The sequence below is a fragment of the Dendrobates tinctorius genome, unplaced genomic scaffold (genome assembly GCF_039654945.1).
Source record: "Dendrobates tinctorius isolate UK_male_01 unplaced genomic scaffold, ASM3965494v1 ptg000020l, whole genome shotgun sequence".
NCBI lineage: Eukaryota > Metazoa > Chordata > Amphibia > Anura > Dendrobatidae > Dendrobates > Dendrobates tinctorius.
Window position 1 is genome coordinate 36970745 of NW_027361688.1, and position 144179 is coordinate 37114923.

The 144179-nt window shown below is 45.0% G+C and overlaps 1 protein-coding gene across 1 annotated transcript; it reads right to left on the reverse strand.

Moving 5' to 3' along the window:
* Nucleotides 1-531: 531 nt before the first annotated feature.
* On the reverse strand, nucleotides 532-112934 carry LOC141083638 (neuropeptide Y receptor type 2-like). Its single transcript, XM_073568004.1, has 2 exons — nucleotides 112652-112934; nucleotides 532-2909 (listed from the first exon to the last, which is right to left on the reverse strand). Exon 2 carries the CDS (start codon nucleotides 2894-2896, stop codon nucleotides 1745-1747), a length of 1152 nt encoding a protein of 383 aa, XP_073424105.1. The 5' UTR covers nucleotides 2897-2909; nucleotides 112652-112934; the 3' UTR covers nucleotides 532-1744.
* Nucleotides 112935-144179: the final 31245 nt, after the last annotated feature.

Genomic DNA, 144179 nt, shown 5'->3' on the forward strand with positions numbered 1-144179 from the left:
ATTGTGTAGACAGAAGAACTGTGAAGAAGGAGGAGGAGAACCTGTAAGATTTATATATTAGCAAGTGCCACAAAATCATGACCCTGACCCATTTCTTAAAATAAAGAAAAAGCGGTCAACCCCTTTAAAGGCGTATATCATAAAAGATTGTTTGCAAAATTGGAATGGGGTTTCCATTTAGCTTATTATACAAGAATTATAGCAGTCATTTGGACCTTAGGTGTACTTTTGTGGAGAGGTGTAACTTGAAGGTAGGTGAGACCCCCAGCTACCACATGCTTTTTAGAACACTGGTTTCTTCTTAAGATGTGAAATTGCTACCCCTGTACCCTATAACTGCGCCATGACCTTTAGCAACATTCTAGAGATTGGGTTAAAGATGTAAAAATCAACCATTTACCAATATAATAATTTTTAAAATTGCGCCTAAGTTCATCATCAAGGGTAACCCATGGACACGTGTAATAATGTGTTGTTTATAGTGGCCCCATAGCTGTAGCGTGGTATGCATTACTATTAGCGGAGTCTGCAACCTTGGAGACCAGAAATTTAATTTTTACACATAACTGAAATACAGTACCAATGTATAGCTGAACCGTGAAAGCAACCACCTCTTGTTGGCTAGAATGAAGCAACCCAAAAATTCTCTATTAAATGTCATTCAAACGTTTTAAAAATATACATTTTCTGTACATTGGGTCTAATATACACAAATAATTTAATAAAAATAATACTGCAGTCTCTGCTTGGAAATATTTGCTTAAAATAATTTGATGATTTGAATGTGTCTATGAATTAGAGATTTTAGTTGTAAATGTACCGTACTTATTTTGCTACCATAATATCATATCTACAACCAAATTACTCATAAGGTTTTCAGTTCTATATCTGTCATAGAACCCCTAACTCTAATAACTTTAGGATTCATTGGTCCCGATTCATCAAGACCAGCAATTTTCTCACTGGTCTTGATGAGGGGGCATGTTGGAGTCAGATGCTTCCGATTAGGTAAGAGGTACACACCACTCAATAAATCAAGAGAATCTGACAAGTGGCGTGTGCCTCCGTGTGCCACAACAGAACTCTGACTCCAGTCCCTGGCTTTAGTATGATTTCTTTAATAAGAAATGCAATGGATTGTCATGAATTAGGGTGCTTTCACACTGCATTCTTTGTCATGTTCTGTGGTTCTGTCGGGGCTTACGTCTGAACACAACTCAGAAAAACGGGATTCGGGCATATGAACCGATGTGGCCATTGACTATAATGGTGCAGATGGAGTCAACGTGTGCCCTTTTATGCATAATTTTTTGGTGAATATGCCTACTTGAAGTGTAGTAAACGTAGTAAGTAAACTGCATCTAGGTGTTTGTCTCCGGTAGGTGTATACGCCACAAAATTCCGCACAGCATACTCCCAAATCACAGCTTGCGGAGCGACTGAACACAGTGAAGAATGCAGTGTGAAAGCACCTTTAGACGAACTGTTGAGTCATATCCCTGCCGCGTACCGTCGCTCCCCTGCTCTGCCCATTTTGCAGAACTGGGAGAAAAAGGCATTAATGCAAATGCAAAAAGTTGCAACATTTTTGCGCAGCTACAAGTTGCGCAAAAAAATTGCGCCTTTCAAATCAATTTACGTCAGAATTCTGGCCATAGATGAATAGAGACCATTGTGTTTATTGGATACTGTTCAGTGACCAAATGGCTTTTGAATGAGATTTTGTGAGTAGCCAGGAAGCTTGTTACACATGAGCTGGTGGATGTCCATTTTCTCCGGCATTCCGAAAACTACCATGATACGTGGTGGCACGGAAAGTATAAGAATGACCTCGGAGGGAGCCATCAGGTTGGCCGTTATGCAGTTTATTCTTGCATCCAAAAAACATAAGAAACCCATTTCTGTAATTCTTATTCATCCATCCATAGAGGAGAGGGTTGGCAAAGGTAGAACACATGGCAATAACATGAAAGATGGAATAAAGAAGTTTGTATTCTTGGAAAACAAGGACCCAATCCAAGTCTATGGCCAACTGGAATACATGAAAGGGAAGCCAACAAACAGCAAACACGATGACCATCATCACCAGCATTTTAGTTGTATTTTTTCTTCGCTGATGGGTGTCACTTCTTGGTGTTGGACTTATGTGGTTCTTCAGCTTCAACCATATTCTGGTATAAGCGAAGCATATTACAATAAGGGGCAGGACATACTGTAGAAGAAGCATCGAAATACTATAGATGGCAGCATCTCTGCTGTTATTTGAGGGCCACTTCTCTGCACAAACAGCTATTTTGAGTTTCAAGGCTGGCAAGTCCTCAAACCTATATTCTCGAAAAATAGCTAAAGGAATAGCAAAAATGGAAGCCACCACCCATGTGACTGTAACAATTAGGAAGCTGAATTTTTTGGAGATCCGACTGCTCAGGTGAAATACAATACACCAGTATCTATCCAAGGCGATGACAACTAAGGTCAGAGTTGAGACATTGACGCTCATAGCTTGTGCATATGGTAACAAATGGCAAGGTACTGATCCAAATTTCCATTCATCCATCAATGTGTAGACCAAGGTGAAAGGCAGGCAAAGACTGTCCACCATAAGATCAGCCACAGCTAAATTGGCTATGAAAAAGTTTGTTACTGTCCTCATGTTTTTGTATTTCATAATCATGTAGATAACTAAAGAGTTACCAATGAGTCCCAAGAGGATAATCAAAGAATATGCTGTGATGAGGATCACCTGAACCCAAATGAGATTAGTGCTATCCGTCATGAAACTGGAGCCATGGAAAAACTGGATGGGTGAAACTGTGCTCTTTACATGCCGTCCTCTCAAATTAAGTTCTTCTGTCACGTTGCTTTGCTTTAATGTCCCCATTTGAGCTGAGAACATTCCTTGATTTTATCTACAATAGAAAGTAAGAGGGACAGGCTTTAAGTTGAACTTGGAATTTCCAACAGCATCAATACACAGTATATATGCATTATCTCCACTACAAAACTGCTTATCATAAATTGGGTGTTGACAGTTGGGGTGGAGGACGGTCGCTGCAGATTGTCCAACAATGTCTAGTTTATTCCTACATTTCTAGGAGGAATCACAGAGAAATAGCCCAACACAGAGTTCTAAAACAAGATGTTCAAGAATTAATATTTCATGCCTTGGAGAAACGAGAGTCATTGACCAGAAAGTAAACAACTACCCATAACCAACCCTCCCAAAAATATGTCTACCTCATAAGTGCTGTATTGTCAACCTTGACCCAACTACTCTAAGGCTATAAAAGTATTTCGTACGTTTTTGATATTGCAGCTTTTCTGCACCTATTAGGCAAATTATTTTACTTGTGGTTTTTTTATTGTACTTTTAACATTCGCTTTTATTGCATTCTTTATGCTGCGTTTTTTTGTCTCTTTTTGGTCATGTTTTAAATAAAGCTGCTTTGTTTTTGATACTTCCTGCTATTTGGCTTTGGCAAACCTTTATTGATACAGTCATGTGCTTATTACTTGAGTTTAAGTAAGTTTCCACAGTAGAAACACCCTAAGAACTTACCATATTGTTCTGACCATTGGACGCACCAAACCAGAAGATGCACCCCAAATTTAGAGGTGGGAAATAGAAAAAAAAGCAAAACAATTTTTATGTGAAAATGGGGGTCCTTTTTACAGTCCAAATATAGCTTACCGTGGTGGCGGTAGCTGTGGAGCAAGGTCGCCGCTGCAGTATTGAGTAGAAGCACCCTTTGGAGCTAGTACAGCCATGTGTCTTCTTGGGATTGATGCAACAATTTTTTCACACCTTTGATTTGGGTATCCGCTGCCATTCTTCCTTGCAGAACCTCTCCAGTTCCATCAGGTTGGATGGTGAACGTTGGTGGACAGCCATTTTCAGGTCTCTCCAGAGATGCTCATTTGGGTTTAGGTCAGGGCTCCTGCTGGGCCAGTCAAGAATGGTCACAGAGTTGTTCTGGAGCCACTCCTTTGTTATATTAGCTGTGTGCTTAGGTCATTGTCTTGTTGGAAGGTGAACCTTCAGCCAAGTCTGAGGTCCAAAGCACTCTGGAAGAGGTTTTCATCCAGGATATCTCTGTATTTGGCCGCATTCATGTTTCCTTCAATGGCAACCAGTCGTCCTGTCCCTGCAGCTGAAAAACACCCCCATAGCATGATGCTGTCACCACCATGTTTCACTGTTGGAATTGTATTGGAAAGGCAATGAGCAGTGCCTGGTTTTCAACACACATACCACTTAGAATTATCACCAAAAAGGTCTATCTTAGTCTCATCAGACCAGAAAAACTTATTTCTCATAGTCTGGGAGTGCTCAATATGTCTTGCACTGAGGAGAGGCTCCTGTCGGGCCACTCTGTCATAAAGGCCCGACTGGTGGAGGGCGGAACTTTCTCCCATCTCCCTACTGCATCTCTGGAGCCCAGCCACAGTGATCTTGGGGTTCTTCCTTAACTCTCTCAACCAAGGCTCTTCTCACACGATTGCTCAGTTTGGCTGGACGGCCAGGTCTAGGAAGACCTCTGGTGGCCCAGAACTTCTTCCATTTAAGGATTATGGAGGTCACTGTGCTCTTAGGAACCTTGAGTACTGCAGAAATTCTTTTGTAACCTTGGACAGATCTGTGCCTTGCCACAATTCTGTCTCTGAGCTCCTTGGCCAGTTCCTTTGACCTCATGATTCTCATTTGGTCTGACATGCACTGTGAGCTCTGAGGTCTTATATAGACAGGTGTGTGCCTTTCCAAATCAAGTCACAAGAAACAAAGAAAAAGGAACAGGCCATAAAAAGGGGATCACCAGAGACAGGGAAATAGCGTACAAAAATTGAAGTTTATTGGACACAAAAACCATGCAAAAAACATTAAAACTGGTCACACATGTGACACAGATCCAATATACAATAGGCTCATAATAGGGCCAACCACCTAAAAGGACTCCACAATAATAGAATGTGAATACAGACCAAATGGTCGTATAAACAGCATACCATCAGGAATATACCTGTGCACAACAATTTATTCATATATGTAACACTTAATCAAGGTAGAATATAAGCTCACCTAAGCCTCAGTAAATGGTACTTGTGCACCCATATACTTCACCATTGGTACCTTGTTATATGTGTCCTTTTGTCTTGCATCTTTTAGCATTTTTACAGGGAAGCTGCCTTTGTCATCATGGTCACATGCACTCGAAGGTATTTTCTTCATTCAGATATTGTGTGTGGTGTGGTCACATGCAGCTACCAGTACTGAGGCTTAGGTGGGCTTATATTCTACCTTGATTAAGTAATACATATATGAATAAATTGCTGTGCACAGGTATATTCCTGTTGGTATGCTGTTTATATGACCATTTGGCCTGTATTCACATTCCATTATTGTGGAGTCCTTTTAGGCGGTTGGCCCTCTTATGAGCCTATTGAATATTGGATCTGTGTCACACGTGTGACCAGTTTTAATGTTTTTAAATGTTTTTAGCATGTTTTTTGTGTCCAATAAACTTCAATTTTTGTACGCTATTTCCCTGTCTCTAGTGATCCCCTTTTTATGACCTGTTCCTTTTTCTTTGTTTCTTGTGACTTTGCCAGTACAGGCTTAGGTTGGATCCCTTCAGAATATTCTGTGGTGCCCCCGCAACAGGTTTTGTTTCCAAATCAAGTCCTATCAGTTTAATTAAACACAGCTGGACTCCAATGAAGGAGTAGAACTATTTCAAGGAGGATCACAAGGAAATGGACAGCATGAGACTTGAATATGAGGGTCTAAATACTTATGGCCATGTGATATTTTGTTTTTTCTTTTTTAATAAATTTGCAAAAAATTTTACATTTCTGTTTTTTTTTCATTCAATATGGGGTGCAGAGTGTACATTAATGAGAAAAAATGAACTTTTTTGAATTTACCTAATGGCTACAATGAGACAAAGAGTGAAAAATGTAAATTTAAAGGGGTCTGAATATTTTCTGTACCCACTGTATACATCCCAAAATGAATGGACTGACCCTTTCTCTCCTGATCCAAACTTACAACCTCCTAGATATTGCAGTCCTTGTGCTGCCCAAGAAATATGTCCATTTAAACAGGGCTTAAAGGAGCTCTCTCTGTACATCCTAAATTACAATCAGCAATCAGCTACACCTCGGGAAATGGTGACACTAATGAGAAAACAAGTGTAGTACTAATGACTGTTTTCTACTGTAGCCTTTTATACTGTTTCATAATGAAGTGTAAAGAGGTTTATTTTCAGTGCGGAGTGTAAAAAAATCTTCAGGGAACAAATGGAGGTGTTTTATCAAAGTATATATGGTACATATTGATTACCAATTCTCTTTGTGGCTCTAATCATGTATTATATACTTATATACAGTGCGGAAAAAAAATATTTAGTCAGTCAGCAATAGTGCAAGTTCCACCACTTAAAAAGATGAGTGGCGTCTGTAATTTACATCATAGGTAGACCTCAACTATGGGAGACAAACTGAGAAAAAAAAATCCAGAAAATCACATTGTCTGTTTTTTTTTCATTTTATTTGCATATTATGGTGGAAAATAAGTATTTGGTCAGAAACAAGCAATCAAGATTTCTGGCTCTCACAGACCTGTAACTTCTTCTTTAAGAGTCTCCTCTTTCCTCCACTCATTACCTGTAGTAATGGCACCTGTTTAAACTTGTTATCAGTATAAAAAGACACCTGTGCACACCCTCAAACAGTCTGACTCCAAACTCCACTATGGTGAAGACCAAAGAGCTGTCAAAGGACACCAGAAACAAAATTGTAGCCCTGCACCAGGCTGGGAAGACTGAATCTGCAATAGCCAACCAGCTTGGAGTGAAGAAATCAACTGTGGGAGCAATAATTAGAAAATGGAAGACATACAAGACCACTGATAATCTCCCTCGATCTGGTGCTCCACGCAAAATCCCACCTCGTGGGGTCAGAATGATCACAAGAACGGTGAGCCAAAATCCCAGAACCACGCGGGGGGACCTAGTGAATGAACTGCAGAGAGCTGAGACCAATGTAACAAGGCCTACCATAAGTAACACACTACGCCACCATGGACTCAGATCCTGCAGTGCCAGACGTGTCCCACTGCTTAAGCCTGTACATGTCCGGGCCCGTCTGAAGTTTGCTAGAGAGCATTTGGATGATCCAGAGGAGTTTTGGGAGAATGTCCTATGGTCTGATGAAACCAAACTGGAACTGTTTGGTAGAAACACAACTTGTCGTGTTTGGAGGAAAAAGAATACTGAGTTGCATCCATCAAACACCATACCTACTGTAAAGCATGGTGGTGGAAACATCATGCTTTGGGGCTGTTTCTCTGCAAAGGGGCCAGGACGACTGATCCGGGTACATGAAAGAATGAATGGGGCCATGTATCGTGAGATTTTGAGTGCAAACCTCCTTCCATCAGCAAGGGCATTGAAGATGAAACGTGGCTGGGTCTTTCAACATGACAATGATCCAAAGCACACCGCCAGGGCAACGAAGGAGTGGCTTCGTAAGAAGCATTTCAAGGTCCTGGAGTGGCCTAGCCAGTCTCCAGATCTCAACCCTATAGAAAACCTTTGGAGGGAGTTGAAAGTCCGTGTTGCCAAGCGAAAAGCCAAAAACATCACTGCTCTAGAGGAGATCTGCATGGAGGAATGGGCCAACATACCAACAACAGTGTGTGGCAACCTTGTGAAGACTTACAGAAAACGTTTGACCTCTGTCATTGCCAACAAAGGATATATCACAAAGTATTGAGATGAAATTTTGTTTCTGACCAAATACTTATTTTCCACCATAATATGCAAATAAAATGAAAAAAAACAGACAATGTGATTTTCTGGATTTTTTTTTCTCAGTTTGTCTCCCATAGTTGAGATCTACCTATGATGTAAATTACAGACGCCTCTCATCTTTTTAAGTGGTGGAACTTGTACTATTGCTGACTGACTAAATACTTTTTTTCCCCACTGTATACTAATATATGTATTTATATTGCAGAGAGAGATAGAAGAATAACGGGTAATTCATTTGCCGACTTCTGTAAAATCACTGCAGGAGCCAACAGGATAGGAAAGATGGATTACATACAGTAAATCCACATAGAATAGGTAGATATATAGATTTCAGTGACAGATACAATTAGTATAGTGTGTGTGCATAATACTGGACATGTATTTAATCAATAAAAGATTATTTTATAGAAAAAAATGGCGTGGGGTCCCCCTATAATTAATAGCCAGCAATGGCTATGCAGACAGCTGAGGGCTGATGTTTATAGCCTAAGAAGTTCACGCTCCTTCACAGCTAATCACCGTGAGAATTTCTCATGGTGATCTGCTATGAAGACACTCAGCTTGAACTGATGTGACCTCATCACTGGCATTTTCCCATGGTCCTGAGGTCGCAGCAGTTCAGCCCAGCTGCAAGAACAGCTTCAATGACTAGCGGTGAACTCTTCACTGGCATTTTCCCACGGTCCAGAGGTCATCACAGTTCAGGCTGTGAGGGAGCGCAGACTCAGCGACGTCACCGCTAGTCACTGAGGCTGCGCTGGCAGCATCTCATTCACTAGTGTTTTTCAGCCTGGACGGTCTCATCTTAGCACCGTCTAGGTTGAAAAATGTATATCCCCCAGATATGAATTACGGCATGGGACACAACGACCGACAGGTATGGTATATTGTTGTTTTTTTATTTTATTTTTATTACAGGAGAACGAGGGCTTCGCATGGGTTAGTCATGGTTGTAAGTATGGTTTAATTAAGAATAATAAAGGTGTCTGTGTCTTTATTTCAGTTAAAGGATTTTTTACTGGGTGTCTGTGTTTTCTTTACAATTTGACTGTGTGGTTAGTAATAGGGGCGTCTTATTGAAACCTCTCCATTACTAACCTCGGGGGTTGATGACATCAACCCCCAACTATTACCCCATATGCCACCGCTACAGGGTAGTGGGAATATCAAGGCTATGTGCCAGAATTGGTGCATCTTTGAGATGTGCCTTCTCTGGGGCGGCTGAGAGCTGATGTTTTTAGCCGGGGGGGGGCAGTATCCATGTCCCCTTCCTAGGCTATAAACACCAGCCTCAGCTCTCTGCATAGCCATTGCTGGCTATTAATTATAGGGGGACCCTACGCCATTTTTTTCTGCAAAATAATCTTTTATTAATTAAATACATGTCCAGTCTTTTGCACACACTGTACTAATTGTATTTGTCACTGAAATCTATATATCTACCTATTCTATATGGATTTACTGTCGGCTCCTGCAGTGATTTTACAGAAGCCGGCAAATGAATTACCGGCTATTCTTCTGTATACACACACATACAGTCATGGCCAAAAGTATTGACACCCCTGCAATTCTGTCAGATAATATTCAGTTTCTTCCTGAAAATGATTGCAAACACAAATTCTTTGGTATTATTATCTTCATTTAATTTGTCTTAAATGAAAAAACACAAAAGAGAATGAAGCAAAAAGCAAAACATTGATCATTTCACACAAAACTCCAAAAATGGGCCGGACAAAAGTATTGGCACCCTCAGCCTAATACTTGGTTGCACAACCTTTAGCCAAAATAACTGCGACCAACCGCTTCCGGTAACCATCAATGAGTTTCTTACAATGCTCTGCTGGAATTTTAGACCATTCTTCTTTGGCAAACTACTCCAGGTCCCTGATATTTGAAGGGTGCCTTCTCCAAACTGCCATTTTTAGATCTCTCCACAGGTGTTCTATGGGATTCAGGTCTGGACTCATTGCTGGCCACCTTAGAAGTCTCCAGTGCTTTCTCTCAAACCATTTTCTAGTGCTTTTTGAAGTGTGTTTTGGGTTATTGTCCTGCTGGAAGACCCATGACCTCTGAGGTAGACCCAGCTTTCTCACACTGGGCCCTAAATTATGCTGCAAAATTTGTTGGTAGTCTTCTGACTTCATAATGCCATGCACACGGTCAAGCAGTCCAGTGCCAGAGGCAGCAAAGCAACCCCAAAACATCAGGGAACCTCCGCCATGTTTGACTGTAGGGACCGTGTTCTTTTCTTTGAATGCCTCTTTTTTCTCCTGTAAACTCTATGTTGATGCTTTTGCCCTAAAAGCTCTACTTTTGTCTCATCTGACCAAAGAACATTCTTCCAAAATGTTTTAGGCTTTTTCAGGTAAGTTTTGGCAAACTCCAGCCTGGCTTTTTTATGTCTCGGGGTAAGAAGTGGAGTCTTCCTGGGTCTCCTACCATACAGTCCCTTTTCTTTCAGATGCCGACGGATAGTACGGGTTGACACTGTTGTCCCCTCGGACTGCAGGGCAGCTTGAACTTGTTTGGATGTTAGTCGAGGTTCTTTATCCAACATCCGCACAATCTTGCGTTGAAATCTCTTGTCAATTTTTCTTTTCCGGCCACATCTAGGGAGGTTAGCCACAGTGCCATGGGCTTTAAACTTCTTGATGACACTGCGCACGGTAGACACAGGAACATTCAGGTCTTTGGAGATGGACTTGTAGCCTTGAGATTGCTCATGCTTCCTCACAATTTGGTTTCTCAAGTCCTCAGACAGTTCTTTGGTCTTCTTTCTTTTCTCCATGCTCAATGTGGTACACACAAGGACACAGGACAGAGGTTGAGTCAACTTTAATCCATGTCAACTGGCTGCAAGTGTGATTTAGTTATTGCCAACACCTGTTAGGTGCCACAGGTAAGTTACAGGTGCTGTGAATTACACAAATTAGAGAAGCAGCACATGATTTTTCGCACAGTGCCAATACTTTTGTCCACCCTCTTTTTTATGTTTGGTGTGGAATTATATCCAATTTGGCTTTAGGACAATTCTTTTTCTGTTTTTTCATTTAAGACAAATTAAATGAAGATAATAATACCAAAGAATTTGTGTTTGCAATCATTTTCAGGAATAAACTGAGTATTATCTGACAGAATTGCAGGGGTGTCAATACTTTTGGCCATGACTGTATATATATATATATGTATATATACACACACATCTATTCTATGTGTTGTAAGACAGCACTTACGGCATGTGTTGGGGACATTCGCTTGGCAACGGGATTAAAACACACAGGCACGTTTTTCTCAAAAAACGGTCTTATTTCGGTTTATTTGGGCATCATAAACCACACCGTAGGCCATGTTACACTTCACAGACCTAACACATAGTCCATAGCACTTCACAGTTCACGTCTTAACTCGCAGTGACTAAACACGCCAGATCAGATTTCTCACTTTGTTCCGTTACCGTTGGTGACCGCACGCCGAACAGTTCATTAATGTCCACGGAACACAACAAACACCAACAGTCTGTTCCAATGACAGATACTTCTGCCATTATTATAACACCCTTTCTGGAGTTACCTTCCTGGAGCTCCTGCTCCACGCACTGACTCCTGTCAGTCCTCTCTCCCGGGGAAGCTGCCTTACAGGGATAATACTGTCCTTGCGACCAGGGCACTCCCGACAGTCCAGACCCTCAGGAGGTCGGTAGCTTGCCCAACGCATGGCCGTCACAGACTCTGTACATACGGCCTCTCCATGTGCTCTTCAGGAAGTCCACTCCTAGAACCTTCCAACACACAGGCCTGTCCTGTCTCACAGGACCTCAGAACACAGACCATGTGACCCAAACCCTGGTAGCATTATGTGTGGTTAGTCAGTCCCGCCCAGCTCTCCGACTAACCCTGTAAGCCCCCCTTATAAACTACACAAACACTTGTGGAACTACAAGTCCCAGAGCAACAACATTGTGGGCTTACAGTGCAGACTTCCTCTGCAACACATAGCAGCCATTTACAATAATGCCAGTCACTGTCTCACCATCATGCCTCCATGCGTATCCTGAGGAGCACATACAGTACCCCCTAGCTGTAAGAGGGGTCACTGCCTCACAGTGTATATATCTATTCTAACCTATCACTCTGTGATTATACTATATGCGGCATGTCATTTGACGGCTTTTAATCTATCTATACATCTAACATACTGTAGATACACTGTGTGCAGAATTATTAGGCAAATGAGTATTTTGATCACATATTCCTTTTTATACATGTTTTCCTACTCCAAGCTGTATAGGCTTGAAAGCCAACTGCCAGTTATGTAAATCAGGTGATTTGCATCTCTGTAATGAGGAGGGGTGTGGTCTAATTACATCAACACCCTATATAAGGTGTGCTTAATTATTAGGCAACTTCCTTTTCTTTGGTAAAATGGGTCAGACGAGAGATTTGACGGACTCTGAAAAGTCAAAAACTGTGAGATGTCTTGCAGAGGGATGCAGCAGTCTTGAATTTGCCAAACTTTTGAAGCATGATCACCGAACAATCAAGCATTTCATGGCAAATATACAACAGCAAGAAGCGTGTTGATAATAAAAGGTGCAAAATAACTGCCCATGAATAGAGGAAAATCAAGCATGAAGCTGCCAAGATGCCATTTGCCACCAGTTTTGCCATATTTCACAGCTGCAACGTTACTGGGGTATCAAAAAGCACAAGGTGTGCCATACTCAGGGACATGGCCAAGGTAAGGAAGGCTGAAAAACGACCACCTTTGAACAAGAAACATAAGACTGGGCCAAGAGATACAGTGGGGCAAAAAAGTATTTAGTCAGTCAGCAATAGTGCAAGTTCCACCACTTAAAAAGATGAGAGGCGTCTGTAATTTACATCATAGGTAGACCTCAACTATGGGAGACAAACTGAGAAAAAAAAATCCAGAAAATCACATTGTCTGGTTTTTTTTTCATTTTATTTGCATATTATGGTGGAAAATAAGTATTTGGTCAGAAACAAAATTTCATCTCAATACTTTGTGATATATCCTTTGTTGGCAATGACAGAGGTCAAACGTTTTCTGTAAGTCTTCATAAGGTTGCCACACACTGTTGTTGGTATGTTGGCCCATTCCTCCATGCAGATCTCCTCTAGAGCAGTGATGTTTTTGGCTTTTCGCTTGGCAACACGGACTTTCAACTCCCTCCAAAGGTTTTCTATAGGGTTGAGATCTGGAGACTGGCTAGGCCACTCCAGGACCTTGAAATGCTTCTTACGAAGCCACTCCTTCGTTGCCCTGGCGGTGTGCTTTGGATCATTGTCATGTTGAAAGACCCAGCCACGTTTCATCTTCAATGCCCTTGCTGATGGAAGGAGGTTTGCACTCAAAATCTCACGATACATGGCCCCATTCATTCTTTCATGTACCCGGATCAGTCGTCCTGGCCCCTTTGCAGAGAAACAGCCCCAAAGCATGATGTTTCCACCACCATGCTTTACAGTAGGTATGGTGTTTGATGGATGCAACTCAGTATTCTTTTTCCTCCAAACACGACAAGTTGTGTTTCTACCAAACAGTTCCAGTTTGGTTTCATCAGACCATAGGACATTCTCCCAAAACTCCTCTGGATCATCCAAATGCTCTCTAGCAAACTTCAGACGGGCCCAGACATGTACAGGCTTAAGCAGTGGGACACGTCTGGCACTGCAGGATCTGAGTCCATGGTGGCGTAGTGTGTTACTTATGGTAGGCCTTGTTACATTGGTCCCAGCTCTCTGCAGTTCATTCACTAGGTCCCCCCGCGTGGTTCTGGGATTTTTGCTCACCGTTCTTGTGATCATTCTGACCCCACGGGGTGGGATTTTGCGTGGAGCACCAGATCGAGGGAGATTATCAGTGGTCTTGTATGTCTTCCATTTTCTAATTATTGCTCCCACAGTTGATTTCTTCACTCCAAGCTGGTTGGCTATTGCAGATTCAGTCTTCCCAGCCTGGTGCAGGGCTACAATTTTGTTTCTGGTGTCCTTTGACAGCTCTTTGGTCTTCACCATAGTGGAGTTTGGAGTCAGACTGTTTGAGGGTGTGCACAGGTGTCTTTTTATACTGATAACAAGTTTAAACAGGTGCCATTACTACAGGTAATGAGTGGAGGAAAGAGGAGACTCTTAAAGAAGAAGTTACAGGTCTGTGAGAGCCAGAAATCTTGATTGCTTGTTTCTGACCAAATACTTATTTTCCACCATAATATGCAAATAAAAGGAAAAAAAAAACAGACAATGTGATTTTCTGGATTTTTTTTTCTCAGTTTGTCTCCCATGGTTGAGGTCTACCTATGATGTAAATTACAGACGCCTCTCATCTTTTTAAGTGGTGGAACTTGCACTATTGCTGACTGACTAAATACTTTTTTGCCCACTGTATGTTAAGACTGATTTTTCTAAGGTTTTGTGGACTGATGAAATGAGAGTGCCTCTTGATGGGCCAGATGGATGGGCCCGAGGCTGGATCAGTAAAGAGGAGAGAGCTCCACTCCGACTCAGACGCCAGCAAGGTGGAGGTGGGGTACTGGTATGGGCTGGTATCATCAAAGATGAACTTGTGGGACCTTTTCGGGTTGAGGATGGAGTGAAGCTCAACTCCCAGACCAACTGCCAGTTTCTGGAAGACACCTTCTTCAAGCAGTGGTACAGGAAGAAGTCGGTATCGTTCAAGAAAAACATGATTTTCATGCAGGACAATGTCCATCACATGCATCCAAATACTCCACAGCGTGGCTGCCCAGTAAAGGTCTAAAAGAAGAAAAAATAATGACATGGCCCCCTTGTTCACCTGATCTGAACCCCATAGAGAACCTGTGGTCCCTCATAAAATGTGAGATCTACAAGGAGGGAAAACAGTACACCTCTCGGAACAGTGTCTGGGAGGCTGTGGTGGCTGCGGCACGCAATGTTGATCATAAACAGATCAAGCAACTGACAGAATCTATGGATGGAAGGCTTTTGAGCGTCATCATAAAGGTGGCTATATTGGTCACTGATTTTTTATTTTTTGTTTTTGTATGTCAGAAATGTTTATTTCTAAATTTTGTGCTGTTATATTGGTTTAGCTGGTGAAAATAAACAAGTGAGATGGGTATATATTGGGTTTTTATTAAGTTGCCTAATATTTCTGCACAGTAATAGTTACCTGCACAAACAGATATCCTCCTAAGATAGCCAAACCTAAAAAAAACCCCCACTCCAACTTCCACAAATATTAAGCTTTGATATCTATGAGTCTTTTGGGTTGATTGAGAACATAGTTGTTGTTCAATAATAAAAAGAATCCTCTCAAATACAACTTGCCTAATAATTCTGCACGCAGTGTACACTCACTGGCCACTTTATTAGGTACACCATGCTAGTAACGGGTTGGACCCCCTTTTGCCTTCAGAACTGCCTCAATTCTTCGTGGCAGAGATTCAACAAGGTGCTGGAAGCATTCCTCAGAGATTTTGGACCATATTGACATGATGGCATCACACAGTTGGCGCAGATTTGTCGGCTGCACATCCCTGATGCGAATCTCCCGTTCCACCACATCCCAAAGATGCTCTATTGGATTGAGATCTGGTGACTGAGGAGGCCATTTGAGTACAGTGAACTCATTGTCATGTTCAAGAAACCAATCTGAGATGATTCGAGCTTTATGACATGGCGCATTATCCTGCTGAAAGTAGCCATCAGATGCCTGTTCTTAGCTGAGAGGAGTGGTACCCAGTGTGGTCTTCTGCTGCTGTAGCCCATCTGCCTCAAAGTTCGACGCACTGTGCGTTCAGAGATGCTCTTCTGCCTACCTTGGTTGTAACGGGTGGCAATTTGAGTCACTGTTGCCTTTCTATCAGCTCGAACCAGTCTGCCCATTCTCCTCTGACCTCTGGCATCAACAAGGCATTTCCGGCCACAGAACTGCCGCTCACTGGATTTTTTTTCTTTTTCGGACCATTCTCTGTAAACCCTAGAGATGGTTGTGCGTGAAAATCCCAGTAGATCAGCAGTTTCTGAAATACTCAGACCAGCCCTTCTGGCACCAACAATCATGCCACGTTCAAAGGCACTCAAATCACCTTTCTTCCCCATACTGATGCTCGGTTTGAACTGCAGGAGATTGTCTTGACCATGTCTACATGCCTAAATGCACTGAGTTGCCGCCATGTGATTGGCTGATTAGAAATTAAGTCTTAACACACAGTTGGACAGGTGTACCTAATAAAGTGGCCAGTGAGTGTATATGTGTGTGTGTTTTGAAGAACATTTTGTTTTAAAACGATGTGTAAAGGACAGAGAACTGCTGTATGTAAAAGCTCATGTTAAAATAGCATTGCATACGTATGTCATACGGATATTCCGTTTAAAAATCGCACAGAAAACTCATGGCACTCATCCGTTTTTTCGGTCAGGAAATCGGATCGTTTATTTTTTCTCGCAAATGGGTATGAGCCCTAACAGGCCTCACAACTACTATATGCCATTTATAATTCTGGACTCTTGTGTAGTATAAGGGCCCTTTAGGGCATCAGGACCCTAGTGTGCCCGCTATCTCTACATCCTCCATAGATATGTCCAGATCTAGTATGTAAAAACGATAAACATTTCAGCCTAACTTATCATTGCTTCTGCACCACTTTTATGCCTAGTTTTGTGTGTTTTGCTCCTAATGTATTATTCCATTTGCATCTTTGTTTAAGAATATTTTATATGAACGCACCTGTTATTTTTTTGCTTTCCACAATTCCAGATGTTTTCACTTGATAAATCAATTGCGACTTTTAAAAAGTCACAAAATTTGGCACAACTTCACTCAAGCCCCCACAATGTATTTCAGAGTATGCCAAAATTTTGCTGCAATTTTTGCAACTTCCAAAAATAACTTCATGACAGGAAATAACTCAATTTCGACTCGACACCAAATTCATGAATTGATGAGTTAGCAGAAAAAAAAATAATGACAACTAATAGCACAAAAAAGGAAAAAGACTTTAAAAATTTGCAATGAATCATAATGAATCAGAGTCTTCATGTGTCTTTGTTTGAGGCGTTAGTTGAGTGGGATCCACATTAATTTATAGACCTCTTCTATAACTGAAGGACGTTCTACTTTACAAGACATTTATTACTATGGTTTGCTATATTAATGATCTTGCTTTGATCCTAAACCTTATTTCTCTGCAATGCCTTGAACTACAGGTCACTTTCAATGACAGGAATAACTAGACTGCTATCCAGCTCCTGTCTGTCTTTGTTTAACTAGCGCTATCACTGAGATCTTTAATTATGGAGAGAAAATGGAAAAAAGGGTCTTTACTCAAGTTCTGTTTAACCCATTACATGCTGGAAAGCCAATAACTAATGAAACAGTGGCTATATAGTGACTTGCAAAAGTATTCAACCCCTTGGCTTTTTACGAATTTTTTTACATTACATCGTGTGGTCAAATATTTTTAAAATTCGATTTTTATGTGATGCATTAGCACTAAACAGTCTCAGCTGGCAAAGAAAAGTGAGAAAAATATACGCAGAAATTACGTTTATGTTATCAAATGACTAAAAATTAGCATGTGCATATGTATTCATCCCTTTTTGCTATGAAGCCTCTAAAAATTTCTCGTGCAAGCAATTGTTTTCATAAGTCCCATGCTCAGTGACAGGACGTCCGCCTGTGTGCAATCTAAGGGTCACATGTCTGTCAGTATATACACTTTACCTTTTCTGAAAAGGCCACAGAGGCTGCAACACCACTAACAAGAGGCGCCTCTAACCAAACAACACCATGAAGACCAAGGAGGTCTCCAAATAAGTCAGGGACAAAGTTGTTGAAAAGTACAAGTCAGGGTTGGGTTATAAAAAAAATCCCAATGTCTGATGATCCCACGGAGCTCCATCAAATCCATTATCATCAAATGGAAAGAACATGGTACAACCACAAATCTGCCAAGAGAGGGCGGCCCACCAAAACTCTCAGCCTGGGCAAGGAGGGCATTAATCAGAAAGGCAGCACAGAGACCAAAGGTAACCATGAAGGAGCTACAGAGTTCCCATGTAGAGACTGGAGTATCTGTCTATACAACCACAATAAGACATATACTCCATAGAGGTGGCCTTTATGGAAGAGTAGGCAGAAAAAAGCCTTTACTTACAGACGAAAACTGTAAGGCACATTTTGAGTTTGCCAAAAGTCATGTGAGACACTCCCCAAATGTATGGAGGAAGGTTCTGTGGTCAGATGAGACCAAAATTGAACTTTTTGGCCACCAAGGTAAACGCTATTTCTGGCGCCAAACCAACATACCTCGTCACCCCAAGAACATTATTCCCACTGTAAAGCACGGTGGTGGCAGCATAATACTGTGGAGATGTTTTTCGGCAGCAGGCACAGGGAGAACGGTCCGAATCGAGGCTAAGATGGATGATGCGAAATACAGGGAAATTCTTGAGAAAAATCTGTTTCAGTCTGTAAGTGATTTGAGACTAGAATGGAGGTTCATCTTCCAAAAAGATAATGACTCAAAACTAAAGCAACACTGTAGTGGTTTAACCCCTTCACAAATTATGATGTATAGGTAAGTCATAGGTCGCCTTTTTGATGTGAGTTTTAGCACTGAGCCCACATGTTTTCAGACACATGAGAGCTGATCTGACCAGCTGTCATTTGCGTCTAACAGCCGCAGGTGGAGTCGCGATTCACCTGGGGCTGTTAATATGTTAAATACCATTGCCGATGACAACCACAGGGCCGGCATTTATAGCAGATGAGCATTTCTGCTACACATAGCTGGGCTGCAGCCCCAGATCACAAAAAATGGAGACACTCAGAAAAATGGCGCCTTTTTTTATTTTATTTTTACACCAATTAAATAAATAAAGAACCTAGACATGTTTGGTATCTGCATACTTGGAATGACCTGCAGAATCATAATGGCAGGTTAGTTTTCCTATTCAGTGAAATTGGTAAAAAGAAAATTGTGGAATTGCACTTTTTTTGCAATTTCACCGCACTTGGACTTTTTTTTTCCCCGCTTTCATGTACACTGTATGTTAAAATCAATGGTGCCATTCAAAAGTAAAACTCGTCCTGCAGAAAACAAGCTCCCACACAGCCATGTTGACGGAAAAATTAAAAAATGATGGCTCTGGGAAGGAGAGCAAAACATGAAAGCGCAAAAATGGAAAATCCCAAGGTCATGAAGGAGTTTAACCCTCAAAAAAAAACTATGAAATTCCAGGTTGTGAAGTAGGAAAAAAAGACAGGGAGGTGAGTGAATGCTTTAGCAAAACCACTGTAAATAAGATTTAATTGTGGTCCTCTCCTAATCAATAAATATCTATCTTTCTACAGTACCTATCTAGAGGAATAAAGGAAATCTAAGGAGAGAACATGCACTAAGAAATTAAAAAAAAAAACATTCCAGCAATGTCTCCTTTAATCTCTACCTTTTCTTTCATCCTCTCTTTTGTTTCTTTACAGTAAAAACTGAGAACTATTAATTATTCTCTGTGTGTCTAAGAAGCTCAGCCATGTTCCCTTTCTCCTCATTGTCTTGTGTCCGGCTGTTAGGCTACTGACTGCAGCAGTAACCTAAATCCTGCCTATTAAAGGGAATCTGTCACCTATTTTTTCGCCTATCAGCTGTCGGCACCGCCATCAAGGGTTTGTCTACAGCATTCTGTAATGCTGTAGGTAAGCCCCCGATGTAATCTGAAAGATAAGAAAAATGAGTTAGATTATACTCACCCAGGGAAGGTCTGGGTGCGGTTCGGGTCCGATGGGTGTCGCGGTACGGTCAGGCACCTCCTGTCTTCTAACGGTGACATCCTCTTCTTTGCTTCCCATCGCGGCTGATGCACAGGCGCACTGCTCTGCCCTGTCGAGGGCAGTGCAGAGTCCTGCAGTGTGCAGGCGCCGGACCGCCCCTGGGTGAGTATAATCTAACTCGTTTTTCTTATCTTTCAGGTTACATCGGGGGCTTATCTACAGCACTACAGAATGCTGTAGATAAGCCCCTGATGGCGGTGCCGGCAGCTGACAGGCGAAAAAATAACCTAGCAGCTTAGTCTTCAGGTGGCCACCAGCAGAAATTGGAAATTATTAGGCCGGGATCACACTACCATGTGTGATGCAAGAAACTCAAACGAGTCTCTCGCACCAACACCTGGCGCTACCGCCGGCACTCAGGACCGAAGATGCGCCTGCATAGAAATACATGCAGCCGCAGCTCTGCTCCCGAGTGCCGGCGGCAGCGCCGGGTGTTGATGCGAGAGACTCATGCGAGTTTCTCGCATCACACACGGTAGTGTGATCCCGGCCTAAGAAGTAGATTAACCCCTTTTATGAAAGATTTCTACAAGACTGATTGTTATAGGATCATGCAGAAAATACCACAAACTACCAAACAACAACGGCAATTATATTTCTTATTTCATTTAAAAATTAATTTCTAGGAAATCCTAACAGTGTGCTTTGCTCTTTTCAGAAGTTTTGGAAGTCCAATAGAGAATGTCAAGGGGGGGTGAATACGTTCGCAAGCCACTGTAAATAAGATTATTTAGTTGCAGCACTATCCAAATCAATAACTATCTACAGTTGTGGCCAAAAGTATTGACACCCCTGCAATTCTGTCAGATAATACTCAGTTTCTTCCTGAAAATGATTGCAAACACAAATTCTTTGGTATTATTATCTTCATTTAATCTGTCTTAAATGAAAAAACACAAAAAGAATTGTCCTAAAGCCAAATTGGATATAATTCCACACCAAACATGATGGACAAAAGTATTGGCACTGTTCGAAAAATCATGTGATGCTTCTCTAATTTGTGTAATTAACAGCACCTGTAACTTACCTGTGGCACCTAACAGGTGTTGGCAATAACTAAATCACACTTGTAGCCAGTTGACATGGATTAAAGTTGACTCAACCTCTATCCTGTGTCCTTGTGTGTACCACATTGAGCATGGAGAAAGGAAAGAAGACCAAAGAACTGTCTGAGGACTTGAGAAACCAAATTGTGAAGAAGCATGAGCAATCTCAAGGCTACAAGTCCATCTCCAAAGACCTGAATGTTCCTGTGTCTACCGTGCGCAGAGTCATCAAGAAGTTTAAAGCCCATGGCACTGTGGCTAACCTCCCTAGATGTGGACGGAAAAGAAAAATTGACAAGAGATTTCAACGCAAGATTGTGCGGATGTTGGATAAAGAACCTCGACTAACATCCAAACAAGTTCAAGCTGCCCTGCAGTTCGAGGGTACAACACTGTCAACCCGTACTATCCGTCGGCATCTGAAGGAAAAGGGACTGTATGGTAGGAGACCCAGGAAGACCCCACTTCTTACCCCGAGACATAAAAAAGCCAGGCTGGAGTTTGCCAAAACTTACCTGAAAAAGCCTAAAACGTTTTGGAAGAATGTTCTCTGGTCAGATGAGACAAAAGTAGAGCTTTTTGGCAAAGGCATCAACATAGAGTTTACAGGAGAAAAAAAGAGGCATTCAAAGAAAAGAACACGGTCCCTACAGTCAAACATGGCGGAGGTTCCCTGATGTTTTGGGGTTGCTTTGCTGCCTCTGGCACTGGACTGCTTGACCGTGTGCATGGCATTATGAAGTCTGAAGACTACCAACAAATTTTGCAGCATAATGTAGGGCCCAGTGTGAGAAAGCTGGGTCTCCCTCAGAGGTCATGGGTCTTCCAGCAGGACAATGACCCAAAACACACTTCAAAAAGCACTAGAAAATGGTTTGAGAGAAAGCACTGGAGACTTCTAAGGTGGCCAGCAATGAGTCCAGACCTGAATCCCATAGAACACTTGTGGAGAGATCTAAAAATGGCAGTTTGGAGAAGGCACCCTTCTAATATCAGGGACCTGGAGCAGTTTGCCAAAGAAGAATGGTCTAAAATTCCAGCAGAGCATTGTAAGAAACTCATTGATGGTTACCGGAAGCGGTTGGTCGCAGTTATTTTGACTAAAGGTTGTGCAACCAGGCTGAGGGTGCCAATACTTTTGTCTGGCCCATTTTTGGAGTTTTGTGTGAAATGATCAATGTTTTGCTTTTTGCTTCATTCTCTTTTGTGTTTTTTCATTTAAGACAAATTAAATGAAGATAATAATACCAAAGAATTTGTGTTTGCAATCATTTTCAGGAAGAAACTGAGTATTATCTGATACAATTGAAGGGGTGTGAATACTTTTGGCCACAACTGTACCTCTCCTGTATAGACATGTGAAACATTGTCAATGTAGTAATATGTGAACAGCGCTCAGGACTGATTCACACCTAAAACATAGCTGCCAACATTTCAGATTCTCATAGAGACAATCTGCTGCTCAGTCAGTGCGTCTACAGTAATCCTCATGTTCTCAGCGTCACACACCAAAGACGTGAAATGCTAATTTTAATTCTCAAATACATTTTAATTCTTCATTAACTCATTAACTGCACACGGACTAAATCTGTAGTCATATGAATTGCTCCCACCCAATTGCCCCATTTAATTACAGCATTACAAAGGAAAGGTAATAATAAACCTAGACAGATTTTTTTATTAATGAAATTATATTGTAAAACTATAAGTTCCTTTGTAAATGAGTTTTCCCTAATTGTAACATTAGCATGAAATCTCTAAGCCTATGTTCACACTGCAGCCAAAAGCTATGTTCAAAATGCCTGTTTTGCAGAATTTTTCGACTTTTCTTTTTTTCAGCCTTTTTTTGAGAGAGACATGTGTTTTGTCCACAGAACATGCATAATAAAGTTAGTTTTATTTATGAAAAACACTTCAACAACACCCCCAAAAACTTTTTTGCAGCGTTTTTTCACTTTTTCATTGTTTTCTATAGGTGAAAAAATGCTGAAAGAATTGACATGCTGCAGGTTTCTAAATCACTGCATTTCTCAAATTCAGTCAGGATGCCTGCCCATGACAGGTGATCAGATCAGCTTTCATGTGCCTCTAACAGCCGCGGGTGGATCCGAGAGCCACCCACGGCTGTTAACCAGTTAAATACCTCTGTCAATCGCTGACAGTGGTACTTAACAGCGCAGGGCGATAGGGCGCCACAAGTCCAGCGGGCACCAATGTGTTGTCATGACTGCTGGGAGTCTGCAGAAGCACCCCCAGTACTTGTCATTGTGAATCTCCTATGAACACCAGCTCATGGCGGGCATTCATAGGAGATCATGATTTTTGCTATGTGTAGCAGAGGCGATCAAACGATCACAGCTTCATATCCTCTAAGGGGACTATTGAAGCAAGTAGAAAGTAAAAAAAGAAAGTTTTAAAAAATTTAAAAAATTTAAAAAAAACACAAAAGTTCAAATCGCCCCACTTTTGCCTCATTGAAACAAAGCAATTAAAAAAATAAAAAATACACATATTTGGTATCGAAATACAAGAAAAGAAGGACTGGAGTAAACTACCCTCACCAAAAAGATGATATGAGAATATATATAAATAAGAACACTTTATTATTACACGTTAAAATATTTAAAAATTACAGAAATAGTACACCATGATGTCAAACAAAATAACAATAGAAGTATAGAGCGGGGCGATTCCCCCACCTATATAGGGAGGTAACAGACATTAAGCACAGATAGACATCGAGAGCCAGTATAAAGGATGTTAAATATCAACCAGACAAAAATATGCCCAAAGTATATATAGAATGTTAAAAAATTAAAGTGCAAGAAACATATTATCACAGAATGCAATAATATGTCAATCACCTGAATAGAGAGTTCAGAGCTTTGGCATATGAATATGTATATGATGTTCAAAATTTCAAAAAAGGGTTAAAGTGACAAATGCAACTTGATAATATAAGAGTTAGGTTAAGGATAGTTAATGTAACCAATTGCGTGCATAAATTATTCCCAGAAAAACTTCACATGGTTCTAGTATAGAAGAGCATGTTAAGCAGCCTCAAAAGTGTAAACAATATTGCTTACCCATAAATAAGAGAAGGGGGAGATCACCTACACGTACCCCGACGCATGTTTCACCTGCTGCTTTTATGACCCGCCATAAATAGAGGTTAAAAGAGAAAATGCTGTAAAAAATAAAAAAAATCCCAGCAATGTCTCCCTTAAGCTCTATCTTTTTTCATCCTATTTGTCTCCTTACAGTAAAAACTGTAAAAACTGAGAACTATAGAGTTTTCTCTGTGTGTCTCAGAAGCTCAGCCATGTTTCCTTTCTCCTCATTGTCTTGGGTCTGGCTGTAAAGGTACTGTCACACTTAGCGATGTACCAGCGATCCCGACCAGCGATATGACGTGGTCAGGATCGCTGGTACATCGCAAAGTGGTCGCTAGTGAGCTGCCACACAGGCAGATCTCACCAGCGACATCGCTGGGGTCGGGGGTCGCTACTTACCTGTCACACTAGGCGATCCTGCCTCCTCCCGCCCGGCTCCACGCTCGTCGCTCGTCTCTCCACAGGAAGCGCCGCAGGAAGCTGACGACGAGAAACAGTCCTGGACGTTCTTGCGCGATCAGCGATAACCAGCAGGGGAGCGGGTCGTAGGTAAGTATCACACACAGCGATGTCGCTAGCAATATCGCTATAACGTTACAAGTTATAGTGATATTGCTAGCGATATCGCTTAGTGTGACAGGCCCTTAAGACTACTGACAGCAGCAGTAACCTAAATCATGCCCACTTACCATGTAAGCAGGTTGTGGAATGCAGTGACGCAAGAGAAGCAGAGCAAGGGTTAACAACATGAAAATATTTAATACAACAGGAGTTAAGCTCCTCGCAGGGAGATAAACAGTTAAAGGGAGGTTTGAACCGCATAGTGGCAGATAATAAGCAACAAAAGTGAGCAGTAAATGTAATAATGGCAGTTCCTCAAATCACTTATCGTATCAGAGGTCTCTCAGTCTTTAGCTGTAGTTCTGGAGACGATGGCACCAGCAACAGATGATGTGGTGTGGTTCCAGTGGGATCTTTCATGAGACAGTCCTTCTTCGGTTGGTCTCTGGTACCTTGCGCTGAGCCCCTAGTCTATAGGCAAACAGGGCCGCAGCACTTCCAGAATCCGGCGTAGGGTGGTCCACGAGAATTGGTCAGGCCACAAAAGTCTATCTGGTGCCCGGCTCTCACTCAGTGGCCCGGGCACTGTGCTCACAGCTGAGGAGCACACGGCAGCTCCTAGACGTGTGAAGGCAGTACACCCAACTCCTCGGTCCCTCCTGGACACTCGGGTGATCGCAGGGACCGGTAGGCGCAGAGTGACGCAGAGCGGGTGCTCAGGGGACCGAGCACACACCTCAGCCTGCTGCTCGCTATCTAATCACGCCAAAACTGAGGCTAGTTTCACATTAGCGTTTTTTTGCGCAGCGCATCGGGCGCATAAAAAACGCAAAGAAAAACGCAAAACAAACGCGCGTTTTTTTAACGTCATGCGCACGCTGATGCGTCAAAAAAACGCAGCATTGCTTGCGTTTTTGCATGCGTTTGCGTTTTTTATGCATATGCGTTTTTAGGTGTGACATTTTTTCCATTGTCTAGAGAACATTCTAGACTTGTTTAACTCAAAAACGCATGTGCAAAAAAATGCAAGCGTGCTCAAGACCATGCGCATGCATGTGTTCCCATAGACTTCAATGTGCGCATGCGTTTTTTTGCCAAGACAGGGTGCACCAAAAAATGCAACATGTTGCGTCTGGCGCGCCGGGCGCAAAAGACAAAAAAACGCATGCGCACGAAAACGCAAGTGTGCGCAAGACCATGCGCACGTCATGTTAAACATAGGTGCGCAGTGCGCACGATGCGCTGCGCACAAAAGCACTAATGTGAAACCAGCCTAACTGCTTCTGCGCACGCTTTCCTTTGGGCAAGCCCCCTGCTGCCAAGTCAGGGGTTCTGTCCAGGCTGTTAAGCCTTCCCCCGGACAACAAGGGATGCAGCCTCAGCAGTTCCGGACCCAGCTCAGCGCAGGTACCCGTGGTCCGGTGCTTCTCCTTGCAGCCTAGTGGTTGAGGCTTCAGGTGGCCACCAGAACAAATTGGAAATGATTAGAAGTAGATTAACCCCTTTTATGCAAGATTTCTACAACACTGACTAATATAGGATCATGCAGAATATTCCACAGACTAGCAAACAGCGATGGCAACTATATTATTTATTTCGTTTAGAAATTTTTTTCTAGGTTTATTGTTCCTTTAAGTAAATGAATGTGCGCTGCAACTCCAGACACAGCACCCAGAAGTCATCAGAGCTTTATGTATTAGTCCTGAACGCTTACAGTCACATACTGGTAGCTATCAGAGACCCAATCTTAAAAAGTTATTCTCAAACCAGTAAATTAATCATATATCCATAGGATGAGGCATAATTTAATGATAGCCGGGAGTCCAAACACTTTGACAACCAACGATCTTGAGATTTCTCTTTAATTTGAATTGCTTCCAGTCAATGAAAACTAGGTGGTGCATAGTATGTTTCTGCATACAGATTAATTGTTCTCAATAATAAAACACACAGAAAACTTGAAAGCTCCCCTAAGTGGTAGCTGCAGAAAAAAACCCTGAATTTTATTGTTTAAAGAGTAATTAAACTTTTTTTATTATGTAATTATAGATCGGCCTTTGAAAAATTATGAATTTTTGCAGTTTGCTCCATTATCTTATTTTGCTTTTTTCTCTCTTAAACATCATGATAAAAGTACTATTTTGCCTGCCTAGTTGATGCTGTTTTAGAAGCTCCTTTGAGCTGCTGCTCTAGCAAGAATCTGTACTGAAACACTATTTACAAACAATCTGCCTGTTTGAGCTTCTTTGCTCTCCTTCCCCATGCTCAGACAGTGGGAGTGCTTACAAATAGTGATTGGATACAGATTCCTGGTAGAGCAGCTGTTCAAAGCAGTATCAAAAAGAACATGAACTAGGCAGTCAAAACAGCACTTTCAGCAAGGTGTTTGAGAGAGAGAGAGAGAGAGAGAGAGAAGAAAGCAAAATAAGGTAATGAGGTATATTATAAGGAATCATTACTTTGCAATGTCTGATTAATTATTACATTTTAGTTGCTTTCTAACTTTATTGAAAAAATCCATCAAGTATTATGCACCATGTTTCTGGTGTAAAAAAAGGAATCTGATTCTTAAAATTGTGACATTTTACTACAGCACAAATGAGGGTAAAAATGGTGATAGATTTTTTTTTCTCCCTTTTACTTACGCTCTAGGATAAATGTTTGCACTGATGTTACAGTATTGCATACTAGGAAGGAATTGTATTTATGTGTGTTAAAATTGAATAGTAAAGCTACATATCTTCAAATATGATCCTGAAAGGGGTTGTACAGGATGAGAAAAACATGGCTTCTCTATTTCGAAAACAGCGCCACCTCAGTTCATGGGTTGGATCCGTAGGATGTTATGCTACAAACAGAGATCTATCAGAACCTCCCAATGCAATGAAACAAAGGTTAACAGGTAGAGTGGAGAAACTGCACACAGTGTCCGCAAAGATATATGCAAATATTGCATAGATGAATTATAAATGGCTTGAATGCCAAATAGACTATACTTAGAAAATTGTGGTATTTAGTGCACAAATTGGACTGACCAAAACCTCCCAATACAAGGAAACAAAGGTGAACAGGTCGAGTGGAGACACAGAACACCGTGTCTGCAAATATATATGCAAACATTGAATGTATGAATTCTAAATGAATACCAAATAGATTATACTTAGAAAATTGAGGCATTTAGTGCACAAATTGGGCAATTTGTGTGTGACCACCAGCCACAAAAAGGCAATCTTTCCTTGATGGGACCCTAACCTTGTTAGAATTGCCACTGTACTTTTTAAAAAAAAGGCAGCCATATTTTTTCTAATTCTCTCCAACTCTTTGATTCCCAGACTTGGACATCAAATCAAATGATAACAAATATTGAACACGATATTTGACATACACTGTGACTAGAAACAGACCAGAGCTGTGAGCTGAGGATGAAGTGCTCCATCAAGCTGCAGCTCGGATGTCTATCAGGGTCATATGGGATTGATTCGATGGGATTTTAGCTTTATTCTACTGCTTGAGTTTATCTCATCTACCAGATGGAAAATGGAAAACGACTCCATAACACGCTCTCAGCCAGTTGGCTTTCTATAAAATATATTTCTCTTGCAATATATGACCTTCTGAACAGAAGGCAAACAGAGCAGAAAGCTGTGTGAGTGAGTGACAGAATACATTGATTATTTTAGCTACTCCATGTTTTGGTAGTTGGGTGTCCAGCCCCATGAAGGGTGACATGACATATTAATAGCAAACCACATAAATAATAAGACAACTAAATGCAATAAAGTTGTAGAGTGCCCATAGCAAGAACATAACAGTGTCTTTTCTATGGTAGGTAGATGGAAAAGAGGGATTTTGGGTTCTTACCGTAAAATCTCTTTCTTGGAGCCTTCATTGGGGGACACAGAATACCATGGGTGTATGCTGCTGCTGCTAGGAGGCTGACACTATGCAAAACAAGAAACTTAGCTCCTCCCCGGCAGTATATACCCACCGACAGGCACCAAGCACCTCAGTTGGTGAAAAAGCAGTAGGAGAAGCAACCAAAAACAATGAACATATGTACCAACCCAACAAGGGACTCGAAGACCCAGCACGGTACAACTTAAACAGGGAGGGTGCTGTGTCCCCCAATGAAGGCTCCAAGAAAGAGATTTTACGGTAAGAACCCAAAATCCCTCTTTCTTTATCGCCTTATTGGGGGACACAGAATACCATGGGACGTTCCAAAGCAGTCCCGAGGGTGGGAACAGCAATAAAAGGAACGACAGAAGGAAGGGCTTAGGTCGGCCGGTGCGCGACCGCCGCCTGCAGAACCTTCCTACCAAGAGCTGAATCAGACGAGGCCTGGGTATGAACCCTGTAGAACCTCGCAAAGGTGTGCAAAGACAACCAGGTCGCGGCCCTGCAAAGTTGTGAGGCCGAAGCCTGGTGTCGCACAGCGCAAGAAGCCCGAACAGCCCGGGTGGAGTGGGCTTTCACTCCCGGAGGAGGCCGTTTCTCCTGAAGTCGATAGGCTTCCAGGATGGTAGACCGAATCCAGCGAGCAATTGTGGATTTGGAGGCCGGAAAACCTTTCCGGCAACCCTCAGAAATGAGAAGCAGGGAATCAGATTGGCGAAAAGAAGCGGTCCTGGCAAGGTAAACACGCAAGGCTCTCACTACGTCCAGTTTGTGGAGTGACTTTTCCAGAGGATGAGCAGGCGTAGGGCAAAATGATGGAAGGACGATATCTTCGTTAATGTGAAAGGGAGATACCACTTTTGGAAGGAAGGAAGGAACTGGCCTGAGAACAACCTTATCTTGGTGGAGGATAAGGTACGGAGAACGACAGGATAAGGCCGCCAGCTCAGAAACTCTCCTGATGGAAGTAATGGCGATTAGAAAAGACACCTGCCATGAAAGACAGAGGGATGTCCTGGATTGGTTCGAATGGTGCCTTCTGGAGGGCGCCAAGAACAAGATTGAGATCCCATGGATCTATCGGAGAATGATGAGGAGGAGCCACATGGGCGACTCCTTGGAGAAAAGTCTTCACTTGCGGTAAGGAAGCTAGATCCTTCTGGAAGACGATTGCTAGGGCAGACACATGGCCTTTCAGAGTACTGAGGGATAGGCCTGCATCCAAACCAGATTGGAGGAAACGAAGAATGGATGGAATGGAGAATGACAGTGGAAGAACCTCGTTCTCGCTCCAACGGAAAAAGGCCTTCCAGTACCTATGGTAAATGCGGGAGGAAGCTGGCTTCCGAGCCTTGATCATGGTCTGAATGACCCGGCTGGAAAACCCTGAATCCTTCGGAATTGCATCCTCAACGGCCATGCCGTTACACTCAGAGACTGAGAATGCTGGTGGTAACGAGGGCCTAGCGAGAGAAGATCTGTACGGTCTGGAAGCCTTCGTGGGACGTCCACGAGCATGTTCACCAACTCCGCGTACCAAGGGCGTCTCAGCCAGTCTGGAGCCACTAGGATGACTGGAATGCCCTCTGACTATCTTTTTGACCACTCTAGGAATGAGGGCAAGGGGAGGAAACAGGTAAGGCAGCTGGAACTGGGAAAAACGGAATTACTAGGGCGTCGCAACCGACGGCTAGAGGATCCCTGGACCTGGCTACAAAGTGAGGAACTTTGTTGTTCATCCGAGATGCCATGAGATCGACGTCCGGGGTGCCCCAACGCTGGCATAGCTGAGTGAAGACTGTGGGATGAAGGGACCATTCGCCTGACGCTAGACCTTGGCGACTCAAGAAGTCGGCTGCCCAGTTTTCCACCCCTGGAATGTGAACAGCGGAGATCGCCGGAACGTGACGCTCTGCCCAGCGCAGCATCCTTGCCACTTCTGACATTACCTGCCTGCTGTGAGTACCGCCCTGGTGGTTTTTGTACGCCACAGCCGTGGCGTTGTCTGACTGAATGCGGACTGGTTTGCCTACGAGGAGATGCTGCCAACGAAGGAGAGCAAGGAGGATTGCCCTGATCTCCAGAAGGTTGATGGGCAGAAGAGTCTCCTAGGCGTTCCAGCGCCCTTGGGCCGTTTTCTGATGGTAAACCGCCCCCCATCCTAGGAGACTGGCATCGGTGGTGAAGACCTGCCACCGAGGCGGAAGAAAAGACCTTCCACGGAGAACTGACGCCGGCAATGTCCACCAAGTCAGAGATTGTCTGACCCTGAGCGGAAGAAGAATGGGGCGGTCCAGAGAAAACGAGGTCTTGTCCCAGACTGACAGGGGGAACAGTTGGAGAGGGCGAGAGTGGAATTGTGCGAAGGGCACTGCTTCCATGGAAGCTATCATCTTCCCCAGGACCCTCATGCTGGACCGAAGGGACTTGATCCTCGAGCGTTGTAGAGGCTGGATCCTTTTGGAAAGGGTTGAAAACTTGTCCCTCAGTAGAAACACCCGGGCTAGATTCGTGTCGAACTCCATGCCCAAAAAGGTCAGACATTGGGTAGGGCACAGGATGGACTTCTCCTCGTTGACTATCCATCCGAGGCGGCTGAGGGCATCCAAGGTTATCTGAAGACTGTGAAGACAGTCTTGGCGGGACGAACCCTTGATCAGGAGATCGTCCAGGTAAGGGATGATAAGAATCCCTCTGGATCGAAGGATGGCCGTGACTGTTGCCATCACCTTCGTAAAGACACGGGGAGCGGAGGCTAGTCCAAAGGGGAGGGCCGTGAACTGATAGAGATTGTCCTGAATCGCAAAGCAGAGGTATCTCTGATGCCGCAGAGAAATGGGGATGTGGAGGTAGCCATCCTGTATGTCCACAGAGCAGAGAAACTCTCCGGATCTTCACGTGGCTATTGAGCAACTTGAGGTCCAAAATTGGACGAAGAGAGCCGTCCTTTTACGGGACTACGAAGAGATTCGAGTAGAACCCTAAAAAAAACCGTTCGTTTGCAGGAACGGGAACGATGACCCCTGCGGAAAGGAGGGAGGAGACGGCCTGAAGGAACCCTGGAATCTGTGATCGCTGTCTTGGGGATCGAGACAGAAAGAAGCGACTGGGGGAGAAGAAAACTCGATTTTGTATCCGGATGTGATGATTTCCCTGACCCAAGCGTCGTCGATAATGGATAACCATGCGTCTTTGAAAGAGGAAAGTCTGCCTCCCACCCTGGAAAGATTTCCAGGTGAGGGTGACCCGTCACTTAGATGAAAATCTGCCGGATCGGGAGCCTGAGGACCTGGAAGGCTGACCTCTGGATCTCCAGCGGGGAGCTGGCTTATAAGGCGGCTTTCTCCGGTCCCTGGAAGCAGGATGCCGGTACTGCTGGGATGAACCTTCTGCGGGAGAGGAGGGGCGAAAGGACCTAAATGGCCGAGAAGCCTTCCTGTTAAAGAACCTCTTAGGGCGGGACTGGGGAAGGGAAATGCTCTTTCCACCAGTGGCATCCGAGATTCGCATTCCATGACTTCAACCAAGGAAAAAAAGCGCAATAGGGTCTTATCTGAGAAAACCAAGATATCAAATAGTAATTTATACTCACCGTATATAGGAGAGTAACAAGCATAAAGAAATGCGGTCAGCTTGCTGCACATCCAAATGACCACGCTGTGGCCATAAATCTTCAGATTCACTAGTAGGACTTTTATGGATTAAAACGTGCGCTGCCAGACCATCAATCCTCACAAGTTGTGTACTTAATATATTTATTTCCCAACGCGTTTCGAGGTCATAAAACCTCTTCCTCAGGGGATGACATGTCATCCCCTGAGGAAGAGGTTTTATGACCTCGAAACGCGTTGGGAAATAAATATATTAAGTACACAACTTGTGAGGATTGATGGTCTGGCAGCGCACGTTTTAATCCATAAAAGTCCTACTAGTGAATCTGATGACTTCAACCAAAGAATGCGGCGTATGGCTATTATGTTGCTGTTAGCTCTTGCTACGCACCCAGCCGCGTCCAAGGAGGCAGCCAAAAGGTATTTGCCCGCATGACTAAATTAGTCTGCTAAATCCGCCAGCTCGTCCTGAGGGGCTGCTGCTGAAATGCATTTGCGCAGAATCTTTGTCCAAGCTGAAATGACCTTCGCCACCCAAGCGGAGGCGAAGATAGAACAGAGGGGAGCGTCGGATGCCTCAAAAATTGACTTAGCCAACAACTCTATTTGCCTGTCTGTTGGATCTTTAAGAGAAGCTCCGTCCGGAAGGTTAAAAAACACAACTAAAACCTGAAAAGAAAAGGATTAAATGCGGATCTGGGGAGATCCCGGTCCGCCTCCTACAGACACTAAGCACAAACTGAGGTGCTTGGTGCCTGTCGGTGGGTGTATACTGCCGGGGAGGAGCTAAGTTTCTTGTTTTGCATAGTGTCAGCCTCCTAGCAGCAGCAGCATACACCCATGGTATTCTGTGTCCCCCAATAAGGCGATAAAGAAAAACTATTGGCCCTGATTCAATAGAACTGATTTTTCGAGTCTTAATGAGCGTCATACATGTGTCAGATGCACCAACTTTATGAATTTGGCGCATATTATTTGTAGCATGCGTTTCCATGCACCTCGTTAGAAATATTAATCCAGTCAGGTTATACTATCGAATACTGACCAAATGTATTTCCTGGCATATAAGCTGCATGTAGTGCCCAAATGTGGTGTAAGCCTAGACCTGGCACGTTTCCAGTATCTTTCTTCTGACAAAGAAAAATGAAAATGTCTGGATTATTTGCCCTTAATCAAACAGGTTGTTCAGAATTAGGACAGACTTAATCCAGTGTCCAAGTTCCATGCGCCACTGATAAATTCTGTGTTTGCTTGGTAGGGCTTCCCACAAGTCCCAAAAACAGAACAATATCCAAGAACCTCGAGGCAACAGAGGACAATCCTTAAAAAGTTAGATCTTTATTCTGTAGCAACATGCAACGATATCTGGTCAGAAATGGGCGAAATGTTTCATTGTTGTGATCTTTTAATTCTACGGAATAAAGATCTAATTTTCAAGGATTATTCTCTGGTGCCTCAGGATTATTGGATAATTTACAGAATTAGGATGAATTTACACATCGGTCTCAGACATGGCCTTATATAAAAAGGTGTCCCATACTTGAAACCATAACCAATATGTCTTCCTTGTACTTTAAAATTTACTTACTATTAGAAACCATCGAATCAATCCTACGTGAAACTCGTTACAAAAAAAATTAACTGCAAATCAAATTTTTAGGAAAAATCTGTTGAAGCAAATTCAAGTTGCAAAAAGTCTGAACATCTCTACTTACTATTTCTTAGAAGAGTCTCTAAAAAAACAGATCACTGGGTGCTCCATTGTTGGAAACCGTTGGCTGTAATCTGTAGGCAAATCTGGGAGTGAGAGTTTAATTTACCTCCTCAAATATCAAAAGACTGACCGGCACATCCAAACAGAAAACAGGTGTGAACAGGTGCTTAATAAGAGTAGCCATCTCCATATACTGTATATCCAACAAATACAGTAGCATTCTGTAGCGCTATAGCATGCAAACATGAAATATATTAAATTTCAATTGCATTACTGCTCTAGAAAATTTGAAAAATTGAGAATACTTAGCGCATAAATTGGCCAATTCATGTGTTCCCGGCAGCCACGATAAGGTGATTCTCATTGCTGGGAACCTGCCTGTGTGAATCCTCTTTTGGGCTAAAGCCTACATTTATATGGGAAGGTAGAGTCCTACAGTAATTAAAAATATTGTATGATTTTTACATAAGGAATTTGCATTTTATTGCATGAAATAAGTATTTGATACAATACATAAGCAGAACTTAATATTTGGTACAGAAACTTTTGTTTGCAATTACATTGGTCAGACATTTCCTGTAGTTCTTGATGAAGTTTTCACACATTGCCACAGGGATTTTGTCCCACTCCTCCATACAGATCTTCTCCAGATCTTTCAGGTTTTAGGACTGTCGCTGGGCAACATTGAGTTTCGGCTCCCTCCAAAGATTTTCTGTTGGGTTCATGACTGAAGACTGGCTAGGCCACTAAAGGACCTTGAAATGCTTCTAATGGAGGCACGCCTGGCTGTGTGTTTCGGGTCATTGTCATGCTGGAAGACCCAGCCACGACCCATCTTCAACGCTCTTACTAAGTGCAGGAGGTTGTTGGCCAAAATCTGGCGATACATAACCCCATCCATCCTCCCTTCAATACGGTGAAGTCTTCCTGTCCCCTTTTCAGAAAAGCACCCCCAAAGTATGATATTTCCTCCACCATTTTTCAAGTTTGGAACGGTGTTCATGGGGTTGTATTCATCCTTCCTCATTACTCCAAACATGGCGAGTGGAGTGGACATCAAAAAGTTCTATTTTAGTCTTATATACTGTACTTCCTACAAAATACATTGTATGCATGATGTTTTACACATGATATGAATTATAGTCTACAATCCTTTTGCTGCCATTTTTCTTTATGTACGACTCAGATATTTTTAATTGTTAAAGGTGTTTTCTAACCTTTAGGGCTCATTCACATGTCCAAGTTTCATGTACAACTGCTATCCTTGTTTTTCACAGATAGCACATGCCTGTGATAGTCTATGGGGCCATTCATGTGTCCAAAAGGTCTGCAGAAAATAGTGGAGACAAGCCCAAACTAAAGCCAAATTCACACGTCGAGTATTTGGTCAGTATTTTACATCAGTATTTGTAAACCAGGAGTGGGTGAAAAATCCAGAAGTGGTGACGTGTTTCTATTATACTTTTCCTCTGATTGTTCCACTCCTGGTTTTGGATTACAGAATACGGTGGTAAAATACTGACTAAATACTCTACATGTGAACATGGCCTAAATCTGAGGGTCTCATCAAAATTTTTAATACAAGTTAACAGGTCCATGAAAAAAATCGGACTGGACCTTGATGACATCCGAGTCCCGTCCGATTTTCACCACATACGAGAAGATTGGATTACACTCGGCCAGGCGCTGATCAAACTCTGATCAGAATTATTGGTTTATTTTTCTCTTACGTGTGCGTGTGAATGAGCCCTTAGAGTGAATAAACAGGTGTGTTAGGTGAGGCGCTACTTAGGACCAGTATGTATCAAGCAAGAAACGGCTGTTGCCTGTGTATTTGAGTATTCTATTATGCCTCCTCATTGTATTTTAACGTTTTTGGAATAAAGTTTGCTGGATTTTTCCGTACTGGTGAATGCTGCAATTCATCTCTTATTTTATGTTTTGTTACTGTATAAATGTGAACAACTATAGAAAATAGCTGTAATAACAGATCCTGATAACTTTTTTATATATGTCACATGGCTAAAACATTTTCTCCCCCAAAAAAGGTAACCCAGAGAATATTTGACCCCCATTGGATTTGTAGTATTTTATTGAATCCGGTTCTGTATCTGTGTACTACTTGTGCTCCCAAGTAACCAAACAGAGCCCAGACTCCAGGGTGCTTGTAAGCGGAGGATGTTACTTTTTCTTCAATCATATTACGCATTTGATAATTGTCACCGTGTAAATATTTACTTGAAGGATTATGGGGCCGTGCAGGCTGGTCTGCGAAACGCGATAATCCAAACAAAGTTTTCTCCATTTCCCGTGGCAGGTTGTTTTTCCGCTCTGTGATTACAACAGCAGGCAAAAGCAATTGGCAAAGTAATCTACTAAACGGGCGCGCACCTCAGGGAGCATTACAAAACAAAAAAAAAATCCCTTTGTGTGAAATGAATATAGAAATGCAGGTGAAACAAGTGGATTGCTCGATAAGAATTGCCTGCCTCTCAACATACTACAATGTAAGCATTCACAGCTTACTTAGGAAATTCCATCTTTCACAGTCAATGCCTTCTAATTAAAATCAGTAGGTGTGCAAACAACAGCAATATACATGCTCCATCACTCACCAGTGTGCCTGCATGCAGCAGGTCACCTTGTGCAAACCTTTTTATTCTCCAGGCAATATATAGTATGTAGATAAAATGTAGCTGCCCCTGACACTATGGACACACAAGAGTTTTTTTTTAAAGTTTTTGGAGAGGATCCACTCCAAATAAACCGCCTGCAAAATTTCTTAAAAAATACTTCGCCGTTAATATTTTAAGTGTTTTGAGCTTTTCTTTTATGCTTAAGGTTTGAAAATGTTTAATAGGAAAAAAAAGAAAGTGTATATTATATTTGAAAATATATGAAAGGGCTCCTGAAGAAAAATGCTCTAAACTAGGCACGGTCCAATTAAAAGGCTGTAAAAAAAAAAGTTTCAGAAAAACAAAAACCTCTTCAACTGTTTCAAAAAAATCTTCTGAACCGCTTCAGGAAGAAAACAATTACTACTCCAAAAAAGGAGAACTTTTTTCTATGGGGTTGTCAAGGCTTGGAGTACAAGTCTGCAGTCACTCTATGTGACTGCTTACTTGTGAATCCTCACAGTGTGTGCATTGCACGCTGTAAGGATTTTCTGGTGCCAGCGCAGGGAGTGAGTGGTCATATTTCTGGCCACATTCTAACTAGACTTGTGTTGAGCAAGGAAGCGCACGTCTAGTTGGCACCACACCGCATGCATGCAAATTACATTCTTTCGTTAACGTGTAGGGAGATGGACGAGGCTAGTGGTACCTCTCTCGTATCAGGGCCGGAACTATTGGGGCTGTCACCATTGTTACTGGGGGACTTTCTGACCTGGACAGACATTTGCACTTAACTACAAGGGGGGGGTCAGTTATAAAAGGGATGAAGTGCACCAAAACACCCTCTTTGGCGGTAAGAAAGCTTACACAGCAAGAAAAGGTTGACTCACTCTCCACAGCGCGACGCCAGGAGACCAGGCCGCTTTGCCGACGGACGACACATGTGCAGCCAGGCGGTGAGTAGCACTTGACTGTGGTCTCTCTTACCTCCAGCACTGGGGAGACATCCCATACCGTACCGCTGCCTGACGACGGTGCATGCTGTAGGCCTGTCCAGGGTAAACATGCAGAGACTGCTGGGATAATCCCGGTCCCCACTGCTGACCTTCATCCTTCTGCACGGGCGCCACAAACGCCTCCTCCAAGGATACTTCGCCCTGGTACTGCAAGACTATGCCTAGGAGAGCCAGAATACGTTGTGGCTGTCAGGAGACAGTGCCTCACGTTCCTCCAGGACCAGGCCAGAGACTTCACGCGTCTTCTACGACACCACTGTGGGGTCTCCAAGCCTCCACCCTCTGTAAACATCAGACTGATAAGTTTACCCATTATTTCAACACTTGTTCTCTTCTTGCACCTTAACCCCCCATACCTCCCCTATTCTCTCCCTGTGAGGAGTATTCCCTTTAGAAAACACCGTTTAACTCATGAGCTGCCTCATGCTCGTCACTGCATCTCATGTTCCTGCTGAACCTTACAAATGCAACCACCCGCGCTGGTACCGCAGAATCCTGACAGTGCGAACACTGCCTGCTATGAGTATCCATATAAAGTGACCTCAGACTTGTACCTCAACTCCTTAAAGTAGTTTCTGTTTATAAAAAGTGTTGTTTTAGCCTGCCCATAACATAACTCTGTGTGCACATAGCTGTAAACCACTGCAGAATGAATGAAATCATGTCTGCGCAGGCACCCCGGCTGACCGGAGATGAACTGATTAGCGTGGGAAAGTTTCTGAACTTTTTCCCACACTCCTGAGTTCATCTCAGGTCAGGCGGAGACTCCGCACAGCCTCAGTGACTACCGCTGACATCACGGAGGCTGCGCTGACTCCCTGCCTGACCCGCAGTGAACTGACAGCATGGGAAAATGTTCAGAAACTTTCCCATGTTAATCAATACATCTCCGGTTCTGATGGATTGCAGCGGGGGACCTGACTGAGCAGCGGAGAGGTAAGGATATGGTTGCTTTTTTGTTTTATTGTTGTTACAGGTTGATGGTTTATTTTTGGATTTCCACAGCAATAAATCTTGTGAAAAACTAGATGTCTTTATTTCATTAAAATCATTTTTAATTAATGTCTGTGTGTTTTTAACCGTTTAATAGTCTAGGGGTAATAATGGATAAGTGTCTAATTGACACCTCTCCATTATTAATCGGCATAATGTCACCTTCCAATTGCAAGATGTCATTAACCCATTAGCCACCGCTACAGGGCAATGGGAATAGAGAGGATAAGTGCCAGAAAAGGCACATCTTGTGCCTTTTGTGGGGTGTCTGGGGTAAGATTTTTGTAGCCGGGGGGCCAAAAACAATGGTCTCTCTAAGGCAAATAAAATCTGCCCTCACTCACCTACTTTACCTCTCTGGTTGCGATTTTGCCGCGGGAGCCCACGCATTTTTTTCCAACGAATTGACCCCTTAATTTAACACCTAGACGTCCCAAATTTTACACACAAACCCTAATTTAATTATTAGTCAGAGAAATATAAAAAAATACATGAAATGAAATGGTTTACTGTATGTAAACCATATGTCATTTCATGTCGGGTTGGGGAATGATTTTTCAGAAGCCGGCAATTGAATTAGCGGCTATTCTGCTATGTAGAAATGAAAAAAAAATATATATAAATATATATATATATATATATAAAAATATGTGTCTCAATGACATGTGTGTGTATATATATATATATATATGTATATATATATATATATATATATATATATATAGTGGTGTAATGACCCCCGTGTCTGCTAGGGGGCGCTTTGTGGATGTCCTAGGAGAGAGGATGAATGGCAGAGTCATGAATGACCATTATGTATCTCAAGGTGGGTGGCCTTGAGATGGAGACTGATGTGTGTATTGATCAGTAGTGATACTGCTGACGTGTGGTGTCAATGTGTCAGGGAGAAGTCTCCAGGTAACTGGGGAGACCGGCAGGCCCAGTTACCAACAAACCCACCCAGAGGGTGTGTTTAAGGACACTATTGCAAAGAGTGTGTGAATGGGTCGAGAACCTGTGATGAGGTCATAGCCATGTGACCTGGTGGGCGTGGCTATGGACCATATATGGTGGCCAGGGTAGGTCACATGTGGTGAATGCTGGGACCCGGTTGGTCCAGTGTGGAAGGTCCCGCTGAGATGGGGCTTTCTGGCTAACAGCCTGTGAAGTGGCTGTGAGTAATGGCGATGTGTGCCTGTAAGTTCCCTGGAGGGAATGAACATGTGCAGCATGGTCAAGCAGCATGAGGAACCCTGACAGTGTGAGATAACTTGGTGGCTAGAAAGCCTGCACATTGAACAGTGCATAACTGGTATGACTACAGGATAACAGAGCTGAACTCTGTAATGGATGCTATGCTGACTATATGCTGTTTCCTGTTACGTTGATGGTTTATGATGCTGAATAAACCGAAGGGACTATGATTGTTTTATGGAAAACCCGTGCCGGATCTGTTTTTTTGTGGCGGATTATGTTTTTTTCATATGAGAAAAGACAGGTGAAACAAGGATTGTAAAATCTGACACCCGTACCAAAATTGGATTGAGAATGAAAAATCTATGAACTGTTTTTCAAGAATGAGGATTTTCCTCCCACAATACTCCAAAGACACAAAGATAGGGAATTTAGAGTGTGAGCCCCAGTGATGATGTCTGTAAAGATCGGTGGAATAAATGGCGCTATATAAGTGAATAAAATAAATGAATAAATTAAAAAAAACCCTGTGAAACCGGCCAAAGCAATAGTTTTAATAATCGATTTTGAATTGTTTAAGTTAATAGATGTTTTCATTTAGTGCTAATTTGCATACAAACGAGTTGCTTTTCCAGAGTTGTCACTAGGAACATTCTCCTTACAGCGGTGTTAGACGTTCACATTAAACCCAGGAGAGGGTGATTTCTTCGATACCCGGCGCGGCTCTTGCTTATTATCTGACAAAATGTAGCAAATTCTTATCTACAGAAATAAACACAGCAGGCAGCGAAAATGCCGGAATATATAAATAGACATGAACCGATAGCGGGAAAGTTACAGATTGTGTGAGTAGCGGTATGTATCCCCAGTATAAAATAATGAAGTCAGTTTTGTATTATACTGCATTGTATTCTAGCATTGTGTGGGAAGTACACGGGGAAATGTATCAAGGCGGGCTAAGATTTCAGCTTCAATGTACGTGGCGTACAGTCATTTCCTTTAATTGGGCACGGCCCACTATTATTAATAGCACGAAAAGGGCAGAAAAATGCAAAATTTTACCAAAAATGTCGCTTCAAATTTTGAAACTTTTGATCCCAGAAAACTGGTTTAGAGAAAATGATCAGTTCCCCCCTATGGCTGTACAATGTGGCCTGTTTAAAAGATTATTATATAAATACTGCATGATATGTGGGCACTATATGGAAGGAGTGTTTTGGCATTATATGACGTTATACTGGTATAGTGAAAAATTCTGAAAAAAATGTCCCAATTTTCAAAGAAATACTGTAGTGAAATCAAAATACTAAACTCGGGCTGGTTTATACCTATGCTCCCTATTTTTACTTGTGTTCATTCACTGGAGTTTTGCAAGCTGAGACAATAGCAAGGCTGAATCAATACCGATATTAAAATCGAATCTGTAGCCAATTAATTTTGTAATAAATAATTAGGGGCTGGAGTAAAAATATTCTAATATATTGCTCCAAATAGATATAGAATTATATGATAACATGTTAGTAAATTGCTTGCACTGCTAAGGGGTTAACGATAATATAAGAGTACAGAAAGCGCCGAAGCTCCCTCTAGTGGTTGCAGCAGGCAGATGGGCCAGCGGTATGCCCACAACATCCACAGAAGTCAATAAATCATCTTCAGACTATTGGTCTCTATTAGAGATGAGCAAATATATTTGCAGGATGTTGGACCAGTAGCCAGGTCAGTATTCCATGGCCGCTGGATGTGAGCCTTGTGACCTTTTAATTAGATGGAATGGCATGACTTTGTGGGCATCACTCCACAACGGTGATGGTGTTCCTGGCAGGAAAATCAAAAGAAAATCCAATTGGTATTTACCGTATATACCAGGACTTTTTAATTTATTATGCCTATGGGTAAGGACAAGTATGGTCCTAAACGCGTGAGCTGCTACATGTCCGGAGTCGAGATGAGCGGGCCCCGTGGAAGTTCAAGTTCGTTGGGTTGGAGTGAACTTTGGTCCAAAATTCGGTTTGAGCACCAGAGCTCTACCCAGACTTTAACCAGAACCAGAAACCCATAGAAGTCAATGGGGACCCAACCTTTAGACTTGTAAAATGATGGTAGTAAGTGCAAGGGGCTGCCAAAGAAAGCCGAGTCTCTTTCTCTTACAGTTCAGTTTGTCTCATCTTTAGTCCTGACTCCTAAGCTCCCTGTGGTTTTTTTACTCTTTTGTTTTTCTGCATTTTTTTAATAAACTTTGGAATTTTTTATCAGTTCTAGAGCTGGTTTACATTCCTCCATGTTTTATTCTTCTGTCTACTCGGGAATACCAGTCTTGACGATCCGTGCTTCGGAAGTTTTCTGAATTAATGGTCACTTCCTGTGGCATTTTGGTAAGCTGATGGTTTCCTTTTTTATTGGATCAGTATTCTGTGGCCACTGGATGGGAGCCTTCTAAGCTTCCTCCTACCTGTCAGCATCCTTCTTTTGATTAGCCGGCTTGGTATGACATTATGGGTGTCATTCCGCAACGACGATGGTATTCAAGGCAGAAAAATCAGAAGAGGGGCCGGCAGGTAGGAGACTTGTGCACTCAGGTAGTGCAGATGAGCTCATGGAGTGGAAGTGATGGTCAGTGGTGCACACTCGGGCGTTGCTAGACACTTAGATCCAGAGCCCCGGCCCCGGATCATGAGTGCACTGCCCCAAATCTCCTTTTCCTGTGTTTTTTAATTGAATAAACTTTATTATATTTGTAGGCAGGCACATACACACAGGGTTTCCCTGAGCTAACACAGCCCTGCATGGTACAGCTGTGTGATAATCTTGTAGCTTCTCCCTGCTCCTCCCCCTAGGAGCCAGCTATGGAAGAGGATTTATTCATTCATGTGCAGAGCGGCTGCACAACATAAATGAGGTCGGGAGGTCCCTCCTCTTCCCTCTGTATCAGTTATGCAGCAAATTCATTTTAAGCATTAATTCTGTTTGCCTCTATCTAAAGACAGAACAGATGTCTGGAATTTCAGAACACAAGTGAGAAAGTAGTCAATGATATTACATCTATGAGGGCGCAGTCAGACGGATGTATAAGACTGCTGACGATCACATCGCAGGGCATGAGCTGGCCTGCGCCTCTCCTGACCTGGGAGTGACAACATCATGTGTTTTTGTGCAGCTGTCACACTCGGGTCCGGAGAGCCACCAGCCAGTCCATGCATCGTTGTGTTATATGCCTATCTGACTGAGACTTTAGGGTCTGTGCACACATTGCGGATTCTGGTGCGGATCCGCAGCGGTTTTGGCCCTGCAGATTCGCAGCAGATTTTCCTGCAGTGTACAGAAACCATTTTAACCGATGGAAAATAAAAAACGCTGTGCACATGCTGCGGAAAATTCTGCGCTGAAACGCAGCGGTTTATTTTCTGCAGCATGTCAATTCTTTGTGCGGAAATATGCAAAACACAAGCCGCGGAGACACCATCACATGTTTCTCAACGCAAGCAATGACTAGCTAGGTCTTTCCCCGGGAAGGAAAAACCACGGGAAGGGCAGTCTCCAATGAAGGAAACCACCTATGCCAAAATATGGTATCCATCCACATACAGCTGTTTCTGGGTATTGCCCCTCATCAGTGTGATGTGTCTCCGCAGTGTTGGATGTTGAGCTCCATGAGTTCATTCATCCTCATTTTTCACAAATTCTTAACACCTGCTCCATTATAGAAATCTGCAGGTGTAAAAACGCCGGGCAAAACCGCACAAAATCTGCAGGAAATCTGCACTAAATCTGCAGGTAAAACGCAGGCCATTTTACCTGCGGATTTAGTAAAATCCGTGCGGAAAAATCCGCAACGTGTGCACATACTCTTACATTCACAGTTTCCAAGCAAATTTTTTCCAACATGTTGCATTTATCTTTGCACTTTGGCTTGGTTCTGTGGCTGTATATAATCAAGGGACTGTAGATTTCATATTTATGATCTGAACTCCGAGAGTTTCCACTATGGTGTTACATAGGACTGCAGGTGACATTACTGTTATCTGTACTCACATATCACTGTGGTGTTGCCTAGGACTGCAGTTAACATCTGCTACATTATCTGTAGTCAGAGTTATCACTGTGTTATCTGTAGTGTTACATTTTTTGTTTGGCAGGGGTAGTTGGCTACAAAACATATGCCTTGGGAGTCTTTTCTGACCATAGCAATGCCTCTTGGTGCAGACAATAACAGGCAGCGAGAGCAGCAATGGGGAACCAGTGCTGGACCCGGAGAGGGTGAGGAAAAACACTGTTTGCTTTTTAACAAACTATGCCTGGGGACAGGATTTTAAAAAAAAATGGAATTCCCTTTGGACTATGTGCACACGATGTCTTTTTCATGCTGATTCTGTCGGGAATCCTCCTGAAAAAGCACCACAAAACTGCTGCAAAATATGGACATAATGCACAGCAATATCAAAACAACATTACTCTGTAAATGGTCAGTCTATTGTTACTTCTTTTAAATGCTGTACAGTTCAAAAACATGTTTATTCTTCAGAAGCTGCCTAATCTCTTAATGAAGATATAAGGAAAAAGGTGTCAGAAAAACAAGGGCAAAACCGTTGGCGGAGAGATGTTTCCTGCAAAAAGGCTCCTGCTTCTCCTGAAGCGAAAACCATTCCAAAAACTCAGTGGCTGTGCTGGTGTCTAAAGGAAGCCGTGTGAACATAGCCACTGAGCAGAATCTTACCAAATCCTTCTCCAAATCTGAAAACTCCTCAGAGCCTTTGCATTTCTGCTCTGAAGTCTCAGCAAAAAGACTCCGTGTTTTCATAACCTTACTCTTTTTTCAGTCTCATTAAGTATACAATGATACATCACCCTAATAGAATACAATGTCGCACCAGCCATACCATCCATCAGACATGTACGTTTTTTTATACGTTTTTTTTTCTCATGTTTAAATTATATGGACACTATCGGGAACATTTGATTTTTTTTTTTAAATAAAAGAGAACGAGGTAGGGGGATGTCGTAATCCAGTGAGCGAAATCCGGATGACGCCAGTCAACGCCTAGGATCCAGACTACATTGGTCAAGACTGTAAGCCGAGCTCTTATCCATCCTGGCTCGATAAGAAGACCAAGTTTGGGATGCGATTCAGAAGTGGACGTCCGCTGCGGTGATTCGAAGTCGTGAGTGACCCGGGCCGTTACTTTCAATGCTGACGTATGGTACAGGGTTTGGTCCGAAACTGTGCAGCAGACGGGTCGGCGACCCACCAGTGTGGGGAGGGCCCATAGAGCATTTAGTGAGTTTGTGACAAGGACTTGTGGCTTAGCGGAAAAACACCGGTGGCCCCCATTAGCACCTATAACCCAAGTGGAAACGCGCTGAAGAGACATTCTCGCATGGCCTTAGAGTTGTTAGCATCATCTTTGGGAGTTATCACACAAGGGGACATTAGGGCATCGTTCCTATTGAAAGATAGTCAGATAGGATGGAGAATCTGTTTTGCAACTATTAAAGTGTGTTTATTATCATTTTTGCTAATATTGTATTACTTTATATCTGGTCTTTGAATAACTTACTCCTTGTGAAATTAACCAATTCATTTCTTAACCTGCTTATACATTCATCTTGAGAAGAACATTCTAAACAAGTCCGCCATCAGAGTGTCACTATAGATTGCTGCCTGCCACTTGGGGTAGACAAAAGCTATGAAATGCAACCAAAGAGTTAACGTTTATTACTTTCGATCGTAACATAAAAATATTTATTTCCAGTTATAAATGTTCGTAAATGGGGTCACCATATCTGTGTCCGGTAAATTTTCCGAAGCTCATTTCCAGTTGTTTACAATTTCTTCCATGATACTTAGAAGAAAAACGATTTAGTTTTCATCCCAGGAAAAGAAAATTTGGCTGGCATTATAGATTTACTACAATTAAGCGATTACATGGTGTCAGGCGGCATAACCGGAGTACTTTAGTGAACGTTAGGAGTGAATTACCGTTCGCTGTCCTTGTGTTCATTAAATCACATGTTATTAATTGTCCAAGGCGTAATTACAATGTAATTTCCTTAATTTGCTTCTGTTTTTTTTTTTTTTTTTTACCAGGACTGGAGAAATGTAGATCAGCTTCCAATGTTATAGCGTATAACACACCATATAATGCCTTTAAAAATATGTATAAGGATTTATCCAATCTAGAAAAAACACTTTATGATGGCCGCCATATCGAATTGCTGGGGTATTGAACTTCTGACTGATTCATGGAATTATAACTATACAGATAAAAAGCTGGGGGGGGGGTGGAATGGCTCACCGCTTGCATGCATAGCTGGAAACAAGTCATTAAAGCAGGTTATTTGATGAAGAGCAGACATGGAGTGTTGTACAGAGAGTAAGTAACAGGAGCTGACAATGTTGGAGAACCAACTGGGCCAACCGAGGTGTTCCGTATGGTTCCACTGGCAAATACTGTAGGTGTTAAAAGCCAGATGTCTAAGTTTTCACCATTCTGAGTGAACTCTATACTTTAGACAGCAAAAGGTAAAACTATATTTAGTTTTTTTGCATTATAATTCTAATTTCACAGAATCCGTGGATCTATCCATGATCAGGGAACAAATTCATTTTTGTAATTACAATAGCAAACGTTTTGGTATTTGGGAACCCACAGGAGTGGAATTTCTCCCTAAATTATGGATATATCATATTCATGCGTGGTATGTATGGAATGCTTGAAGTGTGTTTGGTAAGATGACGGCAATATTGTTTCTCTAGGAGGTTTCTGTGGAATTATATGACCCTGAATAGGAATTATGGACAAAACTGAGGATTAATTGCAACCAATCAACCGTCTTCCTCTCACCTCAGCTGAGGGAGGATTGAGGACCTCTTTATAACATTTCATCAACTGAATATCATTGTCAGACCCCAGAAGAAGAAATGAACATTGCAGATCGATCCATATTTCCTGTGGTGTTCTCTGCCGGAAGCTCTGACGGATCCATCTCATAAGACTTCTGTATTTTATGCTTTTATTTTATGCTGTTTTTGTCTGTATCTACTGTGTATCTTTTTATTATTTCATCTTTTTCAGCACTGTCCTTCATTTTGTATATTAAATCTAAAATATGATGTTTGTTACTTGCTGCTCTAAATGGACCCACAAATCCTGAGGGGGACGAGAGGGTTGTGTTACCCTGTGTATGTCAGAGTGCAAGATCAGTACCTATCAAGTGCTCAGGAAAGCTGTGTGATCCAGTGCAGGCGTCTTCCTGGCCTATAAAACGGAGAGTGGTGGCAGTGAAAAGTGTGGTGTGAATGTGAGACCTGGGTGGAATGCGCTTAGCTCATTGTGAGACTATTGCGATAGGTGAGTGGATGAGTGAGTAGCATCTGAGGGACATGAGAGGTGTTCATGACAAATCAGTAGTGGTGGTGTTGATTCATGATACTTACTAATCAGATCTGTCACAGGGTGGTCTCTATAAGTGGAGACCTAATTGCTTTTGCTGCTTTACCTCTGGTACTGCCTCTAGGGCTAACTTTCGGCCTCTTAAAGGAGCCAATGCATGCTCAACCTTCTCAGTCAAACAGTCTATCACCATAAGCTACTGTAGGACCCTTCACCCATGGCTATGCAAATTCTCTATGAGACCACTTGAATTGCTTGAAGGGTGGTCCAGAGCCCTCTCTAGGATATGATGAAGACTGAGCTACTGTACCAGCATGAGTGTGCTCGGAGCTGGATATGAAAGAAAAGCATGTAAAAAATATTACAAAATTAAAAAGTTTGGGTTTGCATACTGTATCTAGTCTTTGGATCTACTTCTGGCTTTGGTCCCCCAAAAAAAGCCAATAAAAATATATAGGGATGAGCAAACCCATGGATGTTTTTGGTTCATCTCAACTGAACTCTATTTCAAAGTTCAGTTCGGGTACCAGAACTCTACCCTAACTTGAACAAAAAGCTGAACTCCATAGAAGTCAATGGGGACCTGAAATTTGGGTGTGTAAAATTCTCTTTCTCTCCATCTCTCATGTTCGGAGTCCAGCACTAGACACTAGCTGTCCGATATGAACCCCCAACTCGACTGTTCGGGTTTCGCTTGTCTTTATAGGCATGGACTGGAGCCATGTGGTAAGTGAGGCTACAATGTAAAGGCATGCTTACATTGCACAATACAACATGCTTGCTGGTTGGTGATCATTTAATACCCTGTTTATGAAAGCAGTTTGTGGGATGCAGTGACAGACAGAAAGCAGAGCAAGGGTTAACAAATTTAACAGTTTTAATTTAACAGGGGGCTAACTCCTCAAGTAAGGGAGAAGACCGGGCTGCGGGTACCTGCTTGTTGGGACCAGAACTGTTGAGGCTACCTTCCCTGTTTCCTGGGGAAGTAATAGTAAGGCGGACCTACCTCCTGACCAAGGGGGCGGGGGGATATAAAGCAAAAGCGTGCGCAGCAGTGAAGAGTTTGGCGCCAATCAGCACGCAATGAGGTGAGCTGCGCGCTCCCTTCCCCCCCACGAGTACGGCAACCCCCCGTCGTCTGCAAAGGGGCCACTGCAGAGAGAGGAGTCAGGTGTGCTGCAGCAGTTCAGAAAGAGGAGTGCTTCATCCTGGGAGCACCAGCATTGCGCATTGCGCAGGGCAGCATCTGCTGCCTCCCGCCACCAACAGCGGGGACCAGAGAGAGAGACGTGCAGTGTGTGCCTGGTGACTATCAGAGAGAAAGGCGCTCCGTGTCAGTGAGCACAGTGCACGTGCAACATAAGAGTGACCGGGTGCGGGACAGACACTAGTGCCCTGATTTTGCCACTTTATATTTGCCAAGCCATGTTGGGCTCGTACAGGACTGTGGCCTACACCCTTGTCAGCCACTGTAGCATATGACTAGGGGCTCAGCGGAAGGTACCAGTGACACACCGCTGCTGTCAGGAGACGGGGCATTGTTGTTCACAGGATCCCATTGGAAAAGACACTGCGCCGGCCTTTGTCGGCGCTATTGACTTCATAGTCTGAGGAACTACTGACTTTCTAGCTGGATTCAACAGAACTGCTGTTACCCGATCCTTTGTTCTTTAACTCTGAATATCCTTTGCAAATTGCACTGCTTAATAATACCCCATCTAATGTAGCTGTTGCTTCCCTGCGTGGAGTATTCCACTGTTACTTAAAATTGCTAACCCTTGCTCTGCCTCCTGACCGTCACTGCATCCCGCAACCTGCTCACACTCGCAGGGAGATGAAGAGTTAAGTGGGAGAATAGCAGTCCAATTGCAAAGGATATGAAGGGTTAATAAACAAAGTGACAGAAGTTCTTTGGTGCACTTATTGTGTCAGGAGTTCTACTTCAGACTGCAGGTACTACTTGGGGGTTGGTGGCGCCTACAACAGCTGGTGCGGTGTTGGTCCAAGGTTATTCTGCTGGCAATGGCAGTCAGTCTCCAGCACCTTCCATCCCCTGAGCCCCTAGTCCATAAGTTGGTGAGCCAAAGCAAACAGGATTGCAGCACTGAGTCCAACGTGGACTGGCAAGTGTCAACTGGCAAGGTAGGCCGCAAATGTCTGTCCAGTACTCGGCTTTCCCTATGTGGCACGTGCGCCGTACTCACAGTCACGGAGTGCACGTGTGTCTCTCTGACCAGCTGCCATCACCTGAATGGCTGATCTGCTGTCTCTTACATAGCTTTCCAAGATATGTGCTTTGCAGCCGGGAGTGTTATGAATGAGTCACCGTAGGAGGCAAAAAACAGAAATACTAGCTAAGTCCAGAAAACCAGAGAAGTTGGCAGCTATCGGATTGCAGACCCCTGAATCTAACAACAACTAGCAGTAGCCGTGGGGGGTTCCTACGGTGCCCTAGACCCCTCGATCACAGCCTAAAGACAGAAAGGGAAATCTAAACTGCCCCAGAGCAGACCTCAAAGCAATAGGCAGCCCCCAGCATATAATGACGGTGAAGCAAGATGAAAAAACACTCACACAGATAGAAAGATAGGCTGAGCAAATGATGGGGCCTAAGCTAACTAAATAGGACAGAATAGAAAAGCTGCTGTCTGCAATCCGCCAAAACCCTCTCAAAAACAAGAGCCAACAGACAGATAGGGAAAAGACGCTAGGCTTCAAAAAGACTATATCAGTACTCAGGTATTATCTGAAGACAGAGCAAAAAGGAATTCAGGTCACCCAGCAGGGAAAGGCAGAAATCTAGAAACACAAGGCAAAACAAAACCAAAACACAAATGCAAAAAGTAGAGCAGAAAACTTAGCTTTTGAGGAGCAGGAATCAGACTGGTCTCCAAGAATCCCTCAGAGTAATCACCTGCAAGGCTGAAGGGCGTCGGCTGCCTTATATCCAGTCAGCAATCCCAGTCACCCAGTCATCATCATTCTGCTCAGGTGCTTTGTAATCAGCCTCACTACCTTCCTTCACCAGAAGAGGGAGTTCATCAGACCTCAATGGTGAAGGGGAAAATGAACTCACAACAGTACCTCCCCCTTGAGGAGGGGTCACCGAACCCTCATCCACGCCACCAGGGCGATCAGGGTGAGCCCGATGAAAGGCACGCACCAATCTTTTGGCATGAATATCAGAGGCAGAGACCCAGGAATTATCCTCCTGACCATAACCCTTCCACTTAACCAAATACTGGAGTCTCCGTCTAGCCAGATGGGAATCCAGTATCTTCTCTACCTCATATTCCATGTTACCTTCAACTAATACAGGGTCCGGAGGTGCCACCCCAGGAACAACTGGTTCAACAAACCTCTTCAACAAGGACTTATGAAACACATTATGAATTTTAAATGTGACAGGAAGAGTCAAACGAAAAGAGACTGGATTAATAATCTCCAAAATCTTGTAAGGTCTAATAAATCTAGGCTTAAACTTAGGAGAAGCCACCTTCATAGCAATATTTTTTGATGATAACCAAACCATATCACCAACCTTAAACTGGGGACCAATGGTCCTATGTCGGTTGGAAAACCGCTGGGCCTTTTCCTGGGAGAGAGATAACTTATCCACCACTTGGTCCCAGATCTGGTGCACTCTCTCCACCACAGTGTCAACACCTGGGCAGGCAGAAGGCTCCACCTGCCCTGAAGAAAATCGAGGATGAAACCCAAAGTTACAAAAAAAAGGTGACATCAAAGTGGCAGAACTAGCTCTATTATTTAAAGCAAATTCAGCCAAGGGCAAAAATGAAACCCAATCATCCTGATCAGCGGAAATAAAACATCTCAAATACGACTCCAAGGCCTGGTTTGTTCTCTCCGTCTGCCCATTGGTCTGAGGGTGAAAAGCAGAGGAGAAGAACAACTGAATTCCCAGCTTGGAACAGAAAGTCCTCCAAAATCTAGACACAAATTGAACTCCTCTGTCAGATACAATGTTCTCAGGAATCCCGTGCAAGCGAACCACCTGTTGCAAAAACAGGGGCACCAACTCAGAGGAAGATGGCAACTTAGGGAGTGTTACAAGATGAACCATCTTAGAGAACCTATCACAAATCACCCAAATAACAGTCATTCTCTGAGAGACAGGCATATCAGAGATGAAATCCATTGAAATATGGGTCCATGGCCTCCTGGGGACCGGCAAAGGCATCAACAACCCACTAAAGCGAGAACAAGGTTTAGACCGGGAGCAAGTCCCACAGGACTGCACAAAATTCCTGACATCACGAGACAAGGCGGGCCACCAAAAAGACCGACTCACCAGATCTCTAGTACCAAAAATACCTGGATGACCAGCCAATGCAGAGCAATGAACTTCAGACATCACTCTCTTCTTCCACTGGTCAGGAACATACAACTTTCCACTGGGACAACGCTCAGGTTTGTCCTCCTGGAACTCTTCCAGAGCACATCTCAAATCGGGCGAGATGGCAGAAAGAACTACCCCGTCGCCTAAGATGGTAGCAGGCTTGGTCACCACAGGAGAATCAGCAAAGAAGCTCCTAGAGGGGGCGTCTGCCTTGACATTCTTAGTGCCAGGAAGAAACGAGACCACAAAATCAAAACGTGTAAAAAACAAGGCCCACCTAGCCTGTCTAGGGTTCAAGCGTTTGGCCGACTCCAGGTAAATTAAATTCTTGTGGTCAGTGAGGACCATGACTTTGTGTTTAGCTCCCTCCAACCAATGTCTCCACTCCTCAAATGCCCATTTCATGGCTAACAGTTCCCGATTCCCCACATCATAGTTACGTTCAGATGGAGAGAACTTTCGGGAAAAGAAAGCACAGGGATTCATTTTAGATGTTACAGGATCCTTTTAGGACAAAACAGCTCCTGCACCAATCTCAGAAGCATCCACCTCTACCTGGAACAGGAGTGAGACATCAGGTTGCCGCAAAACCGGGGCAGAAGTGAATCTTCGCTTCAGCTCCTGAAAGGAAGAAACAGCCTCCGGAGACCAATTCAACACATCAGCACCCTTTTTAGTCAGATCAGTCAATGGCTTGGCAATACTAGAAAATTTTGCTATAAATTTCCGATAGAAATTAGCAAAACCCAAAAACTTCTGGAGGGCCTTCAAAGAAGTGGGCTGAACCCAATCATAAATGGCCTGTACCTTGGCCGGGTCCATTTCAATAGTTGACGGAGACAAAATAAATCCCAAAAATAAAATTCTCTGTACCCCAAAAAGGCATTTTGATCCTTTGACATACAGGGAATTCTCCCTCAAGATCCAGGACACAGTCCGAACATGTTCCACATGAGAATCCCAATCCTTGGAGAAGATCAAAATATCATCCAGATAGATAATCAAATATTTATCCACAAAGTCTCGGAAAATGTCGTTCATGAAGCACTGGAAGACAGAAGGGGCATTAGTGAGCCCAAAAGGCATCACCAGGTACTCAAAATGTCCCTCCGGAGTATTAAACGCCGTCTTCCATTCATCCCCATGCTTAATGCGGATAAGATTATACGCCCCCCCCTAGGTCAAGCTTGGTAAACCAGCAAGCACCTTTAACTCTGGAGAATAGATCCGAAATCAGGGGTAACGGATACTGATATTTAATAGTAATTTTGTTGAGGGCACGATAATCAATACAAGGCCTTAATGAACCATCCTTTTTGGCCACGAAAAAAAAACCGGCACCTAAGGGTGAAGAGGATGGTCCAATATGACCCTTCTCCAACGCCTCATTAATATAGGATCGCATAGCCTCGTGCTCGGGTACAGATAAATTGAAGAGCTGACCCTTAGGAAATTTACACCCCGGGCTCAGTTCAATTGCACAGTCATAACTCCTATGAGGAGGCAAAGACGCAGACTCATTCTCACTAAATACATCATAAAAGTCCGCCAAAAAGTCAGGAACATCATGCGACTGAGGAGAGATGGAAAAAACCGGAGCCTCACTAAGGGCACACCGACAACCCCAACTCACCACAGACACAGATTTCCAATCCAAAACTGGATTATGAATTTGCAACCAGGGAAACCCCAGAACAATGGTATCATGCAAATTATGCAACACCAAAAATCTGCAATTTTCTTGATGGTCTGGGGCGACCCGCATTACCACCTGGGTCCAAAACTGAGGTTTATTTTTCGCCAAAGGAGTAGCATCAATCACCCTCAAAGGGATAGGCGTTCGCAGAGGTGTCATCGGAAATCCACAACGTTTAGCAAAATCCAAGTCCATTAGATTCAGGGCTGCTCCCGAATCCACAAAAGCCTTGGCGGAAAATGTGGACAGGGAGCAGATCAGAGTAATTGCCAGAAGAAACTTAGGTTGAACACCACCCACAGAAAACGTGTGTGCAAAATGTTTCTCTCGTTTAGGACAGACAGAAATAATATGCGAGGCATCTCCACAAAAAAAAACACAGCTTATTACGCCTTCTGAACTCCTGACGTTGTTCCCTGGACAAAACTCTATCACATTGCATAGGTTCAGACACTTGCTCAACAGGTGGCAACACCTCTCGTGCAGTCCTGCGTTCACGTAAACGCCAATCAACCTGAATGGCTAATGACATAGAATCGTCAAGACCAGAGGGAACAGGAAATCCCACCATAGTATCTTTTACAGCTTCTGACAAACCCTTCCGAAAGAGAGCTGCCAAGGCATTATCATTCCAGGTAGTAAGGACCGCCCACTTTCGGAATTTTTGACAGTACATTTCTGCAGAATCTCGACCCTGGCTCAATGCCAACAGGGTCTTTTCAGCCTGATCAATAGCATTAGGTTCATCATACAACAACCCCAAGGCTTGAAAAAATGCGTTCACATTAGTCAGAATAGGATCATCTGGTTTCAAAGAAAACACTCAATCCTGGGGATCGCCACGCAGCAAAGAGATGACAATTTTAACCTGCTGCGCGGAGCTCCCTGACGAGTTAGGCTTCAAGGCAAAAAATAATTTACAATTATTTTTGAAATTCAAAAATTTAGACCGATCCCCAAAAAACACATCAGGAGTAGGGATCTTTGGTTCAGCAGCATGTGAATGAGCAAGGTAGGCGGAAATTCCCCGCACTTCCGCAGCAAGCTGCTCCACACGATCAGACAATTGCTTTATCTCCATTGAGAGAAAAAAAAATTCCCACTACGGCCTCAGAGATATAGAGGAAAAAATATACACATTTTTTTTTTTACAATTCTTTCCTGCTATTGAGTACCCTAGGATACGCGGTATGGCAGGTGATTCTGTTATGAATGAGTCACCGTAGGAGGCAAAAAACAGAAATATTAGCTAAGTCCAGAAAACTAGAGAAGTTGGCAGCTTTCGGATTGCAGACCCCTGAACCTAACAACAACAACTAGCAGTAGCCGTGGGGGGTTCCTACGGTGCCCTAGACCCCTCGATCACAGCCGGAGAACTACATAGCCTAAAGACAGAAAGGGAAATCTAAACTGCCCCAGAGCAGACCTCAAAGCAATAGGCAGCCCCCAGCATATAATGACGGTGAAGCAAGAAGAAAAAACACTCACACAGATAGAAAGATAGGCTGAGCAAATGGTGGGGCCCAAGCTAACTAAATAGGACAGAATAGAAAAGCTGCTGTCTGCAATCCGCCAAAACCCTCTCAAAAACAAGAGCCAACAGACTCATAGGGAAAAAAGCACTGAAGACGCTAGGCTTCAAAAAGACTATATCAGTACTCAGGTATTATCTGAAGACAGAGCAAAAAGGAATTCAGCTCACCCAGCAGGGAAAGGCAGAAATCCAGAAACACAAGGCAAAACAAAACCAAAACACAAAGTAGAGCAGAAAACTTAGCTTTTGAGGAGCAGGAATCAGACTGGTCTCCAAGAATCCCTCAGAGTAATCACCTGTAAGGCTGAAGGGCGTCGGCTGCCTTATATCCAGTCAGCAATTCCAGTCACCCAGTCATAATCATTCTGCTCAGGTGCTTTGTAATCAGCCTCACTACCTTCCTTCACCAGAAGAGGGAGTTCATCAGACCTCAATGGTGAAGGGGAAAATGAACTCACAACACGGGAGCTTTTCCCAACCAACTCTCGCTCGGAGTACTCTGACCAACACGGGTGCTGCTGTGTGTCTATCAGTCTTGGGGAACACACCTCAGGATCCTGAACCCGGCCTCTGCTCCTCCGCGCGGGCACCGCACTCTCCACAGTCGGGCACACGGCGCTCTGCACACACTCTGTCTTACTGGAGCGCCCGCTGAAGCTTTGCTGGAGCACGGCTCCATGCTGCCTCTCTTTCTGCGGAGTGCGCCGCACATCTGCCTTCTCTCTCACTGCCGACGGGGAACTGACTCTTTTTTCTCGAGATTTCTCCTCACTGCCTAGCTTAGCCACACACCCTCTTCCTGGGTCATGGGGCTTGTCCTGTCCCCTATTCTTTCCCCCAGGCAACATGGGATGCAGCCTCAGTAGTTCTGGACCCAGAATGATGCAGGCACCTGCAGCCTGGTCTTCCTCCTTACATTTACACAGGCCAACCCTGCTTCCCTACACTGGAAGATCTGTAATAGACTGTTCACTGCGTGTAGGCTGCCACTCTTCAGCACGAGTCCTGTTTACACAGAAAGATGTGCTGCCAAGAATAACGATCGTTTGTGCAGTCCAAAAGATCACTTCACCCAAAGAACAAGAATTTTGCTCTATCTTTGGATGAACAGCCCTCTGTTTAGACTGCATAATTCTAGAAAAACGACAATCGTGCTACCCAAGCCACAGATATTTCAATTTTACAGCTTTATTAACTTGTAGCTCTGGCTTAGCAGTGTACTTCTTATTGGGGATCTCAACAGAAATTATCATGTGGCCTATCCTACCATACCCTCTAGTCAACAGGTGGAGAAAAAAAAAGTGTGGCAGATTTGCCAAAAATTATCGAAATGTAAATGCCAAGGTGTTAAAGTAAACCACATCAATCAAGTTATGTCACACCATGAGGCACAAAAAGTATCTAAAACGCATAATTATGAAGCACTGCTTGTGTGACAGATTAGTGGTGCTAATTGTGTGGCGCCCCTGAGGCTCAGTCGCCACAGAGGTACTGCACCTCCTCCTGAGGTGTGGTGCCCCACCATCCAGGTAAGTTGGAGGCTCCTGACCACACTCCAACACTTGCATCCCACACAACACAGTAGTTCAGCAAAACCACATTGCGGCTCCTTGCTTAGAGTGTAGCAGAGCACCTTTGGTGGTTCCCTGCTTGGAACACTAAACGTGCTGGGAGGCGGGTGGAGTTAGAATACATAAAAGAGCGGGAAGGTTTAGAATTACAGGTCAGTCTGAAGTAGGAGTCTGAGGGAAGAGGTCACTCAGAGAGGAGTGAGATCCTTGGAAGAGGGATGGAGGAAGGAGTGCTGCAGCTGCCTCAGTGATCTGAGCCAGCTGGCACGGGAAAGGAAAGAAGGAGAAAGACATTGAACTGTAGCCTGAGCTCCCATAAGAAAGAAAGACAAGTACGGAACGAAGGAGTAAAAGAGAACAGAGAGGACATAGGTTAGAGGAAGAACCCTGCCTATAGGTTCTAAGCGGAAGGCCGGGGCCCGGTCCCCGAGGTTGTATGGATACTAAGGGTCCTGCAGCAGACACCAGAGGAATAGAAGTAGTGACCACTTTATTCCCACACAAGACTTGGGGGCACAACAGCAACGATAGTGAGCCATTTACTAGGTAGTAAGGAGTCCCCGAAGCAGGCTACGGCTGTCTGCCGTACAAGTAGAGTTCTTGGGAACATCTGTCAGGAGGAACTCCAGTCTAACTCAGTACTAGGAGATCTTCACACTTAAAGGCGCTGTAGAGGAGACGTTCAGAAAAGGCACATAAGTTGGCAGAGTGTTGGAAGGGAGCATTCCATCTTGCCTGGAGGTTGACTGAGTCCCTGACCTGGAGGACACGGCACGGAGGCAGGCACCTGTGTGTACTACAGACTGTGAGTAAAGCTTTGGAACTACAAGCCCTGGTGTCCTCCATTCATTCTCGCGCCAACGCACCCAGCACCGCTACATCTGGGTACCAGCTTCTACACCGCTTGTGCCTCTCCTCTAATTCCACATCTACATTGCCCTGGGGCTACAGCTCCACCTGTGGGGAGCTTCACCATCTTGGCTGCAACACACCATCAGCCCCAGAGGATCTGCATGCAGCGTCGGCGTAACATCTCACTTGCCGAACACCACAGGGGGCGTCACAAACTATTCCATTAAATACATTCCACCATTCAATTTCCCCCATTAATTGGGCGCCCAGGGCCACGGACCGGGTCACCGCTGCTGTGACACATCCCCCTGACACGGGCCCGGTACCGAGTACCCCACAGCCCTGGGAGGGCGACCCAATTGCACCAGAATTTAGCTTAATTAAAGTCAGTAATTGTAAAGTAACTATTTCAGGGCAGATTGCCTGACAATGATTCTATTCTATTCTGTAGGGCCCTTTGGGGACATTATACAGGGAGTTGTGGTAACCATACTGTACAGTTTTTAAGATGAGGGCTGGAGTAGGGCATAGCTTTATGGAAGCCCCCCATGACTATGCTTAGCTGGGGAGGTTACAAGTCTGTAAATGGAAAGGGGGATGGGTTTGGTTGGTACTATTGAAGCATGCCAAAAGTAAAAAAAAATGTTTTCAAAAATATTAAAAAATGAAAAAAAATATAAAAGTTCAAATCACCCCCCCTTTCGCCCCATTCAAAATAAAACAATAAAAAACCCAAACATACAGAGGTTTGGTATCGCCGTGTTCAGAATCGCCCGATCTATCAATATAAAAAAATAATTAACCCAATCGCTAAACTGTATAACGAAAAAAACCCGCCTGAATTACGTTTTAAAATGCAATAACAGGTGATCAAAAGATCGTATCTGCACCAATATGGTATCATTAAAAACGACAGGTCGGCCCGCAAAAAATAAGCCCTCAACCAAACCGAGATCACGAAAAATGGAGACACTACGGGTCTCGGAAAATGATGTAATTTTAATTTTTTTTTAACGAATTTTGAATTTTTTTTCACCACTTAAAAAAAGAACCTAGACATGTTTGGTATCTATGAAATCATAATGAACTGGAGAATCATAATGGCAGGTCAGTTTTAGCATGTGGTGAACATGGTCAAAAAAAATTCAAAAAACTGTTGTGGAATTGCACTTTTTTTGCAATTTCACCGCATTTGGAATTTTTTTTCTTGTTTTTGAGTACATGATATGGTAAAACCAATGGTGTTGTTCAAAAGTACAACTTATCCTGCAAAAAACAAGCCCTTATATGGCCATATTGACAGAAAAATAAAAAAGTTATGGCAAAAATGAAAAAATGCTCTGTCATGAAGGGGTTAAACTCACTCCTAAAAGTCAGAGCTTGTTATCTAATACATCTTTAGGGGATGCATTAGGGTCCTGCTACCTTACTCTGAGCCATTCCTTTGCATGGCAATGGAGGGGCATCATTGCCTCATCTGTCTATGGCACCAAAATGCCTTGTCCAGACCCTGGCACTGGCTAATAACGCAGCACCTTTTTCCCGGCATCATAAGACCTGATTCACATTGCCTGTGCTTTCTTTGCCACCTATTTATATCAACTTTTCCAGCTACCCCGTGGAAGTGTTACCTTCTCTCTACTCTGAAAGACAGAAAATAATAACGTGGTGGTAGGTAACAAGAGCAAAGTAAAAAAAAAACTAAGGGTTACCCCATTCCAAGCTGATGCAAATGTCAAATATCAAAGCCTCAATGTATTGACCTGAGTTGGAGTAGTGATATTGCTACCACTAGGGGCAGCACCGGCAGGTAGCATCGTCAGAACATAGTCAGAGGTCGGTACATGCAGCAGCAGTGTAGTTGGAAGGATAAGCAGGAATCATAGGCAGGACATAGCCAGAGGTTGGTACACGGAGCAGCAGTAGGATCTTGGGGATAAGCGGGAATTGTAGTCAGGATATAGCCAGAGGAAGGTACACCGAGCAGCAGTATAGTTGGGAGGATAAGCAGGTAACGTAGTCAGAATATAGCAAGAGGTCAGTACATGGAGCAGCAGTATAGTTGGGAGGATAAGCAGGTAACATAGTCAGAATATAGCCAGAGGTCGGTACATGGAGCAGCAGTAGGATCTTAAGGATAAGAGGGAATCGTAGTCAGGATATAGCCAGAGGTCGGCACATGCAGCAGCAGTAGGATCTTGAGGATAAGCGGGAATCGTAGTCAGGATACAGCCACAGGTCGGTACACGCAGCAGCAGTATAGATGGGAGGATAAGCAGTAATAATAGTCAGGAGATAGCCAGAGGTCGGTACATGGAGCAGCCGTAGGATCTTGAGGTTAACAGTAGGTGGGAAGAAGACTAAAGGCTGGAAGCTCAATAATCTTGCAATGAAGGAAGTGCAGTGCCAGGTTTAAGTAGGGTGTTCAATCAGGAGATCACAGGGAGAGCCAATCAGGAACTTGGGGTGGAGACATCACGAACTCAGATTGGAGATATCAGGAACAACACAGGTACTAGTATCTGATTTAGCAAGGAGCTGTCCAGACAGCTGAATAGCTCAGAGGGAAGAGCTGCTGGGTTCGAATCCTGAGGCCCAATCTGTGTGTATCACCTCTAGCCCTGGGATTGCTTAATACAGTAGGGCCTTTCCTCTGTCAGCTCATGGCCAGAATTGTTTGAAGAGGGGGGCTGAGTGACTACTCTTTCAGAATGACATAGACCTAAAATAGTTGGGCTGGTGAACTGCAACCACCTGTGATATGAGAAGTATTTAGTAAAACATATAACTTTCCATATAATAAATATATTAACTTTACAACCCCATTCATCCACTGCCCCGATACATGCTGTATGTATTGATAAGAACCACTTTTTAGATACCATGTAATAATTTTTTTTCTCTTTATGGCAAGGGTTGAGTGGTCTGAAAAAATCTGAAATATGAGGGTGTGTAGATGGCAACATGAAAAAAAAAAATGTTCCTCTTCACAAAGAAGGGAATGAGCTCCCGTCGTGTCACTTTCAGAGTCTCAGTTTTTCTCTTTTCACCTGCACATGCTGACAAGAGCACTAATTTATTCTCATCAGTGCCATTGTCCTCTAGCTCAATTAGCCATTTTTTTCTCAGTGCAATTAAACCAGGGAGGGAGCAAGTTACAGATTAAGTAGACACTAGTTCTGTGATCCCCCACCCGGTGCCTCTTCTTGTCCATCACTTGCTGTGCCTGGGACATAATGGTAAAAGCTGTGCAGATATTCCTTGGTCACAAACTTCAGGATTATGAGGAGTTAGAACCCGGCAGAATCTGCAGCTGTTCTGCTCTTTCCATTGCTTTGCATTTGCTATTTTGTAATTTAGTTCCGAGAACATTTCAGATCAGTTGAGGAAATGAGGGATACAGCTGTGTGGAATATGATGGCACCGCAGAAATAATAATATTAAAGGGGTTGTCTGATGAGGGAAACCACTTCATATGCTCTTATCAGGACATATTGATATCACGAATTGGGATCCTCTGCTCGAAACCCCCTCCATTAGTTAGAGATGGAAGCCACTATTCACTCTCTTCTCGGGGGGGGGGGGGGAGAGGGATCTAATTAATGTAATTAATGTTGGCCTGGTGCAATCTTCATTAGTCTACTGCAAATAAAATGTATTATTACATCCTCCTTTAAAAAGGACGTATCATATCCCACAAATAGTCAAATTTCTTTCTTCTGGTAAACACTGCTGTTCTTCTGGATCCGGCATTGTTTTTCATTTGCTCCTCCTCCTCTCCGTTCCTGAGATGTGGTTCCATCTTCCTTGTATATGAATTTAGTCCTTTTGGCCAACAACTGGGTGTGAATTTCAAGAAGAAGCCCACAGAGAAAAATATAGGACTTCACCCTATTGTCTAACAGGATTAGGTCTACATTCAGGGAAGATGGGGCCATATCTCAGGAGTGGAGAGGCTCAGGATCAAAAGAAAAATAGTCAGATTCAGGAGACCAGCGGCATTTACACCAACTAAAAAAATACATATACATATGGCAAATTGGCTCTTCAGAAAGAAAGAGGACATGAACTCTAGTGCCACCTTAGACAGTATCGACCCAAAACGAGCTTTGTCACATGACTTAGGATAAAAGCCAAAACCAAAATCTCAATTTGCAGACTCTGTGTTTCGGGGTATTGCCCCTCATCAGTGCAAAGTGTGAGATCTGCCATACAGTCATATGTTAAAGTTTGGGCACCCCTATTAATGTTAACCTTTTTTCTTTATAACAATTTTGGTTTTTGCAACAGCTATTTCAGTTTCATATATCTAATAACTGATGGACTCAGTTATATTTCTGGATTCAAATGAGGTTTATTGTACTAACAGAAAATGTGCAATCTGCATTTAAACAAAATTTGACCGGTGCAAAAGTATGGGTACCCTTATCATTTTCTTGATTTGAACACTCCTAACTACTTTTTACTGACTTCCTGAAGCACTAAATTGGTTTTGTAACCTCATTGAGCTTTGAACTTCATAGTCAGGTGTATCAAATCATGAAAAAAGGTATTTAAGGTGGCCACTTGCAAGTAGTTCTCCTATTTGATTCTCCTATGAAGAGTGGCATCATGGGCTCCTCAAAACAACTCTCAAATGATCTGAAAACAAAGATTATTCAACATAGCTTTTCAGGGGAAGGATACAAAAAGTTGTCTCAGAGATTTAACCTGTCAGTTTCCACTGTGAGGAACATAGTAAGGAAATGGAAGAACACAGGTACAGTTCTTGTGAAGCCCAGAAGTGGCAGGCCAAGAAAAATATCAGAAAGGCAGAGAAGAAGAATGGTGAGAACATTCAAGGACAATCCACAGACCACCTCCAAAGACCTGCAGCATCATCTTGCTGCAGATGGTGTCACTGTGCATTGGTAAACAATACAGCGCACTTTGCACAAGGAGAAGCTGAATGGGAGAGTGATGCGAAAGAAGCCGTTTCTGCAAGCACGCCACAAACAGTCGCCTGAGGTATGCAAAAGCACATTTGGACAAGCCAGTTACATTTTGGAAGAAGGTCCTGTGGACTGATGAAACAAAGATTGAGTTGTTTGGTCATACAAAAAGGCGTTATGCATGGAGGCTAAAAAACACAGCATTCCAAGAAAAGCACTTGCTACCCACAGTAAAATTTGGTGGAGGTTCCATCATGCTTTGGGGCTGTGTGGCCAATGCCGGCACCGGGAATCTTGTTAAAGTTGAGGGTCGCATGGATTCAACTCAGTATCAGCAGATTCTTGACAATAATGTGCAAGAATCAGTGACGAAGTTGAAGTTATGCAGGGGATGGATATTTCAGCAAGACAATGATCCAAAACACTGCTCCAAATCTACTCAGGCATTCATGCAGAGGAACAATTACAATGTTCTGGTGGCCATCCCAGTCCCCAGACCTGAATATCATTGAACATCTGTGGAATGATTTGAAGCGGGCTGTCAATGCTCGGCGACCATCAAACAACTGAACTGGAATTGTTTTGTAAACAGGAATGGTCACAAATACCTTCATCCAGGATCCAGGAACTCATTAATAGCTACAGGAAGCGACTAGAGGCTGTTATTTTTGCAAAAGGAGGATCTACAAAATATTAATGTCACTTTTATGTTGAGGTGTCCATACTTTTGCACCAGTCAAATTTTGTTTAAATGCAGATTGCACATTTTCTGTTAGTACAATAAACCTCATTTGAATCCAGAAATATAACTGAGTCCATCAGTTATTAGATATATGAAACTGAAATAGCTGTTGCAAAAAACAAAATTGTTATAAAGAAAAGAGGTTAACATTAATAGGGGTGCCCAAACTTTAACATACGACTGTATATATGATATACCGTATATGGCAAGTGACAGGTTCTATTAATATTCGTCCTTTTAAATCAAAGGTTTTCCCACATACGAAAAAATAATTTATTATGTTAGGTTGTGTAAAAGTTTTCAATTGGAACAATTTAAAAATTATTTAGAGTCTGGATATTGACTTCGAAGGTCTTTGATTCCCTCTCAGAATGTCCACCTAATATGTCCAGTGCCAATGAACACACATGCTCAGTAGTTCGGTCACACAGCTTGAATCCGCTTGTAAACTAACATATAAGGTGGTACTACCAAATGTAAGTAACTAAAATTATTCTTAATGAAAAATTGTCTTATTTTGGGTTTTCTAAGTAAAGCATATTTTGAACCACTTTATCCATTATGTGATCCTTTGGCAGAGATACACATAGTATCCCTGCTCTGCAGTAAAGAAACCCTCTTTTGTTGACTTTGAAACCTTCTTTCCAGTAAATGTAGTCCATGTCCCCTTTTTACAGCTACAGTGCCTCTTTTAATTAATGTTCCTTTTTTCAAGACTTTAATCCATAAAATGTGGCATTATAAAGAACTAGCCAGTAAAGGCCCTAGCATTCTTTTACCTGTAGCCCAGTAGCCGCCTTCTCGCGAGACCTCAGGAAACAGGTAATTTCTGGGTTATGGGAGTGGAGGCTACCAAGGTACCTGGTTAGATGTCTCACTTTTTGGAGAATTCTATTATCCCTATTAGAAGGGTGGAAAATGAAGTATTACTGTAGTATAGACTAAAATTGACATGGATAAACCTGTGTATGTAATAATGTTTGTCTCTGTAGTCCAAAGCGCTTATTATCAACCTCATACAAAGAATCACAGCCTGATCAGATAAAACTCCAAATTAAATTCTCCCAAATTAAATAAAAGGGACTCTGGATTATTAATTTTAAAGATGCAATAAAAACAGATTACACTCGTACCATATCATAAACCGGGCAACCATAACAACAATCAGCGTTCTAATTTAAGCGACAACATAATCAAGGGATAGGGACAGAGGGTACATCATGGCCCTGGGTCCTGATGGGGTTAAAGTCCACTGTGACACACATAAGGGAATCAGAATTATAAATGGTTTATGGTGGTTGAGCGACCCTGTTACAGAATATGCATCAGGGCCAAGGATCTTTAAAGTGAATCTGTCACCACATGTGACCTATCTAGCCTATTAACATGGGCATACAAATTACTGACTGCTGTAAAAGGTCATACCTGTGTAAACAGGTTACTTGGATGCAACAGCGCAGATACTGAGGAGGGGGTGGTAATCAATCAACACTACTTGTCTAAAACAGAAAAAATCTATCTATCTATCTATCTATCTATATGTGAATATATATATATATATATATATATATATATATATATATACACTGCTCAAAAAAATAAAGGGAACACTTAAACAAAAGCAAACAGACACAGCAAACCTTCATGCCGCAGCTTGCATTAATGTGCCATCCTGGATGAGCTGCACTACCTGAGTCACTTGTGTGGGTTGTAGAGTCCATCTCATGCTACCACAAGTGTGAAAGCACAACCAACATTCAAAAGTGACCAAAACATCAGTCTGAATGCATTGGTACTGAGATGTGGTCTGTGGTCCACACCTGCTAAACCACTCCTGTATTGAGGGTGTCTTGATAAGTGCCACTAATTTCCATTTGTTGTCTATTCCATTTGTACAACAGCATGTGAAATTGATTGTCAATCAGTGTTGCTTCCTAAGTGGACAGTTTGATTTCAAAGAAGTTTGATTTACATAGAGTTATATTCTGTTGTTTAAGTCTTCCCTTTATTGTTTTGAGCAGTGTATATATGCAAGTAAGCACGATATTGTGGGGAACAGAAATAAAGGTTCTACAGTATATTATGAGACAGTATCAGAACTAAATGCAATACCTTATTCAAAGTTCTATTTATATAAATTGTCCTTATTATCTCGCAGTTATGAGTAATGCTTAGCCTTTATGTCTCAGCTTAACGGGTGTCATTCTGAATACTAGGCCCATCATCATTGTATTCACTTTAAGGCCTCTTTCACACATCAGGTTTTCGGCGTCAGGCGCGATCCGGCGCTTTTGACAGAAACCGGATCCGGCGAAATGCAATGCCGGATCCGGTTTCCCCCCCATTGACTTGCATTTGCGCCGGATCGCGCCGGATGGCCATGCGTTTCATCCGGTTTTCGCCGGATCCGGCAATGTGTCGCGATCCGGCGTCTGGAAAAAACGGCTACTGTAACGTTTTTTGTCTCCGGCGAAAAAGCCGGACACGCCGGATCCGGCGCGTCCGGCTTTTTCACACAATGAAAGCCTATGAGCGCCGCAATGCGCCGGATCCAGCCACACCCAACATGCCACCCAAGAAAGCAACCAAGCGAAGCAGGAGAAGGCAGGAGACCACTGCAGCACCATCAGCACCACCACCACCCCAAATGGAGCAGCAAATAGAACATGCTGAGGAGGGGAGGCCAGCAGCAGATGAGAGACGGTAATTATCAAATCACCCATTCCTCCAAACTAGGGCTATTGAATATCAAGATATTCATTGGCCCTTTGTTTCTCTTTATTCAACAGCCGCCCAATAGATGCAGCAGCAGCAGCAGCAGCAATGGCAGCAGCTGGAACACCACCCACAGGCATGGAGTGTGGCCACCAGGAAGACAGCACATCATCTTCTGGGAGCCCTCCCTCGCATCGTCAGCGTTTGACGGTAAGTTTTTATTTCCAAAATCCATCTTCTCTGTAATATATGTCTATTCATTGCCTTTTATTTCAAAACAGGAATCACAAGATGAAGAGGAGCTCCCAGAAGAAGAAGGAAGGGGTGGACAGACACCTGGAGTGGGCTCACAATTGGTAAGTTTTTTGCATCAAACGCAGAAACACAACATCACACTACACACAACACATAGAAAACAATGTTCTGCAGACCACACACAGCAAACAAATGCCTACATCCAAAGACATAACATTTTTTGTTTTCTTCTCTAGTCTTCCCAATCTGGTGCTCGGCCAAGAGGTCCTCGCATTGCCTCCCAGGGTCGTCGGCGACAGCAACGCGGCGGTCACCAGCGTGTAAGTATAAATATTTTTGCTTTGTTTTTTTGCACTTTTTATTTCATTTCTTATGTGGAGGCTAATTATGTTATTTTTGTCTTTTTCTTTAACAGCCTTCACAGCGTGCTCCCGACTCTGACGGTGAGGATGGAGGACTCGATGTGGACCACCTCATCGATCTCGTCAGAGAAAGGGAGCCGCTCTGGAATATGGCTGACCGCCGCCACGCTGACCTTATCGTTACCCGACGACTCTGGGAGGAAATCTGTTCGCTCCTTGTGGGCCGCTGGGAGGACCTCGATGTTCGGGCCCAGATTACAGAGCGTAAGTATATACAGTACCGGTTGCTTGATGTAAACCAGTGTTTCCCGAACTCCAGTCCTCGTGGTCCCCACGGATCATGTTTTCAGGATTTCTATTTACTATGGAAATCCTGAAAACATGACCCCTGGGGACCATGAGGACTGGAGTTTGGGAAACACTGATGTTGTATACTAACCACTCCTTTCTCGTTTCAGGGAACAGAATTGTGAATCGGTGGCGGTCTGTGAGGGATCGTTTCAAGAAGGAGTTCAATAAAGAGATGCGGGCCCCGAGTGGATCTGGAGGACGCAGGAGCAAGTACAAGTACGCAGAAGCCCTGTCGTTCCTCCGGGAAACAATGGTCACCAGAAGGTAAATATTACACACCACATGTGAAAAAAAATGTTAGATGTAAATTTTTTTTTCAGCCAGGGCCATACCATGTCAGTATTTTAATTGTTTTTTTTTCTCTTTATTCCACAGCACGGTGAGCAGCACTCGGGAGCCTGCACGATTGGACCCTTCTGAGGCGATCCCTGAGGAGACCGGCACCGAGGGACACTTCGACCGCCCCGGTACATCTGCACCTTCCCAGCCTTCCCACACATTCGACCCATCTGTCCCATCCACCAGCACAGGAGCATCGTGGCCGCCTACATTACATGAAGCTGCTGGTGAGGAGATCGCTTTCCCTTTACCCCACCCTTCTGCCCCTGCCACCTCTAGTACACCTGCGGGTACTGGGCGGCAGCGGCAGAGGGGTCAGGAAAAATGCGCCAGAGTTCTTGCATCTGAATGCATCTTTCCAGAACTGTCTAAAAGTCTTGTCAGAGCAAATCTCCGCAGGCTATCAGCAGATCAACTCCAGCATTCTGGAGGTGAAGACACTTCTGCAAACCATGCATTCAGAAGCAAGATCTTCGCCAAACCACACCTTTTTCAGGTCTGTTGTGGAGCGCATGGAAACGCTCTCTCCTGCCCAGCAGATGCATGTAATGCATTCATGCCACGCTGCTCTCCAGCAAGTTACCTCCCAACCTCCTCCTCCCACCACAGTAGTTCCTCCACCTGCACCCCCTCCAGCCACTTTCCATCCTCCCCCTCCTATTACATCTACACCCCCTCCAGCCACTTTCCATCCTCCCCCTCCTATTACATCTACACCCCCTCCAGCCACTTTCCATCCTCCCCCTCCTATTACATACCATCCACCTCCAGCCACTTTCCATCCTCCCCCTCCTATTACATACCATCCACCTCCAGCCACTTTCCATCCTCCCCCTCCTATTACATACCATCCACCTCCCCAGCACCATCCACCTCCCCAGCACCATCCACCTCCCCAGCACCAGCAACCTCCCCAGCACCAGCAACCTCCCCAGCACCAGCAACCTCCCCAGCACCAGCAACCTCCCCAGCACCTGCAAACTCCCCAGTACCAGCAACCTCCCCAGTACCAGCAACCTCCCCAGTACCAGCAACCTCCCCAGTACCAGACATCTCCCCACTTCTAGCAACCTGCCCCGTACCAGACATCTCCCCACTTCCAGCAACCTGCCCCGTACCAGACATCTCCCCACTTCCAGCAACCTGCCCCGTACCAAACTCCTTCCCCATACAACTTGCCATCAACATCATCTGCTCCTACAGTCCCTGCCCAACCCTCCACTCCACCACCCACCACCTCTTCTGCTTCCCACATGTCCACCCATTCTGTAGTTTTTTCCACACCTTCACCTCTAACTGTTCCTTCCCCACCATGATCCCAGTCCTCTCTCCACACTCCCAGTGTCGAAGTGTCCCGCAGCCCCTACAGCAGTATTTCCACCACACACTACACAGATTTATAATGTGTGTATTTAAATAAAAATGACCAGTTTTATGGTTTCAGTTTTATAGTTTCAAAGTTTTATTAAACAAGTTTATTAAAATTTTAAAAAAGTTTACTAAAAAAAACATTTTTCAATAAAAGTTAAATTATTTTACACTGGTTGTCTGTCATTTCTTTCTGCGGCGAAAAAGGTTAAATACAGGGTATTTAAAAGGTGAAATGGTATTCAAAACTAGGTATATAACTGTGGGTAAATTTTAGCTTTTTGCCACAGTTGTGTTCCTGGTTGTGTTTGAAGCAAAGTATTTCAAATAAAAAGTTGTGTTTATTGTTGGTGATTTCCTAACAATGTACACAACTTTTGTTAAAAGGTGAAATACTTTGCATAAAACACAACCAGGTACACACCTGTGGCCTAAAGCTAAAAATAGAGACCATGACAAGATAGCCAACTTTGGTTGGCAAAGGTATATACTGTTGGTACAGAAGGTACACAAGTTTGGTTGGGCACAAATCTTTCACACTCTGTCATCCTGCCAGTGTACTCTGCCTTGAGGTGACATAAAGTATAGTGCAAAATTGTCCCTCATTACTGAAACCGTCACAGAACTTCTAGTGGTAATGTCATGGTAATCTTGCAAGGTGGTTTCTTCAGAGGTGTCCTCAATGGAAATGGGTTCCTTGCAGATAACAAAATTGTGGAGTACCACGCACGCTTTGATCACCTCGTCCACAGTTTCTGTCTTGAGGTTGATCGCAGTCAATAGGACCCGCCATTTGGCTGTCAGAATACCAAAGGTACATTCAACCATTCTTCTTGCTCTTGTGAGGCGGTAATTAAAAATGCGTTTTGGTCTTGTCAATCCTCTGCTAGAGTACGGTTTCAAAAGGTGTTCTGACAGCTGGAAGGCTTCATCCCCTACACAGACAAATGGCATAGGTGGACCAGATGTTTGCGGCAGCGGTCTAGGTGGTGGGAACTGGAAGGTGTTTCCATACAGTTTACGCCCCATGGCAGACAGTTTGAAAACTTGAGAGTCATTGGAGCGGCCATAGGCCCCAATATCAACCGCAATAAATTTGTATTCCGCGTCAGCAATGGCCATGAGGACAATTGAAAAATATTTCTTGTAATTGAAATATTCCGATCCCGATCCAGCTGGCTTTACAATGCGGATATGTTTCCCGTCCACAGCGCCCAAGCAGTTTGGAAACTGACATATCTGTTGAAACTTGTCAGCAATTTCAATCCACCTCTCTGTTGTGGGCTCTGGTAAAAACTCTTCAGCTAAGGAGTCCCACAGTGCACGGCATGTGTACTTCACAATTCCAGATATGGTGGAAATCCCGAGTCTGTACTGGAAATGCAGTGACGAAAGGGATTCTCCAGTTGCAAGAAATCTGTGGGGAATTAAAAAACAATAAATTAGTTTTAAATCACAGCATTACATACCAAAACTGACCTATAACACTTGGAGATACAAATTACCACCAACAAGATTGCAGTGAAAGTGTGCTCTGATGCGATCATATCCAATAAATGTGGCTTACCTTAAAGTCACCATCAGACGCTCTGCGGGTGAAACAGAGAAGCGGCAATAGGTGTCCGCTTTTCTTATGAGGTGTGCAATGCGCTCCACCAAGTAATCAAAATTCTCCATTTTCATCCTAACATATCCAAAAAATTTATCCGGGTTTCGTCGAAGGTCCATGCATAGTGTAGAATAGACCCCACGCGTCATTCTCTTGGCTGTGATGGGGTGGATCCACAAACGTCGTCTACGATGCCTGATGCGCTGCTGTCTCGCTCTCTCCTTCTCCAGAACAATCACCCTCAAACGATTTGCCTCCGCTGTAAAATCCGCCAAATTCTTCAAAATATTTCCAATGACAACATCCATCTTCGCCTGTAACTTGCTCTTCTCTCCAACCTGCACTTTCTCCTCTACAACCTGTCAAAGAAGGGCTGTAGGAACATGCTATATATAGTTTTCCAGTAGCCAATCCCGTTCGGAAGGCCACAAGGGTCAATTTTAAAAACCGGATCCGGCGTAATCCGTCGAAAAACGGATAGAAAAACGGATGAACCGGATGAGACGGATCCGGTTTTGTCTGTCAAGAAAAAGACGGATCCGGCAGAAAACCGGATCCGTCACATCCGGTTTTACGAAACATTTGCCGGATCCGGCGTTCCGGCAAGACGCCGGATCGCGCCTGACGCCGAAAACCTGATGTGTGAAAGTAGCCTAAGTGCCTCTGATCGCTACATTGGCCCTAATGAGGGTCACCGGTACTTCTTGCTAGGCTTCAAGTCCTAAATATATGAGTCATTTGGTACAGAGTGTGCTCCTTGCACTGGCCGTGTTCATTGCCTGAAGCACAGCCCCGACCCACAGCCTGTACCGTACGTCTATGCTGGAAGTAACGGCTCGGTTCACTTGGGGTCTTCTTTTAGGGATGACAGCTGGTTCTCGATGGCCGGCAATCAGCATCTGACTTTCAGGGCTTGACCTACAAAGACAATCTTTTCGGTATTTGACTTACGTTGTTGAGACCTCCCCAGGATCAGACCGCTATCAAGAAGTTTTATCGCAATGTTGACCAAGAACCCATTCTGTTGCCCACATATCCTCTATCTTTTGTATCCTGACATTAACCGACTTGTGCTTTGCCATCTCGGCCTTTTATATTTAGCAACTGTGCCAACAGCTATCACCTGACCCGGTGTCCGCCTCAAAATCTTTCCTCTAGGAAGCACACTCTCAGTCCTTCAGTCCCTGCCTATTCAGTCCAACCAGCAAATGTCAGCATTTACTTGCAGGTGCTCTGCGATGTTGATCAAATGCATCTTCCATTCACCACACCCTTACACCTGCAGGCCTCATATCAGATGCCTTGTTGTGGAAAAATAAGCTTTTATCTCTTCATGTAAATGACCACTTCCAGGCTATTGGGAGGATGCTGCCCAGAAGATAACACTGCCTCCTCTCTTCATTATCCTATCTTTCTCCTTCTCCTTCTCCTTGTCACTATCCCTGCGACACCAGGTGCACGGCTGGAAATCCCGTGCCTGCCCATTTCAACAGCCATCGCTACTCTTCAGTGTTCCTCCCTTCTATGGGCATTGACTTCACGCATCTACTGCGCAGGTGGCGGCGAGTAACTGGTACTTTCTCTCCCAGTGATCTCCCAATGATTTTATTAAACTTGAGCATCGGAAATGACATTCTTACTCTGCAGAGAGAGAGGAAAGAAATTGGAAGGGCACCTTTTTCTGTGAGCCAGAGATCACTGTGAATGGAAGTACCAGTGACTCGCTGGGATTGTATCATCAGGACTTTAGTGAACAGTTGTCTACAGTGCGAGGAGCTCAATTGTGTGTATTAAAAGGAAGCAAAGGTCACCAGTCACCATATTGGCCCTTAAACTCTCTTACAGAGAACAGTAGACTTTCAAGGTTTTAGTGAGAAGTCGTTCCGATGCACCTCAAGCAGTTGGGTCCTCAGTAACAGTTGAGAACTGAGAGTTGCTGGAAGCAGCCGAAGCATTACACCTCGACCCATGTGGCCCTCTCATGGGAAGACAAAGTCTTCCACAATAGTTTGCTGGATTGTCATGAGATGTAAGTGTGGCTCCCCTGAGGCTCGGTCGCCACAGAGGTACTGCACCTTCTCCTAAGGTGTGGTGCCCCACCGTCCAGGTAAGGTGGGAACTCCTGACCACACTCCAACACCTGCATCCCACACACAGGATAGTTCAGCAGGGCCACATTGTAGCTTCAGGCTCGGGGTAGCAGAGCACCCTTTGTGGAACCTGGCTTCGTAACACGAGATGTGCTGGGAGGTGGGTGGAGTTAGATATAAAAGAAGCGGAAAGTGTAGGATTTGAGGTCAGTCTGCAGAGGGCAGGCGGCGTAGGAAAGGACAGTCACTCAGTGAGGAGTGAGGATCCCTGGGAGAAGGGACGGAGGAAGGAGTGCTGCAGCTGCCTCAGTGACCTGAGCCAGCTGGCACGGAAAGGAAAGGAAGGAGAAGAGACGTAGACCTGAAACTGCAGCTTCCATAAGAAAGAAGGATAAGCACGGAACGAAGGAGAGAGAACAGAGAGGAGTCGTGGGTTGAGAGATGAACCCTGCCTATAGGTTCTCAGCGCAAGGCCGGGGCCCGGTCTCCGAGGTTGTACGAATGCTTATGGTTCTGCAGCAGACACCGGTGGAGTAGCTGGCTGTAAATTCACTACTCCCATCAAAGACTTGGGACACAACAGCAACTAAATAGAGAGCCGTGATCCAGGAAGTCCCCGAGTAGGCTACAGCTGTCTGTCATACAAGTAGAGACTAGGAACATCTAGAGAGAGGCATTCCAGGGTAACTAAGTACTTAAAGGCGCTAAAGAGGAGACGTTCACGAAAGGTACATGTTGGCAGAGTGTTGGAAAGGAGAGTTCTATCTGGCCTGGAGGTTGACCGAGTCTCTCACCCGGAGGGCACAGTGCGGAGGCAGGCACAGGGGTGCACTAAAGACGGAGAGTAAAGCCTTGGAACTACAACCTCTGGTGTCCTCCATTCATTCTGCGCCGACACACTCAGCCCTGCTACATCTGGGCACTAGCGCCTACACTGCCCTGGGACTACAGCTCCACCATCTATGCTGCACCCACTATCAATCCCAGCGGATCTGCATGCAGCGTTGGCTTAACATCTTATTTGCCAAACACCACAGGTGGCGTCATGAACTATCTCTATAAACTATAACATAAACCCCCCCCATTTTATTGGGCGCCCAGGGCAATGGACCAGGTCACCGCCACTGCAGCACGTCTTGACCCGACACCGGCATGGTACCGAGTACCCCACGGCTCTGGGAGGGCGACCCAATTTTGGCGTCACAAACAGGATGACGAGACCCGATGCCATCGGGTTCTGTGCGCCTACGATTTGTTGGACTTTGAACTTTTGACAATGTGCAGAAGACCAAAAGTAATAGACTGTGACATGAACCATAAGAATAGCCGCTGGCGCAGAGAAGAAGGGCGTGAAGAGATGGGAGGTCCAAATAAAAGACCGCGAAGAGTATTGGGCCTTCCCTGCCTGAATTACTATGTGACAGATACATGGCCCACCCCCCGAGGGGTTCGTATACTGGCTTGGTATGGAGGCGCTGGAAGAAGACGCCGCCCCCGGAAGGAGGGGCAGAAGAAGCCAGTGGCGGGAAAGGGGCTGAGGCAGGAAGAAGAATGCCAGAACGCCATTTTGGGAAGAGAGGGAAGGAGGCCTGCGGAGCGCGGGGAACTGAATCTCTCCGGCGCCATGGCTGACGGCTCCAACCCTGACTCCGGAATGAACTGCCAGCAATTAGAAGACAAGATCACAGAACTGACTACCCATCTGCGGCTGAGGAAGGAAGCTTTAGAGAAGCTGAGACGGCAGCACGCCCCGGCAGGGCCTACATCTGCGGTACCCTCTCCACCGGTACCCTACGCTAACACACCGGACTGCCTCCGGGCGTCGCTGACTTACACTTCCACCCTGACCGTACGGCTGAGTACCACCTGCCCGGAGGAGTTACCAGAGGACCCAGGAGTGGAAGCGGAGCTCCCGCCTGGACCTGACGCGGCTGTGCAGGTCCCTGCAGAGACCCCTGCGGACCCGTAGCCATCACCGCTGGTATTCGAGCCAACCCTCAAGCCTGCACCGGAGCAGAGGCTGCGTAGCCGGGAGGCCCAAGGTATGTCAGATGTCCCTCCACTTGGGGAGGCCCTGGGGTGCCCCACATTTGCAGTGGCTGGCCAGGTTGTGCTAGACCTGATTTGGGACCGGGAAGCCAGTCCCTGGGGGGAGACACCGGAACCCCCAACGGTGGTACCGCGGGCCCCGACAGGCAAAGGCAGGTCCCGGGAGGAGGAGGAAAAGAGTGCGGCCTATTGCCGAGCCACCATCTGGCAGCTGGCGGCTGAGTACCGGGAGAGAGAGCAGTGGAGATTGGCTGTGCTGGGCCCGGATCTGAACAGGAAAGAGAGGGCCCATGCTGAGCATTACGGTCCCTGGGATGCAGCTGGATGGGGGCAGGTTCTCAACGTGAACCAGGAGAGGGGGTTCGGCTTTATCGCGGACCCCAAGAGGATTAGTGACCTCTTCTTCAGTCAGCTGGACATGGAATCGCATCTGAGGAAGGGGCACCCTGACAGAGACCTGCGGCCTGGGGAGTATGTGACCACCCGGCATGAGGGGCTTAGGGGATGGTACGCCCTGAACGTATGTCAAATCCCAGAAGAATTCATTGAGAGGTACAAGCCAAAGGGACCTGTTGCTGCTCCTCCACCCACAGTTGCAACTCAAACTGTCCAGGTACCTGCTTCCAGGAATCCGACTACACCCACATCAGCTCCAACCCGGCAGCCTAAGAAAAAAATCACTTGCTTGACACCTTGGGAAGAGGACTACTTGAAGATTGTCAATAATTACCTCGAATCTGGTGATGGTTCCAGTTCCAGAAACCCAGGAGGGGACCACCATTAGTCTACTTAAAGAAAATAAATAATCTCGTTACCCAGGAGGGTCAATTGCACCAGTTGTGCCTTAGCTTTTTTGTTTATCATGTTGCCTAGTTTTGATTGGCAGCGTTACTTTTGAAATGGAACTGAGGAGATCATGAACGCTGCATGGTCCAAAACTTTATTGTAAATAGTTTGCACCCCTTTGGGTGCTCTCTCTCGGTTTTACATATGAACACTTTGCGAAGATAATGTTTTTGCATGGACACTTTTCGAAGATGATGTCTATCTCAAGGACACTGCAAGAAATCCCGGCTGGGAGCGGTGTCCAGCACCTTACAAGAATTTTTGATAGAGTACTTGATAATGTGTTTTAAATGTCTTTTATAATGTTTTGATATACAGAAAGGAAAACTAGGGAGACTTGAATAAAGAGTGAAGAATTGAGAGAGTTAATGAGAGAATAGTAAATGTGTACTAGAGAAGAAAAAGGAAGTTGAGAATACAGAAGTGATAATGAGTAACAGAGAATAGCCCTTTGAATATTGAGAATTGCACTTGTGAATAAAGAATTTAGATAGTTAATTAAGAAACTGTTGGTAACATTCAAGAATGAGTACCTCCTATACTAGGAAGCTTAGTATACAGTTGTGGCCAAAAGTATTGACACCCCTGCAGTTCTGTCAGATAATACTCAGTTTCTTCCTGAAAATGATTGCAAACACAAATTCTTTGGTATTATTATCTTCATTTAATTTGTCTTAAATGAAAAAACACAAAAGAGAATCAAGCAAAAAGCAAAACATTGATCATTTCACACAAAACTCCAAAAATGGGCCAGACAAAAGTATTGGCACCCTCAGCCTAATACTTGGTTGCACAACCTTTAGCCAAAATAACTGCGACCAACCGCTTCCGGTAACCATCATTGAGTTTCTTACAATGCTCTGCTGGAATTTGAGACCATTCTTCTTTGGCAAACTGCTCCAGGTCCCTGATATTTGAAGGGTGCCTTCTCCATACTGCCATTTTTAGATCTCTCCACAGGTGTTGTATGGGATTCAGGTCTGGACTCATTGCTGGCCACCTTAGAAATCTCCAGTGCTTTCTCTCAAACCATTTTCTAGTGCTTTTTGAAGTGTGTTTTGGGTCATTGTCCTGCTGGAAGACCCATGACCTCTGAGGGAGACCCAGCTTTCTCACACTGGGCCCTACATTATGCTGCAAAATTTGTTGGTAGTCTTCTGACTTCATAATGCCATGCACACGGTCAAGCAGTCCAGTGCCAGAGGCAGCAAAGCAACCCCAAAACATCAGGGAACCTCCGCCATGTTTGACTATAGGGACCGTGTTCTTTTCTTTGAATGCCTCTTTTTTCTCCTGTAAACTCTATGTTGATGCCTTTGCCCAAAAAGCTCTACTTTTGTCTCATCTGACCAGAGAACATTCTTCCAAAACGTTTTAGGCTTTTTCAGGTAAATTTTGGCAAACTCCAGCCTGGCTTTTTTATGTCTCGGGGTAAGAAGTGGGGTCTTCCTGGGTCTCCTACCATACAGTCCCTTTTCATTCAGACGCCGACGGATAGTACGAGTTGACACTGTTGTACCCTCGGACTGCAGGGCAGCTTGAACTTGTTTGGATGTTAGTCAAGGTTCTTTATCCAACATCCGCACAATCTTGCGTTGAAATCTCTTGTCAATTTTTCTTTTCTGTCCACATCTAGGGAGGTTAGCCACAGTGCCATGGGCTTTAAACTTCTTGATGACACTGCGCACGGTAGACACAGGAACATTCAGGTCTTTGGAGATGGACTTGTAGCCTTGAGATTGCTCATGCTTCCTCACAATTTGGTTTCTCAAGTCCTCATACAGTTCTTTGGTCTTCTTTCTTTTCTCCATGCTCAATGTGGTACACACAAGGACACAGGACAGAGGTTTAGTCAACTTAAATCCACGTCAAGTGGCTGCAAGTGTGATTTAGTTATTGCCAACACCGGTTAGGTGCCACAGGTAAGTTACAGGTGCTGTTAATTACACAAATTGGAGAAGCATCACATGATTTTTCGAACAGTGCCAATACTTTTGTCCACGCTCTTTTTTATGTTTGGCGTGGAATTATATCCAATTTGGCTTTAGGACAATTCTTTTTGTGTTTTTTCATTTAAGACAAATTAAATGAAGATAATAATATCAAAGAATTTGTGTTTCCAATCATTTTCAGGAAGAAACTGAGTATTATCTGACAGAATTGCAGGGGTGTCAATACTTTTGGCCACAACTGTAAGTAAAGTTTGCTAATGCATTACAAAATCTTTGTATGTTCCTGCTTGTCACTTTGCTGTGTTTAATGGGGGGGTATGTGGCGCCCCTGAGGCTCGGTCGCCACAGAGGTATTGCACCTTCTCCTAAGGTGTGGTGCCCCACCGTCCAGGTAAGGTGGGAACTCTTGACCACACTCCAACATCTGCATCCCACACACAGAATAGTTCAGCAGGGCCACATTGTAGCTTCAGGCTCGGGGTAGCAGAGCACCCTTCGTGGAACCCTGCTTCATAACACGAGATGTGCTGGGAGGTGGGTGGAGTTAGATATAAAAGAAGGGGAAAGTGTAGGATTTGAGGTCAGTCTCCAGAAGAGGCCAGGTGGAGTCGGAAAGGACAGTCACTCAGTGAGGAGTGAGGATCCCTGGGAGAAGGGACGGAGGAAGGAGTGCTGCAGCTGCCTCAGTGATCTGAGCCAGCTGGCACGGAAATGAAAGGAAAGAGAAGAGACATAGACCTGAAACTGCAGCTTCCATAAGAAAGAAGTATAAGCACGGAACGAAGGAGAGAGAACAGAGGTGTCGTGGGTTGAGAGAGGAACCCTGCCTATAGGTTCTCAGCGCAGGGCCGGGGCCCGGTTTCCGAGGTTGTACGAATGCTTATGGTTCTGCAGCAGACACCGGTGGAGTAGCTGGCTGTAAATGCACTACTCCCATCAAAGACTTGGGACACAACAGCAACTAAATAGAGAGCCGGGATCCAGGAGGTCCCCAAGCAGGCTATAGCTGTCTGTCATACAAGTAGAGACTAGGAACATCTAGAGAGAGGCATTCCAGGGTAACTAAGTACTGGAGTGCTTCGCACTTAAAGGCGCTATAGAGGAGACGTTCAGCAAAGGTACATGTTGGCGGAGTGTTGAAAAGGAGAGTTCCATCTGGCCTGGAGGTTGACCGAGTCTCTCACCCGGAGGACACAGTGCGGAGGCAGGCACAGGGGTGCACTAAAGACGGAGAGTAAAGCCTTGGAACTACAACCTCTGGTGTCCTCCATTCATTCTGCGCCGACACATTCATCCCTGCTACATCTGGGCACTAGCGCCTACACTGCCCTGGGACTACAGCTCCACCTGTGGGGAGCTACACCATCTATGCTGCACCCACCATCAGTCCCAGCGGATCTGCATGCAGCGTTGCCTTAACATCTTATTTGCCAAACACCACAGGTGGCGTCACAAACTCTCTCTATAAACTATAACATAAACCCCCCCATTTTATTGGGTGCCCTGGGCCACGGACCGGGTCACCGCCAGCGCAGCACGTCTCCCCCCGACACCGGCCTGGTACCAAGTACCCCACGGCCCTTGGAGGGTGACCCATAAGAGCCGGAAAAGCCCGAGAAATTAAGTGGTATCAAATGTAAGCAAAAAGAAGTTTATTTGTGAAGTTTGGTCTCTCTCATTTCATTCATTAACATCTGTTCCTGGCCTGCCCCATATAGCAACACCATGCAGTCTTTAGAGGCATGTCTCCCAGCTAGCAAGAGCACACACAAAGAGCCAGGAACCCCATTTTCATATAGCATACATGAAAGACGAGTACCTTGCCTAGGCTACCACCTCGTGCCACGTTACACTTCCACAATAAAGCATCTGATATGAGGCATACAGGTATGACTTATTTCAGCAGTCTATAACCTGTATGTATGCCCACATTAATAGGTTAGATAGGTCAATTGTTGTGATATATTCCCTTTAAGTTACAAAGCTATTATAATCTAATATCAGGGGAATACACTGAAAGCTGGAGGCATGGAATAACGAAGGAATGAGATAAGGTAAGAGATCCATAGACAGTGATGAATACCTTCACAGTAATTAATTTTAATAAAGACTATAATCTGATAATGAACAGACAAGTGCAAACCTAATTACAGACATTTTCCTGATAAATGTTCTTTCCATTATGCATGCACAGAACTCTGAAGAATATCATTACAATCTTATAAATGAATCTTATATTCGACCCAATTTCAGACAGCCATGAATTAAGGTCCATACGACCTCTAATTCTCATCCAGTAGCAGGCTCTAGGTGCAACTGTAAGAGGGACCCTACTACATTCACCTGAAAAGGGCTTTACCAACATGGGAAATCCTGATTTGATATTTGTTAAACAATAGTGAACAATTAACATACGGTAGATGTAATCATTGGGGACTTAAAATAGGTTGTCCCCTTTTGAAATATCTTGTCTGCTGCCAAAGTTTGCTTACAAAAAAAAAGCCGTACTTTACTCGCCCTCCTTGGGTCCAGCACTGTACTTTACTCGCCCTCCTTGGGTCCAGCACTGTACTATACTCGCCCTCCTTGGGTCCAGCACTGAGTCTCCATTGCTTCCTTATGTATTTGGTATTGGTTGCGCTGCTGATCTCATGTTTATAGTGCGGCAGCCAATAAGTGGGCTCAGTGGCTTTGCCTATGTAAACAGAATGCTCCACTCGGAGCTGCAGTATGAACTAATTGGCTGCTGCTCAGTCCACATGACATCAGCATTACAGCCATTACCATACATCTGGAGCAGAGGGGGATGCTCAGCTCAGTACCCAATGACCGTGAATACAGTTTTAAATATTGTGGGGGTTTCAGTTCTCCGGTCGTCGCTTGGATACACGCAGGCACAGGCAATCAAAACAAAATTAAAGTTTGTGCTTCATGAACGTCTCAGCTCCAAAAAGGAAAACAGCTTTCTTCAGCACAAATGAACAAAAACCAGTCCTTTCTTTTGGGTAAGGCAAAACAAATCAAATGGTCTCACCAATTTGCTGCACTGGCTTTTCTAAGACGCTGTTTTAATCCAGCTCAACACCATCTACTGAGCGAACCCTGCTGCCTGTTATTAGGCCTGTAAGACCTGAATTGGAGTATGGACATTCCCCCACCCAGTTTCTTTTAGTCGCTCCTAAATCCTGGACCCAAAATCCAGTCAAAAATAAAATCAGTGAAGCACTATCAGGATTTGAATTATCATCAGCCCCGTGACACTGCTGAACTTTGACACTGTCAGGTGCCCGGTTTGGTGTTTTTTTTTAAACAATACAGCATAAAAGGACAACCATTTCTGTCAGTCACACTAGATTTCTGTCCTGATGAAGAGGTCCTGCTTGGCCTTGTAACCCATTGGCTCTGTAAACCTATTCAATAAATCATCATTATATCCCGTTGGATATACTGTGGATTCATAGTTGGCAGCGCATGAGTGGCACCTCTGTCACATTGTTTTTATCCAATTTGGTCCTTTCAAGACCGGTGTCATTGCAGCAGCCAAGTGATAATTATATATGCGAGATACATGTTGCTTTGTAGCAACCATACTAGGTGAGTGGATTCCCTTCCTTCACACCTCATTTTTTATCAGTTAAGACCCTATTGCGCTCTTTTTCCATTTTTTTTCTACTCCCAAAAATAAAATCATCTCAGTAATTTATTGTTACTGGTGCACTTTCTCCTGGGACTTACATCACCGAGGCCAGCCACCTCAGTGACACACACCTGCCATCCAGGACCTTAGTGCCTGCTTTCTTCCAATATGTATGACTACCTGCGCAAAAGGAATAAGATTTTCTGATAGTGGCTAACCCCTGTAAGTAAAAGACCTTCATGTGATATATTTGTACGGATTCCTGAATAAGACATACAGTGGGGAAAAAAAGTATTTAGTCAGTCAGCAATAGTGCAAGTTCCACCACTTAAAAAGATGAGAGGCGTCTGTAATTTACATCATAGGTAGACCTCAACTATGGGAGACAAACTGAGAAAAAAAAATCCAGAAAATCACATTGTCTGTTTTTTTTTCATTTTATTTGCATATTATGGTGGAAAATAAGTATTTGGTCAGAAACAAGCAATCAAGATTTCTGGCTCTCACAGACCTGTAACTTCTTCTTTAAGAGTCTCCTCTTTCCTCCACTCATTACCTGTAGTAATGGCACCTGTTTAAACTTGTTATCAGTATAAAAAGACACCTGTGCACACCCTCAAACAGTCTGACTCCAAACTCCACTATGGTGAAGAGCTGTCAAAGGACACCATAAACAAAATTGTAGCCCTGCACCAGGCTGGGAAGACTGAATCTGCAATAGCCAACCAGCTTGGAGTGAAGACTATTGCTGACTGACTAAATACTTTTTTTCCCCACTGTAGATGATGCTGTTCAGCAGAATAATTGATCTTTGTGATTATCTCTTTAGCATGTAAATGATCACTGTGCATTCCTGAGTGATCTACACTCTTCCTCGCCTTTATGCCACTTGCATCAGTCACTTTAAAGGGAACTACTCAGCTATTCCCTGTGCTCGCTAATGTAATAAAGTGCAGGTGCTGAATATGTCACCACGGAACAGACGGACCAACAGTTAAAGGGAGGTTTATTTACAGGGATAAACACCGACAATTTAATAGTGAGAGTATTGGTGAAGTAGATAAACAAGTTATTAAATAGGCAAATGGAAATAGCAATATTAAACAGTATTTTCTGGAGTGAAACGTAACAATCTGAAGGGGACTTGCTTGTAGGGTCAACCTTCTCCCACGTAGGTACCGAACAACAGTGGCACTTGTCGTCTATATTTTCTGTGAACTCTGTGATCCTTAACAATCCTCAGCAGTGGTCTTGGAGGTTAATGTGGGAGTCAGAGGGGCACAAGGCAGACGGGGTCCCCTCTGCTCTGAGTCTTTTGCTCCAACGCTACAGTCTCTCCTGCAGAAGCCAAGCTCGGTGCACAATGGCAACTCTTCGCTGAAATCAGGGGCTCTGCACTAACTCCGCAGGTACCAGGGCTTTGCGCGGGGGTCACTGCCTTTATACAGGTCACTGTCTCTACACAGGGCACAGTCTCAACACAGGCCATGGTTTCTGCACTGGCCTCAGTCTCTGTACAGGCCACATTCTCAATACGGGCCATGGTCTCTGCACAGGTCTCAGTCTCTCCACGGGGGTCAGGACACTCCTTTGCTGTCACTGCAGTCTCCGGCTACAAGTACTCACAGGCTGCAGTCTCTGTGCGCGGTACCCCAGTTTTTGCCTTCTGAACGGGAGCTCTGTCTCTCTCCCGGTCTGTGTCTGCGTCCTGTCCTGACCACTGCCCAGGCTGCACTGAGGAAAGCGCGCACACTTTCCCTCTCTCTGCCAGGCTTCCTTCCTGTCCCAGGCCCCTTTTTAGTCCCCCGGGGAACCTGCTGTGCTGCTGAATGGTTCCGGGCACGGAGCAGAGGAGGCAACCCTCCCCCGGCTCTTCCTGCACTTCACCCCCTTACACTAACACTTGCCAGTTAACAAGTGATAATTTGATCACACAACTTGGTGACAGAGACTCCAGAAGAGGAGTACTGTAATTATTCAGGAAATTATCTCCTTGCCTCCTCAAGGTATTCATAATATGGGTCTCCATTGGATGGTAACTTTATATCACTGACTAATTATCAAACTTCCTCAACTTCGTAGACAGATCTCATACCCCCCAACTTTTGAAGAAGGGAAAAAGGGACAAAGGGTGCGGCGCTTGCAGTGCACCGCTGCAAATTTTAGGTCACGCCCTGACCACACTCATTGCACAACTAGTCACACCCATGTCCATGCCCAACTACACCCATTTAGCACTGCTGATCACACTGACTGGTACAGAGGGCACAGTGGCTGGCATTATGGGCACAGTGGCTGGCACTGTGGGCACACTGACTGGTACTAAGGAAAAGAAAGAAAGCAAGCAGAGAGAGAGAAAAGAAAACAGAGAGAGAGAGAAAGAAAGGAGAGCGAGAGAGAAAGAAAGAACAGAGAGAAAAAAGAACAGAGAAGAAAGAACAGAGAATGAAAGAAGAAAGAACAGAGAGAAAGAGGGGAAAGAAAGAACAGAGAGCGAAAGAAAGAACAGAGAGAAAGAGGGGAAAGAAAGAAAGAACAGAGAGCGAAAGAAAGAACAGCGAGAAAGAAAGGGGAAACAAAGAACAGAGAAAAATAAAAAGGGGAAATAAAGAAAGAACAGAGAAAAAGAAAGAGAAAGAAAAAAAGAACAGAAAGAGGGGACAGAAAAAAGAACAGAGAGAGAAAGAAAGAGGGGAAAGAAAGAACAGAGAGAAAGAAAGAACAGAGAGAGAAAGAGAAAGGAAGAACAGAGAGAGAAAGAAAGATCACACAACTTGGTGACAGAGACTCCAGAAGAGGAGTACTGTAATTATTCAGGAAATTATCTCCTTGCCTCCTCAAGGTATTCATAATATGGGTCTCCATTGGATGGTAACTTTATATCACTGAGTCTGAATAATTATCAAAATTTCTCAACTTCGTAGACAGATCTCATACCTCCCTCAAAGGGTGCGGTGCTTGCAGTGCACCGCTGCAAATTTTAGGTCACACCCTGACCACACCCTTTGCACAACTAGTCACACTCGTGTCCACGCCCAACCACACCCATTTAGTACTGCTGATCACACTGACTGGTACTGAGGGCACAGTGGCTGGCATTATGGGCACAGTGGCTGGCACTGTGGGCACACTGACTGGTACTAAGGAAAAGAAAGAAAGCAAACAGAGAGAGAGCAAAGAAAACAGAGAGAGAGAGAAAGAAAGGAGAGCAAGAGAGAAAGAAGAGAAAGAACAGAGAGAAAAAAGAACAGAGAGAAGAAAGAACAGAGGAAGAAAGAACAGAGAGAAAGAAAGAGGGGAAAGAAAGAACAGAGAGTGAAAGAAAGAACAGAGAGAAAGAAAGAGGGGAAAGAAAGAAAGAAAGAACAGAGAGTGAAAGAAAGAACAGCGAGAAAGAAAGAAAGGGGAAACACAGAACAGAGAAAAATAAAGAGGGGAAATAAAGAAAGAAGAGAGAAAAAGAAAGCAAAAGAAAAAAAGAACACAGAGAAAGAAAGAGGGGACAGGAAAAAGAACAGAGAGAGAAAGAAAGAACAGAGAGAGAAAGAAAGAGGGGAAAGAAAGAACAGAGAGAGAACAGATAGAAAGAAAGAACAGAGAGAGAAAGAAAGAACAGAGAGAGAAAGAAAGAACAGAGAGAGAAAGAGAAAGGAAGAACAGAGAGAAAGAAAGGGGAAAGAACAGAGAGCAAAAGAAAGAACAGAGAGAGAGAGAAAAAAAGGGGAAAGAAAAAACAGAGAGAAAGAAAAAAAGAAAGAACAGAGAGAGAGAAAGAAAGAAAGAGGGGAAAGAAAGAACAGAGAGAGAAAGAAAGAGGGGACAGAAAAAAGAACAGAGAGAAAAAGAAAGTAAGAAAGAAGTAAAAAGAACAGAGCAAGAAAGAGGGGAAAGAAATAAAGAAAGAAAGAGGGGAAAGAAAGAACAGAGAGAGAGAAAGAAAAAAAGAAAGATTAGAGAGAGAAAGAAAGAACAGAGAGAGAAAGAAAGAGGGAAAGAAAGAACAGAGAGAGAGAAAGAAAGGGGAAAGAAAGAAAGAACAGAGAGAAACAGGGGAAAGAAATAAAGAACAGAGAAAAAGAAAGAAAGAGAAAGAAAGAACAGAGACAGAAAGAAAGAGGGGACAGAAAAAAGAACAGAGAGAAAGAACAGAGAGAGAAAGAAAGAGGGGAAAGAAAGAAAAAGGGTAGAGAAAGAATAGAGAGACAACAGATAGAAAGAAAGAAAGAAAGAAAGAAAGAGAAAGGAATAACAGAGAGAGAAAGAGGGGAAAGAAAGAACAGAGAGCAAAAGAAAGAATAGAGAGAGAAAGGGGAAAGAACAGAGAGAAAGAAAGGAAGAAAGAAAGAGGGAAAAGAAAGAACAGAGAGAGAAAGAAATAACAGAGAGAGAAAAAGGGGAAGGAAAGAACAGAGAGAAAGAAAGGGGACATAAAAAAGAACAGAGGGAGAGTGAAGGAAAGAAAGAACAGAGAGAGAAAGAAAGAGGGGAAAGAAAGAAAGAAAGAATAGAGAGAGAAAGAAAGAAAAAAAGAAAGAAAGAACAGAGGGAGAGAAAGAAAGAAAGAGGGGAAAGAGAACAGAGCGATAGAGAGAAGGAAAGAGGGAAGATAAAGAACAGAGAGAGAAAGAAAGAAAGAAAGAAAGAAAGAAAGAAAGAAAGAAAAAGCAAGAAAGAAAGAACAGAGAGAGAAAGAAAGAAAGAGGGGAAAGAAAAAAGTACAGAGAAAGAGGGGAAAGAAAGAACAGAGACAGACAGAGAAAGAACAGAGAGAGAGAGAGAGAGAAAGATTAGAGAGAGAAAGAAAGAACAGCGAGAGAGAAAGAAAAAGAGAGGGAAAGACAGAACAGAGAATGAGAAACAGAGAGAGAGAAAGAAAGAAAGATTCTATAAAGATACTATAGCAGCCCGGCTCCCATTGTAATGCCCACCTGAGCCTCCCGGTGCAGGACATATCATGATCAGCTCACATGGCCGGCATCCCCGATTCCAAGGCAATCCTGCTGTCTGAGCTGTCGGAGGAGGACATGGTGATGGATCTGAAACATTCCTAGTTCTGTCAAAATCTCCTCATGAAATTACCTCATTTCCGGTCAGCTTCCAGCACATCACTTCCAGTAGACTGTCATGTGCGAGTTTTAAAGTGCTCCTCGGGGCTCCGCCGTGTACTCCTGTGTCCATAGGAAAAGCTCACTTTGTATGCCTCATACACACTTGGCTCCGCTCTGTACATCCCGTACACACATGGCTCCACTCCGTACACACACGGCTCTGCTCCGCATACCCCATACACATGCGGCTCCGCTCCGGACACCAAGTACACACACGACTCCGCTCTGTACACCTCATACACGCGTGGCTCTGCTCCGTACACCTCAAACACACACAGCTCTGCTACATCCACACTATAAACCCCTCCTGACCCCACACAGAAACTTACCCCATCCAGCACCATGACAACCAGCACAGCAGAGTCCTGCAGACATGTGACCCCTGACTCCTCCCCTCCTGTAAACTCATCACAGGTCCTGTGCACACAGCCACAGAACAGCCCAGCCACATCATTGCAGGCTGCGGTGGGTCTCTGGGAGGGCGAGGATGGGGGGCGTTTCAAAAACGGGACTGTCTCGCGAGAATCGGGACGGTTGTGAGCTATGAGATCTCCCTTCTGTTGCTGACTTTAACTTAGATGCATTTCTCTTCATTCTGGTACATCAGGTGGGGGCTGCTTTGTTCCTATAAAAACATTAGTCTTTTTTTAACCCCTTCATGACCAGAGGTATTTTTGTTTTTGCTCCCCTTCTTCCCAGAGCCATAACTTATTTTTCGGTCAATATGGCCATGTGAGGGCTTGTTTTTTTGTGGGACGAGTTGTACTTTTGAATGACTCCATTGGTTTTAACCTATCGTGTACTGGAAAATAAGCAAAAAATTCAAGTGCTGTGAAATTCCAAAAAAAAGTGCATTTCCACGGTTGTTTTTTGTTTTGCATTTTTACTGTGCTTGCTGAATGCTAACACTGACCGCCATTATGAGTCTCCAGGTCATCAAACATGTCTAGGTTATTTTTTATCAAAGTGGTGAAAAAAAATCCAAAAATTGCTAATAACGTTGCACCATTTTCCGATACCCATAGCGTCTCCAGTTTTCATGATCTTGGGTTTCATGAGGGCTTATTTTTTGCGCACCGAACTGACGTTTTTAACTATACCATTTTGGTGCAGATACAATCTTTTGATCACCCGTTATTGCACTGTAATGCAATGTCGTGGTGACCAAAAAGATGTAATTCTGGCATTTTTACTTTTTTTTCTCACTACGCCATTTAGCGATCAGGTTAATCCTTTTTTTCTTGATAGATCGGGTGATTCTGAACACGGTGATATCAAATATGTGTATGTTTCTTTTTTTATTGTTTTACTTTGAATGGGACGAAAGGGGGGTGATTTGAACATTTATATATTTTTTTTTAGATTTTTTAATTTTTTTTTAACTTTTGCCATGCTTCAATAGTCTCAATGGGAGACCAGAAGCAGCCATAACCCAATCGGCTCTGCTACATATACGCGATGATCAGATCGCCTGTATGTAGCAGAATTACTCGCTTGTTATAAACACTGACTACCAGGTGGCACTCATAGCAAGCCGGCAGTAACAACCATAGAGGTCTGCAGGAGACCTCTGGTTGTCGTGCCAACCCATCGGTGACCCGTGCTCACTTGACAGGGGTCCCCAATGGGCAGATTTCCTGCGCAATTGCCGGAAGCGCATGTTAAATGCCGCTGTCAGAGTTTGACAGCAGCATTTAATGGATTAATAGCCACGGGTGGATCACGATTCCACCCGCTGCTGTCCCGGGCACATGTCAGCTGTTCAAAACAGCTGCCATGTGCCGAGAAAGATGTGGGCTCATCGCCAGAGCCCACATCAAAGGGAGGGTGTCCGAAGTCGGCGTTCAATTACATCCAATGTCGGAAAGGGATTAAGTTCCCCTGTCTGCACACATGGTTAGAGTTGCACTCTCAGCACTTCATGTCCCCACTTCCTAATATCATCTCCTCCTGACGCCACATTGTTGCCCCTGCTTCATCCTTGATCTATGTTGTAGTCAACAGTTCTTCCAACTGAAAGTTATAGGATTGGCAGAATTTTGTCTTTCAGCAGAATCATCAGGAGATAGTGTGGTAGAAGGAACTTTGGGAAATACTTAAATCATTACATGTACCATCTCAACAGTTTAAAAAGAAGGACAAACAAAACTGAGAAATCATGCTGTACAGTATACAGAGGACCTACACACATATCAACAAAGTGTAACAGTTTACATAGAACTATCTGCTTCCTGCTAAACACATCCCCCCTCTTTAGCATGAGCCTGCAGCTGTTGTATACGGTAAAAGTGTAACATTTCTGGAAACTAATTGCAATTGGTAAAACAAACACAAGCCAAGGTCACGGAAAAACAAGCCAATGATAAAGGACAATAAATTTCACATTTATTTGCCCATTTAATAATGCACATCAAGCCAGACAACCTAGCATAAACCATAAGCCTTGAATGTACTGTACACAATAATCATATACATCTACCATCAGTCAATTTGAAAATAGCATGAGTATGGATTCAAAAGAGGAAATAGAGATCCACATTTATGGATTACTTTGTATAGATACCTCATTTCATTTCATGAAGACCTGAAGAAGATAAATCATGCGAAACATATGACCAGGTTATAAAGGTTACAGGACAGACCCTTGACAAATTGCCCTGCTTTATATCTGTTCTTCTAAGTAATTAGTTTTCTCCAGCTGCTGAGGATCTATCAATACAGTCAAATGATTATTTTTTCCCAGTATCATCCCTTCAATGTGGTCAGCCGACCGAGACCATAATGACTATTCACAGAAATTTCGATTTTCTCAAGTGAAAAGTCCATTTACTTGAAGTCTTCTACTATGTTTGATAACAAAGTTATCATCATCATTGACAAAAAAGCAGAAAAGCTGATACAGAATCAAGAGCACTATCTGCTCATCTCCTGCAGAAGTGTTGGCACCTCTAATATTTGTCTTTAAGAAGAATCCAATTAAGGGCTTATTCACACATTGCATTTTTGCAATTTTTTTTTCCATGCTTTTTTTAAGAGTAAAAAAACGCTGCACTTTACAGTGCCAGCAAAGTGAGTGAGATTTCTGAAATCTTATTGAGATGTTGCTTGCTTTTTTCTTTGGGGATTTGAACTATCTGCAGCATGTCAATTCTTTCAGCATTTTTTAAGCATTTTTCATATCAGTTGGAAAAAATGCATTAAAAATGTACTTAAAAGCACATGTATTTTAAGCAGCATTTTTCCTGCCAACTCTCTGGTTTTGGCGCAAAAAAACTGCTGCAGATACTCAATGTGTGCACATAGCCTATATGCATTGAAAAGGACTCATAAATAACTGGGGGTTCAGTAGCTGAGGACCTCCAATTTTATGGAAATAGTGACTACAATATTGTACAGTTTCGCTTGTCTTTCGCTAGGGGGACTTGTCAGGGAGTCACAAAAACACTGAACTTAGGAAGGCAAAGTTTGACCAGTTTAGCGATGCCCTTAATCTGGTTGACTGGGACAATGTCCTCAGAAATAAGAATACAGAAAATAATTTGGAAATGTTTAAGAGCATCCTAAATAGGCCAATGTGGCTAAACAAAGAAGTAAGAGGGGCAATTAACAGTAAAAAGAAAGCATTTAAACTACTAAAGCAGGATGGCACAGTTGAAGCTCTAAAAAACAATAGGGAGAAAAATACTTTATCTAAAAAAATAATTAAAGCTGCCAAAAAGGAAACAGAGAATCACATTGCTAAGGAGCATAAAACTAATCCCAAACTGTTCTTCAACTATATCAATAGTAAAAGAATCAAAAGTGAAAGTGTAGGCCCCTTAAAAAATTGTGAGGAAATAATGGTTGCAGATGACGAGGAAAAAGCTAATACAGTGCCTTGCGAAAGTATTTGGCACCCTGGAACTTTTCAACCTTTTCCCACATATCATGCTTCAAACATAAAGATACAAAATGTAAATTTTTGGTGAAGAATCAACAACAAGTGGGACACAGATTTCGATTTTGGTTTCATCTGACCAGAGCGCCTTCTTCCACATGTTTGGTGTGTCTCCCAGGTTGCTTGTTGCAAACTTTAAACAACACTTTTTATGGATATCTTTGAGAAATGGCTTTCTTCTTGCCACTCTTCCATAAAGGCCAGATTTGTGCAGTGTACGACTGATTGTTGTCCTATGGACAGACTGTCCCACCTCAGCTGTAGATCTGTGCAGTTCATCCAGAGTGATCATGGGCCTCTTGGCTGCATCTCTGATCAGTCTTCTCCTTGTTTGAGATGAAAGTTTCGAGGGACGGCCGGGTCTTGGTAGATTTGCAGTGGTATGATACTCCTTCCATTTCAATATGATTGCTTGCACAGTGCTCCTTGGGATGTTTAAAGTTGTGGAAATAATTTTGCATCCAAATCCGGCTTTAAACTTCTCCACAACAGTATCATGGACCTGCCTGTTGTGTTCCTTGGTCTTCATGATGCTCTCTGTGCATCAAACAGAACCCTGAGACTATCACAGAGCAGGAGCATTTATACGGAGACTTGATTACACACACGTGGATTATATTTATCATCATTAGTCATTTAGGACAACATTGGATCATTCAAAGATCCACAATGAACTTCTGGCATGAGTTTGCTGCACTGAAAGTAAAGGGGTCGAATAATATTGCACGCCCCACTTTTCAGTTTTTGCATTTCCACAAAAATTTTAAATAACCAATAAATTTCGTTCAACCTCACAATTGTGTTCCACTTGTTGTTGATTCTTCACCAAAAAATTACATTTGGTATCTTTATGTTTGAAGCATGATATGTGGGAAAAGGTTGAAAAGTTCCAGGGGGCAGAATACTTTTGCAAAGCGCTGTATATTAAACACCTTCTTCTCCACAGTATTCACGGTGGAAAAAAAAATGCTACGTGAAATGCCGAGAGACAAAGAAAACCCTATATTAGGTGTCACCAATCTAACCCAAGAAGAGGTTCGAAACCGGCTAAATAAGATTAAAATAGATACGGATGGCATACACTCACGAGTAGTAAGAGAACTAAGTAATGTAATAGACAAGCCATTATTTCTTATATTTAGGGACTCTATAGAGACGGGGTCTGTTCCACAGGACTGGCACATAGCAAATGTGGTACCAATATTCAAAAAGGGATCCAAAAGTGAACCTCGAAATTATAGGCCAGTAAGTCTAACCTCTATTGTTGGTAAAATATTTGAAGGGTTTCTGAGGAATGTTATTCTGGATTATCTCAATGAGAATAACTGTTTAATTCCATATCAGCATGGGTTTATGAGGAGTCACTCCTGTCAAACCAATCTAATCAGTTTTTATGAAGAGGTAAGCTATAGACTGGACCAAGGTCAGTCATTGGACGTGGTATTTCGCTGCCATTTCTGTGCTCCGGGAAAAGCAAATTGCACATGCGCGATTGGAAATTACAATGCGCACGCGTGTAATCTGGATGACAACTACGGATATTACCTTAAAGATTGCGTTCAGCGGCCAAGGAGGGGTGGAGAGAAGGAGCCAAAACACAGCCCATCGGACTGGACACAACTCATTTACATACCGCACAAAATTGAGGTGACAGATTCCCTTTAACCATCTGGTAGAAGGGTTACAAAGTATAATATCGATATTTGCAGATGATACAAAACTATGTAAAGCAGTCAATACAAAAGAAGATAGTATTGTGCAAATGGATCTGGATAAGTTTGAATCTTGGGCCGAAAGGTGGCAGATGTGGTTTAACAATGATAAACGTAAGGTTATACAGATGGGAAGAATGAATGAATTTTATCACTGCATTCCCTATTGTCTCTAGATGGGTCATTCCCTCCCGCACGATCATGTGCCTAGGCCCTCACAGGCCCTGAACTTATCCTGTCTAGTGTGCAGGCCAGCGAGTCACTAGTCCCACTACTACAAAAAGACATTAAGAGGAAGGTAAGACAAACAGTGGCAAAACACACAACAAATAGCACTCCTCTACTGCACCAACAGGAAACTTCACTGCTGCAACAGCGACAAACACCACAGCTGCTCCAGATACTGGCTCCTTCAAAGAGGTCAGTATAGATGAATAACCGGCTAGGAATGAAGCTAGCAGTGGTTTTATGTAGTGAAAGGGAGTGGTCACAAGGTGCTGCAGCTGAGAACTCAAGTTCGTTCCAGTCTACTTTAATGATCTTGCACTTCTCCAATGCTGTTTGGGAGAATAGACAGTTTAGACCTGGGGTGGGTAACCTCAGGCCCGAGGGCCATTTACAGCCAATGACATTTTCTCCAGCCCAAGGGCAGTCCTGGGGACCATAGTGCTTGGGCTGGCAGCTGTGTTTTTATGGCCACCAATATTTTAATTTCTTCTTGCTCTGTGAGCACATGCATGTGTGGTGGTCAACGTGTGACTGGACACACCGCCTTCAGCAGGGCGAATTTCTATGGCACACGTGACCCTGGATACACCGCCTCCAGTAGGCGAATTTCAGAATTACATGTGTAACTGGATACACCGCCTCCAGCAGGGCGAATTTAAATAATAAGGGGAAACACCAGGTAAACTAATACAATGGAGGGCCCTGCGATAGGGAACGGGGACGTGGAGACCTCCTGCACTCCCCTGAGCCAGTCTATACACTCCTAACAGTCCCTATACAGGCTCCGCACCTGTCGCCGAGCTGGAGCCTAAGAACCCTAGCTCACCCTGCACCTAGCCCTTTCTAATGAAATGGACGGTGCAGAAACTAATCCCACCACTGCACTAAAACACACATTGAGGAAAGTGACAAACAGGGGTAACACCACATAGCTTTGCTCTGTTTCTATTGCTCCCAGCAACAGAGTCCACCACCAGAATGCAGCTTTCCTCCAGAATCGCTGCTACTTCTCCAAGCTTTGTCAGAGCTGCAAGGAACTCCTCTCTGGCTCCTTCCACACCAGGACTCTGACTGTACTGCAAGGAACTCTCTCTAGCTCCTTCCTCCACCAAGGATGGTTGGAAATGACCACTATCACCAACAGTGATTGCAACCACCTGACACTCTTTTATAGGTAAGAGCCAGCAATCACACCTGCTTCATAATCACGTGCACTAACTAAAGTAACCAGAGTGCAATGACCCTAACGGCCACTGGGGGCAAAACTAGAACTGAAACCACCACAGTGCAATGACCCTAATGGCAAAACTATCTTTAAGCACACAGCTTAAGGAAAAAAAAGGTTACTAGTGCTTTTATCTGTCATAATCCAACCTGGATCATGACAGTACCCTACCTCAATGAGGGGCCTCTGGACCCTCAAGACCGCTCCTCATCAGGGAACCACCTACAGCAGGGACTCCCAGGTCCAGAGTTCACTCCGGCAACTACCTGCACTTCAGGTTTATGACAAACGAGCACTGCTGGTATTGGCAATGTATGTTCCGGAGGCACTACCCATCTCCAAAGCGCCGATCTAGGGAACGAGAGGTGTATGGGCAAGTATGTGTGTAACTCCAGCTGGTAAGTCTCTGGGCCCTGGACAGCCGACACCAGATACGGCCCGATCACCTGAGAATTCCAGACCCCCGCAACACACTTCCACTGGATGTTTTTGGAGGCCACCCATACATGCTCGTTCACACACAGGTCCGGACCTGAACGTTTATTGCCACACATTCGTTTGTCACAATACGGTGAACTCTTTCTGGAACTGACAACAGAGGCGTCCCCGTGTCACCACACTCACACCCCCGCAATTCACCAAGGGCAACACCACCCTCCAACCCCTCCTAATACGAGGTCTGCACCTCTCAGGGTTGTCCAATGGCGAGGGTTGAGCCTTGCCTCTACTCTCCTGCAGCCCCTCCGCTGCTCTCACGGGAGAGAAAGGGGATGATTGTAGAGAGACGGCAGAGACAGTAGCCCCTAGGCAGCAGCCCTCACACGACTGCTCCCAGCTGACTACTTCCCTAGTCTGCCAATCTAAAACCGGGTTGTGTTTTTTAGACCAAGGGGGGCCCACAACGATAGGTGTTGGATTTCCCTCCAAGACGTAGTATGACTGGAACTCATCAGGATGTTCACCATACAGCACAATGTCTTCTACGACTTGGTTTAACCCCCCTGGGCTCAGTGGGACAGAGTTAATGGCCTGGACACTTATGGGTTTGTCCGGCGTCTCACACCTCAGACCATGAGTCTGGACAAACTGAGCATCCACCAGACTGACTTCAGCTCCACTGTTCACAAGCACTGGTATGCCCTCAGGTACCTCGCCAACCATCACCTCTGCTGACATAGTACCTTTTGAGGGCGAGGAGGAAATATACACTCCCAGGTTTTCTTCCTCCACATGACCAGGGGGGCACGGCTTCTCTGACAGTACAGAAGTCTTGGCGTCAGTGCCAAGGACTAAATCATTAGTTTGGTCACTACAGGGACGTACCCCTTCACCTTGGGGAACACCAGGCAGCACCATGGGGACACCAACTCCACCCACCTGCCTGGGTACGTCCGCCTGTATAAGCAAGTCCTGCTCCCCAGCAGGGACTCCACAGCACATCCTCGCCAAAGCCATATATGGACCCTCTAGTTGAGTCAGAGGATAGGCCTCAGACCCATAATTCCGCTGCAGGTGCTGCTGAACCGCATCATTCAGCTCCTCACTAATCTCAGTGAGGGCAAGAAACAACTACTCACCGGTTTACACTTGGCCCACGGCCCACCAGAGAAAAATGTGATGGTTGGTGATAATGTGGTGGTCAACGTGTGACTGGACACACCGCCTCCAGCAGTGCGAATTTCTATGGCACACGTGACCCTGGATTCACCGCCTCCAGTAGGGCGAATTTAAATAATATAATGTGCAGCCGGATAGACCGCCTCCAGCAGGCGAATTTCAGAATTACACGTGTAGCTGGATACACCGCCTCCAGCAGGGCGAATTTAAATAATAAGGGAAAACTGATACAATGGAGGGCCCTGCGATAGGGAACGGGGACATGGAGACCTCCTGTACTCCCCTGAGCCAGTCTATACACTCCTAACAGTCCCTATACAGGCTCCGCACCTGTTGCCGAGCTGGAGCCTAAGAACCCTAGCTCGCCCTGCACCTAGCCCTTTCTAATGAAATGGACGGTGCAGAAACTAATCCCACCACTGCACTAAAACACACATTGAGGAAAGCGACAAACAGGGGTAACACCACTTAGCTTTGCTCTGTTTATATTGCTCCCAGCAACAGAGTCCACCACCAGAATGTAGCTTTCCTCCAGAATCGCTGCTACTTCTCCAAGCTTTGTCAGAGCTGCAAGGAACTCCTCTCTGGCTCCTTCCACACCAGGACTCTGACTGTACTGCAAGGACAGGAGTTCTCTAGCTCCTTCCTCCACCAAGGATGGTTGGAAATGACCACTATCACCAACAGTGATTGCAACCACCTGACACTCTTTTATAGGTAAGAGCCAGCAATCACACCTGCTTCATAATCACGTGCACTAACTAAAGTAACCAGAGTGCAATGACCCTAACGGCCACTGGGGGCAAAACTAGAACTGAAACCACTACAGTGCAATGACCCTAATGGCCACCGGGGGCAAAATTATCTTTAAGCACGCAGCTTAAGGAAAAAAAAAGGTTACTAGTGCTTTTATCTGTCATAATCCAACCTGGATCATGACAGCATGCAGCAATCACTACTGCATGCTGAGGCGTGTGCAATGAAAGATTATGTCCTGACACCAGTGCCAGTCTCAAGACTTACTTTGTAGGTGGAGTTAGCGCACAATTTATATGGCTCCCGAAGGATGGCTTGAGTAGTCAAAAGGACCTCTCCAGAAAGAAGGTTCCTCACCCCTGATTTAGACCAATGTTATGACTATGCCATTGTTCCGAACTGTTAATCTTCCGGAGCGCACTGCCACAAGCAAGCAGTAAGCCGGAGGCTGGGGAGCACTGCGCTCCTGAAGAAAGAGGATGAGAACACTCCTTTAATCTTTGGAAATCATTTTAGAACTTAGATCACAGATGTACTCCTTCCATCTGATTCCCCTGAAAAATATGTTCACATGTGGATTTTATGTTCGGACTTGTGGACGAATAATCAGACAAAGTAATACCATGGCAGCAAGTTAGATAAGATTTTGCCAAATTTAATTCAAGTGATGCTGGAAAATCTGCAGCAGAAGTGAACTTGAGGTGTTGCTTCTATCAATGTAGAATATCAATTTTTGCTGTGAATTTTGATCATAGATTCACCATTTACAAGAAATCCAAGGTAAATCATCATCTCAGCAAATCTGTGAGAAAAAAAACAAACGTGTACATGAGATTTCTGAAATCTCAAAGCTTTTGCTGGTGCTGTAAAAAGCAGCTTTTAATTTGCATTTAAAAAAAAAACGCTGCAAAAACGCAACGTGTGAACATAGCCTTAAGCCGCATGCACACACCTCGAGTTTGGCTATTTGCAGCTATACCTCTCTATGCAATACAAGTCCCCAGAAAAATTGGAAAAACAAATAGTCATGTTGCGGATTTGAAAATGTATGCAACATGTGAATTTACAGACAAAAAAAATTTCATCTACATTGTGGTAACAGAGGTATGCTCCACCATACAGGGCAGGGAACATTATTATAGGTAGGGGTTCAGGAAAGGGGACATTATTACAGGATGGGGGTCATTATTACAGAGCAGTGGCCAGGACAGGGGACGTTATTATAGGATGGTGCCAAGATTCGGGGACATTATAACATGATTACGGCCTTTATTAAAAGAAGTGTACCGACAAAGGACATTATTACAGAATAAGGCCGGCGTCACACTAGAGAGGAATACGGACGAGTGAGAGGCGTTAAAAAAATGCATTGCACACGGACCAATGATTCTCTATGGGGTAGCTCCCATCAGCCGTATTTTTCTCACATATTTTCTAAGGTCTGTGCCGATCGCAGCATGCTGCGATTGTCAGCGTATTACGACCGTAGTACGCCAATGCAAGTCTATGGGTGCGCAAAAAAAAAAAAAAAAAAAAAAAAAAAAAAAAAAAAATCGCATTACACATGGACCACCATCCGCAAGACTTTTCCTGGTGACAGGAAATGGGCCAATCCATCATCAGGAAGCTTAGACATGCAAATTAGCTCAAAAAGCGCTCCAGACATCCAGGAAGTACCCCTCCACAGAGTCCAGCAGCGTCATGTCTAGCAACATTAATGTGGCGCTCCTAATTGTATTGGTCCAGAAAAGGTCCAAACTTTGGGACCAAGAGGATGCCCATTATTCTGACCGGGGCCGCAAAGAGGAGGCATGGAGGCGCATCTGTGTGCACATGTTCCCAGACTATGCCCAACGGCCACATGAGGAGCAACAACAAATTCGTAAATAATTGCCATTTTTACCAATAAGCTTAAAGGCCAGAACTGAGCTTTTTTAAATGTAGCCCCTACAATCCTAGACTGTGTATATAGGTATCCCTGTTTGCTAAAGAAAAATTTAGATAAAAACCACCCCCTACTAGGCCACGTGACTATGTGAAATGTTAGGACTATTGCTTGGCACAATTCACAAAGGTTACAGTCCCTTTTAAATTCACATTGCAGTTGAGGATGTGATGAGACGCTGGCGCAGCATCCGTGACCAGTTCCGGCGGGAAAGGGCCAGGAGTGGGGCAGCAGCACCGACCAAGCGGAAATACATCTATTTTGACCTCTTGGCATTTTTGGCACCCAGTATGGATCTCAGACCGTAAGTACAGACATCACACCACATGACACATATGCTTTTTAGGGTCAGAACTACATTTGTTTTTTTGTACATTTCCTAACAGAACTCAGTCCAAGCTCACAGAGAGGGAGACAGGGTCGGATACTGAGCCCATTATAGACCCGGACTGGGGATGTGAAGAGGTGGATGGCCCATCTTCTGACCAGAGCTTTTGCAACCCCCAAGCTCCACCAGCATCAGGCCCAGCATCAGGTTCTGCACCTGGTCCAGACCCAGCAGAGCCACCAGCAGCCAGCAACTTAGAAGACCCTGGTAACAGCAGCAGTCCTACTGGCCGTGTTGAGGGGTCCCCCCAGCCTGCAGCCGTAGGCCACCGTGGGAGACGGAGAAGGGACAACACTGCCTCTGATACCCGGAGACATGTAGACACAGGTGTCCTAAATTACCTGTCCAGGGCTGCCCAGGATGAGGGTGAAGAGGCATATTCCCGAAGCCTGGCCCGGTACCTCCGTCCCCTGACCCGTGAGGTGAGGCTACGTGTGCGCGGATCCATTCAGATCCTAATTGATGCATGCACACACCCCAATGACCCATATGAGTTGTTTGAGTATCTTGAGAGGTGGCAGCTCTCAACCCGTAACCGTCTCCGCCCTGTCCGACAACCAGCTGTGCATGCTCAATTAGGATCTGAGTGTCCGCCTGCACATGTGCCTACACCTCCACCCATTCCCCCCCAAACCAACCTTGGCAACAACAGGGTCAAATGGCAGCCTATAACCAACCTGCCCAATATGGCCACTTGTACAGACCTGGTGTTGGAGGCTAGCCCCAACCTGGGTTTGGACGACATGGTCATATTGGGGGGTATGATGGACGTGGCTACAATCAGCCACAGGATTATAATCGACTGTATCCTTATGGTCTCTTTGGTGTGCAGCTGCAGGAACATGGCCACATCTTCCCACAGGGCCAAGATCATCCACCCCAACAGGGTGATGGTCATGCTGGGCACCCCAACCCCCAACAAAGACATGAAGGCTTCCCGCCATCAGATCCGCCAAGCTACCAGCAGGTATAAAATAGCTAATTGTTTTTTAAATTTTTTGTGCTGGTATTTATAATTTCTTGTTACCTCTTTGTGTGTCAAAAAATGACAATGTTATATACAGAAAAGGCTAAATGGCCTGGGCAATATCTGCCATATGACCAAAAAATGGTACACCGTATTGTAAGCTATTTTTTGCATTTATAATACATTTGAAAATGCAACTTTGGCCTTCTTCATTAATTATTTTAGGCATTCGAATAAGTAAGTCTACTTTATCTCATATAAACAGACAACACAAATCAGAGAAGACTAAACCAAAAAAATTATATACACACACATAAGAACATCACAACATAGATACAGCCTGATCTTGCCAGGTAGTAGAACCATGAGGTGAAACAAAATACTGGGTGAACACATCACGTACTTTGAGTCCTGAGAGAGGATGCCGTAAAGGGTGCACATGTGGCCTAGGCCTAGACCCATTGTCCACCACACCTTCAATCACATCAGATGAGGAGCAATCATGCAGTCTAGTGAAGTTATGGAGGACCACACAAGCTTTGATGACCTCATTGACATTGGCTTCACTCAGCTGAATGGCAGTCTGGAGGACACGCCATTTGGCACAAAGAATGCTGAAGGTGCACTCCACCAGTCTTCGGGCACGTGAAAGGCGCACATTAAAAATCCTGCGCCGGTGGTCAAGGTTTCTGCGTGGGTATGGCCTCATGACATGCCTGGTCAATTGGAAGACTTAATCCCCCACTAGGACATAAGGCACCGCTTCTTGATTTGAGCCTGGCAGCTGACGTGGTGGTGGTAGGTCCAACAGGTAATTGCGCAGCCGCCGACCCATAATGGAAGAATTGAAGACTCTAGAGTCTCCAGTTCTTCCATAAGCCCCAATGTGTACAATTATAAACCTGTAGTTGCTGTCAACCAGAGCCAACAAAACTACAGAAAAATATTGTTTATAATTATAGAATTGGGACCCTGAGTTCGGCGGCTTACGCACACGGATGTGCTTCCCATCCAGGGCTCCAATACAATTGGGGAATTGGCAGTGCAACTCAAATCCCCTGGCAATCCTCAACCAGTCTCCCATCTTGGGCTCTGGCATGACCAGATGATGAACTCTGGACCAGATTTCCGAACATGTAGCACGAATGATGCCGGATATTGTCGATCACCCAATCAAAAACTCCAGATGGAGTGCTGCATAAGAAAGGCCAGTTGAGAGGAACCTACAATTAAACAAATGTAGAAAATATATACATTAAAATACATGCTCAAGGATGCACACATTACATATAGATCACCACAACAGTGTGTAAGTAAGAAGCTAGGTGAACAATACATATACACATGCCCCACGGCTATGTAATGTGGAATAACACATCAAAGTGTTCTAAGTTTGAGAGCATATATTTGGTACCAATACCTAATGTTTCTTGGCCAAAAAGGGGTTACTGAGTAAGAGAATTATTTGAGAAAATAATCATCTACATACATTCTGTAGCTGAGAAATACATACCGTAACATAAGGAGAAGGCGCTCCGCCGCAGAGATACATTTGCGCATCCGGGTGTCCTGGAAGGTGATCCCTGGGCACACTGTCTCCAACAAAACATCAAAGGTAGAAACGGTCATCCGACAATAGAGGAAAAACTTGTCAGGATGTGCCCTCAGAACTGCATAAAGCCTGTGAAAATGGCCTTTATTGAGGCGTTATCTCAAATGCGGATGCACCCAGATTTGTCTCCTCCTCCTCGGATCCACAATCACTGGGTATGGCTGGCCAAAGCGCCTGGACAAAACTCAGTTGAAGAGAACACGGTCAGTTGGGGTGAACTGAAGTGTGTCAGACATGTTTGCTACCACAAACACAAGCACAGCACCAAAATGGGCAGATTGGAGGCTGCCACCAGATGTTGAGGCAATAAATAGAGTTTGTGCTGATGATTTAAATTATGTGCAGGCCTCAAAACCATTAAATCTCCATTTTGCAAGGTTGCGAGAAAAAAACGGTATATGGATCACATATGGATTACATACGGATGCTTACATGAGAAAAATACGCGCCCACACCCTGACAACGGATGACATACTATATAGGGACCATTTATGCGTATTACGGACGTAAAATACGGTCCGTATTTTTCTACCTTGTGTGTGACTCCAGCCTAAGGATCAGGATGGAGGAGTTTATTACAGAAATTAGCTAAAATGGGCGACATTATTACAGAAAGGCAGACATTATTAGAATAAGGGGCCAGGATGGTGGACATTAATGTATGATGGGGGCCAGCAGGGGAGAAATTAGTACAGGATGGAGGACATTATTACAAGAAGGGGTCAGAATGTTGAACATTATTATGGGATTGGGTCAGCATGGGAGACATTATTACAGTTTTGAGCCTAGATGGGAAAAATTATTACAAGAACGGGCCAGGAAGAAGGACATTATTACAGGAAGTGACCAGGATTGTGGATATTATTACAAGAAGGGGCCAGGATAGAAGATATTATTACAGGATGGGGGACATTGGTACAGGGTGGGGACATTATTACAGGATGCATTAAATAAATTGTATACCTAGATAATGAAAAAATGCAAATTCATTCATATCAATTGTCTTGCTGCTTGACCTGAAGATTAAATAACATGATGTGGATTTGTATTGACCTCTTTACATTGGTATACGTCTTGCTCTCTGAATTCATAGACAGTACATGTCACATTTCAGTACGTATTTGGATCGCAGTTTGCATAAATGCCCCCAGCGTGACATCCAGCTGCTGTGTATCACCTGTCAAAGTCTCTAGGTAAAATCTCAGACACTCCAGCGCAGAGTGTAATTCCATCTCTCATCTTTTCCTGCCTTCGGGTGCTACCTTTTTCTGCTCCACTAAAATCTTTGTTCCGCTACCTATTAGAAAAATGCTGATCATCGAACCAAGAAGAATAACCGGTCTCATGCAAAAGGACTTCTCTAAAGCTAACAAATTGAATTTACCTGTTTCTTATTGTAACAATTGCATTATAGGAATTTATTGAATCATCCTAAGTGACCTATACAGCCTTTGAAGGCAAGCACGATCGGATTATCCAATACAGGAGCCATTGAAAGTAACCTTTGTCACCCGTCTCCATAGAGATCAATATTATGAAGGCATGGTGCATACCACAAGTCTACATATATCATAGGCTGTTTTCAGTATAGATTTGCTCATAAAATGCCAATGTCTAAAATCGCTCTTCTCAGCACTTTTTTTTCCCATCATGTTTAGGTGGGAAATGTTCTCAATTTGCTGAATGGAAGAATAACCTTAATGTGCATGTTCACTGTTGAAGACCATTTTTTCATTTTTTTTAATATAGTTTTATGATGGTATTAGCCTAGTTTTCCAATTTAAATACGGCTAGAAAGAAATATGAATCTCAAAAAGGTTCTCTGGGAACAGAGAAAAATTACTTTAAGAAATGACATTAGAAATAAATTCTAAAAATATGAGCAATTTTCAATCGAAGATCACAACAATTTTGTCTAGAAGAAATCTAGTATAATTAAAATGTTCATCATCTTGTTTCACTGACAGAGGCTGCTCATACTGCTGTCCACCCTGTCTGATCTAATATTGGAGATACCAGGAGTGCTGATGTAAGAAGAGGCTGCTCACACTACTGGCCACCCTGATTATCTGATCTAATACTGAAGACACCAGGGGTGCTGAGGTAAGGAGATGCCACCCTCACTTCTGTCCACCCCGTCTATCTGATTTAATACTGGAGATACCAGGGGTGATTACGTAAAAAGAGGTTGCTAACACTGCTGTCCACCCTGTGTCTGACCTAATACTGGAGATGCCAGGAGTTTTGAGGTAAAAAAAAGCTGCTCACACTGTTGCCCACCCTGCCTATCTGATCTAATAATGGACATACTGTAGGAGTGCTGACGTAAGAAGAAGATGCTTACACTGCTATGCACCCTGTGTATCTAATCTAATACTGCAGATACCAGGGGTGCTGAGGTAAGAAGAGGCTGCTCACACTGCTGCTCATCCTGTCTATCTGATCATACTGGAGATTCCAGGAGTGCTGAGGTAAGAAGAGGATGCTTACAATGCTGTTTACCTTGTCTTCTTTTATCTAATACTGGAGATACCAGGGTGCTGAAGTAGAAAGAGGCTGCTCACACTGCTGTCCACCCTTTGTCTGACCTAATGTCATGGTATGCCTAGGTTACTTTAGGCAAAAACCCCGGGACCCCTGCGATGTCCCTCAGACTAGGGGAACCCTGTCTGTCCCTCTACCCAGGGTTTACACTGAAGGTGTGCCTGGCTGAGCCTCCATCCTGTCCCTGTCTCCTGTCCAGCCCTAAGCTGAACCCACCTCCCTCCACCCAGTGAGGGGACCAGACACCAGACCCCACAAATACGTATGGACAGGGGTAAAAGAAACACCACACAGTTAATACACAAGGGAATACAATAATGTGCAAGGGCAACCAAATATATATATAACAGATTGGAGAAAGAACCACTGAGGGATATACTGCACCAGATATCAGACGCTCCAACACCACCACTGCTGACCGGTATTGCTAGCACTAGGCTAAAGCTATAGTCGGCGACGCCCATAGTCAGGACAAACTATTTAAAGACCAAGGGCGTGGCCCAGCCCTCAGCCAGCATGACAACCTGGTTAACCCTATCCCGACTGGAACAGAATACCCAACAGGGTATTACCGCTGTCTGCCGGACACCCTGGTGTGAACAGTGTCCGACATGACAGTACCCCGCCTTCTATGAGGGACCTCCGGAACCTCACCATGTCGAGGACCTGGCTTGTCCGGATGGCGACGATGGAACATAGTAACCAGTCGATCAGCATGAATGTCAGAGGCCGGCACCCATGTCCTCTCCTCAGGACCATAGCCACGCCAGTGGACCAGGTACTGTAGAGTGCGACGCACAACCCTAGAGTCCACCACTTTGGACACCTCAAATTCCAACGCGCCATCCACCAAGACGGGAGGTGGTGGCCCGGGGGAACCATCCACCAAACCCACGACCTTCTTTAGCAATGCTTTGTGAAATACATTATGAATCTTATACACAGCCGGCAACTCCAAATGAAATGCCACGGGGTTGATCACTGCGGAGATTCTAAATGGGCCAATGAACCTGGGACCCAACTTAAGTGACGGTATCTTGAGCTTAATGTTCCTAGTAGATAACCACACCCAATCACCCACACACAGGTCCGGACCTGGCACACGTCTGCAGTCAGCCACCCGTTTGTACCTGGAACCCACCTTCAACAAGCGCTGCTTGACTCTCCTCCAAACAGACGACAATTGAGCTCCCAACTGGTCCTCCTCAGGGACGCCAACTGAGCACCCCTGATGCAAGGTGCAAAATTGAGGATGTTGACCATACACACAAAAAAAAGGAGATTCCCCAGACGATTCCTGGCAATGGTTGTTTATTGCGAATTCTGCCAGAGGAAGAAACGCTGACCACTCTTCCTGATTGTCGGAAATAAAGCAGCGCAAGTATTGCTCCAGGTTTTGGTTCATCCGCTCAGTCTGTCCATTCGACTGAGGGTGGAAAGCCGATGAATGAGATAATTTGATTCCAAGGCGAGAACAAAAGCTCTCCAAAACTTTGCCACAAACTGCGTACCTCGATCAGACAATGTCAGACAGGACACCATGAAGTCTGACCACCTCGCGAATAAATATCTGAGCAAGAGGCTTAGCATTGGGCAAAGACGGTAAAGCAACGAAATGTGACATTTTGGAGAACCTATCAACAATTACCAAAATGACCGAGTTCCCTGCCGAGGCGGGCAAGTCAGTAATAAAATCTATGGAAATCTTAGTCCATGGTTTACTGGGCACCCCGAAAGGCTGCAAGCTACCAGCGGGACGGGAACGAGGAGTCTTGGCCCGTGCGCACGTGGTACAGGCAGCCACATATGAGGCCACATCCTGCCGGATTTTAGGCCACCAAAAACGACGCGATACCAGTTCCAGAGTGCTCTTAACCCCTGGATGATCTGCCAGGACCGTGTCGTGATGTTCGCCCAACACTCTAGAGCATAGATGTAGCGGCACAAAAGATTTATTAGCAGACAACCCCGGCGGTACCACCTCCTGAGCCTCCGCAATCTCTGCCTCAATCTCTGTCGTGATGGCAGATACCACCACACCCTTTTGGAGAATAGGCACCGGCTCTTCACATAACTCTCCACCAGGAAAACACCTGGATAAAGCGTCTGCCTTAACATTCTTCGACCCAGGTCGATAGGTAACAATGAAGTTGAACCGGGTGAAGAATAATGCCCAGCGAGCCTGTCTGGAGGACAGGCGCTTAGCAGATTCTAAATAAAGCAAATTCTTATGGTCGGTTATCACAGTAATCTGATGAACAGCCCCCTCCAAGAAGTGTCGCCACTCCTCAAATGCCAATTTGATGGCCAATAGTTCCCTGTTGCCAATATCATAATTACGCTCCGCAGGCGACAGCTTCTTGGAGAAGAAGGCACACGGATGCAACTTGGCCCAAGAAGGGCCCTGAGACAGTACAGCCCCCACTCCAACCTCCGACGCATCCACCTCCACGACAAACGGTAAGGAGACATCGGGCTGCACCAGAATTGGCGCTGAGGCAAAACTATTCTTGAGGAATTCAAACGCCTGTACCGCAGGCTCAGACCAGTCAGAAAAGTCGGTACCCTTCTTAGTCATGTCAGTCAGTGGTTTGGCAATCATAGAGAAGTTCTTAATAAATTTCCTATAGTAATTGGAGAAGCCAAGAAATCGCTGAAGCGCCTTAAGATTATCAGGCCGATCCCAATGTAGTACCGCCTGCACCTTTGCGGTGTCCATCTTAAAACCTGAGGCCGAGATTATATAACCCAAGAACGGTAGCTCCTGTACGAAAAACACACATTTTTCAAGCTTGGCATAGAGCCTGTTCTCTCTGAGCAACTGCAGAACCTGTCTAACATGCTCTATATGTGTATCATGGTCGCGAGAGAAAATGAGAATGTCGTCAAGATAAATTATAACGAACCTCCCCAACAGCTGAGAGAAGACATCATTGATGAAGTGTTGAAAGACCGCCGGTGCCATAGTCAACCCAAACGGCATTACCAAACTCTCAAAAAAGTGACCCTCAGGGGTATTGAACACCGTCTTCCACTCATCCCCCTGACGGACTCTTATAAGATTGTACGCCCCCCTGAGGTCCAGTTTGGAGAACCACCTGGCACCAACCACTTGGTTGAATAAATCGGGTATAAGTGGCATAGGGTAAGGATCACGGACCGTAATCTGGTTGAGTTCTCTGAAATCCAGACACGGGCGTAAACCGCCATCCTTCTTTTTAACAAAGAAGAAGCCAGCAGCCAGAGGAGAAGAGGAAGGTCTAATATGACCCTTGCTCAGGCTATCCGCAATGTATTCCTTGAGAGCTAGCCTCTCGGGACCTGAGATATTAAACATTCTAGCTTTAGGTAACTTGGCCCCTGGTTTCAACCTAATAGCACAGTCATAGGGGCGATGCGGTGGTAGTTCTGAACAACCCTTCTCAGAAAATACATCCGCATAGTCCAGCAACGGCTCCGGGATACTGGGGGTCAAAGCGGAAATACATGTAGCCAGGCACCTCTCCTGACACTCCCTGCTCCACTGAATTATGTCCTGGGTCTTTCAATCAATAACAGGATTATGCATTGACAACCATGGAAAGCCCAGAACCATCTGAGCCGGTAAGTTACTAAGCACCTTACAAGTTACCCGCTCTGAGTGTAATACTCCGATGTGGAGTTGTATATCCAACACACACTCTGTGATCTCCCCTTGAGACAACGGGGAAGCATTGATGGTAACCACCCGGATGGGGTTCGGCAATTTCTCCACCGGAAATCCCGCTGTATGCGCGAACTTCTCATCAATGAGATTGGCAGCTGAGCCACTATCAATAAATACTGTAATAGAGAGCATTTGCCCCCCAAGTACCACCCTAGCAGGGAGCATACACTGGGAAACCATGACGGAGGATACACAAAGGCTCAGACTATACTCCTCCAAACCCTCTGAGCCTATCAGTTTTCCGCCGGCGCGCCCTTCTTAGGTACCAGGGGGCAAGCGTTAATAAAATGTCCTCCTTTGCCACAAAAAAAACAGAGCCCCTGCCTTCTGTGCCAAGGACGTTTAGGCTTGTTACTCGGTGACTGTGCTATACCAGCGATCTGCATGGGTTCCACGGATTCACCCGCGGCAACCTCACCGACCACTCCCCCACCTCCCGGAGGCAACGAAACCAGCGCCCCCTGACGGAGACGTCGGTCTATGCGTACTACAAGTGCCATCGCAGCCTCCAGAGAGGCGGGAGTCTCGTACATTAGGAGAGTCTGTTTAACCCTTCCAGAAACCCCATGCAAAAATTGACTTCTAAGCGCAGGGTCATTCCACTGCGTGTCCACCGCCCAGCGCCGGAATTCCGTGCAGTAATCCTCAGCTGGTCGATCACCCTGTAGCAGTGAGCGTATCTTAGACTCTGCTAAGTTTAATCTATCCGGATCGTCATAGATCAAACCCAGAGCAGAGAAAAAAAAATCTACAGATTCAAATGCCGGTGAGTCTGAAGGGAGTGAAAAGGCCCAGGCCTCTGGGTCACCACTCAGCAAAGAAATCACCAAGCCCACGCGTTGAGCCTCATTACCTGAGGAATGTGGACGCATACGGAAATACAATTTGCATGATTCACGAAACACCGTGAACTTACCACGATCACCAGCAAATCGTTCAGGAAGGGGAAACTTGGGCTCAGCTGCCCTGGCTGCAGCCTCAGCAGGTACTGCAGGAGCTGACAGGCCTTGTTGCTGGACCGCCCCCCTGAGTTCAGTGACCTGTATGGATAGAGCCTCCAGCTGCTTGGATAGGGAAAGTATAGGATCCATAGTAAGTAACCCCTATATTCCCTATCTATACCTTTTTTTTTTTTTTTTTTTTCACTTTATTATTTGGGCCGACTATAATGTCATGGTATGCCTAGGTTACTTTAGGCAAAAACCCTGGGACCCCTGCGATGTCCCTCAGACTAGGGGAACCCTGTCTGTCCCTCTACCCAGGGTTTACACTGAAGGTGTGCCTGCCTGAGCCTCCACCCTGTCCCTGTCTCCTGTCCAGCCCTAAGCTGAACCCACCTCCCTCCACCCAGTGAGGGGACCAGACACCAGACCCCACAAATACGTATGGACAGGGGTAAAAGAAACACCACACAGTTAATACACAAGGGAATACAATAATGTGCAAGGGCAACCAAATATATATATAACAGATTGGAGAAAGAACCACTGAGGGATATACTGCACCAGATATCAGACGCTCCAACACCACCACTGCTGACCGGTATTGCTAGCACTAGGCTAAAGCTATAGTCGGCGACGCCCATAGTCAGGACGAACTATTTAAAGACCAAGGGCGTGGCCCAGCCCTCAGCCAGCATGACAACCTGGTTAACCCTATCCCGACTGGAACAGAATACCCAACAGGGTATTACCGCTGTCTGCCGGACACCCTGGTGTGAACAGTGTCCAACATGACACCTAATACTGGAGATACCAGGAGTTCTGATGTAAGAAAAAGCTGCCCACACCACTGTTTACATTGTATATGATCTAGTATTGGAAATATCAGGGATGCTGAAGTAAGAAGATGCCTCTCACATTGCTGTCCACCCTGTCTATCTGATCTAATACTGCAGATTCCAGTGGTGCTGAGGTAAGAAGAAGATGCTCACACTGTTGTCCACTCAGTCTATCTGATCTAATATTGGAGACACCAGGGGTTCTGAGGTAAGGAGATGCCAGTCATACTTCTGTCCACCCAGTCTATCTGATCTAATACTGTAGGTATCAGGGGTGATGACGTAACAAGAGGCTGCTCACACTGCTGTCCACCATGTCTATCTTATCGAATACTGGAGATTCCAGGAGTGCTGAGGTAAGACGAGGCTGCTTACAGTGCTACACTGCTATTCACTCTGTCTATCTGATCTAATACTGGAGATTCCATGAGTGCTGAGGTAAGAAGAGAATGTTTACACTGCTGTTCCCCTTGTCTTTTTGATCTAATACCGTAGATACCAGGGTTCTGAAGTAAGAAGAGGCTGCTCACACTGTGTTTGACCTAATACTGGATATTACAGGAGTTATGAGGTAAGAAGAAGCTGCACACACTGCTGTCTACCCTGTCTAAATGATCTAATACTAGAGATACCAGAGGTGGTGAGGTAAGAAGAAGCTGCTCACATTGCTGTCCACTCTGACTATCTGATCTAATATTGGAGATACCAGGTGTGCTGAGGTAAGAAGAGGCCACTTGCACTGCTGTTCACCTTGTTTTTTATCTAATACTGGAGATATCAAGTTGCTGAGGTAAGAAGAGACTGCTCACTCTGCTGTCCACCCTTTCTATTTGATCTAATATTGGAGATACTAGGCGTGCTGAGGTAAGAAGATGCTGCTCACACTGCTATGCATCCTGTCTATCTGATCTAATAATGGAGATACTGGAGTACTGAGGTAAGAAGAGGCTGCTCACACTGCTGTCCACCATGTCTATTTGATCTAATTCCGGGGGATACTAGGGGTGCATAGGTAAGAAGATGCTGCTCATACTGATGTCCACCCAGTCTATCTGAATGACAATACATGTTATAGGCTCCTGTCTTAAGATTCCATGACAGGTTTTTGTCAGTGTAACAAAGTGGTGGCCATTCTAATTCTAAAATGATTACCTTTCTAAACAAAACAATTAAAACAATTGTAATTTGGTAATTGAAAGTCTTAAGGAATTTATTAATAATGGCATTTTCTTAGGTTATATTTTTTTATTCTTGGAAAAACTCTTCAAATTCTGTATTCCTGTAGCCACCATTAGGGGGAGCTTAGGAGTTTATTGTATACTGTTATACGTTGACCTTGATGTACAGCAAAGCACTATGGAGAAATTTTTAAGACTGAAGTTACATACTCAAATCTTGAACAAAAAGAGAGGTGGAGATGAATGCTCTAAAGCTAAACCTCTTAATTCATTTGGCCTATCAGTGTACCAGAAAATGAAATCTATGGATGGCATAGAATTGATATGAAACAATTTAGAACAATTTTCTGCAATTATAGTAAATTTGTTGAGTGCCAGCTGGCCATGGAACTGGTACAGAATGATTATAACTGCCCCATGTCCTAAAGCGTCTAAGCTTCTCCTGGTTATGGCTGTAGGTGAACAGTCTGTATCATTTACAGGGAGTCTATCTGCACATGTTTCCCTAACGGATTGCTAGATATGTAATGTGAAAGGAATGACAGTAATGTTGCCATTAATATGAGTATCATAATTGACAAAACCCACTGGACACTATTCAGGTGCCTTGAGGTTTGGCCGGTAAACTCTCCGAAACACCTCCTCCCGGTGTTGACTGACGGCTTTGGTGCGTCGTCCAGTAGTGATCCGGCGCATGAGCAGTGCCTCTCTTTTTTGGTCATTGGTTTCAGTCTCCATTACGGATTGGAGTCACAGCTGAAGCTGCCCATGAAGACCAGAAGGAAAGGGTTTAGGAACTTTTACTGACCGAACCTTGGGGCACTGCCTGGGCTTGAGTATCTTACCAGGGGAGACTTTTCTCTTTATGATAACTTTATAACTAGGAACATATTTAGTTCAGTGAATTATGTCATGTTTCTACTTACATGCTTGTTTACTTTCAAAAATACTCATGTTGGTTGTTTGTGTCCAATATTCTATGATTCAGCTCCATCTACTTTAATAAGACTAAATTGCAGTACCAGACACAACCTGTAGACGGATGTGGCGCTGCTTTTGGGAAAAAAAAGTATCAGTTTTTATAAAAAACTGAAACGATCCTTTTAAATAAGCTTTCAAGGCATCTATCTTAAGGGAGGGAGCTTCATGGTAGGGTAAACCATCCTGATGGACTCCTGTAGCTGAGAAGACTGGACCAAAAAATCAGAAATTCTACCATTATAATTTTTTTTTGCCATTTTGAATGAGAGTGACTTTACTGGTGAGAAAGTGACCACTGTGGGGGCAGATGACTGGCAAAGAGCACATCAACGCTCAAAGCAGCAGCGCCGGAGCGGGGATAGGGATAAGCGTTGACTGTTTCCTTCTTTTCTAAATCCCCATATTTTCTATAAACTTTAATGAAGGAGCAGAAATCCCCCATAAACTTAACAATGGTCTCAGACTCCCAGATAAAAAAGGAGAAGGGGGAAGAAAAACAACTTCCTGACGACAATGAAGGTCAAAGTGTAAAACTGCTTTATTGGACACAGGGCAAGGAACAATACAAGATTTAAAAAATAGCTGATAACTTGTCACAGAGACATCAAGACACCGTTATCCGCACATGTTGCTTCAATGTATCCCATATAGGGAGGACATAGAAAGTGAAACCACCGTTCCATATAATATATAGACATAGCCTGCTCAGATTCAAAGTAGTAACACTTAGGAAAACACTGCAGATAACCATATTTTAAACAGTAAATATGTCCTACATTACCTAATATGTGCTTGTGCACGCAGACCAGTGGGGGGTCCCGGTGCCCGCCCCGACGCGCGTTTCGGGAACCTTCGTCAGGGGGCACCCATGACCCATCTGATGACATTTCTGTCTATATGACAGAGAGGAGGCACAAACGCCGCAGCCAGGACGCCCATCGGATCGGACCGTCCACATTTAAGTACAGAGCGGGTGCAATTAAATTGGCATTTTTGGGGTCTTAGAGGGGCAGTCAGGAGATGACAGCACATTTGTGGAATGCAGCACAGGAGCCGATATGGTGGTGGCATGCGTCCAGAGACACAAAAACTGCTGACAGGTCCCCTTTAAACTATAGCAGATGGGAACAGTTTGCTTGTGAGAGTTCATCCATGTCACTAGATGTCCCAAAACCAGCACAGTACAAAGAGCCTGCCAATCACCAAAGTGATCGGCGACTCTGATCATTCCGGGTGGAAAATAAAGTAGAATGTGTGAGCAGTGATTTGGATACATGTGTGACTATAGACTGTAAGATTCCAGAATACTTTCTATGTTCAGGTTCCATTCATTACAAATATATGATGCGTGCAGCACTCAAAGAGTTAAAGCAGTTTACCTGCAGTCCTGTGTCAAGCCACTGAGCGCAATGTGATATATAGGTGAGTGCTGACAGATGACATTGACAACCCAGGACTGAGACAGCTATATATTTATAGACTTGTATACATTTTGGGAGGGGGCTACACTGTTAGTTCACATCGATGTCCAAATGTAGGTTTACACATCAGGATATCTATCTATCTATTATCTATCTATTATTTATCTTTCTATAATTTATCTATCTACTATCTATCATCTATCTATTATTTATCTATCTATGTATCTATATATTATCTATCTATCTATCTATCTATCAATCATCTATCTATTATCTATTATCTATCATCTATCTATTATCTATTATCTATCTATCTATTATCTATCATCTATCTATTATCTATCTATCTATCTATTATCTATCTATTATTTATCTTTCTATAATTTATCTATCTATTATCTATCATCTATCTATTTTTTAGCTATGTATCTATGTATCTATCTATTATCTATCTATCTATCAATCGATCATCTATCTATTATCTATTATCTATCATCTATCTATTATCTATCTATTATCTATCTATTTATTATTTATCTATCTATCAGCTATATTATCTATGTATTATTTATCTATTATCTATCTGTCATCAATCAATGATGAATCTCTCTTACTTTTATCTATGTATTATCTAAACTTCTATGTAATTATCTATCTCTCACCCATCTGTCTCCTTCTATGTATCTTTCATCAATCTCAGATCTATCTATTATCTATCCCATACATCTCTGTATCTATCATCCATCATCTTTACATATAAGTAATTTTATCAATTATCTATCCATCTATATTTCAAACATTTATATACAATCAATCTCTCCAATATCTCTAGCGATCTATACTCATCTATTCATTATCTATACAATTAAGTAATTATCTGTCTCTGTAGGTATCTTTCATCAATCTCACATTTATCTATGCTTATAAATCCATTTCCTATCTATTGATCATCATATCCTTCTATCTATACCTCTATTATCTATCTGTCCCTTTCTTCTTATCTGATGCACCGTGCCATGATGCATTTTCTGTGGATTTCCACAAGACTACAAATGAACCTTTACTACATGAGCACAGATAGAAACCTTGGCGGTAAATGTGTCAGTCTCTTACTTGGCGTAATGCCTCTTATTACAATGTGTGATCTCTGACTTTACATAGGACTGCAGGTTAACCCACTCCATTACCATAACCCTATCAGCACAATGCACAGATCATCCAGCCCTATGCAATGCATTCTCTATAAGCCATACAATGTTACTTAGCTTTTTCTGGTGAGTTGCTTTGTTCTCACTGTTCCCCCTGGATCAGTTGTACAGATATTAGTCAGATTGCACAATAGTCACATCTTGATGGATCAAATACCCCAAAGCATGAACTCTGCATTGTGTGATCGGTGCCCTATTCTCCTTGAAATGACTGGAGGTTTTGCTCCCTAGTAAGATGCAGACAGGTCCACAGGATGCATAGAATAAGATATAGGACGTTACCTGTAGGATTTACATCCCTGAGTCCTTGGACCACAGCATGGAGTAGTTTGGCTTCAGATGTCCAACAGGCACAGAGCCCACCACCAGCCGGATACATGTGTAGATGCTTCTAGGGAGAGAGCAGAATTGAGGGGAGGGAGGTGAAGTGAGCCTGAATGCTGCTGCTCACTGTTCCTCCATGCCAAGGGTTGGATCCTCCAGGGAACACATTTAAATACTTATCTCCATTGTCACCCTCTGGATTTACTGGGGATGACAGGCGTGGAGATGATAGTCAATGAGGTCCTGGAGAGAAGGGACACAATAGATTGAGCACAGTCAGGGTCAGGGAAGGGGTCCCCAATCATTTCACACTCTCCCAATTCTGAGATTTTGGGTTTCTCTCCACAGTCACAATCATTTTATGATGCCGGGTGTCAGGAAGGAATCGGGAAGGCAATGAGGTGAACACTTTATTTCTGAAAGTGGCGTCTCCTTCGGAAGACTGTAAAAAAAAAAAGCAAAAAAGCAAAAAAAAAACACAAGAAGCACCGAAAAGTCAAAAATTAGATACAGATACTAAACTTTTACCATGGAAACAGTCATTGCCAAAATGTAAAATCTTGATTCTTTCCGATATATGTGTACTATGTGAGATTTATCAAAAATAATAAAAAAATTTTTTTTCAAAAAAACATAACTGCAGTAAAAAAAAAAAGTTAATTGGATAATGTTAATGAGATTGCTAAAATATGAAATGTTATGTTATCTGTTAAAAAAAAAAAAAAACCTCATAGATTTATAAAGGTCTGTCCATGCCTGCGCCATAACATCTGTTTATAGCGGAAGACATGATGCTTGATCCGATCGGTCGTAAGAGAAGACCCCGAGTCACATAGCAAACTTTGGGGCTTTCCCCCCATCGGAACGTCGTGATTTGCTCTGACCAATGCAGCTCAATTTTCGGACTATAGGACGCACTTTACAATAAGATGCGCCCCAGGATGAGAGATCGGAAAATAGACAAAACATATTTCCTACTTATTAAGTCTTCCCTGGTGCTGCAAATAAATGGAAGGGTTAATACTTATTTTCATATTTTCATTTTTTCATGGAATAGGGAGGGAATAGTTAATAATAAGCTCCTGTTAGTGTTTCTATGCAGCTTGTGCGTTATTCACACATGGCTTTTCAGCATTCACGTTTTGTACTCAACTGTGCAACAGACACATTCACTGCACTACTTCATGCACAGTATATGCGCACACTGCAGGAACAGTACATACAGTATACACACACAGCTCTGCTTCACACACACAAACTGCTGCACACACAGTCTGCTACATACATACACACTCACCATACTACAACACACACAGTTTGCTACACATATACACATGGCACTACAACACGCAGCTTTGCTACATACAAACACAGCTCTGCTGCATACTCCCACACTGCAGGAACAGTACATATACACACACAACTCCGCTTAGCACAGAACTGCGGCACAAAAAGTCTGCTACATATACACAAATTCACAGCACTATGACACACAGTTTTGTTGCATAGAAACACAGCTCTGCTGCACATACATACACTGCAGGAACAGCACATATACACACCTAACTCTGCTTAACGCAGAACTGCAGCACACACACAATCTGCTACATACATACACACTCGCAATACTGCAACATACAGTCTGCTACATATACACACACTCACAGCAGTACAGCATACACAGACTGCTACATTTATACACATTCTCACCACTGCAACGCACAGCTTTGCTGCATATATCCAGATTTGCACAGTGCAGCTGCATGCACACTGCCCTGCTGCATATGTAATTCACGCACTACTATGCCATAGGTCGTGTACCATGTGGTGTGTGAATGTTACCACTTCGCTATGGTAGGGACAAAAAAATAAAAGAAAATAAAGTTTGTGATGCCACAGTGCACTTAATTAACTTCTCGTTCCTGGTAGTAGGATGTAATGTGGTGCAATCCAAATAGTACAAAAAACAGGGAGGTCAGAGAGGCTATTGATAACTTTTACTTGTTACACAAATACACAGGTACATCCAGATAAATGATGATTTAGCAGAGATTCAATTCCTTTGCAGCAATCAGTTACTTTCCAATATAGTAATGCAGATATATAAATGGTGCAGTGATTCCTGAATTCCAACCTCAGTCCTAATCACACATCTTTCTGAAGCTGAGGCTGTGGTTTCTCATATACAGCAGCTTTGGCTGCTTCCTTACTTGCTCCTTCAGCTTTCCTAGGAGACTATTCTTGTGCACAAAATGTCTCCTTCTCTACCAAACCCAGGGCCAGGTCATGTGGTCTAACCATGTGACTTTCTGTCCATATGTAGGGTTGGTGGGCCGGACTGGGGGGTGGTCCCTCTGGATACCGCGCAGTGACGTACAGACACAAGATGGAGGCAAGTTTCGGGTGCAACAGGTCCAAGCTTTATTCTCTCGCCGTCCACACGACGGCCTCTCAGCACACCACAATCCTTTTCACGGCTCTCCGGTTACATAACACATCGACGTACCGTACTTTTCACCAGGGACGTATATATACGCACCGTCTCTTTGCACTTAGTGACTCTCTGACAGCTCCGTCACTGTGGCTGCCTTAGGCCTATACATCAACAGAAATTTTACTGGTCAAACGTCGTTTCCTATATGGTATTCTTCGCCGGAGCCTCATCTATACTGCGGTACTTTGTGTCAGGACCACCCCCCTAACTTTCTCTCTCCTCAGTCCCCTGGTTAAGTTTTCCTCACAGTGCACCAACTGTCACAGTCTTCCTGTCACTTGAACTCCCCCTGGGGACTGGAACTTTCTGGAACCCTACTGTCAAATTTCCCGGTTCCCTATAACTCTGCCCCCCATGACCAACGGTTTCTTAGCCCTAAGCTGATGTCAAGTCCTATGCTCACACTCCTCCCTGCCCTCTAATGTCAGTTCAAGGTACTGCACACCACCTACACTTTCCTAGCTGTTTTCCCTTCTGAAATCTAACCAGTCAGTCCGTCCGTCAGGTCACCTTCCCTACACATATATGGAAAGCAGGGCTGTTTTGTTAACTCTTTACAACCTCCTGATAGTCTGGCGCCCCTGAGGCTCAGTCGCCACAGAGGTACTGCACCTTCTCCTTCATCCTGGTAAGTTGGGAGCTTCTTTCCACACTCCAACACCTGCATCCCACACACAGGATAGTTTAGCACTGATCACATTGCGGCTCATGCTTAGAGGGTAGCAGAGCACCTCTGGTGATTCCTTGCTTCGTAACACGAGATGTGCTGGGAGGTGGGTGGAGTTGAGATTCATATAAAAGTGTGGGAAAGTTTAGAGTGGAGTTCAGTTCAGTCTAACAGAAGGTCGGCGGAGTAGGAAGCCACTCAGTGAGGAGTGGGGGATCCCTGGAAGAAGGGATGGAGGAAGGAGTGCTGCAGCTGCCTCAGTGACCTGAGCCAGCTGGCACGGGAAAGTAAGAAAGGTGGAGAGATGTAGAACTGCAACCTAAGCTTCCATAAGAGAGAGAAGAAACAGCGCGGAACGAATGAGTAGGAGAACAGAGAGGAGGAGTGGGTTGGATAGGAACCCTGCCTATAGGTTCTCAGCGCAAGGCCGGGGCCCGGTCCCCGAGGTTGTATGGACACTTATGGTTCTGCAGCAGACACCGGTGGAGTAGTTGGCTGTAAATGCACTACTCCCATCAAAGACTTGGGACACAACAGCAACACGGATAGAGAGCCGGGATCCAGGAGGTCCCTGATCAGGCTACAGCTGTCTGTCATACAAGTAGAGTTGTTAGGAATAGAGTTGAGCGAAACGGGTCGAAAAAATTCAAAAGTCGCCGACTTTTGGCAAAGTCGGGTTTCATGAAACGAAACCCGACCCTAGGATGAGGTCGGCCACGAGGTCGGCGACTTACGCGCCAAAGTCGCGTTTCAAAAGTTTGTTTTGCGCTCTTTTTCAGCCAATCAGGATCCACGGACACTGTGGGCAACGTGATGACATAGGCACGGGTCACCACCATCTTTCAGAAGGGCATGCAAGTGATTGGCTTGCTTTGCTGGGCGTCACAGGGGGTATAAAAGGGCGTGCACGCCGACCGCCATCTTAATTCTGCTGATCTTAGTATAGGGAGAGGTTGCTGCTGATTCTGTAGGGAGAGCGTTAGGCAGGGAAGAAGACAAAAAAACTGCTTCTGCTGCTAGCGATTTGGCCTGCACAACACACCAGTCACTGTGTGTGCAGTGCAAGGGGAGGCTATATAGTGGTGTATCAGTGGTGTTGGTTGTTGGGCTGCCTTCTAAGGCTTCCTAACATTCCTGCATTGCTGTTTACCCACTGCTCCGCAAACTGCTTTTTTAAAAGCAATCCCAATTTTTTTTTTGTCCTGCTGAGAAGACAAAAAAACTGCTTCTGCTGCTAGCAATTTGGCCTGCACAACACACCAGTCACTGTGTGTGCAGTGCAAGGGGAGGCTATATAGTGGTGTATCAGTGGTGTTGGTTGTTGGGCTGCCTTCTAAGGCTTCCTGACATTCCTGCATTGCTGTTTTCCCACTGCTCCGCAAACTGCTTTTTTAAAAGCAATCCAATCTCCCTTATCCTCTAGTCACTTTTGTCACAGCTGTGCCATCGAGCCTGTCACATAGCGCTCAGATATTCATTGGGCCTCACACAATCCAAAAGTGTCCATCCAGTGTCCAAAAATGTGTGCAGAGATTCAAAATCTCCCTTATCCTCTAGTCACTTTGGTCACAGCTGTGCCATCGAGCCTGTCACATAGTGCTCAGATATCAGTTAGCCTCACACAATCCAAAAGTGTCCATCCAGTGTCCAAAAGTGTGTGCAGAGATTCAAAATCTCCCTTATCCTCTAGTCACTTTGGTCACAGCTGTGCCATCGAGCCTGTCACATAACGCTCAGATATCAGTGGGCCTCACACAATCCAAAAGTGTCCATCCAGTGTCCAAAAGTGTGTGCAGAGATTCAATATCTCCCTTATCCTCTAGTCACTTTTGTCACAGCTGTGCCATCGAGCCTGTCACATAGCGCTCAGATATTCATTGGGCCTCACACAATCCAAAAGTGTCCATCCAGTGTCCAAAAGTGTGTGCAGAGATTCAAAATCTCCCTTATCCTCTAGTCACTTTGGTCACAGCTGTGCCATCGAGCCTGTCACATAGCGCTCAGATATCAGTGGGCCTCACACAATCCAAAAGTGTCCAGTGTCCAAAAGTGTGTGCAGAGATTCAAAATCTCCCTTATCCTCTAGTCACTTTGGTCACAGCTGTGCCATCGAGCCTGTCACATAGCGCTCAGATATCAGTGGGCCTCACACAATCCAAAAGTGTCCATCCAGTGTCCAAAAGTGTGTGCAGAGATTCAATATCTCCCTTATCCTCTAGTCACTTTGGTCACAGCTGTGCCATCGAGCCTATCACATAGCGCTCAGATATTCATTGGGCCTCACACAATCCAAAAGTGTCCAGTGTCCAAAAGTGTGTGCAGAGATTCAAAATCTCCCTTATCCTCTAGTCACTTTGGTCACAGCTGTGCCATCGAGCCTGTCACATAGCGCTCAGATATCAGTGGGCCTCACACAATCCAAAAGTGTCCATCCAGTGTCCAAAAGTGTGTGCAGAGATTCAAAATCTCCCTTATCCTCTAGTCACTTTTGTCACAGCTGTGCCATCGAGCCTGTCACATAGCGCTCAGATATTCATTGGGCCTCACACAATCCAAAAGTGTCCAGTGTCCAAAAGTGTGTGCAGAGATTCAAAATCTCCCTTATCCTCTAGTCACTTTGGTCACAGCTGTGCCATCGAGCCTGTCACATAGCGCTCAGATATCAGTGGGCCTCACACAATCCAAAAGTGTCCATCCAGTGTCCAAAAGTGTGTGCAGAGATTCAAAATCTCCCTTATCCTCTAGTCACTTTGGTCACAGCTGTGCCATCGAGCCTGTCACATAGCGCTCAGATATCAGTGGGCCTCACACAATCCAAAAGTGTCCATCCAGTGTCCAAAAGTGTGTGCAGAGATTCAAAATCTCCCTTATCCTCTAGTCACTTTGGTCACAGCTGTGCCATCGAGCCTGTCACATAGCGCTCAGATATCAGTGGGCCTCACACAATCCAAAAGTGTCCATCCAGTGTCCAAAAGTGTGTGCAGAGATTCAAAATCTCCCTTATCCTCTAGTCACTTTGGTCACAGCTGTGCCATCGAGCCTGTCACATAGCGCTCAGATACCAGTGGGCCTCACACAATCCAAAAGTGTCCATCCAGTGTCCAAAAGTGTGTGCAGAGATTCAAAATCTCCTTTATCCTCTAGTCACTTTGGTCACAGCTGTGCCATCGAGCCTGTCACATAGCGCTCAGATATTCATTGGGCCTCACACAATCCAAAAGTGTCCAGTGTCCAAAAGTGTGTGCAGAGATTCAAAATCTCCCTTATCCTCTAGTCACTTTGGTCACAGCTGTGCCATCGAGCCTGTCACATACCGCTCAGATATCAGTGGGCCTCACACAATCCAAAAGTGTCCATCCAGTGTCCAAAAGTGTGTGCAGAGATTCAAAATCTCCCTTATCCTCTAGTCACTTTGGTCACAGCTGTGCCATCGAACCTGTCACGTAGCGCTCAGATATCAGTGGGCCTCACACAATCCAAAAGTGTCCATCCAGTGTCCAAAAGTGTGTGCAGAGATTCAAAATCTCCCTTATCCTCTAGTCACTTTGGTCACAGCTGTGCCATCGAGCCTGTCACATAGCGCTCAGATATCAGTGGGCCTCACACAATCCAAAAGTGTCCATCCAGTGTCCAAAAGTGTGTGCAGAGATTCAAAATCTCCCTTATCCTCTAGTCACTTTGGTCACAGCTGTGCCATCGAGCCTGTCACATAGCGCTCAGATATCAGTGGGCCTCACACAATCCAAAAGTGTCCAGTGTCCAAAAGTGTGTGCAGAGATTCAAAATCTCCCTTATCCTCTAGTCACTTTGGTCACAGCTGTGCCATCGAGCCTGTCATATAGCGCTCAGATATCAGTGGGCCTCACACAATCCAAACGTGTCCAGTGTCCAAAAGTGTGAGCAGAGATTCAAAATCTCCCTTATCCTCTAGTCACTTTGGTCACAGCTGTGCCATCGAGCCTGTCACATAGCGCTCAGATATCAGTGGGCCTCACACAATCCAAAAGTGTCCATCCAGTGTCCAAAAGTGTGTGCAGAGATTCAAAATCTCCCTTATCCTCTAGTCACTTTGGTCACAGCTGTGCCATCGAGCCTGTCACATAGCGCTCAGATATTCATTGGGCCTCACACAATCCAAAAGTGTCCATCCAGTGTCCAAAAGTGTGTGCAGAGATTCAAAATCTCCCTTATCCTCTAGTCACTTTGGTCACAGCTGTGCCATCGAGCCTGTCACATAGCGCTCAGATATCAGTGGGCCTCACACAATCCAAAAGTGTCCAGTGTCCACAAGTGTCTGCAGAAATTCAAAATCTCCCCTGTCCTATAGACACCTTGTACCTTGTTTTACATTACTATATAGTTTGTTGGATTTTGTCTACATTTCTACCAAAAATGAGGAAGGCTGGTGGAAGAGGCCGTGGAATTGGGCGGGGGTTGGCAGCTGGTAATGATGGTGTTGGTGGTGGATCTGATGGTAGTGGCAAGAGCAAAATAGGACCGAATGCAGGAGGTGCTGACCCTGCGTCATCGTCTGGCTACATAAGGCCTCGAACGCTTAGTTTTCTAGGAGTTGGCAAACCGCTTTTAAAGCCAGAGCATCAGGAAAAAGTTTTGTCTTCCATTGCTGACTCAGCCTCCAGCTCTATCGCCTCCTCTTCTTCAGTTGTAAAAAGTAAAAGCACTGAGTCGTCATTGGAGGCTCATGTTCATGAACCACACCTTTCCTTGTGTCCTTCACCCCAACCAAGATTGAAGGATGACGCAGGCCATACTACTGATTACTCCATGGAGCTGTTTTCACATACCATGCCTGGATTATCAAGTCAAATGGTGAATTACGCAGGCCAAGATTAATCTGACATGGAGTGCACTGATGCACAGCCGCTGATGGATGATTCTGCTGGTACATTCACTCAGAGCACTACATTGTCCTCGCAGTGTACAGAGCCAGATTCTGACCCTGATGAGACTCAGGTGCCCCTTCCCGCACACTATACCACCATACACGGTGACACAGAGGAAGGTGCACATGACATAGAAGAGGAGGTGATGGATGACCCAGTTGTTGACCCAGATTGGCATCCATTGGGGGAAGAGGGTGCTGCTTCCAATAGCTCAGATGAGGAGCATCCACAGCAGACATCGACATCGCAACAGCTGTTATCTGGCAGGCCCGGAGCACTCCAAAGACAGGTTCCAAACATCAAAAGAGTTGCTGGACAGCTTGTCCAGAGGGTCAAAAGATCACAGCGTGCTAGGCCGCAAAATGTCTGCCAAAGTAGGAAGAGTGCAGTGTGGCACTTTTTTGACCAAAATCCTCATGATCAGGCCAAGGTTATCTGTAAGAAGTGCGCAAAGACCTTTAGCCGAGGGAAAAATCTGAAAAATTTGAATACCAGTTGCATGCTTAGACATTTAACCAGCATGCACTTGCAAGCATGGACACAACACCAAACCTCAAGTGCCACATGTGCAACTGATCACAACGAAGGTAGTCAGCAACGCTACATTGTTTCCCCCACTGTAAGCCCACCGGTTAGCACAGCAGCAAATGTTGAGGTGTCGTTGCAAGACCACAGCAGTCAGGGAATCCCACTGTTATATCAACGAAAGACTGATTCTAGGCCATCAGAAAGAACACCAACTCCATCACCATCATCAACCCTCTCTCAGTCTGCCCTGTCCACCGCTACTTCCACCATATGCAGCTCTCAAGTCCAGCTCACCCTCCCAGACACTATGAGTAGGTCAAGAAAGTACTCAGTCTCTCATCCGCGTACACTGGGTTTGAACGCCCACATTGCCAAACTAATCTCGTTTGAGATGATGCCTTTTCGGTTGGTGGAAAGCACAGCTTTCCGCGAACTCATGGCCTATGCAGTACCACGCTATGACCTACCCAGTCGCCACTTCTTCTCTCGCAAAGCCATCCCAGCCCTCCACCATCACGTGAAAGACCGCATTGTCCATGCACTCAAGCAGTCAGTGACCGGAAAGGTGCACCTCACAACTGATGCATGGTCCAGTCGGCATGGCCAGGGCCGTTACGTGTCCATCACTGCGCACTGGGTTAATGTGGTGGATGCAGGGTCCACAGGGGACAGCGGTGGTGGGACAGTGCTGCCTAGCCCACGGTATAGGAAACAGTTGGCTGTAGGCGTTCGACCCTCCTCCTCCTCCAGAAGCGAAAGCTCGTCCACAGAGCGCAGTCGTACGAGCACTCCATCTGCAGCTGCCACTGTTGCACACGATGTGTCCCCCTATCGAGCAGCTAGTGGAAAGCGTCAGCAGGCTGTGTTGCAGATGATGTGTTTGGGCGACAGACACACCGCCGAGGTGCTGGCCGAGTACTTGAAGCGACAAACTGAGTCATGGCTGGGCAGTGTACATCTTGAGGCAGGCAAGGTAGTTAGTGATAACGGCCGTAATTTTGTGGCAGCCATAGCCCTTTCAAAACTCAGCCACATACCTTGCTTGGCTCACACCTTGAACCTGGTGGTGCAGTGCTTCCTCAAAAATTATCCGGAGTTAACAGCCCTGCTCCAGAAGGTGCGAAGACTGTGCGCGCACATCCGCCGGTCGCCTGTACACTCCGTTCGTATGCAGAAGCTGCAGCGATTGCTCCACCTTCCCAACCACCGCCTCATTATCGACATTGCAACAAGGTGGAACTCCACCCTGCACATGGTGGAGCGGCTGTGCGAGCAGAGGCAGGCTATAATGCATTTGTGGGAGGATACACGGCCAGGCACTTTGAGAGCAGACATGGAGTTGACAGGTGTGCAGTGGTCGAAGCTGAAAGACCTTTGTAAAGTCCTTCAGTGTTTTGAGGAATGCACATGGCTGGTAAGCGCAGACGACGCCATCCTAAGCATGAGCATCCCACTTATGCGTCTGCTCATGCAAACTTTGACGCACCTTAAGGAGCAGGCGTCTGCAGCCAATGTTGATGAGGAGGAAGAGGAGGAGGGAATCCTTGATGACATTCAGCCATTGTCTGCTCAGGGACCTCTCCTGGACGAGGTGGAGGAAGAAGAGGAGGAGGAAGATGATGATGGGGATGATTACTTAGGGGAGGAGGATGCATCTCGTGGGGCAAGTGAAAATGTTGGCGTGGCAAGGTCTGGTACAGGGTTTGTGCGTGACTGGAGGGATGTGGATTTGCCAGAAAGTGCTCCTCCACCCAGCACTCGCAGTGCATCATTGACACCGGGAACATTGGCCCACATGTCAGATTATGCCTTGCGGATCCTAAAAAGGGACCCCCGCATTGCCAAAATGATGAACGATGACGACTACTGGTTGGCCAGCATCCTGGATCCACGCTATAAAGGCAAATTACAAAACATCATGCCACAGGAGAACCTTGACCTAATATTGGCTAATAAACAAGCAACTCTGGTAAATCGGTTGCTTGAGGCATTCCCAGCACACAGCAGCGGTGATGGTTCTCACACGAGCCGTACGGGCCGGGGGCAGCTTGGCAGAGGTGTTCGTGGTGCACACAGCAGAAGTGGCGTTGGAGACAGGGGTTTCATGACAATGTTGTGGACTGATTTTTCAAATACCGCTCACACAACTGGTAATACTGCATCGATGGAAAGTGACAGGAGACAGCAGTTGTCAACTATGGTTACAAACTACTTTTCCTCCCATATCGATGTTCTCCCACACAGGTCATTCCCCTTTGACTATTGGGCCGCTAAAGTGGACACCTGGCCTGAATTGGCCCAATATGCCTTACAGGAGCTCGCTTGCCCAGCTGCAAGTGTGCTATCGGAAAGAGTCTTCAGTGCAGCTGGATCAATCCTGACAGAAAAAAGGACCCGTCTGTCAACCCAAAATGTGGATGATCTAACCTTCATTAAAATGAACCACGCATGGGTTTCCAAGGATTTTGTCCCACCTTCCCCTGATGACACATAGGGTGACAGAAAAATGGCTTGCTTTGGTCCACCTCTTCCTGGTACTTCACCTATTTCGCCTTTTACATCAGCTGAATGTCCAACATCAACATATGCCACTTTCTAAAACTCCCTAACTGTGCTGCCTCCCCCCCCATGGCCGGGGTCACCACCTAGCGCACGACACCGTGCGAGTGCCGTTGCCCTGGACAGGTGGGTAGGCCGACTCTTGGGCGCGGGCACTGGCACAGGGTCCCTCATAGTGCAATCAAGTGTCTCTGACGGTGGTGGTGCACACCCGCCGTCAGACACACCGCTGTACTATGAGGGGCCCAGTGCCAGTACCGACACCCACGAGTGGGCCCCCCTTACTTGGGCAGGGCCCAAGAATTTGCAATCTTTACCTCTCCCTGCTCCTCCGCTGTGTAATCTGGGCCGTCAAATCCATACTGTGCCTGACACCGTCTGAGCCTGCCTCCTGATGTATAGACATATATTTTGAATTTGTACGCTATCCATACATGTTATCTGGGGATACGGTACCCTTTCTAACCTTTGTGCAATCACGTGCAATCCATACTGGGCCTAACACCGTCTGAGCCTGCCTCCTGAGACATATATTTTGAATGTGTACGCTATCCATACATGTTATCCGGGGATACGGTACCCTTTCTAACCTTTGTGCAATCACGTGCAATCCATACTGGGCCTAACACCGTCTGAGCCTGCCTCCTGAGACATATATTTTGAATGTGTACGCTATCCATACATGTTATCCGGGGATACGGTACCCTTTCTAACCTTTGTGCAATCACGTGCAATCCATACTGGGCCTAACACCGTCTGAGCCTGCCTCCTGATGTATAGACATATATTTTGAATGTGTACGCTATCCATACATGTTATCTGGGGATACGGTACCCTTTCTAACCTTTGTGCAATCACGTGCAATCCATACTGGGCCTAACACCGTCTGAGCCTGCCTCCTGAGACATATATTTTGAATGTGTACGCTATCCATACATGTTATCCGGGGATACGGTACCCTTTCTAACCTTTGTGCAATCCATACTGGGCCTAACACCGTCTGAGCCTGCCTCCTGAGACATATATTTTGAATGTGTATGCTATCCATACATGTTATCTGGGGATACGGTACCCTTTCTAACCTTTGTGCAATCACGTGCAATCCATACTGGGCCTAACACCGTCTGAGCCTGCCTCCTGAGACATATATTTTGAATGTGTACGCTATCCATACATGTTATCCGGGGATACGGTACCCTTTCTAACCTTTGTGCAATCACGTGCAATCCATACTGGGCCTAACACCGTCTGAGCCTGCCTCCTGAGACATATATTTTGAATGTGTACGCTATCCATACATGTTATCTGGGGATACGGTACCCTTTCTAACCTTTGTGCAATCACGTGCAATCCATACTGGGCCTAACACCGTCTGAGCCTGCCTCCTGAGACATATATTTTGAATGTGTACGCTATCCATACATGTTATCTGGGGATACGGTACCCTTTCTAACCTTTGTGCAATCACGTGCAATCCATACTGGGCCTAACACCGTCTGAGCCTGCCTCCTGAGACATATATTTTGAATGTGTACGCTATCCATACATGTTATCTGGGGATACGGTACCCTTTCTAACCTTTGTGCAATCACGTGCAATCCATACTGGGCCTAACACCGTCTGAGCCTGCCTCCTGAGACATATATTTTGAATGTGTACGCTATCCATACATGTTATCCGGGGATACGGTACCCTTTCTAACCTTTGTGCAATCACGTGCAATCCATACTGGGCCTAACACCGTCTGAGAATGATAGATGGGGCCCACCATACACTGGAACATTCCAATGGTGGACATCAGACACTGGAGCAGCATTTACAGGGCCCATTATACACTAGAGCATTAGAAATGGGGCCCATTATGTTTGGAGCATTATTTGGGCCCATAAGACAGTAGAGCTTCATCCATGGGGACCAACATATACTGTAGCATTATGTGGAGCTCATCATATACTGTTTCAAACATTATATGGGACCAATGATTCTGTATGGAGAAATAGATGGGCCTCGTCATGAGATGTAAAAAGTGAGGTATTTTTCATTGTACTATACCGCTATTTCTCTGCCGTATCGGAGCATGATGAGTTGTGGTATGTGTTAAAGGGGCGCTCTTTCGCCCAGGGCACATGAAAACCTGGAGCCAGCCCCCCCCCCCACAGTCTGTAGCCAAATAACCCCCATTTTTCAGTGCGTAACTTGTATTATGAAGTTAATTAAGGTTGACAAGCTTAAGTAAGAAGAATTGATGCTTTTGGCATTCAAATGGGCACTGTTGGTGTGTTTCCTGTCCTCCTCTCACTGCCGACTTTTATTCCCCATTGACTTACATTGGGTTTCGTGTTTCGGGACGACCCCGACTTTTCCCTATAATCGGACGATCTTGCTCGACCCGACTTTTGGAAAAGTCGGGTTTCACGAAACGAAACGCGACCCTAAAAAACCAAAAGTCGCTCAACTCTAGTTAGGAACATCTGATAGGAGAAACTTCAGGGAACCACGGTACTGGAGTTCTTCACACTAAAAGGTGCAATAGAGGAGTCGTTCAGGAAAGGCACATGTTGGCGGAGTGTTGGAGAGGAGAGCCCTGACTTGCCTGGGAGGTTGATTGAGTCTCTACCCCGGAGGACACGGCACGGAGGCAGGCACCAGTGTGCACCACGAACTGTGAGTAAAGCTTTGAAACTGCAAGCTCTGGTGTCCTCCATTCATTCGTCACTAACACCTTCAGCACCGCTACATCTGGGAACCAGCATCTACACCGTCCTGCACCTATCCTCATCCATAGCGCCTACACTGCCCTGGGACTACGGCTCCACCTGGGGGAGCTACACCATCTTTGCTGCATCACACCATCAGTCCCAGTTGATCTGCAAGCAGCGTTGGCTTAACATCTTACTTGCAAAACACCACGGGTGGTGTCACGAACTTTCTGTTAGGAATCTGGGTTCTATAATGCCTATGCGGGAATCCAGGTTCACACATTTGTCTCCAGAGGCTAAGTCCTTTGTCCCAGCTTCTGAGCATGCTCACGGGACTAGCTCTCATTGGAGTTCAGGAGTCAGGTGCTCAGGTCCTGCTCCTGATTTGATTGGTTATGCTCAGGGCTCTGGAGATTTCCGGCAGCTCCTGTACGCTATAAAAAGTGCGCATGGACGCTATGCCATGCGCTAGTATTTTCATACTGCTGCTGTATGTATGGTGATGGATGCTTGGACTGGTGACTGACTTATTATGAAACCCCTTTCCTCTGATATTACGATTATGTGAGTGATTGGGCAGCCGCCAGTAGCAGCGCTAGCGTCAGCGCGCTCCAGCTATACATTTCCAGCAGCTAGCTTCCTGCATCGCGCCAGCGAGTTTGCGGTGTCTCCTCTGTGGCTCCGTGCACACCGCGCTGCGGTTGCAGTCTGTCGGGCGTTCGCAGTTGCGACGTTCCTCATCTTTTGTTACAGTAGGTCTAGACGGAGTAGTCCTGCGGTTTAAGGCTACTCCTGTGACCTTAAATACCGTATCTGTGTTGCTGTCAATCTGTGACATAGAACAGACTCAGTGTTATTGTATACTCTGTGCATGCAGCTCTGTGTGTGAACAGAGCTTGCCTCAGTCCATATTGGGTGCAGTTATACCTAGTGCACACTACCGCCATAGTGACCTGCCTCTGTTAGCAGCAGTCTTTCCATCTGCTGCACGGTGGACCCCGGGCGGTGAACACGCTTATTTATATTTTTTTAAGTGTGTTCCGCCGCCGTAACACTTTCCATAAAAACTACATTACAAACATCATCCGCCATTGATATTGGGCACCCAGGGCCACGGACCGGGTCACCGCTGCTGTGACACATCGCCCCCTGACACCGGACCGGTACCGAGTACCCCACAGCCCTGGGTGAAGCCTGGGACGGGGCGACCCAATAGCAGACCTCATAAGTAGGGATGAGCGAGTATACTCGTTAGGATTTGGTACTCGGCGAGTAATGCGGTACTCGCGGTACTCGAATCCTGGCGAGTATTTCACTACTTGCCTCGCAATATTCGGCACAGCCTGCACAGTCCCCGCACAGGCCAGCACAGTCCCCACACAGTACATGCACAGCCCAGCACAGTCCCGCACAGCCCAGCACAGTCCCGCACTGCCCGACACAATCCCCGCACAGTACGAGCACAGTCCTGCACAGGCCAGCATAGTCCCACACATCCCAGCATAGTCCCACACAGGCCAGCACAGTCCTGCATAGGCCAGCACAGTCCTGCATAGGCCAGCACAGTCCTGCATAGGCCAGCACAGTCCCGCACAGGCCAGCACAGTCCCACACAGCCCAGCATATTCCCCGCACAGGCCAGCACAGTCCCACACAGCCTGGCATAGTCCCCGCACAGTACCTGCAAAGCCCAGCACAGTCCCGAACTGCCCAGCACAGTCTTCGCACAGGTCAGCACACTTCCGCACAGCCCGGCACAGTCTTTGCACTGGCCAGCACAGTCCCGCACAGCCCGGCACAGTCTTCGCACAGGCCAGCACAGTCCCGCACGGCCCGGCACAGTGTTTGCACAGGCCAGCACAGTCCCGCACAGCCCAGCACAGTCTTCGCACAGGCCAGCACAGTCCCGCACAGCCTGGCACAGTCTTCGCACAGGCCAGCACAGTCCCGCACAGCCCGGCATAGTCTTCGCACAGGCCAGCACAGTCCCGCACAGCCCGGCACAGTTTTCACACAGGCCAGCACAGTCCTGCACAGCCCGGCACAGTCTTCGCACAGGCCCCGCCCAGCCCAGCACACACACAGCCCATTTCTCGCATTTCCCATAGACTTACATTGGACTCGCTACTCGTTACGAGTACCCGAGTATTAGGAGGTACTCGTAACGAGTACATCGAGTCCGAATACTTCACTACTCGCTCATCCCTACTCACGACTCCATCACTTTATGCATATATAAACCACTTCTATGTACTGTATTCTCATGTACATTATCTGGAAAGATAATTGCGAACATTGTGCAATTATAATAAGGTAGCTGCTAGCACCACTACATCTTAAAGGCACATAAACTCACATCTCACCACCTGTGCACTCGACCCGATCCCATCCCACTTCATCCCAAACCTCACCACAGTCTTCATCCCAACCCTAACCCATCTCTTCAACCTATCACTAACAACTGGTGTTTTCCCCTCAAGCTTTAAACATGCCTCCATCACACCTATCCTCAAAAAGCCCTCTCTTGACCCATCCTCTGTATCTAGCTATCGCCCTATATCACTTCTCCCATACGCCTCCAAGCTACTGGAACAACACGTCTACCTTGAACTGTCCTCCCATCTCTCTTCTTGCTCCCTCTTCGACCGCTTACAATCTGGCTTCCGGTCACACCACTCCACTGAAACTGCCCTTACTAAGGTCACCAATGACCTCTTAACTGCCAAGAGCAAGCGACACTACTCTGTCCTCCTCCTCCTGGACCTGTCGGCTGCCTTTGACACAGTGGACCATTCCCTATTATTACAGACCCTCTCATCCCTCGGCATCACAGACTTGGCCCTCTCCTGGATCTCATCATACCTAACAGACCGGACATTCAGCGTCTCCCACTCACACACCACCTCCTCACCTCGCCCCCTATCTGTCGGAGTCCCACAAGGTTCAGTCCTAGGGCCCCTGCTGTTCTCTATTTACACCTTTGGCCTGGGACAGCTCATAGAATCTCATGGCTTTCAGTATCATCTTTATGCTGATGACACACAGATCTACATCTCTGGACCAGATATCACCTCCCTACTAACCAGAATCCCTCAATGTCTGTCCACTATTTCATCCTTCTTCTCCACTAGATATCTGAAACTCAACATGGACAAAACAGAATTCATCATCTTTCCCCCATCTCACGTGACCCCCCCTACGAACCTATCAATTACAGTAAATGACTGCCCACTCTCCCCAGTCCCACAAGCTCGCTGCCTCGGAGTAATCCTTGATGCTGATCTCTCCTTCAAACCACATATCCAAACCCTTTCCACTTCCTGCCGACTTCAACTCAAAAATATTTCACGCATCCGTTCATTCCTCACCCAAGAATCTGCAAAAACCCTAGTCCATGCCCTCATCATCTCTCGCCTTGACTACTGCAACCTCATGCTCTGCGGCCTCCCCTCAAACACTCTCGCACCCCTCCAATCTATTCTAAACTCTGCTGCCCGACTAATCCACCTGTCCCCCCGCTATTCCCCAGCTTCTCCCCTCTGTCAATCTCTTCACTGGCTCCCAATTGCCCAGAGACTCCATTACAAAACCCTAACCATGACATACAAAGCCATCCACAACTTGTCTCCTCCATACATCTGTGACCTCGTCTCCCGGTACTTTCCTGCACGCAACCTCCGATCCTCACAAGATCTCCTTCTCTACTCCCCTCTTATCTCCTCTTCCCACAATCGCATACAAGATTTCTCTCGCGCATCACCCCTACTCTGGAACTCTCTACCACAACATATCAGACTCTCACCTACCATCGAAACCTTCAAAAAGAGCCTGAAGACCCACCTCTTCCGACAAGCCTATAACCTGCAGTAACCACCGATCGACCAAACCGCTGCACGACCAGCTCTACCCTCGCCTACTGTATTATCACCCATCCCTTGAAGATTGTGAGCCCTCGCGGGCAGGGTCCTCTCTCCTCCTGTACCAGTTATGACTTGTATTGTTTAAGATTATTGTACTTGTTTTTATGTATACCCCCCTCACATGTAAAGCGCCATGGAATAAATGGCGCTATAACAATAAATAATAATAATAATAATAATAAACTACAACTTTGGTGCATTACATATTTACCCACTTTAAAAATATGCATGTCTCAATGCATTTGCAACTTCTTATTGTGTTCTAGACAACCTGCAAGAGAAACACACAGTATAAAATTAGGAGTCCACGAGTCTCTGTATAATTGCAGTAAAACAGAACAAATATAACATCATTCAAAGGTCTTTGTAGATCCATCACTTGAACATTGTATAAAATGATAGAAATGAAGTACATGGGGGCTGAGGTATCACAGTCTCTTGTAGTGGGATATTTTATCTTTTAATAGTCCCAATTAAAATACATAGAATAAAGGATTAACTCAGTCATTTAAGGTACAGTATCTTGCTGACACACGGCCTTTGGTCACAATCTCTGACCTTCGCAATGATTCACTTGTGATATCTTATGGGGGCTCATTCTCAAAGGAATCAATATAGGGAATCAATACATTCGGGGGGGGGGGTTGCTGAGAGTCAACAAGTTCATACTGTGGGTAATCAGGTTGTGGGATAAGTGGTACATTCACGGCACCATTTTTCTTTGTCATTTCTCATCCCGATCCAAAAGAATCTCTTTCAGATATTGGTCTCAGTCTTGTGGCCACCAAAATCTTGAACTTGTGCACGGACAGCACGTAGGTGCTCAAGGTGTTCTTCATAAGTTCTGGAAAACACAATCACATCATTCAGATAAATCAGGACCATCTCAAAGTTCTTGTGATCTAGGCAGTTTTTCCATTAGCCTTTGGAAAGCTCCTCGGGCATTATACAGTCCAAATGGCATAAATTGAATTCAATCTGGCTCATAAGTTTTGTGAAGGCTGTTTTCGTTCGGTCTTCTGGAGCTTGACACATAAGCCAATACCTGCTGGTCAGGTCTAATGCTGTGAAGAATGCAGCTGACTTCAAGGCTTTGAAGGATTGATCACTATGTGGCATGGGATAGACATTTTTGTGGGTGACACTATTCAACTTTCTATAGTCCACGCATAACCGGATGTTCCTGTGGCGCCCCCAGGGGTATGGTCGCCACACTGGCTTTGCCTTCCTCCAGGGGAGGGTAATGCCAGGCTTGGAAGCAGTGATGGGTCTCTCCAGCAGTTAACCTAATGCATGCAACACAGTTCCACTCCGGGCCAGCAGGGGGAACTCTGAACCAGGATTCTGGAGAGGAGTGTCCTCTGAGGGCCAGGAGGGAAAAAGATCAGATAGTCTGCGGAGGGTGAAGACTAAGAGGTTGAGCTGCAGAAGGCGAGCTCCCTCAGCTTGAGAGCGCACAGAACTGGAGCCTGGTCTCCACGGTGGTACGGATACTGACGGTCCTACCACAGATACCAGAGGAGTAGGAGGCTGTAAATGCCCTGCTCCCAGCAAAGACTTGGGACACAACAGCAATTGAATAGAGAGCCAGGACTGAAGAGAGGAGTCCCCGAGAGAGGCTACAGCTGTCTGTCATACAAGTATAGTTCTAGGAACATCTGAAGAGAGGCATTTCAGAATAACTAAGTACTGGAGTGCTTCACACTACAAAGCGCTAGGAAGGAGACTGCACAGCCCTTTTGCTGAGAGAGAATCCTGATCTGCTTCCAGGCTAACCTGCTCCAATACCATCTGTAATCAGGACTCTGGACTGCATCTACTCAGTAAAGGTACAGAAACTACAACCGCTGTGTCTTGTCTGTTCCCTACGCTTTCGGCACTGCTACATCCCCGTGCCAGCTACATCTACACTGCCCTGGGACTACAGCTCCACCTGTGGGGAGCTTTACCATCTAAGCTGCACATACCATCAGTCCCAGCAGATCTGTATGCAGCGTTGGCCTAACACCATATTTGCCAAACACCACGGGTGGCGTCACGAACTATCCTACTATTAACTACATCTCCCCATTGCTTGGGCGCCCAGGGCCACGGACCGGGTCACCGCTGCTGTGATACATCCCCCTGACACCGGCCCGGTACCGAGTACCCCACAGCCCTGGGAGGGCGACCCAATTTGGCGTCACGAACAGGATTACGGAGCCCGGTATCCCCTGGTCCTGTGTGCCATAGACTGTGTTTGTGAACCGTGTGAATTTGGCGCCATTTGCCGCCATTGCCGCGCTGCTTGGCGCGTGTGGGAAGAAAGAGGGGCGGCCTTTGTGGGCGGAGCTTGCCGCAGAGCGCGAAGAAGAGAAGTGCCGTGCGGGAAGAGAGGACAGCGCGCGAGAGGAGGAGGAGCTGAGGCCTACAGCCCGGAGCGTCGGGCGTGCGAAGCAGCCGCCGGTGAGCTCCCCCAACCCCCGGCCCTGGCTAACGTTAACTAGGGGGGGAAAGAATTTCTGCGCCAGAAGCCAATGCAGCAGCGAACGCCGCTGCCAACCCCGCGGTACTGCCAGGAGGAGCACCCGCCGCAGCGGTCCCCATAATGCCGCTATCCATGCCCTATATACCGGGAGCGGCCTGGCTACCGCAGTACTCGGGTGAGTCACATACCCTGAGTGAATTTAAAGAGAGACTGTGCAGCTTGTTTAAAGTTTACCCCCTGTCTGAAAGCCAGAAAGTGAATATCCTGATTGGACAGCTAACGGGTGCAGCACTGAGGGAGGTGAAAGCCTGGCAGGACACTGATAAAGAGACTGTTGCAAAGGTCCTGGCCAAGCTGAAGAGCACTTTTGACACTCGCACTGCAGCTGAAATCAAGATGAGGTTCTTTGGCTGTAAACAGAGGGCACAGGACAGTATCAGAGACTATGCTCTCAACCTGCAGGAGGCGCTGCGAGCAGTTAAACAAGTTGACCCTGACAGTGTAAAGGAAGAAGATCAACTGTTAAAGGAGCAGTTCATTGAAGGGCTCCTGTCCAGTACCAACAGAGGGCAGTTACGTATTTTAACCCTGCAAGACCCTGATCTGGACTTTGCTAATTTCAAGGACAGGGCTATCCGGGTACTACAGGAATCCTCTGACAGCCGTCCAGCACCCCCTAGGCGCCCAGCGATCACCTACCATCAGGAAGCTACATCCTTTCCTTCCATCCCTGTGGAGGCTGATGCCCAGACCCTGGATAAAGATCCCACTGAGGAGCTGCGTCTTCAAGTCCAGGAGCTGACCAAAGGGATGGCTGCACTCACCAGAACCATGCAGTCCCTGCAGGATTCCTCCAAAGAAAAGGTCCAGCTTGCTTCCAGTCCAGAGGATGTCCCGTGGCTCCAGAGGAGGAGAACCCCGCCACTTCGAGGAAGGAACAACGATCGCTACGACCAGAACGGACGTCCCATCTGTCGCCGCTGTTACAAGGCAGGTCATCTGGCCAGGTACTGTCCTTTAAACGAGCAACCTCTGGGGCAAAGGGCCAACTCCCAGGAGTAGGATCACCAGGCCCAAAGAACTGGAGAGCCAAGTATGTGGGAGGGAGACCGATACTTCCTGTGGTGATTGACGGTATCCCCATGAACGCTTTGCTGGACACTGGCTTCCAGGTGACCACTATGCCGTATATTTTGTACAAGAGGTACTGGGCTGATTCTGAACTCACCCGTGGCCCAACTGATGAACTAACAGTAGTTGCTAGTAGTGGGCATACCTTGCCACAGATTGGATGCAAGGAAATTACTGTTAAAGTGGGCCGGGTGGAGCTAAAATCACAAGGTCTGATAATTGTTGATATTGATCGACGTGAATGTAATCCCATGATGACTCTTGGTACAAATGTAATTGAAAACTGTCTGTCCGAGGTTATTGTCTTGTTGCAACAGGTGGCTGAGACTGCTGGTTCTGGAGAACAAAGAGTCCTGCAGAAGGAGATCCGAGCCCTGATGCAAAGGCAACAGGTAGAACTCTCTTGTGGAGAGATTGGCAGCGTCAGAGTGAGTGATGCTTTTCCTATTGTAATACCCCCCAGATGTGAAATGTTGGTTTGGTGTCGTGCAGCCATAGGGCTCAGAGGGCAGGATTACCAGGCATTGGTAGAGCCAGTATATTCAGATAGCAGGCCCACTGTCCTGACAGCCAGAGGGGTGGTTGATGTACGAAAGGGGAGAGTACCTGTACGCATTCTGAATTGTGGGGAGGAGGAAGCCACAATACCTCGGTACGCCACAGTTGCTAAACTGCTCACTGTTAATAACAACTCATTGCAGGCAGCAGAGCCTTTGGTCTCATCCGATACGGTGGAGGACAATGGCCCTGTGAAGCAGCTAGAAGAGTGGTGCCAGCAACTGCAGGTGGGAACTGACTCTAAACCTTCATACCAGAGAAATGGGGTTTACAGAGTGACACAGGAGTATGAACGGGTATTCAGCAAACACCCACTAGATTTTGGGCAGGCAAAAGGGGTGCAACATCATATCCCCACTGGAGACCATCCACCCATAAAGGAGAGGTACAGACCTATACCCCCAACACAGTACCAATGTGCTAACAGTATGTTGAAAGAGATGAAGGAAGCTGGGGTCATTAGGGACAGTTGTAGCCCATGGGCAGCTCCAATAGTGTTTGTAAAGAAAAAGGATGGTACTATGAGAATGTGTGTTGATTACAGGAAAATTAACAGTATCACACATAAAGATGCCTACCCATTGCCTAGAATTGAAGAGTCATTAGCTGCATTTAAAACTTCTAACTACTTTTCCACCTGGGATCTCACCAGTGGGTATTGGCAGATTCCCGTGGCAGAGGCAGACAAGGAGAAAACCGCATTTACCACTCCAATGGGTCTCTGTGAGTTCAATTATATGCCATTTGGGCTCTGCACTGCTCCAGGAACCTTTCAACGACTGATGGAGTGTTGCCTGGGACACATGAACTTTGAAACAGTCCTGTTGTACCTGGATGATGTCATTGTTTTCTCCAAGACCTATGAAGAGCATCTGGAACACCTGGCCGAAGTGTTTGAAGCTTTGTCCAATTTTGGCCTGAAAGTGAAGCCTTCAAAATGCCACCTCATGAAGCCTAAGGTACAGTACCTCGGTCATGTGGTCAGTGCAGAAGGTGTGGCACCAGATCCTGACAAGGTCACGGTCATCCGGGACTGGACGAAGCCCAGCAACCTCCATGAGGTACGCCAATTCCTTGGACTGGTAGGCTACTACCGGAGATTCATCAAAGGCTTTACTGAAATAGCCACCCCGATGCAAAACCTTCTGGTGAGGCAGTCCAAGAAAGGCAAGAAGAAGAATTCCACATTTGAATGGACTGAAGAGTTGGAGAGGTCTTTCACCAGACTGAAGATGGCTCTCACAGGTGACGAAGTTCTGGCCTACCCAGATTACGACAAACTCTTTGTGCTGTACACGGATGCCAGCAACGTGGGATTAGGAGCAGTACTGTCGCAGGTACAGAATGGAAAAGAGAGAGTGATCTCCTACGCCAGCAGGAAGCTGCGTCCCACTGAGAGGAACCCTGATAATTACAGTTCTTTCAAGCTGGAGTTCCTTGCCATAGTCTGGGCTGTCACCGAAAGGTTCAAGCATTACCTAGCTTCGGCCAAATTTACAATCTTCATGGACAACAACCCGTTGACCCATTTGGACACTGCCAAGCTAGGAGCACTGGAGCAGCGATGGATGGCTCGGTTATCCAATTATGAGTTTACCATCAAGTACCGGGCAGGGCACAAGAATGCCAATGCTGATGCGCTATCCAGGATGCCTAATCTGCCAGATACAGGAGAAGACCCTGAGGCTCTGGAAGAGGTAGAATTGCCTCCCTCCCACCGGCCACTGGCGGCCTAACGTGCTCAAGGTGTGAGAAACAGGCGGACTGGCTTGAAGGAAGTCACTCTGAATCCGTTGCCCCATCACGATTAGGCAGAAGCGCAAGATAATGACCCTGCAGTCCGCCTGGTGAAAGAGCTGCTGACACAAGGTGACTCACGCCCAGAGTTGAATGCTCCTGAAGAAACTCATCAGTTGTGGAAGGAAAGAGGTCGGCTGTTCATTTATGAAGGGAAGCTGTGTCGGAGGAGTATCAATGCCCGCACACATGAGCTGGTCTTGTAGGTGGTGGTCCCAAAGAGAGATGCATCAATGGTCCTAGGAGCATACCACAATGGAGCTGGACACTTTGGGTGGAAGAAGTTGGAAACATTGCTCCGAGAGAGGTTCTACTGGACGGGCATGAGAAAAGCCATTGAGAGGTGGTGCTGGGAGTGGGGACAGTGTAACTTGCGCAGAAAGGATCGAGACAGCCAGAGAGCTCCCTTACAGCCAATCATCACCAAACAGCCCCTGGAGTTGGTAGCCCTGGACCATGTTAAGCTGGTTCCAAGCCGGTCAGGCTACCTCTGTGCCCTTACCATTGTGGACCACTATTCAAGATTCCTGGTGGTTGTGCCTGTCAAAGATCTAACGGCCAGGACAGCGGCCAGAGCCTTCCAACAGCACTTCTGTAGGCCACATGGGTATCCTGAAAGAGTACTCACAGATCAAGGTCCAGCTTTCGAGGCAGAAGTGTTCCATGAGTTCTGCAACTTGTATGGTTGTAAGAAGATCCGGACAACATCTTATCACCCACAGACCAACGGCATGTGCGAAAAGATGAACCAGGTAGTGATTGATTTACTGAAGACATTGCCCTTGGAGGAGAGAAATCTGTCGCCAGAAAAGTTACCCGATCTGGTAGATCTCTACAACCATATCCCAGTGAACTCTACCAACTGTACTCCAGCGTACCTGATGAGAGCAAGGCCTGGTAAGCTGCCTATTGACTTGGACATGGGAGTCCTGATGCCTGAAGTGACATCACCAGATGCTGACTGGGACAAGGAGAGGCAGCAGCAGTACAGAAGGGTACAGGAGTGTATGGAGAAGAGTCTGGCTCAGGCAAGGCAGAAGCAGGAGAGACTTTATAACCAAAATGCACCTGCTGTTCCTTTTTCGCCGGGAGAACAAGTTCTCAAGAGAAAAAGACTGCATAAGCTAGATGATCAATGGGAAAAGGAGCCCTTTACAATTCTGCCCTTGAACTTTGATAATGCCAAAGTATGCTTTGTTAGCAAAGATGGAGGAGAGACCTCAGCAGCAGTATCCAGTGATCACTTGAAGTTATGCCCTGACTAGTTGAAAGAAAAAGATGGAGGATCGGATAACATCCCTCCTACAGAGGAAGAAAAGACAGTCAGTAACATGCTGGGAGAGTTCCCTGCAAATTGGACTAGAGTTGATGATACAATTGTGGTGCCGGTGTTGTTATTTCCCCAAGTAGAAGCACAGGAGAATAGGACTCAAGAAGACCTTGAAGATCGAGAAAATCAGGCAACAGAGGCCACATCAGCAGTGGAGCCAGAGAACCCTCGCCCTGCCAGTGATGAACCTGTTATGCCCATGGTGAGTCCAAGAGTTACTAGACAATCTAGAATTCCTGTGCAATGTGGAACACCCAGTAGTGTATCCAGTACATTACCCACTGCACCAGTCTTACGCAGATCTACCCGCACCACACAAGGCATACTACCAGTTAGCATATAGCAAAATAGATGTAATTGTTGAAATTGTGTAAATATGTAACTGTTTTTAAAGTTTTGTACCTACAGGTGACCTGTAAGAGTTCTCTTTGGTTTGTTTTATGGACACTGAACCACAGGACTTGTGTGTGGTCAAAAACTTTTACCATTTGCCCAGGGATGAACCATGGACATTGATGCTGGACTTATCATCATAGGACCATTTTTGAGCTCTTGGTTTTTGTACATTTTTCTCTTTTTAAAATCTTGTACAATTATTGTTGTTTAAATGTTTATATGTTGTTTTTCATGTTTTTGTTCAGCCCAGGAGTGCTGACTTTCACTAGGGGGGAATGTGGCGCCCCCAGGGGTATGGTCGCCACACTGGCTTTGCCTTCCTCCAGAGGAGGGTAATGCCAGGCTTGGAAGCAGTGATGGGTCTCTCCAGCAGTTAACTTAATGCATGCAACACAGTTCCACTCCGGGCCAGCAAGGGGGAACTCTGAACCAGGATTCTGGAGAGGAGTGTCATCTGAGGGCCAGGAGGGAAAAAGATCAGATAGTCTGCGGAGGGTGAAGTGTGCGGACGGAAGGTGTAAAGCTAAGACGTTGAGCTGCAGAAGGCGAGCTCCCTCAGCTTGAGAGCGCACAGAACTGGAGCCTGGTCTCCACGGTGGTACGGATACTGACGGTCCTACCACAGATACCAGAGGAGTAGGAGGCTGTAAATGCCCTGCTCCCAGCAAAGACTTGGGACACAACAGCAATTGAATAGAGAGCCAGGACTGAAGAGAGGAGTCCCCGAGAGAGGCTACAGCTGTCTGTCATACAAGTATAGTTCTAGGAACATCTGAAGAGAGGTATTTCAGAGTAACTAAGTACTGGAGTGCTTCACACTACAAAGCGCTAGGAAGGAGACTGCACAGCGCTTCTGCTGAGAATCCTGATCTGCTTCCAGGCTAACCTGCTCCAAAACCATCTGTAATCAGGACTCTGGGCTGCATCTACTCAGTAAAGGTACAGAAACTACAACCGCTGTGTCTTGTCTGTTCCCTACGCTTTCGGCACTGCTACATCCCCGTGCCAGCTACATCTACACTGCCCTGGGACTACAGCTCCACCTGTGGGAGCTTTACCATCTAAGCTGCACATACCATCAGTCCCAGCGGATCTGTATGCAGCGTTGGCCTAACACCATATTTGCCAAACACCACCGGTGGCGTCACAAACTATCCTACTATTAACTACATCTCCCCATTGCTTGGGCGCCCAAGGCCACGGACCGGGTCACCGCTGCTGTGACACCGGCCCGGTACCGAGTACCCCATAGCCCTGGGAGGGCAACCCATTCCCATCTTTCTTCCTCAAAAGGACAAGTGGTGCTGCCCTGGGACTGACTGTATCTGATAATATCCGTGGTTTTAATATCATAGATTAACTTTTCCCTGGCTGGTACATCGATGGACTGTTTCACTAAGGCGTTAGCACTGTGTGCTCTGTCGTGCATCATTTTCAGCCAGATACACCTGTTGAAGGTGGACAGCAAGACATAGTAAACTGCATCTTGCTATCCGCCTCCAATTGGTGTGTAGAGACAAAAAACGATGCATGAGAGAGCACACATTGACTCAGTCTGCACCACTGTAGACTATGGCTCCGTGACACATATGCCCAAATCTCGTTTTACCGGGGGTTCGGACATAAGCCCTCATGGGGCCACTGAGCGTGAGAGAAAATGTAGGATGAAAAAGCCCTTAGGATAAAAGCCAAACCAGAATCTCAATTTGCAGACGCAGGTTTCAAGGTGTTGCCCCTCCTCAGTGCAAAAGAAGAGATCTGATTTGGCTGTTTGAGAGGCCTCTGACTGGTGTCTAAGGGGTATATCTTTATATCAAAGAGTACAGATGTAATGATCTTGTATCATATTGTACATAACGCCATGATCGTAGCATAACTGCACTTTTTTGTACAATGACAGCCACTCATATATTCTGGGTGAGATAGCATACGTGCCCTGGCATGACATTTAAATTGCTGTAGAGCACTATCTTCCCGCATGTGTCTCCAACAAGCTTGTTTTTAATCCAGATTGGAAGAATGAATGCAGCTCTGGATTACACTACAGGCTGAACCACAGAATTAATGCAGGATACGTAATACAAGGTATTTAAAAAGTCACTAATCACCACAGGGAGGTTTGCTCGTCAAGTTTATTGACAGCATTACAATAAATGTTACTATACAGTCAGCTTAAATATCTTTTCATGCCGCATTCACAATTAAGCCTTGACTGGTGAGGAATACTAACAATGCAATAATGTGTATTTGCATCTGAAAGTAAGAGAAGATATTTTGTTCACATCCACGGTATAATTGTGACCTAAACAGCATTTAGAATACATTGATTGTGATGCCGCAGTTTGTTAGAATGTCTTTGGCTGTCTGATTGTTAATTTTAATAAATAATTGATATTTAAATGACTCGCTTTGTGCTCGGAATATTTGCCGATCATGTATTATCCAAATCAAATCGTTTTAGTTCTCATGCAGAAATGTTATTAGGACTGGCATGCAAATTTCTCTGCCGGTGAAGATCTGTGAACATCTGCAGAGCGAGAATAAGCAATTTTTCATTGTGATCCCCATAATTGCCAGAATCCATTGTGTATGAGTATGTATGCGTGTATATGTATGTACAGGATGCAAATAAAATTTTCTAGGGCTCTTTCTCTAAAGGGGTGTTCAAAGCATATTGCTGCCGACTGTTAGAGTTTTTATATTTATTTTTCTAGATAGTTATTCACTATCTTAGGACGTGTTCACAAGTTGCATTTTTGGCACACAAAAAAGCAGTGTTTTACTGTACCTGCATAGTGAATGAGAGTTCTGAAATCTCATGCACATGCTGCTTACTATTTGAAGCACGTCAATTTTTTCATCCTTTTTCACCCATTCAAATGAATGGGGGGGAAAAAATCGCATCAAGAACGTGTAAAAAATGAGTGTATTTTAAGCAGCTTTTTCTCTGCCAACAGATACATTTTGGTGCAGAAGTGTTTTGCAAATGCTGAAAGTGAACCTGTCAGAAGGATTTTGCTAGGTAAACTACAGACATTGTCAGGTTGACCATGTTACCTAAGGAAAATCATACCTGGGGTGAAGAAATTCATCTTGTAGTTCTTGTGTAACCAGCCTGTGGGCAGAGTCTTATCTTCCTTCTCTAAGCCAGAGAAACCAAGGAAAGACTTACCACCGCCCTGAAGCACAGCCTGTCTCTCTCTCTGTCTCTAAAATGAGAAACATAGATGTGCTTCGGTGCAGTCTGTGGCAGGTCTGTCCTTGGTTTCTCTGACCTAGTGCAGGAAGATAAAGCTCTGCCTACAGTCCTGCCCCGAAGCACGGGCATCTCATTAACTGAAAACGTCTAACACTGATTACAAAAGAACCACAAGACGGATTTCTTCACACCAGTTATAATTTTAATCAGTTTAACACGATCAACCTGAAAATGCCTGTAGTTGACCTAGCAAAATCCTGCTGACAGGTTAGCTTTAATAAGTGCACATATCCTTATTGTAAACTCCTTGTTAAGCCCTTTAAGCCAGTAAGGAGCCCCCTCCATTATATGGCCTGTCCAGGAATTGGATATTAATGATTACTAACCGTGGTTAAAGGGAACCATTCATCAGATCCATGCAACCTGAACCACATCCGAGCAAGGTCCCCAGCGACTTCACCCCTTCCCTCTCTCTTTGACTGACATGTTTCTCCCTATGTAAACACATATGTGGAAACCATGTCATACAACTGTAGTGGAGTGGGAAGAAGTCACTGGGGATCCGACTTGAACTTGTCAACTGAGACACATAATCCCCAGATGGTTTTTCAAAGTATGCTTTCTCTGAAATGCCGGAGTGTTTCAGAGTAAAACATACCGAGCTGCAATCACACAGCCAATATCTGATTTATGCTGCGTGATCCAGGAACAATTAATCTGATGACAGGTTCCCTTTAATGACTGATGGATTGAGATGCGAAGGAATAAAGAACATCTTACAAGAATGCTCAGATTGTGATTTATTTATAACTTCTCATGACAAATATGCACACTAAACTAGGTATAGTATAGGATGGCAACATTTTGGATATTGCACCTATCATCTGGTATAAAGAGATAAAGCACTGAAAATCTGTGGTATAGACTCCAGAATGTGTGGTAGGGGCCGGGATTGGGGGGATGGACCACTGCTTGCCACGACCAGATGACACGGACACCAGATGACGTAAGGACGAGGCGGAGACAGAATCCAGTTGTAACAGTTCCAGGTTTATTTCGTCGTCCTCCTGACGACCACCAAACACGCACTGCAGCTTCTTCACACTATCTCCAGGCCCGGGTACCTATGCCTTCGTTTCAGTCGCAGTAACGCACCTCGCGGATCTTTCACTGGGGACTGTCCTAGACCAATCTACCCCCAGCTCTTCACCTGTCCAAGGTCGTCGTTCAGTCGGTACTCCAGGGGCCTCACTTGTCCTGCGGTACGTCACCCCGCCTGTCCTGCAGTCCGTTGTGTCCGACCCACCGCCTCGTCTGTCCTGCGGTACGTCGTGTCAGGGCCACCCCCCTAACTCTCTTCTCCCGTCAGTCCCCCGGTCAAGCTCTTCTTCGTTTTTGACTTCCGTTCCATGTCTTCTGTCGAGCTCCTCCCGGGATTGACTCAACCCGAGCCCCACCTTCTTCTATTTATCACCTCCCTTACAGGGGAATTTCCCTCCCGGGCTCCTATCTCCCCGCCCCCCATGACTGTGCATTTCTCGAGCCATAAGCCGTTGTAAAGTCCAAAACTACTCTCCCCTGCCATCTTGTGGTCATTTCTCGGTACTGCACTCTCCTATCCACCTTTCTCAGCTGTCACCCTTCTAACCTGTCAATCTCCGTCTCTAGTGCACATACTGTCCCCTCCTACTACCAGTCAAGTCTGTCCATCAAGTCACCTTCCCCACAAATGTACAGTGTAAAACCCGCAATAAGCAGACCAATTACTGTGGGAATAGAGGACTAGTGCAGTGTCTAGACAAAATTTCAGCTCCGTGCCAAATAATACTTATACGGTGCTGGTCATACACATTAGATAGATTTCTCCCAACTCCCCCATACACAAGAACACTTGTGAAAGGCTCACCTGGTGAAGTGTATCCATTAAGTTTCAGGTGGGCACACAGACCCCTGGCATTGGTACAGCTTCCTGGAGGACACATGGAATCATGAGGACTTGGACAATCGGGAATCTCAGGAGAAGTAGGACAGATGAAGTGGAACCTAGCAGAGATGAATGCAAGTTGAAGCACAATAGGCACAGGTGGTGGCGCATAATAAAAATAGGACTCAAGAGTAGAGCCGAGCGAACTTGTTCAGAAAGCGTTCCCCAATCTAAAATCTGGCATGAACGTTGCATGTTCGGATTCCCGAGCCTTTTTTTCCTAAAAATCGGCAAAACTTGTCCAACGTTCGGTAAATGATTGAGTTTCAGACATCAGTGTTTCTGGTAACAGCAAGGGACGCAAAATATCCCACACACATGCACTCTGATGACACACAGATGACATCCCTGTGTCATCAGTGACAAAAATAGGAGAGAAAGTGGCATGTGAAAACATGGGGATCACCATGTAGACATTAGAAAAATCTTTATTCAAGTAACAGCACTCCAACCTGGAGCAGAGTGTACAAAAGCCTCTATATGACCTCTTGTTCTGTGGCCTCCCCTCTAACACTTTAACACCCCCCAATGTATTCTAAACTCTGCTACCCGACTAATCCACCTGTCCCCCCACTATTCTCCGGCCTCTCCCCTCTGTCAATCCCTGCACTGGCTCTCCATTACCCAAAGACTCCAGTTCAAAACCCTAACCATGACATACAAAAACATCCACAACCTGTGTCCTCCGTACATCTGTGACCTCGTCTCCCGGTACTTACCTGCACGCAACCTTCGATCACATACAAGATTTCACATCCCCCCTACTCTGGAACTCTCTACCACAACATATCAGACTCTCGCCTACCAACGAAACCTTCAAAAAGAACCTGAAGACCTACCTCTTCCGACAAGC

Bases quoted from the DNA above. Each gene is read 5' to 3' on its own strand.
- LOC141083638 (XM_073568004.1), bottom strand. From the start codon at position 2,896: ATGTTCTCAGCTCAAATGGGGACATTAAAGCAAAGCAACGTGACAGAA.